The sequence below is a fragment of the Bombina bombina genome, chromosome 11, assembly GCF_027579735.1.
Source record: "Bombina bombina isolate aBomBom1 chromosome 11, aBomBom1.pri, whole genome shotgun sequence".
Taxonomy (NCBI): Eukaryota; Metazoa; Chordata; class Amphibia; order Anura; family Bombinatoridae; genus Bombina; species Bombina bombina.
In genome coordinates, this window is record NC_069509.1 from 45,531,405 (window position 1) to 45,675,583 (window position 144,179).

At 38.5% G+C, this 144,179-nt stretch overlaps 4 protein-coding genes across 4 annotated transcripts in view; all 4 read left to right on the plus strand.

Annotated features, from left to right (window-relative positions):
- The window catches only part of LOC128642265 (uncharacterized), a 64,161-nt gene extending 31,630 nt beyond the window's left edge, over positions 1-32,531 (plus strand). The window contains exons 2-5 of the mRNA XM_053694973.1: positions 11,877-12,203; positions 13,205-13,501; positions 15,228-15,341; positions 29,570-32,531. Coding sequence (XP_053550948.1) covers positions 12,188-12,203; positions 13,205-13,501; positions 15,228-15,341; positions 29,570-31,176 — 2,034 coding nt within the window. The 5' untranslated portion in view covers positions 11,877-12,187 and the 3' untranslated portion in view covers positions 31,177-32,531. The remainder of the gene's footprint in view (positions 1-11,876; positions 12,204-13,204; positions 13,502-15,227; positions 15,342-29,569) is intronic.
- A 9,204-nt stretch (positions 32,532-41,735) lies between these two features.
- LOC128641652 (tyrosine-protein phosphatase non-receptor type substrate 1-like) lies at positions 41,736-86,719 on the plus strand. The gene is made up of 6 exons (XM_053694186.1): positions 41,736-41,781; positions 53,109-53,435; positions 63,985-64,284; positions 69,090-69,374; positions 86,061-86,117; positions 86,712-86,719. The coding sequence occupies exons 1-6, from the start codon at positions 41,736-41,738 to the stop codon at positions 86,717-86,719; spliced, it is 1,023 nt and encodes a 340-aa protein (XP_053550161.1).
- A 53,625-nt stretch (positions 86,720-140,344) lies between these two features.
- LOC128641653 (protein starmaker-like) lies at positions 140,345-143,690 on the plus strand (the record flags this gene model as incomplete). Its single annotated transcript, XM_053694187.1, has 4 exons — positions 140,345-141,328; positions 141,403-141,824; positions 142,335-142,608; positions 143,336-143,690. Coding segments are annotated over 4 exons (2,010 nt in total), but the record flags the coding sequence as incomplete, so codon positions are not given.
- Positions 143,691-143,829: 139 nt separating this feature from the next.
- Positions 143,830-144,179, plus strand: part of LOC128641654 (uncharacterized) — a 185,473-nt gene continuing 185,123 nt past the window's right edge. The window contains exons 1-2 of the mRNA XM_053694188.1: positions 143,830-143,880; positions 144,071-144,179. The exon at positions 144,071-144,179 is cut by the window's right edge and continues 354 nt beyond it. Coding sequence (XP_053550163.1) covers positions 143,830-143,880; positions 144,071-144,179 — 160 coding nt within the window. The remainder of the gene's footprint in view (positions 143,881-144,070) is intronic.

Consider the following 144,179-nt stretch of genomic DNA (forward strand, 5'->3'; position numbering starts at 1 on the left):
ACCTAGTTAAAATAATAACAAATTTACCTGTAAAATAAATCCTAACCTAAGATATAATTAAACCTAACACTACCCTATCAATAAAATAATTAAATAAACTACCTACAATTACCTACAATTAACCTAACACTACACTATCAATAAATTAATTAAACACAATTGCTACAAATAAATAACATTAAATAAACTATCTAAAGTACAAAAAATAAAAAAGAACTAAGTTACAGAAAATAATAAAATATTTACAAACATAAGAAAAATATTACAACAATTTTAAACTAATTACACCTACTCTAAGCCCCCTAATAAAATAACAAAGCCCCCCAAAATAAAAAATTCCCTACCCTATTCTAAAATACAAATATTACAAGCTCTTTTACCTTACCAGCCCTGAACAGGGCCCTTTGCGGGGCATGCCCCAAGAATTTCAGCTCTTTTGCCTGTAAAAAAAAACATACTATACCCCCCCCCCAACATTACAACCCACCACCCACATACCCCTAATCTAACCCAAACCCCCCTTAAATAAACCTAACACTACCCCCCTGATGATCTTCCTACCTTGTCTTCACCATGCCAGGTTCACCGATCCGTCCTGGCTCCAAGATCTTCATCCAACCCAAGCGGGGGCTAGACATCCACTGAAGAAGTCCAGAAGAGGGTCCAAAGTCTTCCTCCTATCCGGCAAGAAGAGGACATCCGGACCGGCAAACATCTTCTCCAAGCGGCATCTTCTATCTTCTTCCATCCGATGACGACCGGCTCCATCTTGAAGACCTCCAGCGCGGATCCATCCTCTTCTTCCGACGACTAGACGACGAATGACGGTTCCTTTAAGGGACGTCATCCAAGATGGCGTCCCTCGAATTCCGATTGGCTGATAGGATTCTATCAGCCAATCGGAATTAAGGTAGGAATTTTCTGATTGGCTGATGGAATCAGCCAATCAGAATATAGTTCAATCCGATTGGCTGATCCAATCAGCCAATCAGATTGAGCTCGCATTCTATTGGCTGATCGGAACAGCCAATAGAATGCGAGCTCAATCTGATTGGCTGATTGGATCAGCCAATCGGATTGAACTATATTCTGATTGGCTGATTCCATCAGCCAATCAGAAAATTCCTACCTTAATTCCGATTGGCTGATAGAATCCTATCAGCCAATCGGAATTCGAGGGACGCCATCTTGGATGACGTCCCTTAAAGGAACCGTCATTCGTCGTCTAGTCGTCGGAAGAAGAGGATGGATCCGCGCTGGAGGTCTTCAAGATGGAGCCGGTCGTCATCGGATGGAAGAAGATAGAAGATGCCGCTTGGAGAAGATGTTTGCCGGTCCGGATGTCCTCTTCTTGCCGGATAGGAGGAAGACTTTGGACCCTCTTCTGGACTTCTTCAGTGGATGTCTAGCCCCGCTTGGGTTGGATGAAGATCTTGGAGCCAGGACGGATCGGTGAACCTGGCATGGTGAAGACAAGGTAGGAAGATCATCAGGGGGGTAGTGTTAGGTTTATTTAAGGGGGGTTTGGGTTAGATTAGGGGTATGTGGGTGGTGGGTTGTAATGTTGGGGGGGGGGTATAGTATGTTTTTTTTTACAGGCAAAAGAGCTGAAATTCTTGGGGCATGCCCCGCAAAGGGCCCTGTTCAGGGCTGGTAAGGTAAAAGAGCTTGTAATATTTGTATTTTAGAATAGGGTAGGGAATTTTTTATTTTGGGGGGCTTTGTTATTTTATTAGGGGGCTTAGAGTAGGTGTAATTAGTTTAAAATTGTTGTAATATTTTTCTTATGTTTGTAAATATTTTATTATTTTCTGTAACTTAGTTCTTTTTTATTTTTTGTACTTTAGATAGTTTATTTAATGTTATTTATTTGTAGCAATTGTGTTTAATTAATTTATTGATAGTGTAGTGTTAGGTTAATTGTAGGTAATTGTAGGTAGTTTATTTAATTATTTTATTGATAGGGTAGTGTTAGGTTTAATTATATCTTAGGTTAGGATTTATTTTACAGGTAAATTTGTAATTATTTTAACTAGGTAACTATTAAATAGTTCTTAACTATTTAATAGCTATTGTACCTGGTTAAAATAATTACAAAGTTGCCTGTAAAATAAATATTAATCCTAAAATAGCTATAATATAATTATAATTTATATTGTAGCTATATTAGGATGTATTTTACAGGTAAGTATTTAGCTTTAAATAGGAATTATTTATTTAATAAGAGTTAATTTATTTCGTTAGATAAAAATTATATTTAACTTAGGGGGGTGTTAGTGTTAGGGTTAGACTTAGCTTTAGGGGTTAATACATTTATTAGAATAGCGGTGAGCTCCGGTCGGCAGATTAGGGGTTAATAATTGAAGGTAGGTGTCGGCGATGTTAGGGAGGGCAGATTAGGGGTTAATACTATTTATGATAGGGTTAGTGAGGCGGATTAGGGGTTAATAACTTTATTATAGTAGCGCTCAGGTCCGCTCGGCAGATTAGGGGTTAATAAGTGTAGGTAGGTGTCGGCGACGTTGTGGGGGGCAGATTAGGGGTTAATAAATATAACATAGGGGTCGGCGATGTTAGGGGTAGCAGATTAGGGGTACATAGGGATAACGTAGGTGGCGGCGATTTGCGGTCGGAAGATTAGGGGTTAATTATTTTAAGTAGCTTGCGGCGACGTTGTGGGGGGCAAGTTAGGGGTTAATAGATATAATACAGGGGTCGGCGGTGTTAGGGGCAGCAGATTAGGGGTACATAAGTATAACGTAGGTGGCGGTCGGCAGATTAGGGGTTAAAAATTTTAATCGAGTGGCGGCGATGTGGGGGGACCTCGGTTTAGGGGTACATAGGTAGTTTATGGGTGTTAGTGTACTTTAGGGTACAGTAGTTAAGAGTTTTATAAACCGGCGTTAGCCAGAAAGCTCTTAACTCCTGCTATTTTCAGGCGGCTGGAATCTTGTCGTTAGAGCTCTAACGCTCACTGCAGAAACGACTCTAAATACCAGCGTTAGAAAGATCCCATTGAAAAGATAGGCTACGCAAATGGCGTAGGGGGATCTGCGGTATGGAAAAGTCGCGGCTGAAAAGTGAGCGTTAGACCCTTTAATCACTGACTCCAAATACCAGCGGGCGCCCAAAACCAGCGTTAGGAGCCTCTAACGCTGGTTTTGACGGCTACCGCCGAACTCTAAATCTAGGCCTGTATTTCTAAACAATCCCTTTCAAAAGTTTGGGGTAAGAGGAACAGATAAAATAAACGAAAAGAAAAGAACACAGAGGCGCCCAATGGCCTAATACCAAACACACAAGGTGGAAATCAGTATGCAAGAAATATACTCACATACAAACTGCACCCTAAGGTGCAAGAAAGCAGACTGGAACCTCACAGTTTCCCATCAAACTGAATAAGCGTAGCCGGAAATCCAAACAGGAATCTTTGCCTGTCGGGTTCAAAGTGTTCCTAGAAGGAGGGATACAGAGCCCACAAAGCCCAGCACAGTTTTGTACAAAATGTGTGTATAAAGGAAATAGGGACACTTACATATTTCTAAGCACCACCAGGTGCAATAACCACAGGCTGGAGCTTCTCAGCCGCCCAGCTGACTGATTCCAAAGGTTTCAGCAAACAAAAAATTGTTCCCAAAAAGACTCAAGGATAAAGAATATCCCCAGATAAAACACAGCAGCAAGTGTACAAATAAAAAATACTTTATTAAAAGCAATGCGTTACTCAGCCTCTATGGGGCTGTTTCCTCAGGGTAATGAATAAAAATAATGAACATACACTTGCTTTATAAAACAAATAAAAGAAACTGATTGGAGGAATATTGATATGAATCATGTGTATCAAACCCAATTAACATAGTTGCTATGGAAACCCTGGTAAACATACAGAGTGATCTAGCCAGTAACGCTGTGTTATTTAAACAATGAAATAAAATGTTAATACATCCATATCTATCATATATTATATACAAAAGTTTCACAATGTTTGTACCCCCAAATATACATTGTGCATCATAATATATTCCCACATGAACACATTAGGGAAATCACAAACAGTCCAGATCATACAAAATAAACACAACTTCAAACTGCTATATATTTCCCCACCCCCTCCCTTCTCTCACAGACATTGGTGATAACCAAAACTAAGTGCACATCATATAGTGTTATCAAAGTGTGTCTTGCACTGATAAAACCTTCTAACCGTTGTATAGTTGATCCTTCTGTGGCGGGTCTGTGTGCTCAAATGTTAGTCCGTGTGAAATCTCAATGCGTCTCACCCGAAACTCATTGCATATAACGGCTGATGTGCAAAAGACATCCAGGTATCATGGAACCGCCCACACATACTGTATGTCAGAGGAGATACTGGCCATTGATTGTTCATCGAAAACCCTTGTCAAATGACAATAGCCTAGACATACTAAATACCCTAGTCAGTATTGAATTTAAATACACACATGTTGTATAAAACTGTGCTGGGCTATGTTTGCTCTGTATCCCTCCTTCTATGAACACTTTGCACCCCACAAGCGAGGATTCCTTTTTGGATTTCCGGCTAAGCTTATTATTGATCATACAAGATAAATGCTTATTCAGTTTGCTGGGCAGCTGTGAGGTTCCAGTCTGCTTTCTTGCACCTTAGGGTGCAGTTTGTTTGTGAGTATATTTCTTGAATACTGATACCACCTTGTGTGTTTGGTATTAGGCCATTGGGCACCTCTGTGTTCTTTTCTTTTAGACCAATCATATCATCAGGATCCTGACCCTCCTACTAGTCCTAAAGCCCATTCAGACGGGCCATTTTTTTGCAGTACAGCGGTCCCACCCCTTGCGCTCTCTCTCTCCCCCTCTCTTTTGCTCTCTCCCCCCCTCTATTTTGCTCTCTCTCCCCCTCTCTTTTGAGCTCTCTCTCCCCCTTCTCTTTTGAGGTATCTCTCTCCCCCCCTTTCTTTTGCGCTCTCTCTCTCCACCTTCTCTTTTGCGTTCTCTCTTCCCCCTCTCTTTTGCGCTCTCTCTCCCCCTCTCTTTTGCACTCTCCCTCCCCCCTCTCTTTTGCGCTCTCTCTCCCCCTCTCTTTTGCTCTCTCTCTCCCCCTCTCTTTTGCGCTCTGTCTCTCCCATCTCTTTTGCGCTCTCTCTCCCACCCATCTCTTTTGCACTCTCTCTCCCCCTCTCTTTGGAGCTCTCTCTCTCTCCCCCTCTCTTTTGAGCTCTCTCCTCTCTCCCCCCTCTCCTCTCTCTCCCTTCCTCTCTCTCCCCTCCTCTCTCTCTCCCCCCTCTCTTTTGTGCTCTCTCTCTCCCCCTCTTTTGCTCGCTCTCTCTCTCCCCCCTCTCTTTTGCGCTCTCTCTCCCCTCTCTTTTGTGCTCTCTCTCTCCCCCCTCTCTTTTGCGCTCTCTCCCCCCTCTCTTTTGCGCTCTCTCCCCCCTCTCTTTTGCTCTCTCTCTCTCCCCTCTCTTTTGTGCTCTCTCTCTCTCCCCCCTCTTTTGCTCTCTCTCTCCCCCCTCTCTTTTGCGCTCTCTCTCCCCTCTCTTTTGCGCTCTCTCCCCCTCTCTTTTGCGCTCTCTTCCCCCTCTCTTCACACTCTCTCCCCCCTCTTTTGCTCTCTCTCCCCATCTCTTTTGCGCTCTCTCTCCCCCTCTCTTTTGATCTCTCTCTCCCCCATCTCTTTTGAGCTCTCTCTCCCCCTCTCTTTTGAGCTCTCTCCCCCCCCTCTCTCTCCCATCTCTTTTGCGCTCTCTCTCCCCCTCTCTTTTGAGCTCTCTCTCCCCCTCTCTCCCCCTCTCTCTCTCTCTCCCTCCCCTCTCTCTCCCCCCTCCTCTCTCTCTCCCCTCTCCTCTCTCTCCCCCCCTCTCTCTCTCTCTCCCCCTCCTCTCTCTCTCCCCCCTCCTCTCTCTCCCCCCCCCTCCTCTCTCACCCCTCCTCTCTCTCCCCCCCTCCTCTCTCTCTCTCTCCCCCTCCTCTCTCTCTACCCCCTCCTCTCTCTCTCCCCCTCTCCTCTCTCTCCCCCTCCTCTCTCTCTAACCCCTCCTCTCTCTCTCCCCCCTCCTCTCTCTCCCCCCTCTCTCTCCCCCTCTCTTTTGAGCTCTCTATCTCCCCCATCTCTTTTGTGCTCTCTCTCCCCCTCTCTTTTGAGTCCTCTCCCCCTCTCTCTCTCCCCCCTCTCCTCTCTCTCCCCTCCTCTCTCTCTCTCTCCCCATCTTTCTCTCCCCACTCTCCTCTCTCTCTCCCCTCCTCTCTCTCTCCCCTCTCTCTTTTGTGCTCTCTCTCTCCCCCTCTTTTGCTCTCTCTCTCCCCCTCTCTTTTTTGCTCTCACTCTCCCCCCTCTCTTTTGCTCTCTCTCTCCCCCACTCTCCTCTCTCTCTCCCCCCCTCTCCTCTCTCTCTCTCCCCCCTCCTCTATCTCTCTCCCCCCCTCTCCTCTCTCCCCCTCTCCTCTCTCTATCTCCCCCCTCTCCTCTCTCTCTCTCCCCCTCTCCTCTCTCTCTCTCCCCCCTCATCTCTCTCTCCCCCCCTCCTCTCTCTCTCCCCCTCCTCTCTCTCCCCTCCTCTCTGTCTCTCTACCCTCTCTATCTCGGGACCGCGCCCGACCACGCCCCCTTCACGTCCGGCCACACCCCTTTCACGTCCATTCACACATGACCACGCCCCTTCTCGTCGACCACGCCCCCGCTCACATCCGGCCACGCCCACTTCTGCTGCAGATGAGCACATGTTCAGCTAGGGAGTAGGACTCAAAGGCCAGGTGTGTTTGTCCTCGTGCTGTCTCTACTGCGCATGACAGCTTCGGACAAACACACTTGGCCTTTTATATAATAGGATATTTTTTATTTTTTTAGGTTAAAGGAATAGTCTTATTTTATCAAATTCCTTATGTTGAATGTTGTACATTGATGATTTGATGTTGTTTTTGTGATATAATCATTAAGAGCACTGCCTAGAGGATTGGTGTGTTACTACACACTATATCTATTTTCTTAGATAAAATATACAGCAGTGATTATTTTATTTTTATTAGGTGTTTAATGTTCCTTTAAGGAGCAGTGGTCTTAAGACCAGTGCTTCTTAACTTATATTTCCGACAAGCCTGAAGGGTCACACGGAAATGGCTGCATTTGCAGCTTAATAATTCGGCCCCAGAGAATGTGTTTGCGTGTGAGAGAGTGTCTTTGTGTGTGTGTAAGAGAGAATGTGTTTGCGTGTGAGATAGTGTCTTTGTGTGTGTGTAAGAGAGAATGTGTGTGTGTGTTAGTGCTTTACAGTTTGTGTGAGAGTGAGTGTGTGTGAGAGTGTGAGCGTGTATGAGAGAGTGTGTAAGAGTGTGATCTTTTGTGAGAGTGCGTGTTAGCTAGGGAGTGTGTGAGAGTGTAATTATGTGTATGTGTGTGTGTTAGTGCTTTACAGTTTGTGTGAGAGTAAGTGTCTTTGTGTGTGTGTGAGAAAGTGTTTGTGTAAGAGAGAATGTGTGTGTTAGTGCTTTACAGTTTGTGTGAGAGTGAGAGTGTGTGAGAGTGTAATTATGTGTATATGTGTGTGTGTTAGTTTTGGGTTTATCTGCTATTATACGTACTCTGTACTCTGCAAAATCCACGTTGCTGTGATGTACATGGTGCAAGGGTGTTCGGGTTTAGCCTGACTTAAAGGTGGCAGGGGGTTACTTTCTTTGAGAATCTAGCAGTTAGGTGTGCAGTGGGAAGTTTGGTTAAGGGGGATCAAGTGCAGTGGGACTTCAGAAATTAGGGGTTAAAGGTACAGTAAACACTTTGATATTTTTATATAAAATGCTTAGTTATGTGTAAAGAAAAAAAAACATTTAATATATTTTCATTATTTATTTTTCCCACTTTTAATGTAATTTAACTTTGAAAATTGAGCAATTTCTAATTCTCAGAACTTGAAATGCACCAGCTGACTTCTCAAGGCTACACCTGCTACATATATGTCCCTAATTGGCTTCATCAAATAACAACTGTAAAACAATGCATTTTATACAAAATGTATGACCGTTACTAGACTTGTTGCCTGTGGACTAAAGCCCAGTTTCGCTCCTCCAAATAAGGTAAATATGATGGATAGAGTTTGTCTATTGAAAAATAAGTTCAGCAAAAATTATGTTAATTTGTTTTAAAAGAAAACTCAAAGTTGGCTGATACGTTATTCTATAGCAACACAACAGAAATGTCTTGTATTTACACAGTGTTACTGTCCCTTTAAGTGCAGTAGGGTGTGGTTAGTGGGTTAGTTATTTGGGGGGTTTGGATCATAGGGGTTAAGTATGTTGGGGGTTCATGTTCCGAGGGTCAGGTGTGGGTCAGGTTTAGGAGTTTTATAGGTTAAGTGTGGTGCAGATGCAGTTTGGGTTTCTGTGGTTAGTGGGTTACCTGGGGTGAGAAGGTCGTGGTTAGAGGTTTTGTGGTTTCAGATGTGGATGCTTGGGGGGCTAAGTGTTAGATGTTTGGGTGGTCCATGGTTAATGGTGTAAGTACAGAGCGTGCTACAGGGTGTTGTCACTGGCACTTCATTTGCTTTAACAGATTTATTTTTTCTCTTTAATTGAAACTGAAAGTAATTTTTCATCTGCTGCACCAGAAATATTTAGTGAAATGGAGCTCAGAAGAATTTTATTTTCTGTCTTTTTGCATCAAGCAAGTAAGTGTTCTAATTTATTTAATAGACTGGGTGACAGCATAAGTGAAATGTGAGATCTAACGAGAACAAAGATAACACATTGTGTGACTGCTTGGGGATTGTATAATAGCTGGGAGACGACTGCTTGTTCTTGTAAACAAAAATGGATGTGAATTCTTTACCAAATAATGGGACATTAAACACAAATGTTTTCTTTTATGATTCAGACAGAGCATACAATTTTAAACAACTCTTTAACTTACTTCTATAATCTTTTTTTTTTTTTTTTTAAATTGTAAATGATGTCTGAATCACAAAAGAAAATTGTTGGGTTTCATATCCCTTTAAGCAGATACTGTATTCTAATGAATTATTATTATTATTTTAGATGTATGTGTTCACATTTAAATAGAAACATATAACTAATTAAAGGGACATTAAAGTAATTTGCTGCATCTAATTTGTTGAATTTAAATTGTATTACAGATTTATTTATTTTGTAAACGTTTCTGTGCTGAGAATATAATTTTTTTATGACCAATTGTTACTAAAAGAATCAATTGGAGGGAGCACTCAGAACAACTGAAGGAACTAATTAGTGTAGAGTTTAAAGGACCTCTAAATACAGTAGATTTGATTAATTGACAAATATTTTTATTTGAAATTAGCAGTAATTTGGTAAAGTTAATCCAATTTTCCCTCCCCGTATCATGTGACAGCCATCAGCCAATCACACAATGCATATACGTATATACTATGCGCTTTTGCACACGCCCAGTAAGAGCTGGAGCCTGAGGAATAGGAATGGGCGAATGTGGCTAAATCGAAACTCGAATGGTAGAATGAATATTCCTTTGGATAATCGTTTTACACAATCGAATATTAATAAGAACAAAAATTATTTAAAATTCAAAAAATCAAATGTTACTTTCAATTTTCAAATGTTCCTTTTGATTTTGAATTTTGCTTTAGATTTTGAATTTTGCTTTTGAATCTAATGTTGCCTTTAAGCTTGAATGTTCATAATAGTTCATAATAGTTCAAATATATACATTCAAATTTTGAATGTGAATATTCTATATATTATGAACATTCGAAATTTCAAATTGATTTTCATTATTTCGAATTAGCTTTTTAAAATTAGATTTTACATTCAAAATAAACATAAAATTTGAATATTACAACGAATATTACTAAATGTTCATTAAAATTTGAATACCAATATTCGAAATTAGAATGTTAGAATGTTTGATAAACATTCAAAATTTGATTCGAACGGACGAATGTCTAAAAATTCTATTTTAATTTAGAATGTTTGCAGAATATCTGCCCATCCCTAATCAGGAACTGTGCATATAAAAAGAATGTGCACATTTTGATAATGGAAGTATACTGCAAAGTTTTCTTTAAATTGCTGCTTTATCTGAATCATGCAACTTTAATGTTTACTTTAGTAGCCCATTAAGGCCACCAAATGCAATGCCATTCAAAGAAATAACAAATAGTAACTCACATTTGTTGAGCTCAGCACTAGAAGGTATTGGAAGCATACTAAGGTGGTGATTGTCAATTAAAGAACAGGTCTGAGTCAGTGGAATATCCTTGTGTTATTGGTGGACCTAGCACAAGAGTGTCAGATCCTTTAAATGACTATAAAATACAGTAGAGTGAATAATCTACAAACACACAATGCAATAACACTAACTTTGAATTTCAAATGAGAAATAGTTTATTACTGCCAAATTTAGATGTTTCCTTTAATACCCCTGTTCCCTTTGTCACGTAAGAGCCACCAGCTAATAACAGATACATATACAGAAATATATAATGTGATACCTTACAAATTTGCACAATTTGATATGTCTAAAGATGGATATGTATGTATACATATATATGTTTATATGTGTGTTCATATGTATTTATGTATTTACAGACATATATACACATAAATATATATCTATCATCTATCTATCTATCTATCTAGCTATCTATCTATCTATCTATCTATCTATCTATCTATATATATAAATATATATCTATCATCTATGTATCTATCTATATATATATAAATATATATCTATACCTATATATAATCATGTATATATTATATATATCTGTATATATCTATACCTATATATAATCATGTATATATTATATATATCTGTATATATCTATACCTATCTATAATCATTTATATCTATATTTTTAAAAAAAACATCAGATATATGTAGAAATATGTATTTATGAATAAACAGAACATATTCTGTTATTTGAAGAACACTGTAATGTAAAATATTCATATTTTCCTGTTAGGTTTTTTTTCTTTGCTCTCTTGGTATACTTTGTTGAAAACTAAACCTAGGTAGGCTCATATGCTAATTTCTAATCCTTTGAAGGCCGCCTCTTATCTTAGTCCATTTTGACATTTTTTTTATAGCTAGGCAGCGTTAGTTCATGTGTGCCATATATATATATATATATATCATTGTGCCCACTCCTGTGGAGTTATTTATGAGTCAGCATTGATTGGCTAAAAGTCTGTAAAAACTGAAATAAGGGAGCAGTCTGCAGAGGCTTAGATACAAGGCAGTCACAGAGGTAAAAAGTATATTAATATAACCGTGTTGGTTTATGCAAAACTGGGTAATGGGTAATAAAGGGATTATCTATCTTTTTAAACAATAAAAAGTCTGGAGTAGACTATGAGGCCCATTTATCAAGCTCCGAATGGAGCTTGAAGGGCCGTGTTTCTGGCAAGTCTTCAGACTCGCCAGAAACAGAAGTTATGAAGCAGCGGTCTAAACCTAAACCGCTGCTCCATAACCCTGTCCACCTGCTCTGAGCAGGCCGACAGATATTTGCACAATTCAACCCGATCGAGTACGGGTTTATTGACACCTCCCTGCTGGCGGCCCATTGGCCGCGAGTCAGCAGGGGGCGGCGTTGCACCAGCAGCTCTTGTGAGCTGCTGGTGCAATGCTGAATACGGAGAGTGTATTGCCTCTATCCCTCTAAGGTTGAGAAAACATCACTAGGAAGTTTGGGTGATATTTAGCTTTCAATCCTTCAATACATGAGAAGTGCCACCATTCAAATAAAGAAGTAGATATAAATGTGGACTAAGTTAAAGTTCTTGAGAAGAAGCTGATATAGCAGTCAGACATCTTTCAAGACCTCCCCCCCCCCCCCCCCTTGGTATTCAGCAACACAGCACATTCTGTATCTATTAATTGTGTCTGTTTTCTCTAGGTGCGTTGCTGGAACTGACTGTTCATCCTCAGAGTGCTCTACTGGGAGCCAATATCCTCATCCCTTGTACCTTCCAAGTGGATAAACTCCCTTTAAACCCCCAATTACTTGCAATAGATTGGTACTTTCAAGGAAAGGAGATCTTGAGCTATAATAACGTTGTTAGAACATCACATCCAAGGGTGTCCTTGAACACAAGTGTGACAAAAGATGGGATTGCTTCTCTGTTAATCTGCAACATAAAGATATCTGATAGTGGAATCTACAAGTGTTCAGTTGTCTATACTCCAGAAGTAAAAGAGGGGGAAGTCATGGTTGATGTTTATGGTAAGAATGTAAAAATATTTTATAGTTTGTAGTTAAAATCCGAATGTGCCATTCAGCTTCTTTCAGAGCCGAGTTTGTACTTGTGAAACAGCAAAACACTAAAATCTGTGCAAATCCAGATTTTAGTGTGTTGCTGTTTCACAAATAGAAATTAACTTCCGAAAATGACTGAACAGCACGAAGCACCTCTGAATGCACACGTCTATTAAAAACTGTAGATTGTGGGATAACAACCATTTCTAGGAAAGAAAGAAAAAAAGGATTTTTATTTAAATTAATTTAATTGATCTACCCCCCCCCCAAAAAAAAATATTTTCTGTAAACAAATTACAAGAATATAGAATCATATTTGATATACAAAAAATGCAGGGTAACAAAATTACCTCTCGTACCAAAAATCAAACAAAAGAAAAATAAATAAATAACATTCATGTAGTACATTGGTTTTAAAAATATATATATATATATATATATATATATATATATATATATATATATATATATATATATATATATATTAATAAATAAATATATGTAAAAATATTTTATTTTATACTTTGTAGTTCAAAACTGGAGACAACCACTTCTTACTAATTCACAGTAAGAGATAAAGAAAAAAAATGCAGAATACAAATACTAAACTATTCACCAAACTAAGTAGTGAATTAACAAAAAACAAAAAAAATATGTAGAACATCATATTAAAATTAACAAAAGTTCACAGATGTTCTAAAAATATAACACTTTATGTATATGCTACTGTAATTGTTACCCTGTGTAAAGGATATGATACCACAATATTAAAATGCAAAAATAATTGTATTCCTACAATTTATATGCCACAAAGAAACAAACTGAGCTTGACTGTCAGACTTTAGTTATTTTTGTTCACTTATTTGCATCAGACTAGAGAACACTTGTTGTGTTGGGTAAAATTAATGAGTCAAGATTACAATCTACACACAAAAAATGAAATTTATATTATTCTTATTATTTTACAGCTTCCCCAACAATCACAATCACAAATAACATTGTTGTAAAGAATAAGGAGAGCTTCCTTAACAGCACAATCTCCGGCTTCTATCCAGTTGACATTGACATAAAGTGGTTCAGAGACAAAGAGGTCCTGGAATCTGTTAATGACCCACTTCAGAGAAATTCTGATGGAACATACTCAGTGAAAAGCTCAGTCATAATAACACCCACCAAAGAAAACGAAAATCACACCTACTCAATCAGGGTCCTACACTTATCTCTTCATGAACCTCTCCAGAAGGATTTCCAGTTTGTCTATGGAGGTAATTTCCAGATTAATTATGAAGGTTCAAATAATCTTCTCTGAATTTAGCATAGTTTTTTATTTCAATATATGATTAAATACTGTTATTAGTATGCATTATTTATAACAACCCAAATATTTTGCATCTCTTGACAGGTAGAAAAAAATTGTACTAAAATTATTAAATTATTTATAAAGCATAATATATATATAAGATATGTGCATTTGTTTTGTTATGCATGCACATTTGTTTTTGAAACATGGATATTCATGTCATTTTCACAAAACAAATATCTAAATGAATGAATTACAAATTTAAAGAAAACTAAGAAATACTGACAAAATTCGTCAGTATTCGTTTCCTTTAAATTACCTTAGGAGTTTTACTTCTAGCGTGCTGGAGAGCCGTACTAATCCCAACCCATCTTCACAGATCCCCGGGGCTCACTAATTAGAGTCTTAACGCTGTGGATCCCAGGGCCGGCACTAAAGGTGAAAGTCCTTTAGCACAGACCCTGAGATCACACCCCAAGGCTCTGTGAAGAAGGGTCGGGATTAGCGTAGCTCACCAACGAGCTATATGTAATGATGTAACGCTACAGGACAACTTTTTCACCTGTAGCAAAGGAACATTTACGTTTGTTTAACAAAAACTAATGTAAATGTTCCAGGAGCATTCAATACATGCTTAGTTTAAAATGAAACGAAGAGTGAAGAGCTCAGCAGTCGAATATTCGTAAAACTACATTTGTTGAATATTCGGTCCAAAATATATATGTGTATTCTATGGACCTTTCCTGAGACCTTAGAAGTAGAGTGAGCCATCCATCTCGGGACATAGAGATCACGCTGAAGGGGCAGGTACTACATCATTGACCGGTGGAGTTGGCTGTGTGCTAACGACGGTCTGACCGGTGAAGTGTGACTGTGTTCTAACGAGGGTCTGACTGGTGAAGTGTGACTGTGTTCTAACGAGGGTCTGACCGGTGGAGTTTGATGTGTTCTAAAGAGGGTCTGACCGGTGAAGTGTGGCTGGGATCCTACGGCGGTCTGCCTATACTAACCCTCTTCTGTTAGTATTTTACACCTTTTCAGCCTACTGCTTTCTGTGCTGAACAATCACTTATGGTGCACCATATGAACTGCTTCAATCTTGCTAGTAATGCCTGTGTGTAAGGGGGCCCAGGTGCTTTGTCTGTTTTGTCTGTCTCTATGTTTATTGAATCTATGTTTGTTTTTATATATTTATGATAAGGACTATTTGCATTAACCTGCATAGTCCCTGTGAATAATGTTTAATACGGTTTGAGTGCTGTTACCTGGTCTTTTGGATGTTCCCTATTTTTGCTCATCCACTTTTCTATAGTAATATATATGTAGGTAATTGTTTTCAGGTTTCACCCTACTTGCAAGTCACTTTATTTATAGATGAGCAAACCCCTTGTCCTCTTTATATATACACACACACCCACACCCAAACACAAAGAACCACATGAAGAACTCCACTACTTGTTCAAGATTGGCTTAGTGCACCATCAGTTTAGCGCACAATCCACTTAGCACTTATGTGATATACAGCATTAATTTTACTGTGTGCTCCAATAGAAGTCTATCATGTGACGGATTTAGCGCACCCACACAATCATGTGAGCGATAAAAATATTTTTGTGCTCCACTTGTAATCTTAAGCCATTATATCTAGACTATTGTCTGTTTTATTATCTGTGAATTATTTTTTTTTCCAGAAGTGAAAACATTGTCAACAACAATTTTAATATCTTTGATGACGGTGGCTGTTATCTTCTTGATTGGTGGGAGTGTTGCTTTCATCTTGTGCCTAAGAAAACGAAAGAAAAAAGGTATATTTAGTTTTCACCAAGTCATTTATTTATTTTGAGTAATTCCTGTTTTTATGTAAAAGCATCACAAATCTGGTTAAAATTATTTACATTCTGACATTGAGCCTGATTCTCTAAACCTCACTGGCACTTAGTAAAATTATTATACAAACCTCACATGGGCAAAAGCCAAAAATCAATCTATTCTCTAAAAACCTGGAAGTTCAGGTGAGTGGTCAATTGCCTCTCTTAGGCCTAGATTTAGATTTGGGCGGTAGCCGTCAAAATCAGCGTTAGAGGCTCCTAACGCTGGTTTTGGGCTACCGCCGGTATTTGGAGTCAGTCAGGAAAGGGTCTAACGCTCACTTTCCAGCCGCAACTTTTCCATACCGCAGATCCCCTTTCGTCAATTGCATATCCTATCTTTTCAATGGGATCTTTCTAACTCCGGTATTTAGAGTCGTGGCTGAAGTGAGCGTTAGAAATCTAACGTCAAAACTCCAGCCGCAGAAAAAAGTCAGTAGTTAAGAGCTTTCTGGGCTAACGCCGGTTTATAAAGCTCTTAACTACTGTGCTCTAAAGTACACTAACACCCATAAACTACCTATGTACCCCTAAACCGAGGTCCCCCCACATCGCCGCCACTAGATATCATTTTTTAACCCCTAATCTGCCGACCGCCGCCTACGTTATACTTATGTACCCCTAATCTGCTGCCCCTAACACCGCCGACCCCTATATTATATTTATTAACCCCTAACCTGCCCCCCACAAAGCCGCCGCCAGCTACCTACAATAATTAACCCCTAATCTGCCGACCGCCACCTACGTTATCCTTATGTACCCCTAATCTGCTGCCCCTAACACTGCCGACCCCTATATTATATTTATTAGCCCCTAATCTGCCCCCCTCAACGTCGCCTCCACCTGCCTACACTTATTAACCCTTAATCTGCTGAGCGGATCTCACCGCTACTATAATAAAGTTATTAACCCCTAATCCGCCTCACTCCCGCCTCAATAACCCTATAATAAATAGTATTAACCCCTAATCTGCCCTCCCTAACATCGCCGACACCTAACTTCAATTATTAACCCCTAATCTGCCGACCTAATCTCGCCGCTACTGTAATAAATGTATTAACCCCTAAAGCTAAGTCTAACCCTAACACTAACACCCCCCTAAATTAAATATAATTTAAATCTAACTAAATAAATTAACTCTTATTAAATAAATTATTCCTATTTAAAGCTAAATACTTACCTGTAAAATAAACCCTAATACAGCTACAATATAAATTATAATTATATTATAGCTATTTTAGGATTTATATTTATTTTACAGCTAACTTTGTATTTATTTTAACTAGGTACAATAGCTATTAAATAGTTAAGAACTATTTAATAGCTAAAATAGTGAAAATAATTAAAAATTTACCTGTAAAATAAATCCTAACCTAAGTTACAATTAAACCTAACACTACACTATCAATAAATAAATTAAATAAAATACCTACAATTACCTACAATTAAACCTAACACTACACTATCAATAAATTAATTAAATACAATATCTACAAATAAAAACAATGAAATAAACAAAGACCCCCAAAATAAAAAAATGCCCTACCCTATTCTAAATTACAAAAGTTCAAAGCTCTTTTACCTTACCAGCCCTGAACAGGGCCCTTTGCGGGGCATACCCCAAAGAATTCAGCTCTTTTGCCTGTAAAAAAAACACATACAATACCCCCCCCAACATTACAACCCACCACCCACATACCCCTAATCTAACCCAAACCCCCCTTAAATAAACCTAACACTAAGCCCCTGAAGATCTTCCTACCTTATCTTCACCATACCAGGTTCACCGATCGATCCAGAAGAGCTCCTCCGATGTCTTGATCCAAGCCCAAGCGGGGGGCTGAAGATGTCCATGATCCGGCTTAAGTCTTCATCCAAGCGGGAGCTGAAGAGGTCCATGATCCGGCTGAAGTCTTCTATCAACGGCATCTTCAATCTTCTTTCTTCCGGATCCATGTTCATCCCGCCAACGCGGAACATCCATCTTCACCGATGACTTCCCGACGAATGACGGTTCCTTTAAGGGACGTCATCCAAGATGGCGTCCCTCGAATTCCGATTGGCTGATAGGATTCTATCAGCCAATCGGAAATTAAGGTAGGAAAATTCTGATTGGCTGATGCAATCAGCCAATCAGAATCAGCCAATCAGATTGAGCTCGCATTCTATTGGCTGATCGGAACAGCCAATAGAATGCGAGCTCAATCTGATTGGCTGATTGAATCAGCCAATCGGATTGAACTTGATTCTGATTGGCTGATTCCATCAGCCAATCAGAATTTTCCTACCTTAATTCCGATTGGCTGATAGAATCCTATCAGCCAATCGGAATTCGAGGGACGCCATCTTGGATGACGTCCCTTAAAGGAACCGTCATTCATCGGGAAGTCGTCGGTGAAGATGGATGTTCCGCGTCGGCGGGATGAACATGGATCCGGAAGAAAGAAGATTGAAGATGCCGTTGATAGAAGACTTCAGCCGGATCATGGACCTCTTCAGCTCCCGCTTGGATGAAGATTTCAGCCGGATCATGGACATCTTCAGCCCCCCGCTTGGGCTTGGATCAAGACATCGGAGGAGCTCTTCTGGATCGATCGGTGAACCTGGTATGGTGAAGATAAGGTAGGAAGATCTTCAGGGGCTTAGTGTTAGGTTTATTTAAGGGGGGTTTGGGTTAGATTAGGGGTATGTGGGTGGTGGGTTGTAATGTTGGGGGGGATTATGTATGTGTTTTTTTTAAAGGCAAAAGAGCTGAATTCTTTGGGGCATGCCCCGCAAAGGGCCCTGTTCAGGGCTGGTAAGGTAAAAGAGCTTTGAACTTTTGTAATTTAGAATAGGGTAGGGCATTTTTTTATTTTGGGGGTCTTTGTTATTTTATTAGGGGGCTTAGAGTAGGTGTAATTAGTTTAAAATTGTTGTAATATTTTTCTAATGTTTGTAAATATTTTTTTATTTTTTGTAACTTAGTTCTTTTTTATTTTTTGTACTTTAGTTAGTTTATTTCATTGTATTTATTTGTAGATATTGTATTTAATTAATTTATTGATAGTGTAGTGTTAGGTTTAATTGTAGGTAATTGTAGGTATTTTATTTAATTTATTTATTGATAGTGTAGTGTTAGGTTTAATTGTAACTTAGGTTAGGATTTATTTTACAGGTAAATTTGTAATTATTTTAACTATTTTAGCTATTAAATAGTTCTTAACTATTTAATAGCTATTGTACCTAGTTAAAATAAATACAAAGTTACCTGTAAAATAAATATAAATCCTAAAATAGCTATAATATAATTATAATTTATATTGTAGCTATATTAGGGTTTATTTTACAGGTAAGTATTTAGCTTTAAATAGGAATAATTTATTTAATAAGAGTTAATTTATTTTGTTAGATTTAAATTATATTTAATTTAGGGGGGTGTTAGTGTTAGGGTTAGACTTAGCTTTAGGGGTTAATACATTTATTACAGTAGCGGCGAGATTAGGTCGGCAGATTAGGGGTTAATAATTGAAGTTAGGTGTCGGCGATGTTAGGGAGGGCAGATTAGGGGTTAATACTATTTATTATAGGGTTATTGAGGCGGGAGTGAGGCGGATTAGGGGTTAATAACTTTATTATAGTAGCGGTGCGGTCCGCTCGGCAGATTAGGGGTTAATAAGTGTAGGCAGGTGGAGGCGACGTTGTGGGGGGCAGATTAGGGGTTAATAAATATAATATAGGGGTCGGCGGTGTTAGGAGCAGCAGATTAGGGGTACATAGGGATAATGTAAGTAGCGGCGGTTTACGGAGCGGCAGATTAGGGGTTAAAAAAATATGCAGGGGTCAGCGATAGCGGGGGCGGCAGAATAGGGGTTAATAAGTGTAAGGTTAGGGGTGTTTAGACTCGGGGTACATGTTAGAGTGTTAGGTGCAGACGTAGGAAGTGTTTCCCCATAGCAAACAATGGGGCTGCGTTAGGAGCTGAACGCGGCTTTTTTGCAGGTGTTAGGTTTTTTTTCAGCTCAAACAGCCCCATTGTTTCCTATGGGGGAATCGTGCACGAGCACGTTTTTGAAGCTGGCCGCGTCCGTAAGCACCGCTGGTATCGAGAGTTGAAGTTGCGGTAAATATGCTATACACTCTTTTTTGGAGCCTAACGCAGCCATTCTGTGAACTCTAAATACCAGTGGTATTTAAAAGGTGCGGCCAGAAAAAAGCCAGCGTAGCTAACGCACCCCTTTGGCCGCAGAACTCTAAATCTAGGCGATAGAAATTAAAGATGATCTCTAGAATAGAGAATTTTGCAGGGGAAAGTGAGTTTAACAGGGAGCACCCAGCACTGACAGTAACAGAGCATGATTTTTTAAGCAAATAAAAAATAAATTGCTGTGTTATCAGTGTAATTGTTCTTGTATTTGCTTCTAGTTTTGAGGATATTGAAACAAACTCATCAGCATATGTTTCACAAGATAAATCAGTGAGCACTGCTTAGAGAATACAACGAGAGGTGTAACAGCATCAAGCACCCAAAGAAAGCCCCTGCCCAGCACTCTTTCTGAGATTTAGAGAACTCATTGCAGATTGAAAAAAATGTTGTACTATAAGCAGTAGCACTATTTTTAATTAACACTGTATTAATTTCATAAATATGATTTCTATTTTGCAGTTTCATTACAATTTTTAATTTATATTAAAAAATTACTTTTTTTTTGCTTACACTTTCATTAGTTTTACTTTATATTATGGGATTATGATTTTTACTTTTTATTATAACTTTTTTGCTCCATTACACTTTTAACATTGTACTTTTTATTATGAAATTACACTATTTTTTAAATAAGATTTTTACTTTGTACTTTCATTATAATTTTTGCTTTGTATTAATAATTTATGGTGTTTGCATGGTAGTTTTAAATTGTGTATTTTATTGAGAACTTTATTGCAATGTACGTGATTTAGGGAGTGAAAGACCCTAGAATTGTCTAGAATTCTGTGACCTCATAGCACTGGCACAGACTTTTTAAGAAAATCTCGACTGTGTGGAGAGCTTTAGAAAATCAGACCCAATGGGGCATATCTATCAAGCTCTGTATGGAGCTTGATGCCCCGTGTTTCTGGCGAGCCTTCAGACTCGCCAGAAACACAAAATATGGAGCAGCGGTCTTAAGACCGCTGCTCCATTACCTGTCCTCCTGCTCTGAGGAGGCGGACAGAGATCGCCACAATTCAACCCGATCTAATACGATCGGATTGATTGACAACCCCCTCACAAGAGCTGCTGGTGCAATGCTGAATACGGAGAGCGTATTGCTTTCCGCATTCAGCGAGGTCTGGTGGACCTGATCCGCACTGTCGGATCAGGTCCGCCAGACCTTTGATAAATATCCCCCAATATCAATAATGGACAGTAACATCTTGTGATTACATCATTATTCAGCAGTTTTCAACAGACATTTGTATTTTAATTGTTTGCTGCAATTGATTTTCTCCACCCACCGCTTTTCTCATTTGGGGGAACCAATTTAGACTTGAGTCTGACAAAAGACAGGGCTTGCCACTATCATTTTGTTAACAAAATCTCCATTGTCTGGGTACAGAAGAAAAGATAATATAAACTGCAAATTAGAGACATATATGTGGCAGGGTTAGGTTTGTGAAGCCTGTCATGTGATCTTTAAATGTTCAGGACATGCAAAATCCACAATGTTAAGACTTAAATTACAGGAAGAGGAGACAAAATAAATAATGAAAGTTTATTGATTATTTTTTTTACTTTGTATAATTAAGCATTTTATATTAAAAGCTCAAAGTGTTTACTGTCTCTTTAAACCTGGCATGAGCATAAACGCCATACCATTGATGGACACTGGTACTTATAGAGTTGTCTATAATTTTATACTATGTATATTTATTGTTTTTTTATTTAACCTCCCATTTGCCTCCATTCTTATACAAAGAACATGTATAAAAGGGTTTGCTTAGCAAATTTATAACTTTTGACAATTTTAATAAATAATTGGGGGCAATACAATAATGATTGGGTGTTGATAGCCCCCTCCTATCCTCCCTAGAGCCAGTGGAGGCTCCTCCATATGTGCACTGTCGCACGTGAACCCCCAGGGGGCAGAGGAGGGGGAAAAAAAATGAGCATTTAAAAAAAAAAAAATGAGAAAAAAAAAATTATGAAAAATTTTAATTTTATTTTTTATTTATATTATTTAATATTATATGTATTAAATAATGCTTTACTGGCACTGCTGCTTAGCTTATATACCCTGCTATTTAATCTATTATCATTCTCATCACTGACTCGCCACTGAGTGTTCATTAACAGACACTGTATATTTATTATCAGGCTCAGGCAGGAGGCAGGAGCTAGGACCGGGTGGACTACTCAGTGTGCTGACGTCCGTGACGTCACACCACACACCACCACGGCGCACTGCCTGCTGCTGCTGCCTGAGGCTGAGCTGAGAGAGGCTGATTGACAGTCCAGGGCAGGCTCCAGTCTCCACCCCCCACTCGCACGTGCGGTAAGGAGCTCTATATGCCTGCACAGTGATCGCAATGTATTCACTGTGCAGGCGTAGAGCTCCTCCCCAGCCTCATGCCTATAGAGGCATAATCGCACAGGCTGAACTGTGCGGTCGTTCAGCCTGTGCTCTGTCTCCTCCCCCAGCCTCTTGATCCGGACTCCTCAGACTCTGTGATAGGCTCCATGGCTCACGTGATGGCCCCCACGAGGCTCCTCCCAGCTCAACGGCGCGAAAATCTTTGGAGATAGCCGTTGAGCTGAGAGGAGTGTTTTTGCATAGCTCTGTGCAAAAATTGTTTACAACAAAACTATATATTTTTTGCTGCCTGCTGGCAGCCATCAAGCATCAACAAGTTGATTGAACAGTGACAGACAGTCAATATTTGCTGCTGTGTGCTGACTCAGTGTCTGCTGAGCTGCAGTCAAGTAGTGTGCAAAGAAATAGCCAGGGCCCAGGAGCAGGCTAATAGACAGTTAGATAGTTAGCCAATAGCCATTATAATTATTATTAATTACATTAGGCTTAGCTTAGCAGCAAATTAGTTTAGAACTGTAGATTCACAGTCACTACTAGTAGTATTCAGATTTTCTAGTTATCTATATCTATATAGAACTTGAAGATACTTTAGTTAACTTAATTTATACTAGTAATATATTATTAGTTCAGTAACTTTGTGGGCAGATATTTTAATGATTTTTGCTGCAGGCCTGCAGTTTTTTATATAGAGTAACTGAGTGAGTTGAGTCTTGAACTAGTGTTAAAAAAAAACAAACCTTTTTTTTCTATTTGTAATTTAAACAACAGATACAGTCTGAGTCTGAGATTGCTTTTTAGATAGAGTGAGTTGAGTCTAAGTTGAACTTGAATTAGTGTTAAAAAAAAAACATTTTTATTTTTCTACTTGTAATTTAAACAACAGATACAGTCTGAGTCTGAGATTGCTTTTTATATAGAGTAACTTGAGTCTTGAACTTGAACTAGTGTTTAAAAAAAAACATTTTTATTTTTCTACTTGTAATTTAAACAACAGATACAGTCTGAGTCTGAGATTGCTTTTTATATAGAGTAACTTGAGTCTTGAACTTGAACTAGTGTTTAAAAAAAAAAACATTTTTATTTTTCTACTTGTAATTTAAACAACAGATACAGTCTGAGTCTGAGATTTCTTTTTATATAGAGTAACTTGAGTTGAGTCTTGAACTTGAACTAGTGTTTAAAAAAAAAAAAACATTTTTATTTTTCTACTTGTAATTTAAACAACAGATACAGTCTGAGTCTGAGATTTCTTTTTATATAGAGTAACTTGAGTTGAGTCTTGAACTTGAACTAGTGTTTAAAAAAAAAAACATTTTTATTTTTCTACTTGTAATTTAAACAACAGACACAGTCTGAGATTAGCAAGTTTAGGAGTATACTGGATTTTTAGGGAGTTCTTTAACAATTTAGTTCAACTTCTAGTTGATATTTTCTAATAGCTGCAGAGCAGCAAAGCTACCTACCTACAAGTTATATATTACATAACAACCGCCAAACTATTAAACTATTACTTCAAGTTGAGTTGTATATTTTCTAACAGCTGCAGAGCAGCAGAGCTACCTACCTACAAGTTATATATTACATAACAACCGCCAAACTATTAAACTATTACTTCAAGTTGAGTTGTATATTTTCTAACAGCTGCAGAGCAGCAGAGCTACCTACCTACAAGTTATATATTACATAACAACCGCCAAACTATTAAACTATTACTTCAAGTTGAGTTGTATATTTTCTAACAGCTGCAGAGCAGCAGAGCTACCTACCTACAAGTTATATATTACATAATAACCGCCAAACTATTAAACTATTAAGTTGTATATTTTCTAACAGCTGCAGAGCTACCTACCTACAAGTTATATATTACATAACAACCGCCAAACTATTAAACTATTACTTCAAGTTGAGTTGTATATTTTCTAACAGCTGCAGAGCAGCAGAGCTACCTACCTACAAGTTATATATTACATAACAACCGCCAAACTATTAAACTATTACTTCAAGTTGAGTTGTATATTTTCTAACAGCTGCAGAGCAGCAGAGCTACCTACCTACAAGTTATATATTACATAATAACCGCCAAACTATTAAACTATTAAGTTGTATATTTTCTAACAGCTGCAGAGCTACCTACCTACAAGTTATATATTACATAACAACCGCCAAACTATTAAACTATTACTTCAAGTTGAGTTGTATATTTTCTAACAGCTGCAGAGCAGCAGAGCTACCTACCTACAAGTTATATATTACATAACAACCGCCAAACTATTAAACTATTACTTCAAGTTGAGTTGTATATTTTCTAACAGCTGCAGAGCAGCAGAGCTACCTACCTACAAGTTATATATTACATAATAACCGCCAAACTATTAAACTATTAAGTTGTATATTTTCTAACAGCTGCAGAGCTACCTACCTACAAGTTATATATTACATAACAACCGCCAAACTATTAAACTATTACTTCAAGTTGAGTTGTATATTTTCTAACAGCTGCAGAGCAGCAGAGCTACCTACCTACAAGTTATATATTACATAACAACCGCCAAACTATTAAACTATTACTTCAAGTTGAGTTGTATATTTTCTAACAGCTGCAGAGCAGCAGAGCTACCTACCTACAAGTTGTATATTACATAATAACCGCCAAACTATTAAACTATTAAGTTGTATATTTTCTAACAGCTGCAGAGCTACCTACCTACAAGTTATATATTACATAACAACCGCCAAACTATTAAACTATTACTTCAAGTTGAGTTGTATATTTTCTAACAGCTGCAGAGCAGCAGAGCTACCTACCTACAAGTTATATATTACATAACAACCGCCAAACTATTAAACTATTACTTCAAGTTGAGTTGTATATTTTCTAACAGCTGCAGAGCAGCAGAGCTACCTACCTACAAGTTATATATTACATAACAACCGCCAAACTATTAAACTATTACTTCAAGTTGAGTTGTATATTTTCTAACAGCTGCAGAGCAGCAGAGCTACCTACCTACAAGTTATATATTACATAACCACCGCCAAACTATTAAACTATTAAGTTGTATATTTTCTAACAGCTGCAGAGCTACCTACCTACAAGTTATATATTAGATAAGAGCAAAGGACTGTTCTTTGTGTGTAAACTAACAGTTAAGATGGCACTTAGTAAAATTAGTGTGTCTGAGCTAAAGCAATTACATTTTTCAACGTTGCCCATTGAAAGAAAAATGGAAATTAAAATGCTCAGGCCAACACCTATGCTTAACCTTACCCAGGTGACAAAATGTAAAACTAGAGATTACAAAAGAGAATTCAAACCCGAGGTATATGATAAATATCCATGGATTTGTGGTTGTGAATTATCTAACAGGCTCTTTTGTTTTTATTGTCTCCTGTTTGCAAAACAAAGTGGGGATTCAAGCTGGGTGAGTTATGGTGTCGCCGATTTATCACATTTAAGTCAAAAAACCAATAAACATAATTGCTCCCAATCACATTTAAACTCCACATTAGAGTTTAATTTGCTAGGAAGGGTTGATATTCGGCAACAACTTGACAGTGCATATCGTTTGAATATTAAAAAACATAATGAGCAAGTAACGAAAAATCGCTATGTTCTTTCCAAAATAATTAATTGTATTTTATTTTGCGGCGCATTTGAGCTTGCACTTCGAGGACATGACGAACACGATGATTCATTAAATCCAGGCATTTTCAGAGGTCTTATAAACTTCTCAGCAGAGCTTGATGCATCTCTAAAAGAACATCTCGCTAGTGCCACTGTTTTTAAAGGAACGTCAAAAGAAATTCAAAACGATTTATTAGACTGTATGCTTACTGTTTGCCAGAACCAAATAAAGAAGGAAATCTCAAATGCAAGTTTTGTAGCAGTGATAGCAGATGAAACTACTGATGTTTCATCTGCCTTCCAATTGGTTGTTGTTTTTAGATACATTATAGGTAACGGACAACCGGTTGAGAGATTCTGGGAATTCACTAATCCAGCTGGACATGATGCCGAATCTTTAGCTACGTGTATTCAAGCTACTTTGGAAAAAGTTATAGACAACCCAGAGAAACTGATATCGCAGAGTTACGACGGTGCAAGCGTGATGAGTGGTCAGCATGCAGGTGTTCAGGCTATAATTAAACGTACCTACAAGAATGCACATTTTGTGCATTGCTACGCACATCAGCTCAATTTAATTGTCAGCCAAGCAAGCAGTCAAAATCAACAAGTTCGAGTATTTTTTTCAAATCTAAGTGACATTACTAACTTTTTTAGTAACTCGCCACAAAGGATAGCTATTCTAGATGAAACTGTTAGAAGAAGGATACCTCATGGTTCAGCCACCAGGTGGAATTTCAAGAGTCGAACCGTCAATACAGTTTTTGAAAACAGGGAACAGTTAATTGAATGCATGGAAAAAATAGAGTCAACATCGAAAAAAGAAATAGCTATAAATCAAGCAGGGGCTATTCGGCGTATGTTACAAGACTCGGTATTTGTGTTTTGGCTTACAGTTTTTCACAATATTATGCCACATGTAGATGTGTTATACAACCAACTTCAGAAAACACAAACAGATGCGGCACTTATTAGAAAACATATTAACACTTTCCAGCAGACAATGGAAAACGAAAGGAATAGAATGGACACAGTGACCATGACGATATCAGAAACAGAGGAAACATCTAGGAAAAGGAAGAGAGAAAATATTCACATTGCTCAGACTGTGGCAGCTAAAGAGATATGCGATGTTATCACAAATCAAGTAAAAGATAGATTTTCTTTTATAACTCACTACTCGGCTGTTTCTCTCCTCCAAGCGGAAAAATTTGCGGATTACGAGAAAATTTTTCCAAATCAGCTTCTTGAACAAACATCAGCGGTTTATCACACATTACAGAAAGATCGCCTGAAAACTGAACTAGGAGTAATTTACAGAAGACCAGATTTCCGAAATATGAATGGTGCCATCAGTCTTCTACAGTTTGTAATAGAAAATAACTTGGACAGTACTTTCTCTGAGACCTACAAACTGTTGCAAATTATTTCGACTATTCCCGTGACAACTGCTGAGGCTGAGAGATGTTTCTCAACTTTAAAACGAGTTAAGACATTTCTAAGGAGCACCATGACTGAGGAAAGACTGACTGCTCTAGCCATGCTCACAATTGAAAAACAATTGATCAATGACATGCCTACATTCACCGAAAATGTTATTGATTTATTTGCCTCAAAAAAAGACAGGCGGATTGACTTAATTTACAAAAATTGTACTTGAGTTAACAACATTCTGTTTTAATCTTTACTGTTGAAGTTAATTATTAAGCACTAGTGTAATAGAAATAATCTTCTTTTGTAGAAAGTAAAATGTGGGTGTATTTATCTTCATGTTGCCAAGGCCTTTGGCTGCATTGCCTTATATCGAACACTGGGGGCTGGGGCAACAGTAATTGAAATGTGGTTGTATTTCTCTATAAAGTGGAAGGTTCTTTAAATCCAGGAATATATATGTTTTCATGAATGTACATTCAACATTCTTATTATTTTGCAGCTTTAATTAATCATTTGGTTAATATATATATGTTATTATATAATTTAACTGAGCACCATCATGTATATTTTAAGACTAGACATGGGCAGGTAGTGTAGGCTCCTCCATTTGTGCACTGTCGCACGTGAACATGGCTGTACTGAAGAGTATGCATTCATAGATTTAAGATGTCTGTGTCCACTATGAGGAACACAGTGAGCAATGCATGGTGAGGATATGGAAGACCACAGGCACAGTTCTTGTTAAGGCCAGAAGTGGCAGGGCAAGTAAAATATCAGAGAGGGCCAGAGGCAAAGGCAAAGGATGGTGAGAACGGTCAAAAACAGCCCACAGACCACCTCCAAAGACCTGTACTACTGGGAATATTGTTGAGGGTCTCATGGATTCCACTCAATATCAGCAGATACTTGAGAATAATGTTGAGGAATCAGTCACAAACTTCAGTTGAAGTTACCCCCAGGCCGGGGCTGGATATTTCAAGAAGACGATGACCAAAAACACTGCTGGTTCAAATGGGTGGGGCCATTTGAGGGGCGTGACTTTCACAAAGGGGTGTGGCTTTTAAAATGGGCGCGGCTTATTAAAGGGGCGTGTTTTTCAAAAGGGGCGTGGTTTTTCAAAGGGGTGTGGCTTTCTAATAGGGGGAGGGTCTTGTGCACCCCCATCCTAAAAATTCACCAGCCGCCACTGCCTAGAGCACAAAAAGATCAAACATAAACTAAACAAACAAATGGATCTCTATTGCCTAAAATGTCAGGAATACATTGATACAATTGTGTATAAGTTTCCTCTTTTTCAGAAACAATTATTCTCATCAGTATCATCATTATTTGTAAAGTGCCACTAAATAATAAATAGGGCTAAGCAATGACACCTGGTTGTAGCAAAAATACAGATAAACAGACTAAACTAAACACATTAAAATGACATTACAGGGCCAGGCCAGTAAACTCAAAACTAAACTTTTAAACAATTTTCCAATTTATTTCCATTATCTAATTTCCTTTATTCTTTTTCTATTCTTTGTTGGAAATCATACCTAGGTAGGCTTATGAGCAGCAATGCACTACTGGGAACTAGCTGTTGATTGGTTGCTGCATGTATATTCCTCTTGACTTTGGCTCACCTTATGTGTTCAGCTAGCTCCCAGTAATGCGTTGCTGCTATTTAAAAAAAGGATGCCAAGAGAATGTAGCACATTTGACAATAGAAGTAAATGGAAAGTTGTTTAAAATTGTATGTTCTATCTGAATCATGATATAACATTTTTGGTTTCAACTTATAAATTGCTAAACATCTATTAAACATATTGTGCTTTTGAAAAAAAGATTGCACTTTGTTCCACGCTCTCTAGTGAGCCAAATAGCAAAATCTGTAAATCAAATAACTGTTTAGGAAATTTGTAGCAGTTTAAAAACCTACGTTACAGAGTTTGCTGATTGGCCTGTCTAGGGAGCGTGTGACAAAAAACAACTTCTACACAAAAGCAAGAGGTCTTTAATGTCCTTTTAATACAGGTGGACACAGGCTCTACTCTAAAGAGTTTGTAATCGACTGGTAAATAATTATTTCCCAGAGGCAATTCATAATTCTATTTGTTTTGACTTTTAAGTTTTTCTTAAAGGAACATCAAATTGTTATTAGACGACATTTCTGTCATTTTATAATGAATTAACATATTGATCAAGTCTGAAACATTTCAGGACACATTAACAGTTTGTTTGATGCAATTCTCTTTCAATGCCAAATTACACCCACCACTTGCAAGGCCAGTCACAGTCATAAAGTTAATATAAAGTGTGTTGTTTTGCAGTTATTATCTGATAAAGGGTAATTAGGGCTAAATATGTAGCAAGGTTGGCCTTGAAAAGCCAGCAGGTGCATTTCAAGTTCTTAGAATTAGAAATTGCTAAATTTTCAGAGTTAAATAAAAAATAAATAATGAAAATATATTGCAAAGTTGTTTAATTACACATAACTAAAGATTTTTTTTTATAAAAGTCTCAAGGTGTATACTGTCCCTTTAAACATATCAACCACTATTCCTATATTGCAGATGTAATGACATCAGGTAAAAAACGAAGCTCTGCAGGAGACATTACCACACAAGAAAATATTATGTCACCAATGGAAAAATATCCCAGACCAAATAGCTCAAGAGAGACTTTAATAATAAGAGGATCTTCTAGATCTTCACCAGGAGAAGTTTATAGTCAGAAGAATAAAACAAATTACATATCTACTCAAGGAGGAGCTTTTAATCAGGAGAATCAGGAGAGTGCCAGATCTGCACCTGGAGGAGCTTTTAATCAAGGGAGTGCCAGATCTGCACCTGGAGGAGCTTTTAATCAAGGGAGTGTCAGATCTGCACCTGGAGGCACTTTTACACAGAAGACTCAGGAGAGTACCAGATCTGTACAAGGAGGAGATTGTACACAGAAGAGTCAGGAGAGTACCAGATCTGTACAAGGAGGGGCTTGTATTCAGAAGAGTCAGGAGAGTACCAGATATGTAAAAGGAGGAGATTGTACACAGAAGAGTCAGGAGAGTACCAGATCTGTACAAGGAGGGGCTTGTATTCAGAAGAGTCAGGAGAGTACCAGATATGTAAAAGGAGGAGATTGTACACAGAAGAGTCAGGAGAGTACCAGATCTGTACAAGGAAGAGATTGTACACAGAAGAGTCAGGAGAGTACTAGATCTGTACAAAGAGGAGATTGTACACAGAAGAGTCAGACGAGTATCCAATCTGTACAAGGCAAAGATTTTACACTGAAGAGTCAGGAGAGTACCCAATCTGTACAAGGAGGAGCTTATACACAGAAGAGTCAGGGGAGTACCAGATCTGTACAAGGAGGGGCTTGTATTCAGAAGAGTCAGGAGAGTACCAGATCTGTACAAGGAGGGCCTTTTGCACAGAAGAGTCAGGAGAGTATCAGATCTGTACAAGGAGAAGATTTTACACAGAAGAGTCAGAAGAGTACCAGATCTGAGCAAGAACGAGTTTTTACACAGAAGAATCAGCCGAATATCAGGTCTGTACTAGGAGGAGCTTTTACGCAGAATAATCAGGAGAGTATCAGGTCTGTAAATAAAGAAGGTTTTAATCAGAAAAGTCAAATTAATGTCATGTTGACACCAGGCAGAGATTTAAGCCAGAAAAGTCAAGATAGTGCTAGATTTACACCAGGCGGAAATATTACTCATGATAATCCGAAGAATGTCAGATCTGCATCAGGAACAGCTTTTAGTCAGAAGAGTGGCAGTTTTACATCAGGACCTTTTAATCAGAAAAGTCAGATCTACAGAATTACATCACAAGACTATTTTAGTCAGAAGAATGCTAGACATGTACCAGGAGCTTTTGATCATGAGAGTGCCAGATATTTACCAGGAGGAGATTTAGGTCAGAAGAGTAAGGATAGTTTCAATTCAGCTTATAGTCATTTAAATTACAGATCTGCACCAGGAGGAACTTTTCATAAGGAGAGGACAAGATCTACACCAGGAGCAGATTTTAGTCAAGAGAGTCAGGTAAATGTCATATGTGCACCAGGTGCCAGATATGCACCTAGAGGAACTTTTCTTCTGGAGAGTCAAAAGAGTGTAAAATATTTACCAGGTAGTAATTGTGGTCAGGTGAATGCCAGATATGTACCATGAGCATCTTTAATCAGAAGAGTTGCCAGAGTGCCATATCTACACCAGTAGGTGATTATAGCCAGAAGAAGAAAATGCCATATCTATACCAGTGCTTATAGCCAAAAGAGTCGGGTGAGCTCCATATTTTCACCAGTAGCTGCTTATTCCCAGAAGAGTCAGGAGAGTGCCATATCTACACCAGTAATTGTTTATATATAGAAAAGTCAGGAGAGCACCATATATTCATCAGTAGCTGCTTAAAGCCAGAAGAGACAGGAGAGTGCCAGATCTAAACCAGTATGTGCTTATTGCCAAAAGAGTCCAGAGAGTGCAAAATGGAGCCAGGAGAATGTCATATCTATACATGTTAGTGCTTATATCCAGAAGAGTCAGGAGAGTGACATATCTTTAAAAGTTGGTGCTTATAGCCAAGTCAGGAGAGTGTCAGACCTACACCAGAAAGTGCATATAGCTGGAAGAGTCAGGAGAGTGTCATGTCTAAACCAATAGGTGCTCATAGCCAAGATAGTCAGGAGATTGCCAGATCTACAACAATAGGTGCTTATAGCCAGAAGAATAAAGAGAATGCCTTACCCATATCAGTGTGTCATACATCAGGGTGCCATATCTATACAGGTTGGTGGTTATAACCAGAAGAGTTAGGAGAGTGTCAGATCTGTATCAGTAGTTGCTAATTGCTAAGATCTACAGCAGTAGCTGTTTTTAGCCAGAAGAGTCAGGGGAGTGCCAAATATGCACCAGGAGACAATATTGTTCTGTAGAGTGCCAGATATACACAAGAAGGAGCTTGTATTCGGGAGAGTAAGGGAGTGCCAGGTCTGTCTCTAAAAGATGAGCTTTTAATCAGGAGACTGATATATCTACACCAGAACTTGTTTGTCATGAGGATAAACACATAGTTATATTTGAAGGTTTTCATCTAATGTATTCCTTTTCTAATAAAAAATAAAAACAATAACTGTGGAGAAACGATTACCCTATACCATTATCAGGTGGTCTTTTCCATTGATAAAATCGTCAGAAACATGGGCCCTCAAGCTTCATCCGGAGCTTGATAAATGGGCCCCTTTGTTTTTATTCTTTAATGTTGAACTACAAATAATGTTTTTATTTGTATTGCTTTGGTTTTTTTGTATCGCCTTCTTGTCGTCAAACGCTGACTTGTCCAGTTACCAGATGTATTCACCTATAAGAGAAGACGATTAAATAGTTTAAGATACTTGTATACATTGTGCATACCTTGTTAAGAATACTTCTAATATCACAAGTTTTTGATATTGTAAACTTGATTAAAAAATGTAATAAAAATATTTAACTAAAAAAAAATAAAAAAAATAAAAACACAAGAAAACCAACCTGGGAGTAACATTTGTAATTATTCAATTTTAAGCTTGATGGCAGAATAGGTTCTCTCGATTACAACCCTAGAGAAGAGGATTACAGCCTAGTTACCTGAGAGGGCCACTACCCATTCTACTTATTATGCCACTGCGTTTTAGGCACCCTCTCCTCAGACAAGCCCACCTAATGGCTCAACCTTTTGGCAGGCTCATCCACTCACCACCCTCAGCTATCATTATCTGCAAATTTAAAAGGATATTGGGGGCTAGCTGAACACATCAGGTAAGCCAATGACAAGAGGCATATATGACAGCCACCAATAACCAGCTAGCCCCGGTAGTGCATTGCTGCTTTTGAGCCTACCTAGGTATACTTTTCCACAAAGGGTACCAAGAGAACAAAGCAAATTAGCTAATAAAAGGAGATTGCTCTGTCTGAATCATGAAAGTGGAATTTAGATTTTAATTGTCCCTTTAAAGCATTCATCTACCAGGCTGTAAGTGTCCTGTTCTCCAACACGCACACATAAAATATTTCCCTTGAGAAGTTGCCATAGGTCTCCAAGTGACATCAGGAATTGTAGAAATAAATAATGAACTATGAACTTACAAGATAGGACCGACTGACTAATCAGCCTCAGCCATAAGAGTATACTAAAATGTATGGCCTGCAACCATGAACATCAGATCAACAGCCTAAAGGAACGACCAGCTTTGCACCTGTAGAATGCAGAACTGAAGAAAACCAGTGTCTGTCTGTCCTATCTAATTGTTCTGTGTGTTTATCTAGCTGTCTGTATTTATCTGTCTGTCTGTTCTGTCATTCTCTATAACCTGTACCCACAGATTTAAGGCTTGCAACTACCAGGCTGTAAGTCCCCTGTCCTCCAATATTCACACACAAGACATTTCAATGAGATGTCACCACAGTTCCCCCAGCAACAACAGAAATTGCACTAATAGATGGAGCATCATGAACCAACTGACTAATCTGCCCCTTCCATAAGAGCATATTAATATTCAAGGCCTGCAAGCTGGAACCTCAGATCAACAGTCTCAAAGAACCACCAGCTCTGCACCTGCATCTAAAACAAAGAAAATCATCAGAATGCAGAACTGAAGAAAACTAAAACAAGCACAACAATAACTATTGGATGGGTGTGTGTTTCATTTGATCTTCCCAGAGCAAAATAAGTAGGCTTCTACCTATCCTTCTTTTAAATACTCCATTTGCTACCCCCTCAGAGTGACAGCTAGCAGTCCCTTTTATACTCCCCCTCTCATAACTGCAAAAGTGATTAACCCTTAGTCAGATCCATTCCTATTAGGTCACTAAGGCTCTGTGTTGTTGTACAGTATGTGTGTGAGCACCAGCTAGTTCCTTTTTAAGTTAACTTCCTGTATCAGAGGATGACTGAGTGCTTCCTTTGCTATGGGAAATGCATCCAGTGTTTTTTGAGAGTGCTACCAATAGAATGAGTTTTACAACCAGTCCAGTCTAAGGGGCCAATAGAATGAGTTTTACAACCAGTCCAGTCTAAGGGGCCAATAGAATGAGTTTTACAACCAGTCCAGTCTAAGGGGCCAATAGAATGAGTTTTACAACCAGTCCAGTCTAAGGGGCCTATCTATCAAGCTCCAAAAGAAGCTTGACGGCCCGTGTTTCTGGCAAGTCTTCAGACTCGCCAGAAACAAAAGTTATGGAGAAGCGGTCACAAAGACCGCTGCTCCATAACCCTGTCCGTCTGCTCTGAGCAGGCGGACAGGAATCGACGGAATTCAACCCGATTGAGTACGATCGGGTTGATTAACACCCCCTGCTGGTGGCCCATTGGCCGCGAGTCTGAAGGGGGCAGCGTTGCACCAGCAGCTCACAAGAGCTGCTGGTGCAATGTTAAATGCGGAGAGCGTATTGCTCTTCGCATTCATTGATGTCTTGCGGACCTGATCCGCACTGTCGGATCAGGTCCGCAAGACATTTCTTAAATATGCCTCTAAGAGTGCAGTCTGTTATTATGTTTTACACATATTTTTCTAGAGAAACTACATATTTAAAAACCGTCCTGCATCTTGCAGGATTGTCACAGGTTAGGAGGTATGGCCAGCTTCCCACCATATAGTGATGCAGACATGTGCACACTCCTGAACTTACTTATTTTCAACCAAGGATAACAAGAAAACAAAGAAAATGTGATAGAAGTATATTAGCAAGTTGTTTAAAATTGTATGTTGTAGCAGAATAATGAAAGAAAATGTTTGTTTTTTATGTCCCTTTAAGACATAAGCACGTTTCTGAGCATTCCTCAGTATGCTCTTATGAAAAGGAACTAGGGGCCAGATCATCAAAAACTCATCAAAATAGATAGAAATCATTCAAAATTCTTGTTTTTTTGGGGAGAATTATATTGTAATGTAGGTGTCCCTTCTTCACATCTAGAACCTGCTGCCCCCAACATCGCCAACACCTACATTATATTTATTTACCCCTAATCTCCCTCCCCCAATGTCGCCGCAACCTACCTACATTTATTAACCCCTAATATGCCGCCCCCACCGTCGCCGCCACTATTCTAAATTTATTAACCACTAAACCTAAGTCTAACCCTAACCCTAACACCCCCTAACTTAAATATAATTTAAATAAATCTAAATAAAATTACTATCATTAACTAAATTATTTCTATTTAAAACTAAATTCTTACCTGTAAAATAAACCCTAACCTAGCTACAATATAACTAATAGTTACATTGTATCTAGCTTAGGGTTTATTTTTATTTTACAGGCAAGTTTGTATTTATTTTAACTAGGTAGAATAGTTACTAAATAGTTATTAACTATTTAATAACTACCTAGCTAAAATAAATACAAAAGTACCTGTAAAATAAAACCTAACCTAAGTTACACTAACACCTAACACTACACTACAATTACATAAATTACCTAAATGAAATACAATTAAATAAATCAAATACAATTAGCTAAATTACAAAAAAACAAAAAACACTAAATTACAGAAAATAAAAAACAAATGACAAGATCTTTAAACTAATCAACCTAATCTAATAGCCCTATCAAAATAAAAAAGCCCACCCAAAATAAAAAAAAAACCTAGCGTAACCTAAACTACCAATAGCCCTTAAAAGGGCCTTTTGCTGGGCATTGACCCCAAGAAATCAGCTCTTTTACCTGTAAAAGAAAATACATACAACCCCCAACAGTAAAACCCACCACCCACACAACCAATCCCCCAAATAAAACCCTAACTAAAAAACCTAAGCTCCCCATTGCCCTGAAAAGGGCATTTGGATGGGCATAGGCCTTTAAAGGGCATTTAGCTCTATTGTGGCCCAAACCTAAAAAAACCCCACCCAATACACCCTTAAAAAATCCTAACACTAACCCCCGAAGATCCACTTACCAGGAGAAGTCTTCATCCAAACGGCAGGATGTCCTCAATGAATCCAGCAGAAGTGGTCCTCCAGACGGGTAGAAGTCTTCATCCAGACGGCATCTTCTATCTTCATCCTTCTGACGCGGAGCAGGTCCATCTTCAAGGCATTCTGCGTGGAGCATCCTCTTCCAACGACGACTAACCAACGAATGAAGGTACCTTTAAGTGACGTCATCCAAGATGGCATCCCTTAGATTCAGATTGGCTGATAGAATTCTATCAGCCAATCGGAATTAAGGTTGAAAAAATCCTATTGGCTGATGTAATCAGCCAATAGGATTGAAGTTCAATCCTATTGGATGATCCAATCAGCAAATAGGATTGAGCTCGCATTCTATTGGCTGTTCCAATCAGCCAATAGAATGCAAGCTCAATCCTATTGGCTGATTGCATCAGCCAATAGGATTTTTTTCAACCTTTATTCCGATTGGCTGATAGAATTCTATCAGCCAATCGGAATCTAAGGGACGCCTTCTTGGATGACGTCACTTAAAGGTACCTTTATTTGTCGGTAGTCATCGTTGGAAGAGGATGCTCCGCGCTGGATGTCTTGAAGATGGACCCGCTCCGCGTCGGAAGGATGAAGATAGAAGATGCTGTCTGGATGAAGACTTCTGCCCATCTAGAGGACCACTTCTGCCGGCTTCGTTGAAGACATCTTGCCACTTGGATGAAGACTTCTCCCGGTAAGTGTATCTTCGGGGGTTAGTGTTAGGATTTTTTAAGGGTGTATTGGGTGGGTTTTATTTTTAGGTTAGGGCTTTTGGCCGCCATAGAGCTAAATGCCCTTTTAAGGGCAATGCCCATCCAAATGCCCTTTTCAGGGCAATGGGGAGCTTAGGATTTTTTAGTTAGGGGTTTATTTGGGGGGTTGGTTGTGTATGTGGTGGGTTTTACTGTTGGGGGGTTGTGTGTATTTTTTTTACAGGTCAAAGAGCTGATTTCTTGGGGTCAATGCCCCGCAAAAGGCCCTTTTAAGGGCTATTGGTAGGTTAGGCTAGGGTTTTTTTTTTTCATTTTTGGGTGGGCTTTTTTATTTTGAGAGGGCTATTAGATTAGGTGTAATTAGTTTAAAGATCTTGTAATTTGTTTTTTATTTTCTATTATTTAGTGAGGGTTTTTTGTAATATAGCTAATTGTATTTGGTTTATTTAATTGTATTTAATTTAGGTAATTTATTTAATTGTAGTATAGTGTTAGGTGTTAGTGTAAGACAGGTTAGGTTTTATTTTACAGGTAAATTTGTATTTATTTTATCCAGGTAGTTATTAAATAGTTAATAACTATTTAGTAACTATTCTATCTAGTTAAAATGAATACAAACTTGCCTGTAAAATAAAAATATACCCTAAGCTAGATACAATGTAACTATTAGTTATATTGTAGCTAGCTTAGGGTTTATTTTACAGGTAAGTATTTAGTTTTAAATAGGAATTATTTAGTTAATGATAGTAATTTTATTTAGATTTATTTAAATTATATTTAAGTTAGGGGCTGTTAAGTTTAGACTTAGGTTTAGGGGTTAATAAATATAGTATAGTGGCGGCGACATTGGGGGCGGCAGATTACGGGTTAATAAATGTAGGTAGGTGGCAGCAATGTTAGGGGTAGCAGATTAGGGGTTAATAATATTTAACTAGTGTTTGCGAGGCGGGAGTGCAGCGGTTTAGGGGTTAATATGTTTATTCTAGGAGCTGCAGATTAGGGGTTAGTATTTTTATTATATTGTTTGCGATGCCGGAGGGCTCGGTTTAGGGGATAATAGGTAGTTTATGGGTGTTAGTGTACTTTTTAGCACTTTAGTTATGAGTTTTATGCTACAGCTTCGTAGCGTAAAACTCATAACTACTGACTTTAAAATGCGTTAGGAATCTTGACGGGATAGGGTGTACCGCTCACTTTTTGGCCTCCCAAAACCTGCAAGACTCGTAATCTAGCCACAAGTAAATAAAACACCAGATCATAAGTATTATTTGTTGTAAAGTTGTGTTTAAGATCCATCAAACTTGACATATTATAGATCAAGAAATATCTTGAGCATCTTTGTCAGTCACAGAGCCAGTGATGGATTTTTTATATCAAACTATTATACTATATATATTACTATACTACTAATATATACTATATATATTACTATACTACTAGTATATACTATATATATTACTATACTACTAGTATATACAATATATATTACTATACTACTAGTATATACTATATATATTACTATACTACTAGTATATACTATATATATTACTATACTACTAGTATATACTATATATATATTACTATACTACTAGTATATACTATATATATTACTATACTACTAGTATATAATATATATATTACTATACTACTAGTATATACTATATATATTACTATACTACTAGTATATACTATATATATTACTATACTACTAGTTGATACTATATATATATTACTATACTACTAGTATATACTATATATATTACGATACTACTAGTATATACTATATATATATTACTATACTACTAGTATATATAAGTATATACTATATATATATTACTATACTACTAGTATATACTATATATGTTACTATACTACCAGTATATACTATATATATTACTATACTACTAGTATATACTATATATATTACTATACTACTAGTATATACTATATATGTTACTATACTACCAGTATATACTATATATATTACTATACTACTAGTATATACTATATATATATATTACTATACTACTAGTATATACTATATATATTACTATACTACCAGTATATACTATATATATTACTATACTACTAGTATATACTATATATATTACTATACTACTAGTATATACTATATATATTACTATACTACTAGTATATACTTCAGGGCAGCTTCTCCATTAGGGAAGCAGAGATACTGCACCATAACCCCTGTCCTACAACCTCTGACCAAAAGATATATCTTTATTTTCCCTGCAGAAAAAAATAAAACTGTGTGGGTGTCGGCTGCTCATGGTGAATGTGTTTAGCCAGAGCTGGTGGGGCATCTTCTGTGAGTGCCTAGCTGGAGAGAAGGCTCTGTGAACTGAAAATCAGCAATATCAAATCAGACACAAACAGCAACTTTCCCTTGGGGTATGAGGCTGTCTGTACTTTTGAGAAATTATCTCATGCTTCTGCTTAGGTCACTGGTCACCAAGGAGACAAGAAGCACTCAGCCAGCAGGTCACATAGTACACTAACAGAATGTTCAGTAGCAGCTGGAACTGTGATGCCTGCAAATATGTTAAGAAGCTCCTTATTGTCTTTTTACTTTGTGGTTAGGGATAACAGTGGTTGGGAGAGATAGGGACAGTGTGGTTAGGGATAACAGTGGTTGGGGGTGATAGGGACAGTCTGGTTAGGGATAACAGTGGTTGGGGGTGATAGGGACAGTGTGGTTAGGGATAACAGTGGTTGGGGGTGATAGGGACAGTGTGGTTAGGGATACCAGTGGTGGGAGAGATAGGGACAGTGTGGTTAACAGTGGGATAACAGTGGGGTTAGGAATAAAAGTGGTGAGGAGAGATAGGGGCAATGTGGTTAAGGATAACAGTTAATGGGAGGGATTAGGACAGTGTGGTTAGGGTTAATAGTAATGGGAAGGATTCAGACAGTGTGGTTAGGGTAAATAGTAATGGGGAGGGATACGGACAGTGTGGTTAGGGTTAATAGTAATGGGGAAGGATACGGACAGTGTGGTTAGGGTTAATAGTAACGGGGAGGGATTGGGACAGTATGGTTAAGGTTAATAGTAATGGGAAGGGATACGGACAGTGTGGTTAGGGTTAATAGTAATGGGGAGGGATACGGACAGTTTGGTTAGGGTTAATAGTAATGGGGAGGGATACAGACAGTGTGGTTAGGGTTAATAGTAATGGGGAGGGATTCGGACAGTGTGGTTAGGGTTAATAGTAATGGGGAGGGATTAGGACAGTGTGGTTAGGGTTGATAGTAATGGGGAGGGTTCGGCTATGAACAGGTAGCTATGCGATGTCTGCTGTTACTTGCTATTTTAGCTCCATTAGGCAGTTCACATATCATCCAGGCCTCATTTAGCTGTGTCATGTACAGCATTAAAGGAACACTAAAACTGTAATTACAATGCACGTATGTTTCTATAGAATAACGTATTAGTAAGTTTACACATTTTTTTTCAAACAGATCAGTATCTTGTTTGCTGCACTTGTTTTTCAACAGCCAAAATCCGCCCACTACTTGCCTGCAGACACAGTCATTATGTTAGTATAAAGTATATTGTTTTGCAGTTGCTATTAGTTAAAGACATTTAGGGAACGCCATGTAGCAGGGTTAGACTTAAAAAGGTCAACGGGGTGTATTCCAGCACTGGGAGTTAGAAAATCAACATTCCCAGAGCTAAATTAAATTAAATTAAAAGATGGTCAAATAAATAATGAAAGTATATTGCACATTTGTTTAATACACATAACTGAATAGTTTGATATAAATAGCTCAAGGTATTTAAAAGGGACATTCCCATCAAAATGTAAATGCACATAGATGAATTGCATCTTTCAATATGAAACATATTTGCAATATACATGTATTGTCAAAATGCTTCTAGTAAAATTTATAACAGTTTTAGTGTTAGCATTTTTCTCTGCACGTGCACGTGAAGCATAGCTAGATATTCACAGCGCACCAGCATTTTAAATACTGCAGTTGCTCCGAGCTCAGAGAACTTGTATAATATCAGCAATTTATAAATTGAGGGCCAGATTACGAGTAGCGTGCTAACAGTTACGCAGGTGCGATAAGGGTTTGCGCGCGTCTGTTTTTTTGCTTGTATTACAAGTTGAAAGTAAACGCGATTGCTTGAGCGCAATTAAAGTTAACACTCATCCGGTTAGTGCAACCTAAGAGCTCTGGTTAAAGGGACAGTCTAGTCAAAAATAAACGTTCATGATTCAGATAGGGCATGTGATTTTAAACAACTTTTCAATGTACTTTTATTATCAAATTTGATTTGTTCTCTTGTTATTCTTAGTTGAAAGCTAAACCTAGTTAGGGTCATATGCTAATTTCTAAGCCCTCAAAGGCCACCTCTTATCTGAATGCATTTGACAGTTTTTCACAGTTAGACAGCGCTAGTTCTTGTGTGCCACATAGATATCATTGTGCTCCCGCTTCTGGAGTTACTTATGAGAGGGCCCTGATTGGCTAAAATGCAAGTCTGTCAAAATAACTGAAATAAGGGGGCAGTCTGCAGAGGCTTAGATACAAGGTAATCATAGAGGTAAAAAGTGTATTATATTATTATAACTGTGTTGGTTAATCAAAACTGGGGAATGGGTAATAAAGGGATTATCTATCTATTTAAACAATAACAATTCTGGAGTAGACTGTCCCTTTAACTGTCACAAAACACATCAATACATTACACTCATAACACTAATAAAAATTATGGGAAAAAAAATTCACAAAAGAATTAATGGAATGTCCCGTTTTTTGTTTTGTTTTTTTGCTTAGGTAGCATTCAGTTTCAGAGAACCTGCTGCAGAATATCTATATGGGTCACTCACCAGCATTTTTAATCTGAGATATTGGGGGTCAGTCAGATAGCTCTGGGGGCTGTCTGTGATTCTAAGAGCTTGGCTAATATTAATAAGAAGTTATGTAAATACTACATTAAATATTAACAAGGTTTTTTTTATTTTCCTGTAAATCAATATAGAAAGTGAAAGTATCGTTGTGGTTTGCTGCTCCAGTAGAATAACTTGGGAAAATGCAGCTACGAGTATTCTTCTTTATAATCTTCTTGCAACAAACAGGTATGTTTCATAATTAATTTAAATGATGAAGTATGAATAAGAGAAATTATAATAAAGCTAATGTAAGGTGAAGTAGGAGATAAAGGAGAGAATATTTTTTATGAAGTTGTTTGACTGCTTGTGAGATTCACTGCATTGCTGTTGGAAATAAAAAATATATAAAGAACAATACAGTATTTATTCTGTGCTAAATAACATTTTCCTACACAGAAAAAACAGATTTACAGAGAGGCAAATTCATTATTTATTCTACTTCATCTAAATATTTCATAATTCACACACTGACCTTTGTGTTTTTATATCTGTGCTATTTTAAATGTTACTTATTAACATACAGTAGTATATCACGGAGAGGGGGGTTAATGTTTAATTTAATTACATGACAAGTTGTGAAATGTGACATTTTTATTTCATGATTTAGATAGAATATGACATTTTAAGATGTCCAATTTATTTGTATTATCAGTTTTGCATCATTCTGGACCAGATGGTGAGTGGCGCACTAACTGTTGCGAGCGAGCGAAAAGTTGTTTATCGTGGCGCATCGGAAGTAGGGGGGTATTATGAGTTGAAACTTTTTACATTTAACTTGTAATACACACGCTACCCGATGCTCACAAAAAGTCGATGTCTAGCGGGAGCGCAAACTACCGCTTCACTCATAATCTAGACATCTGTTGGTATTCTTTGTTTATGGATCAGCAATGCACTACTGGGAGCTAGCTGGGCATGTCAGTAAGCCAATGTAAAGAGGCATATTGGTGCAACCACCAATCAGCAGCTAGCTCCCAGATCCTGAGTCTACCTAGGTATGGTTTTCAAGAAAGGATATAAAGAAAAGTAAGCAAATAAGGTCAAAGGGAAAGTTATTTAAAATGTTATGCTCTGCCTGAATCACAAACGAAAAAATAAATTGTGCTTCATGTCCCTTTAATAACAAGTGGTTACTCTATGTTTTAATTATATTGTTTTCTGTGTTACTGTATCTTGCATTTTAAGGGCAATTTTTTTTATAAAAAGTTAAAGAAATGTTTTAAACCTAAGTAAGTTATGATGCTATATATTCTACATAAAAAAAATGCATGTATGTAGTTGTATTTTATATGCTGTGTTAAAGGGACATGAAGAACAATAATAATATGCTATAATGTGCTAGTGTTTTATGATTGCGCTATTTTACTATTTTAGGGATAGTTAACATTGTTTGTATAACATTGTTGGTGTTAAAGGACTATTAAAGGGATAGGAAACGTATTTTTTTTATTATTTTAAATAATTATACAATAACATCAGCCTTTGTTATATGCACCTATTACATATTTTAAATTGTGCGCATGTGCTTTTTAATTTTTTCTTTATTATTTTTCTTTACCTTTTTAAAAAAAAAAATAATTGTATCCATAATAGCAATGTAAACAATCATATGAACTGAATACAAATTTAAACAACATTGTTACCAAAACATAGATATGTTAGAGTAAAACAAAACTTCTATTATTGTTGACTTACTGCATATACCTCATTAAAGTGAAGGTCCATTTTGATGAATTAGTGCCCGGTTTTTAATAAACCTATTAAAAACAAGGGCACTTTAATTCATCAAAATTGACATTTCACTGTTTTCTTCAAAAGCTTACCTTTTAATCCTTGCAGCCGCTCCAGCACTTCCTCCACCCGTCGCAAGCCGTCTTCGCGGGTCCAAAATGACGAATCCGGCTTCCTTCAATCACAGTGTTGCATCAGGCCAAGATTCCCCCGGGGGGAAGCTGTGATTGGAGGAAGCCTGATTCATCATTTCTGACGTCTGCAGAGGCTTCCGACAGCTGGGGGAATCGCTGGCGCTGCTGCAAGGATTAAAAGGTACTTTTTTGAAGAAAACAGTGAAATGTCAATTTTGATGAATTAAAGTGTCCTTTTTTTTAATAGGTTTATTAAAAACCGGGCACTAATTCATCAAAATGGACCTTCACTTTAAATAACTCTAGCATATATTTTGATATAAGACCTTTACAGTGGTAAAATGTATTATAAACAGGTATTTTTGAGAAATAAAAGAAAAGAAAGAAGAGAAAAAGGAAGGAAGAGAAAAAAAAAAAAAATATATATATATATATATATATATATATATATATATAAGAATAAAATCTCCTCCCTCGTCTCTAGGCTCCCTCCTCATTGAGCTACTAATTTTATATTAACCCCTTAACGACCGAGGACGTGCAGGGTACGTCCTCAAAAAAAGGCAGTTAACGCCTGAGGACGTACCCTGCACGTCCTCGGTGTGGAAAGCAGCTGGAAGCGATCCTGCTCGCTTTCAGCTGCTTTCCGGTTAATGCAGTGATGCCTCGATATCGAGGCATCCTGCAATAACCATTTGTAGCCATTCGATGCAGAGAGAGCCACTCTGTGGCCCTCTCTGCACCGGACATTAACGGCTAGGTTTGTGGGTGGATAGGAGCCGGTGTGGGAGGCGGGTGGCGGCCATGGATGGCCCTGGATGATGCTGAGGGGGGCGGGATCGGGGGCGGGGATGCCCGGGGGCACGCGCGCGTGCACGGGAGGGTGGGGGCGGGCGCGTGCATGGGGAGGGAGCGGGTGGGAACCGCTGCACTACAGAAAAAGTAGCAGTAAAATTTACAAAAAAGGGGAAATAAAGTTGGAAATAAAAAGATCAGGCAGGTGGTGGGGGTTGGTCTGTGGGGGGGGGGGGGGGGAAGCTACACTACAGAAACTAAAAATAAAAACAAAAAAAAACCTTTTTATTTTGCAAAATGGGTACTGGCAGACAGTTGCCAGTACCCAAGATTGCCCCCAATAAGGCAGATGGGGAGGATTAGAGAGCTGTTTGGGGGGATCAGGGAGGTTGGGGGCTAAGGGGGGATGCTACACCCCCCCAGCATATGTAAATATGCTTTAAAAAAATAAAAAATTAGAATAAAAAAACCTTTTATTTTAGTACTGGCAGACTTTCTGCCAGTACTTAAGATGGCGGAGACAATTGTGGGGTGGGGGAGGGAAGGGAGCTGTTTGGGAGGGATCAGGGGGTCTGATGTGTCAGGTGGGAGGCTGATCTCTACACTAAAGCTAAAATTAACCCTGCAAGCTCCCTACAAACTACCTAATTAACCCCTTCACTGCTAGCCATAATACACGTGTGATGCGCAGCAGCATTTAGCGGCCTTCTAGTTACCAGAAAGCAACGCCAAAGTCATATATGTCTGCTATTTCTGAACAAAGGGGATCCCAGAGAAGCATTTACAACCATTTGTGCCATAATTGCACAAGCTATTTGTAAATCATTTCAGTGAGAAACCTAAAATTGTGAAAAATTCAACGTTTTTTTTTAATTTGATCGCATTTAGCGGTAAAATGGTGGCATGCAATATACCAAAATGGGCCTAGATCAATACTTTGGGTTGTCTGCTACACTACACTAAAGCTAAAATTAACCCTACAAGCTCCCTACAAGCTCCCTAATTAACCCCTGCACTACTGGGCATAATACACGTGTGGTGCGCAGCGGCATTTAGCGGCCTTCTAATTACCAAAAAGCAATGCCAAAGCCATATATGTCTGCTATTTCTGAACAAAGGGGATCCCAGAGAAAAATTTACAACCATTTATGCCATAATTGCACAAGCTGTTTGTAAATAATTTCAGTGAGAAACCGAAAGTTTGTGAAAAAGTGAACGATATTTTGTATTTGATCGCATTTGGCGGTGAAATGGTGGCATGAAATATACCAAAATTGGCCTAGATCAATACTTTGGGATGTCTTCTAAAAAAATATATATACATGTCAAGGGATATTCAGGGATTCCTGAAAGATATCAGTGTCCCAATGTAACTAGTGCTAATCTTGAATAAAATGGTTTGGAAATAGCAAAGTGCTACTTGTATTTGCCCTATAACTTGCAAAAAAAGCTAAGAAGATGTAAACATTGGGTATTTCTAAACTCAGGACAAAATTTAGAAAATATTTAGCATGGGTGTTTTTTGGTGATTGTAGATGTGTAACAGATTTTGGGGGTCAAAGTTAGAAAAAGTGTTTTTTTTCTATTTTATTTCTCATATTTTATAAAAAAAATTATAATAAATTATAAGATATGATGAAAATAATGGTATCTTTGGAAAGTCCATTTAATGGCGAGAAAAACGGTATATAATATGTGTGGGTACAGTAAATGAGCAAGAGGAAAATTACAGCTAAACACAAACACCGCAGAAATGTAAAAATAGCCTTGGTCCCAAACGGACAGAAAATGGAAAAGTGCTGCGGTCATTAAGGGGTTAAATTCTCTGATCTTTGTTTATAAATTCATCCCAATAAAAACGTATCATTTGAAAGGTATCTTCTTTTTTAGTTTTTATGTAAGAATATTCTTCTAACATATGTAACTCATTAACTCTAGATGTTAACATATAACAAAACAACTGAAAGTGATCCCAGATTTGCTGGAAAAGGCAAAAATTCTATTTTCTCCCAGCGGACCTTGTTGTCTGTATTATAGAAGGCGGTAACTGGCTGGGAGTGTGCTTAGAGCATATTACAACATTTAAATAAAAGAAAAAACCCTATTAAGAGAATAGAAAAAAATATGCTCTTTCTACACATAAAGTATATATTTTTCCTCTTAAAATGTAACTTTTACTAGTTATAGTTAAAAAGGCAGCAGAAATAGAAGTTGTATCTAGCGGGCCAGAAAAATAGTTAAAAACACAACTCTGTAACTGTGACTTGTATAAAGTACTTCAATGTTGCTGATTTTAGGTTGTCTATCACATATGTGGAGGACTGGAAAAAATCAACGATATTAGGTAAATGTAAGAGCCTCTACTTAGGAACTGTGTCCTGTATTGCCCTATATTAGGGTATATAAGCCACTTTTTTACACTAAATAAGCTATATGTCCCTTCCCCATCCTTCCCACAATATGCCCTAAATGTTACAACAAATGTTACAACAACAGATAAAAATATCAATTAGTAGATAGTCTGAAATTAACAGAGTGCAGTGTAAATAAACATGAAGCCCCTGACGCGGTTGCGTTTCACTTATACGTTTCCTCAGAAGGGTCCGGCGCGCCGTTTGACTCAAGCTATTATGGGGTTACTAAACCCTCCTACCGTGCTTCAGATTGGTCCGTTGCATGAAGCAAAAATGTAAGCTATTGGTACATTGAGCTGTCAATACAGATCAGTTAATTGAATGAAAACAACTTAACTCTATGTGCGCCGTATAAAATACAGAGTTGGAGGTTTGTGCAAACTTCGACAAATTGTGTTACATAGGATTTTAATTTGATTGGAATTTGTAGGAAAATGGGTAGATTTTCTGTGCTCTTTCTCGAAAGATAATAACTAAAAGTAATGACTGCGTATAATTATGTTATGATAGAAGACATAAATATTGATAACCCATGTCAGGGTTCATGCAAAAAAATATTGCTTTTTATGTAATGAGGTAAAAATAAATCATGCTGAGAGTGCATTATGTGTATATAGTTGCTAATAAATAGCTTAAGAAATATTGCTTTTTATGTGATAAGGTAAAATTAGATCATGCTGATCATGCTATTGGTACATTGAGCTGTCAATACAAATCAGTTAATTGAATGAAAACAAACTAAACTCTGTTTTTTCTTTCTTTGATCTTTTCTTTCTTTCTTTTCTTTGATTCTAGATGTTAACATATCTACATCTGGGAGATTAGTTTTCTTCCAGTTTCTGGCTATGATAGATTTGGTACCATTTAGTATATATGTTATAAGCTCCGCCATGATTTTACAAATACCCTTGATAGGTCTGTTTAAGAGTGCGGTATAGATGTCTAATTGGAAATCATTTTTGTTAAGGATATATTGAATACATGAAGAAGTCTCTAGCCACAATGTATGTTTCATTGTTCCTATCATGCCACAATGTCTCCAACATTAATTAGATGCATTAGGGTAGATACTGTGTAGCCTGGCTGGGGTTAAATACCACCTTGTTAATATTTTATAATTAAGTTCTAGAATGTTTGAAGAGGCGGAGGAACCGGCCGTTTTGTAAAAAATGTGAAGCCATTCTGGAGTCTCCAAGTGGAAGCCAATCTCTTTCTCACATTTATGTATGTATTTGAGATTTTTGGAATCTATAGGGATAGAAAGAAATTTTTGAAACTAAAAGAAATAGAACCTTTTATAGGGACTTCAGTGTGACATATTTTCTCAAAGGCAGCTAATTTTCTAATCAAACTGGCTCTTTGTGGGTTCTTAGTTAAAAAGTTACAACGTTGTAAGTATTTTAACCAATTTGAATAAATTCCACCTGCGAGGCCCAAGATGTTTTGTTGAGGTTTTAGCCTGCCTTGTTCCAGGAAGTTTACTAAAGCGATAGTATCCTGGGTATGATTAGTTCTGTAATATTCTGGGATTATACCCGCCTGAAGTTCTGCATTAATGTGTATTGAAAGTAACGGGATGGGAAAGAAGAAATATTGGGGTATGATGAAACAATCTTATCCCATTGTACTATGGTGTGATGGATCAAGGGAAAAAAAATTATGTTTAAGGGTCTGCCTTCTATTGGAATCCAACAGAGCTTATTAATTGATTGTTGTGCTATAAGGTTGTTATTTATTGTTGTTATTAATATGCCAATCAATTATTCTTTGTAGAGCTACTGCCCTCTAATAATTTTTGATATGTGAAACTCCCAATCCTCCATTTTTTTGGGGGGGTATATAAATTAGATATTTTGATTCTAGGTTTATTTTGGTTCCAGGTATAGGAATTAATCATCTTCTGGAGATTAAGGCAAAAGGTTTTAGGAAGCTCTATTGGTACCGTCTGAAGGATATATAGTATATATATATATATATATATATATATATATATATAATATACATTTTTATTGCATGTATACGGCCTAGCCATGAAAGTGATTTTTGTTTCCAGGAGTTAAGGTCTTGTCAAAGAGTGCCTGTCAATTTGGAATAGTTTTCCTCAAAAAGGTCAGAGTTGTTTACTGTAAGATGAAACCCAAGGTATTTTAACAATACCTCTTTCCAGGTGTAGGGGCTATGATGTTTACAGGCCTGAAGTTCCTGTGGGGATACTGATGTACATATGGTTTCAGATTTGCTTTGTTTATTAGAAAATTTGAGTATTCTCCAAACTCTTTGGAAACATTTTCTAGGGCGTTAATAGAACTGGATGGGTTAGTAAGAGTTAACAGTACGTCATCTGCATAGAGTGAAATGTTATATTCTTGATTCCCTATAGTCAAGCCTTTTATTTTTGTATTCGAGTGAATTCTAGCTGCAAGGATCTCCATAGATTAAAAAAAAGAAAGGGAGATAAGGGACATCCTTGTCTCATTCCATTAGATATCTTAAATGAGTCAGAGATCATACCGTTAACTCTTACTTTGGCCTATGGACATGTATATAGATAGAATATTTGCTGAATAATTCTGTCTCCAAATCCAAACCTCTTAAGGGTTAGATGAAGAAATGACCAGTCAAGCCAGTTGAACGCTTTCTCTGTGTCCATTGAAAGCATAATCAGAGGGATCTTATGTACTTTAGCATATTTAATTAGGTGTAAAACTTTAATGGTATTGTCTCTGGCCTCTCTGCCAGGGACAAATCCCACTTGGTCAGTATTAATAATGTGGGGAAGGATTTTATTTGTTCTGTTGGAGATAAGTTTAGCATACATTTTAATGTCATTATTCAAGAGCGAGATCAGCCTAGAATGAGTTGTAATGTTGGGTTCTTTACTGTGTTTAGGCAGAACTATAATTCTAGCCTCTAACATTTCTTTAAAAAAAAGAAGTATCATTACTAAGTGAATTGAATAAAGTTAGAAGTTTAGGGGCTAGGAAATCTGAAAAGATCTTATAGTAGTTTGTGCTAAATCCGTCCGTTTTAGAGAGTAGGTACTAATGTATCATTTATGTATGTAATTTTATCTTTCAAATAATTTGGGAAATGTATTTTTGTATCAATGTTATATAGCTGTTGGTAATAGTTATTAAACTCTTTATCAATATCTTGGCTTCCTATAATATGATTCCCTTGTCTATCTATTAGCTTTGGAACATAGGTCTGTAGTGTTTTTTTCCTTAGGGCTCCAGCCAGGAACTTACCATATTCATTGCCCCCATTAAAATATACTCTTAAAAGCCAGTGCCTTATTCAAAAAGCGATTACGATGATCTCAGGCTTTCTGGAGAGAGAGGGTTAATGTTTTATTATAGGGGTCCTTTTTATGAGCATGTTCTATGTGTTGGAGCGATATTATAAGTGATGAATAAGATTCTCTATTTTTTTTGTTGATTCTTGCTTTATTTTTAATAAAATCTCCACGTATAACCTGCTTATGTGCTTCCCACCAAATAGCAGGTGATGTATCCTGGCATAAATTACATGTTAAGTAAGTATCTAAAGATTCTAAAATAGATTGTTTAGTTTGTAAATCATTCAATAGACGTTCCTTTAATCACCATTGGTATGGTATTGGTGGTGTGTTGGGCCATTTAAAAGTTAAAGAAATTAAAGAGTGATCTGACTATGTTATATTATATATTATAGTATCCTGAACTAAAGTATAACTATTTTGGTCAATTAAAAAAAAATCAATATGTGAGTATAAATGTTGGGGTGCCAAATAGAAAAAGTAATCTTTTGTGATAAGTAAAAGAAATATATAACAAATATAAAATCTATACATCGTTTATAAAAAAGAAAAAAATATATTTGAAGCCCATTAAAATATGGGAAAAGAGAGGGGGAAAAAAGTGGGGGGGAGGTGTTAAAATAGGTGTTGAAATAGTTTTGTATTATGGCCAAATAGATAAACCCCACTGTGATGGGTGACTTTGTATTCCAGATAAATAAGATAAAGTATAAATGTTATACCTGTGTTACATTATAAGAAATGGCTAGATGGTTATCAAACATTAAAATTATCAATCTGTGTGAATGTGTAAGTGTGCGGAAAAAAAAAAGAAAATGTGATTTAAGTGGTCTTTCTGTGAGCTAGTGTCCAGTGAAAAATGTGTGGTAGGAAAAAAAAGAAATTAATAAGTGCATCTATAGCTAGCTTTACACAAAAATACAACCTCTACATTTTAGTAGAGATTTCAATAATGGTGTGTACAGCAGAAAAGGGGGCGCAATTAAGCTAAATAAAGTAAGTGATGCTATTATTGTAAACTATAAATACTCCTCATCTAGTAACATAGTTAAGGTTAATTAAATACATACATATATCGACAATAAGAAGGCTAGTATATTCTTGTATGAATAGCTTTCTTTTAAACAATCTAATAAATTATAAATGGCTATTTGAAGAAACACAAAATAGAAAAACAGCCAGCTTATGTAACTGCATAGCATATGTAATGCTCGTGGGATACTCCTCTATAAGACCGAACTCGGCCAGTAGTCTTGTTATCCCGGCGTTGAGCTTGAATGATAGGGAATATCCCAGAGCAGAGAAAGTTAGTAAGATGAGGAAGGCGGCACTCACTACAGGCAAAACAGTCCCCAGCGGAAACGGCAGAGCAAATCACTAGAATAGTCAAACAGTCAGGGCTTGGCAACAGTAAAGCAATCCAAGAGCAAACCACTAGAATGGTCAGGCAGGCAGGGTTTGGCAACAGTAAAGCAGTGAAAGGTCACACCACTAGAATGGTCACTAGAATGAGAGGTAGTAGCGACAAACACTGTGGGGGACTTTAAAAATGCATGGGACAAGCATAAGGCTATCCTACAAACTAGATAAGTTTATACTGTTAGGTAATATCGGGCAGACTTGCTGGGCCTATGGCTCTTATCTGCCGTCAATATCTATGTTTCTATGTTTCTATGTCAGGCAAGCAGGGTTCGGCAACAAAGAGGCAATCCAGAATAACAGGGGTTAATAAGCAGAGTAGTCAGACAAGCAGAGTTCAGCAGCAGAAATAAGTCCAGCAATTAAGGGGTAAAGCAGGCAGAGTAGTCAGACAAGCAGAGTTCAGTAGCAGTATATTAATCCAGCAATATAAGCAGTATATTAATCCAGTACTCGATCGGGTTGATTTCTGGCGATTCCTGTCTGCCTGCTCAGAGCAGGCGGACAGCTTTATGGAGCAGCAGTCTTTGTGACCGCTGCTTCATAACGGCTGTTTCTGGCGAGTCTGAAGACTCGCCAGAAACAGGGGCCATCAAGCTCCTTTCAGAGCTTGATAGATAGGCCCCACAGTATGACAGCGGCCAATAAATGACTTTCAGCTTGTCTTATGCTGAAGCTAACAGACTTTACCATCTCACTCTTCTTCTCCTTCACAACTAGTATGCAAATCATTAAACACTTTAAAAAATATAAAACACACCCACATATTTAACCTTTTGGCTACCTGGTCTTTCTATGGGGCTTGTTTTTTGATAGCTATTACAGGAGGCAAGCAGGAGGGAGGGAGGTCATAATAGTGTGGCCAGAAAAAAATGGAATAATTAAAATTAAACTCTCTTGATTCAGACAGAGAATGGAATTTTAAGATATGTTTCCATTTACTTTTGGTATCCCTTGTTGAAAAGCATACCTAGGTAGGCTCAGGAGAACATTGTACTTTTTTTAACTAGTTGATGATTGACAGATACATTGGTAGATACCTCTTGTTATTAGATAACCAGATGTTGCTTCAACAAAGAAATACTGTATGTCTCAGCCGCTGGCAGCAGGGCTAGATTTGGTTCCACTAATTTTTAAACACTTTACAATTGACTTCTATCATCTAATTTGCTTCATTCTCTTGGTATCCTTTGTTGAAAAGCATATCTAGATAGGGTCATGAGCTTGGCGCTAGCTGCTGATTGGTTGCTGAACTTTGATGCCCATTTTCCTTCGCTTACAAATGTGTTCAGCTACCTCCCAGGAGTGCATTGCTGCTTATTCAATAAAAGATACCAAGAGAATGAAGCAGAATTGATAACAGAAGTAAATTTGGAAGTTGTTTAAAAATGTAAAATGTATATGAATCATGCAAGAAACATTTGGGTTTCATGTCCCTTTAAGCAAGGCCTCATTACCATCAATATAGAAGCAACAATATCCTAGAACTATCTGCATATCTCTATATGCTCAGTAGGAACTGGTGTTTCATAAAGTGTGCATATAAAAATATTGTGTATATTTAGGTAATGATGATTAATTGGAAAGTTTTTTAAAATTGTGTGTGTGCTCCATCTGAATCATAAAAGTTTCATTGTGACTTTAGTGGTCCTTTAATTAAAATGTATATTCAGCAGCAGCACAGTATATAATGTATGAATTCATCATGTCTGTTTTCTCTAGGTGCGGTACTGGAACTGACTATTCATCCACAGAGCACTATACGGGGAGCCAATACACTCATCCCTTGCACATTCCAAGTGGATAAACTCCCTTTAAACCCCAAATACCTGGCAATAGCTTGGTACTTTCAAGGAGAGGAGATTCTGAGCTATGATTATAACATAAAAACATCACATCCAAGGGCTTCCTTAAACACACGTACGGCAATACATGGGATTGCTTCTCTGTCCCTTTCTAACGTAACAATATCTGACAGTGGAATCTACAAGTGTTCAGTCATTTATAGTCCGGATAAGAAAGAGAAGGAAGTGACTCTTGATGTTTATGGTAAGCAGAATATTGTAAAATAGAGTATAAAATAGGAATCTGATTGATAATGTTGTAATCATTGAGAGCCTAAAGAATAAAGCAGAAATACTGTAGAAAACTAATAAAAAGTACTTTATCAAAACACAGCGCTAAAATATAGGTAGGATGACCAAAACCATTGCGGTCAGGCTGTGAGACAGCACTTTCATGTGGACACAAAATATGTAAAAACATAACAACAAACAGTGGTTCACACACACATTAAAAGTTACGACGGTACAGGGAAACACATCTTTATGTTGCGCAATTAATAATCTTAAAGGAAAACTAAACTAACATTTTTTTGGGCCAGAGTGGAGAACAAACATTTGCGCCCGAGCGATAAGGGGCTTATAGTGTTTCATGATTTGAATAGAACATAAAAATTTAAACAACTTTGCAATTTACTTCTATTATCAAATTTGCTTCATTCTTTATTTATCCTTTGCTGAAAGAACAGCATAGCACTACTGGCAGCTAGCTGAACACATCTAGTTAGCCAATGACAAGACACAAATGTGTGCAGGCACCAATCAACAGCTATCTAAATCATGCAAGTTTAATTTTGACTTTCCTATATCTTTATCTGTTTTTCAAAGCTGTCACAAAACAAATAAAAAATACATTACAAAGTACACTTACACTCATAATAACACTATCTAATAAAAAATATTCACAAAAAAATATTGCACACAAAAGTTATAAGGGCTCAAAGATATGAGATCTCAGATGTTAGAAAAAAAGTCAGGCAAAGGGCTTTAACGTTGAGATACAGGGGCCTATTTATCAAATGTCTGTCCGACATGATCCGATCAGTGGATTATGTCTGACAGACAACGCTGAATACGGACAGCATACGCTCTCCGCATTCAGCATTGGACAAGCAGTTCTGGTGAACTGCTGGTGCAACGCCGCCCCCTGGGGGTGTCAATCAACCCGATCGTATCTGATCGGGTTGATTGCTGTTCGCGGCCTCAGAGCAGGCGGACAGGTTATGGAGCAGCAGTCTTTAGACCGCTGCTTCATAACTTGGTGTTTCTGGCGAGCCTGATAAATAGGCCCCACATACAGTACATATACATGTCTAAACATATATATGTATGTGTATATGTATGTGTGTGTGTATATATATATATATATATATATATATATATATATATAATGTATATATGTCTATATATGTGTACATATGTATTTATGTATTTATTTATATGTGTATATATGTACAGGTGAAACTCGAAAAATTAGAATATCGTGCAAAAGTTAATTTATTTCACTAATGCAACTTAAAAGGTGAAACTAATATATGAGATAGACTCATTACATGCAAAGCAAGATAGTTCAAGCCGTGATTTGTTATAATTGTGATGATTATGGCTTACAGCTCATGAAAACCCCAAATCCACAATCTCAGAAAATTAGAATATTGTGAAAAGGTGCAATATTCTAGGCTCAAAGTGTCCCACTCTAATCAGCTAATTAAGCCATAACACCTGCAAAGGGTTCCTGAGCCTTTAAATGGTCTCTCAGTCTGGTTCAGTAGGAATCACAATCATGGGAAAGACTGCTGACCTGACAGTTGTGCAGAAAACCATCATTGACACCCTCCATAAGGAGGGAAAGCCTCAAAAGTTAATTGCAAAAGAAGTTGGATGTTCCCAAAGTGCTGTATCAAAGCACATTAATAGAAAGTTATGTGGAAGGGAAAAGTGTGGAAGAAAAATGTGCACAAGCAGCAAGGATGACCGCAGCCTGGAGTGGATTGTCTGGAAAAGGCCATTCAAAAGTGTTGGGGACTTTCACAAGAGCCACCACACACAGACGGATCCTGGACATGGGCTTCAAATGTCGTAGTCCTCTTGTCAAGCCACTCCTGAACAACAAACAACGTCAGAAGCATCTTACCTGGGCTAAAGAAAAACAAACCTGGTCTGTTGCTCAGTGGTCCAAAGTCCTCTTTTCTGATGAGAGCAAATTTTGCATTTGGAAACCAAGGACCCAGAGTATGGAGGGAGAATGGAGAGGCACACACTGCATGATGCTTGAAGTCCAGTGTGAAGTTTCCACAGTCTGTGTTGATTTGGGGAGCCATGTCATCTGCTGGTGTTGGTCCACTTTGCTTCATTAAGTCCAGGGTCAACGCAGCCGTCCCACCTGCCCACACTGCCAAAAGCACCAAAACCTGGTTCAATGACCGTGGGATTACTGTGCTTGATTGGCCAGCAAACTCGCCTGACCTGAACCCCATAGAGAATCTATGGGACATTGCTAAGAGAAAGATGAGAGACATGAGACCAAACAATGCAGAAAAGCTGAAGGCCGCTATTGAAGCATCCTGCTCTTCCATAACACCTCAGCAGGGCCACAGGCTGATAGCTTCCATGCCACGCCGCTTTGAGGCAGTAATTGCTGCAAAAGGGGCCTAAACCAAGTACTGAGTACATACAGTATGCATGCTTATACTTTTCAGCGGTCTGATATTGTTCTAGAGGTATGTACAATCCTTGTTTTATTGATTGCAGGTAATATTCTAATTTTCTGAGATTGTGGATTTGGGGTCTTCATGAGCTGTAAACCATAATCATCACAATTATAACAAATCATGGCTTGAACTATCTTGATTTGCATGTAATGAGTCTATCTCATATATTAGTTTCACCTTTTAAGTTGCATTAGTGAAATAAATGAACTTTTGCACGATATTCTAATTTTTTGAGTTTCACATGTATATACAGACATATATACACATTTAAACACATAAATACATATGTACACATGAATTAATATATTAAGTAGATGAAAACATGTAAAAACATATTTGTGCAATATTCATATTTAATAAAGGTTTTAACTATGTGTTTACTGTAAATATTTCACATTCCAATGTTCTGCACATAGCAGAATATGTTCTATGTATTTATAAATAGATATTCCCATATAAATATCTGTATATATCCATACCTATATATAGTCATATACTGTATATACTGTACATAGGTATAGCTATTTATTGTACCAAATAACCATCAGATATGTAGATATGTAGAAATATTTATTTTAGAATATTAAGAACAGATTCTCTTATGTACAGAACGTTTGAATGTTAAATATTCATATTTTCATGTCCGGGTAGCTAAAATGAGAATATGCGATCGGTTTTGCGGGAGAGTGGGGTGTTTTTTCAACTTTTTTCTCCATTTACTTCTATGGGGTAATACATGAACACGATATTCTAACCAGCATTAGCAGTGTACTTGGGAACGTTATCATGCTGAAAATAAAACCATTCCCAATCAGGCACTTTCCAGAAGGAATAGAATGATGAATTAAAACCTGTGTGTACTTTTCCGCATTCATGATCCCATCAATTGGGACAATATCGCACCACTGGCAGAAATGCAGCCCCAAATCACCATTTTTCACTGAAGGCCGCAAGCACTCATTCTTCCATCCTTCTCCAACTCTTCTTTACACATATTGTTGACAATTGGACCCAAAAATGTCAAACTTGGATTTGTCACTACAGTATACTTTTCCACTGATCTTCATTCCAATCCTTGTGAGCTTTAGCATATCTTAGCCTTTTCACCATGTTCCCCTACCGAAAAAAGTGGTTTCTTGGCTGCTACCCTTCCACAAAGACCATTCATGATCAAGCTTCTTCGGACTGTAGAAGGGTCAAATTGTCATCCTGATGAAGTTGCCAGATGCTGAGCCAGGTTCTTGCTGGACTCCTTTCGGTCTCTCAAAGAGAAACTCTGAGAAACTTCTCATCAGATTTTGATTATTCCAGACCTTTTTTTGTCCTTGACCTCTTCTGATTCTTTAAATGTATTTGTAACAGCTTGAATACCACATCTTGAGTTTCCAGTTTGTTTTGAGAGTGGCCTTGCTGATGCAAAAGTATGATTTTATAGAATGAGAGCTGCTTAAATCCGATTGGCTGATTTGAATAGCCAATAGGATTTTAGCAGCCCTAATTCCTATTGGCTGATTCAAAATTTTCAGCCAATAGGAATACAAGGGACGCCATCTTGAATCGCGTCCCTTGCATTGAAGATTCAGTGTACGGCGGCGACCGTATGAAGAGGATGCTCCGTGCCGGATGTCTTCAGGATGGACCTGCTCTGTGCCTCCAGGATCAAGATAGAAGATGCCGCCTGGATGAAGATTGAAGAGGCTGCCTGGATGAATACTTATTGCCGCTGGGATGAGGACTTCAACTCCGGGATGAAGATCGTTCAAGCGGGACTTAAAGAACTGTAACTGGATCGTCGGGGTTAGTTTTAGGCTTTTTTTAAGGTTTTTTGGGGTGTTTTTTTTTAGTTTAGGGTTTGGGCAGTAAAAGAGCTAAATGCCCTTTTAAGGGCAATACTTATACAAGTTCCCTTTTTTAGGGCAATGAGTAGCTTAGGTTTTTTTAGAATTAGGTTTTTTATTTTGGGGGGTTGGTTGGGTGGTGGGTTTTACTGTTGGGGGGGTCTTTGTGTTTTTTTTTTTAGTTAAAAGAGCTGATATCTTTGGGGCAATGACCCACAAAAGGCCTTTTTAAGGGCCATTGGTAGTTTATTGTAGGCTAGGTTTTTTTTATTTTGGGTGGGCTTTTTTATTTTGATAGGGATATTAGATTAGGTGTAATTCTTTTTTATTTTGAATAATTTTGTTTGTTATTTTCCGTAATTTAGTGTTTTTTATAACTTAGTATTTTTTTGTTTTTGTAATTAGCTACTTTGTAATTTTTATAGTGTCAGGATTTTTTTAATGTGTAGTTTAGTTTTATTTAAATTGTAGTTAGTTTAATTTTAGTTTAATAATTATATTAGTTTAATTGATAGTTTAAACTTAGTGTTTTTAATTTGACAGGTAAGTTTTAATTTAATTTAAGATAGGGAAATTTTAATTTTAATATAAAGTTAGGGGGGCATTAGGTTTAGGGGTGAATCGTTAATTTAGTTTATTTTGATGTGGGGGGCTTTCGGTTTAGGGGTTAATAGTTTAGTTTAGTATATTTCGTTGTGGTGGGGCTTGCAGTTTAGGGGTTAATAGGTTTATTATAGTGGCAGCGGTTTAGGGCTTAATAACTTTAGTATAGTGGGGGTAATGTGGGCGGACGACAGATTAGGGGTTAATAATATTTAAATAGTGTTTTTGATGTGGGAGGGTTGCGGTTTAGGGGTTAATAACTTTAGCATAGTGGTGACGATGTCGGGGAGCGGCGGAATAGGGGTTAATACATTTTATTAGTGGCGGTGATGTCGGGAGCGGCAGATTAGGGGTTAATACATTTATTATAGTTTGCCATGTGGGAGGGCCTCGGTTTAGGGGTTAATAGGTAGTTTATGGGTGTTAGTGTACTTTTTAACACTTTAGTTATGATTTTTTGTTAGATATTTGTAGCGTAAAACTCATAACTACTGACTTTAGATGGCCTCATGGATCTTGTCATTTTAGGCTGTAACGCTCGCTTTTTAGCCAGAACGCAAAACTCTTAATACCAGCGCTATGGGAATCCCATTAAAAAACGTAATTTTTACGAGTGCAGTATTGACGTTGCATTACAGGCTAAAAGGCTTGCAGTACAGCTATACCAACAAGACTTGTAATGGCTGCATTAGGGAAAATGATGCGTTAAGGGCCACAACACTGCTATTTGACTCATAACGCTCAACTCGTAATCTATCTGATAATTTATTAGACCCCATAAATCCCACAGCACAGCACTATAAAGGGATAATACAACATGAGCACAAATTTATAGATACATTAACTAACAAATAGTTAAAAGTCCAAACTCCTTTTTCCGCTGGGAACTTAAAATCTAAGAGGTTTATTGGGGTGATGTAAGCAAGAAGGGAGGGTGTGATACAACTTATTATAGATATGGAACTTAAAGGGACATGAAACCCATAATTCTTTGTCCGTGATTCAGAAAGAGAATACAATTTTAAACAACATTCCAATTTACTTCTATTAACTAATTTGCTTTAATCTTTAGATATCCTTTGTTGAAGAAATAACAACACACATGGGTAAGTCAATCACACAATGCATCTATGTACAGCCACCAATCAGCAGCTACTGAGCCTATTTAGATATGTTTTCAACAAAGGACATCAAGAGAATGAAGCAAATTAGATAATAGAAGTAAATTGGAAAGTTGTTTAGAATTGCATCTAAATACTGAAAGGAAGAAAAAAATAGGTTTCATGTCCTTTTATTCTCTTTTTTTCATTTGAAGGGACCATATTATATGCTTTTCTTAAGAGGTACAGTTTCATGAATGGAAGTAGTTCCATAAATTAGAGGGGTTCTTGTAGCAAACATCGAAGGATACATTTATTAGATACATAGACTATGGGAGAATTAATATTTGCAATGTACAGCAGATATCTAAAGCAGAGCTAAATTAATGAGGGATCTGTAGTTTATGAGAATATTTAACTTGAATTTGTTTTCTTGGATACTGGAAGCCAGTGAAGGAAACTAAAGATGTGAGAAATTGATTAGATTATTCGATGATATATATGTCTAGCAGAGGCATTTAATCTAATTTAGAAGATCTGAGAGCAGGGAATGTAATGTTATTAAGGGGTTACAGTAAATGAAGTAATGGCATAAAAAGGAATTATCATGAGGCACGGTGAGGACGTGCAGCAGAGGGGGCTCATCAATATGGGTTAGAGTGAGATGAAGGCCAGGGACTAAACATCCCTACTAAGAGACGCATCCAATTGAACAATCTTAGGTAAAACAAGGTTTAAGTTGCCTTTCTCCAAGAAATCCACTGGTTACAAGCTCAGCTTGCAGTACCTATTTGAATATGTGTGCATAAATTCAGAAGAATGGAAAACCATTGTGAAAACATGTGCAAAAGAACCTAGGAGCTACAGATAATAAACAGAAAGTGCCTGCTGTTGATCCACATCACTAAAGACATCTTCATGTATGGATTACTACAGTGCTTATTTTTCACTCATTCTTATAAATTCTGTTTTTGGAATGGCATTATCTTGTTTTTGTGAACATTATCCTTGGGCTCAGTGGTCTGCCTGCTCTAAAACATGCAACCATGGCACTCAAAGCCGATCACAGTATGTAGTTTATGATAATTACTATAGAAAATATTTATGCGACCAAGTTTGCACGAAATATGAGTCTCGATCCTGCTATGAAAATGTATGCCTAATAAATTGCCTACTTGGTGATTATGGACCATGGTCTCACTGTGATCCCTGTCTCAAAAAACAATTCCGTGTTCGAGAATTGGTTCTCCCTTCTCAGTATGGGGATGAGGAATGTGTAGAATCGTTAGTTGATTCCAGGTTATGTGTTCCTACAAAGATTTGTAATATTGAGCAAGAAGATTGCTATGCAAAATTCAAGTGTGACTCAGGTCGCTGCATATCGAAAAACCTCCAGTGTAATGGAGACAATGACTGCAGTGATAATTCAGATGAAAGGTGTAGTAGGAAAAAAGAGTTTGTGCAAACAAAGCTTTGAGAGCATACCTGGAATTCTGCTGATGGGCAATGGGGTTAATTTCCTATCTGGTGAGAGCCGAGGGGAAGTCCTTGATAATTCTTTCTTTGGAGGAAAATGTGTAACAATTTTAGGAATTAGTACAGGGTCAAACAGAAAATTGTATCGGCAGCCAGCAAATGTTGAAAGCGTGGATTTTGAGATGAAAAATGAAACAAATGATGTAACATCCTCATACTATAATAGTCTGATAAACTTCAGTGGGCAGACAAATTTTCTTCCAATGTCTTTTGGCGATTCATGGGGTATAGATGGAATTCCATTTTTGTTTGGTGGATTTGCTAACACAAGAACTGCCTCATCTTCATCTTACAGAGAAGCTGTGCAAGCATCCTACAAAAAGAATTTAAATTTTATTAGAGTCAATCAATTGATCTCAGTTTCAAATTTCACAATGAAACAGAAAGATCTTTGGATTTCTGATGTCTTCTTAAAGACTCTGAACCATCTGCCATTGGAATATAACTACCCTCTGTATAGCAGAATATTGGAAAACTTTGGAACCCATTACATAAGTAGAGGTAAACTGGGAGGCTCATACGACCCTCTTTACCAATACAGTTCGGAGAATCTGAAAAGTTCAGGTTTAACATAAACGGAATTGATGCAATGTTCACGAACAGAAACAATTAAAAATGTTCTCATTTTTCCATATTTTGAAGTTAACCATAGATGTGAATATAACAAAATGTCTGAGCAGCATGAAGGTTCATTTTTGCAATCATCAGAGAAATCCATATATTTTGTGGAAGGTGGAAGGGCAGAATATGCAGCAGCTTTGGCATGGAAAAAAGAAGGAGCATGTCCAGGACAGACTGCCTATACAAACTGGGTAGCATCAACTGAAGAAAATCCTATAATTGTTGATTATGAGTTGTCTCCAATTCTGGATTTAGTGAAAGGATTTCCCTGTGTAGTGACAAAGCAATGCAACCTCTTAAAGACTTTTTCTACGTATTTAGAGACTTTTGACCCATGTATATATTTCAAGGAATTGCAGCCTTGGGGAAACACAAGTGGGTTCCGAATGTCTCTGTATGTCTCCAGAAGAGGATTATCATCATTACACTGAAGAAATGTGCATTTTTGATACAATTTTGGACAATTACCTCACAATGTCTTGTCGTCAGTTCTTGGCTGAAAAGTGCCTGAGAGTAATACAGCTTGATTGCTTGAATAATGGGCCTTGTGGGGACATTAACCTTGCATGGGTGCAAGACCGGTTAAACCTGTCTATAAGTAGTGTAACGAAGGAGCCTTGTTACGACTGGGAGGTTTGTTCAGCTGGAGCACAATGTAGCTGCATTTTGCTGTATAAGTCCCCTAATAACAAAGACCAACAATATTGTATCAAGACCGGAGCTGCAGGACGACAAAAAACTGTGAACCTCTGCTCGTTGGGGGCTATAAAATGTGCAAAGATGAAAGCAGAGATACAATATAATGGCCCATGTACCAAATGAGAGATTGGTTTCACTAAGGTGTATTTAAATATACCATTGTTACCTATGCATATGTTGTAAAATATGTCATGAATAATCTTGTGTTTGCAGGACTTTTATATAGCGGAAAATGAATACCTTTTTAACATTTTCTAAATAACAGTTGGAATAAAAATGTTTCCCCTAAATAAATAAATGTATTAGTCTGATGGTAAACACAGCTTTGACTGAATACACAATTGTTTATTTTCTAAGAATTGACATTAGAAAGTTTTTTTTCTAAATAAAAGGTTATTGTGTTGATCATACCTGTTCCCTGATCATCTAGTTTTCTACTCTTGCAACTCTTTCTTTAAAAAGTATGTCAGTGCAATGCCTTCTGCCCAACAAGTGCCTCTGTGGGGGGTACATGATGTACCATGGAGTTAAGGGTAATATGAAATGCAATGTATAGGCATGTATTCAGATTTGTATGTGTCTATCAGAGAGATAATATTACTCTGTATTTGAGTAAAAAAGTGCATTGCACAGTATTTCTTAATATGTGTCTCACATAAGGTGTTAATACTGATCTGTATATGACTGAAATGGTTATGTGTCTGACATAGAGTGAAAAACAAACTTCTCAGTTGTGAGAGACATAAAGCAGCAATAGCGAAATGCATTAACATATTAGATAATTATGTTATTGTTCTATTTCTTGTAGAGAACTAAATGCCAAATAATTTATCAAATGGCGGGCGGACATAATTTGCTGTAGCGAAGCATGTCCGCCCGACTTCGGTAAATGCAGCATACACTGTCAGCATTTATCATTGCATAAGCATTTCTTGTGAAATGCTTGTGCATTGCTGCCCCCTGCACATTAACATTCATGGCCAATCGGCTGCTAACAGGGGTGTCAATCATCTTGATTGTATCGGATCTGGATAATTGCAGTTTGCCACCTAAAAGGTGGCGGACAAGTTAAGGAACAGCGTTCTTAGACGGGCTGGAAACCTTGGGCGTAGAAAGCAGCTTCCGCTGCTTGATAAATCTACCCCTTGAAATGAAATTATAGTGCAGAATTCACAGGGGCAGAACTAAGTGAATTCTCTAACAAAAAGGGTGAAACCTGAAAGTACCAGAAAGGTGATAGCTGCCTCCCAATAAAAAGTAATGAGGCACTCTGGTATAGAGCATCTCACAGAGGAGAGTGAAGTTAGTAGGGGAGCACCCGGCACTGATCATCAGCACTTTTGATCATCAGGGCCTGGGTGAGCCTGGTAAGCCAGTCACAAGACGCTAGCTAGCTCCTAGTAGTGTATTGCTGCTCCTAGTAGTGTATTGCTGCCTACCTATGTATGCCTTTTTAAAAAGGTTACCAAGAGAACAAAGCAAACTAGATAATAAAAATAAACTGGAAAATCGCATGCTCTATCTGAATAATGGAAGTTTACTTTTGACTCTACTGTCCTTTTAAGGTGCTTAGTAAATAATTATAATTGGTAATTTGCGACCTAAAGAATTTTATATAAAGTACAAATTGTTACTTTTATTTCCTACAGCTATCCCAAAGATCATAATCACAAACAATCTTGTTGCAAAGAAGAATGAGAATGTTTTAAACTGCACAATCACCGGCTTCTACCCCATTGATATTGATATTAAATGGCTCAGAGACCAAGAGGTTCTGAAATCTGTAATTTATTACACACCCCAGAGAAATTCTGATGGGACGTACTCAGTGAACAGCTCTGTCATAATCACACCCACCAAGGAAAATGAAAATCAGACCTACTCAATCAGGGTCCTACATGCATCTCTCCAGAAACCTCTTCAGAAAGATTTTCAACTTGTCTATGGAGGTAATAATATTACTTGTTGTCTGAGATTACCATGCAAATATGTATATATATATATACTGTGTATTATAATTTATATAATTTATAAGAAACCATAAATCCCACAGCACAGCACTATAAAACTAAGTGCTCAGTTGTGAAACATAAAGGAGCAATAGCAAAATGCATTAACCTATTAGATAATTTTATTATTGCACTATTTCTTGTAGAGAACTAAATGCCAACAATTTCTATGGCTTGGAGTGTAATTATTTTATTTTTTTATTTTTTTTTAAATTTTTCAACTTTATTGAAGTCTTTAATTGACAATGTATAATTTTACATGACAAAGTGTATAAAAGTAAACACAAGGGGGCCTAGTTATATAGCTCCGTACAGAGCTTGAGGGCCCGTGTTTCTGGCGAGTCTGCAGGCTTGCCAGAAACACTAGTTATGAAGCAGCGGTCTAAAGACCACTGCTCCATAACCCTGTCCACCTGCTACGATGAGGCGGACAGGAATCGCCGGAATTCAACCCGATCAAGTACGATCGGGTTGATTGACACCCCCTGGCCCCGGGTATCTTTTGTTGAAAAGCAGGGACATAAACGTAGTAGCCGGCCCATTTCTGGAGCACCATATGGCAGCAATTTTGCAATAATTCATTTGCAAGAGCACTGGATGGCAGCACTCTTTCCTGTTATGTGGTGCTCCTGACGGCTACCTAGGTATCTCTTCAACAAAGAATATCATGAAACAACAAAACATAAACAACTATTGCTTTTGAAAACAGACATATTTCAGTGCTATATTTTCAACAATCTCTTTTTCCCAACCTATATTCTTGGCCTTTGGTAGTGTGTAGTAATATCTGGAGTAACTGAGCTTTCTTTAAAGTAAAATACTGAGGTAAAACAGCATTTATAAAGTAAAATACTGAGGTAAAACAGCATTTATAAAGTAAAATACTGAGGTAAAACAGCATTTATAAAGTAAAATACTGAGGTAAAACAGCATTTATAAAGTAAAATACTGAGGTAAAACAGCATTTATAAAGTAAAATACTGAGGTAAAACAGCATTTATAAAGTAAAATACTGAGGTAAAACAGCATTTATAAAGTAAAATACTGAGGTAAAACAGCATTTATAAAGTAAAATACTGAGGTAAAACAGCATTTATAAAGTAAAATACTGAGGTAAAACAGCATTTATAAAGTAAAATACTGAGGTAAAACAGCATTTATAACCTCCAGCGCTAATATGCTCTGCTCTCATGCGTCATTTGGAGACAGATGTCCTGTTATTTCAATGGCACTGTCTTAAAAATCTCATATGGAGTTAAAGCTTGAGAGAAACTAAAATGATCTACAGATAATGACAACTGCAGAGACATCTGTCACTGGGTCATCTACACAAGGATGTTATTGTTTTTACAAGGAGCACTACAGTTCTTGGTATGAAGGGATTGGAAATAAACTATTAGGGGCATATTTATCAAAGTGCGAGTGGACATTATAAGATGTAGCGTATCATGTCGCTGCACATCGATAAATGCCGACAGCATACGGCATTTATCATTGCACAAGCAGTTCACCAGAACTGCTTGTGCAATACCACCCCCTGCAGATTCGTGGCCAATCAGCCGCTAGCAGGGGGTGTCAATGAACCCGATAGTATTCAATTGGTTGATTTCTGTCCGCAGCCTCAGAGCAGGCGGACAAGTTATGGAGCAGCGGTCTCTAGATTGCTACTTCATAACTTCTGTTTCTGGCGAGCCTGAGGGGCTCACCAGAAACACAGCCCTCCCATTTGGAGCTTGATAATTCGACCCCATAATCTGAAATTAAAAACGGCCACTGAGTCAATAATGGTTGTGTTAGCAACAATCACCAGCCGTGTTCAGCTAAGTATTGCTGGTGGGTAGTGATGTCGCGAACCTAAAATTTTGTGTTCGCGAACAACTTCCGCAAATGTTCGTGAACAGGCGAACGGGGCCAACCACCATAGACTTCAATAGGCAGGCGAATTTTAAAACCCACAGGGACTCTTTCTGGCCACAATAGTGATGGAAAAGTTGTTTCAAGGGTACTAACACCTGGACTGTGGCATGCCGGAGGGGGATCCATGGCAAAACTCCCATGGAAAATTACATAGTTGATGCAGAGTCTGGTTTTAATCCATGAAGGGCATAAATCACCTAACATTCCTAAATTGTTTGGAATAACGTGCTTTAAAACATCAGGTATGATGTTGTATCGATCAGGTAGTGTAAGGGTTACGCCCGCTTCACAGTGACAGACCAAACTCCCCATTTAACGCACCGCACTGCATTATTCTAGGGCCAAAGGGAATCACAGCACCACGAACACGATGGCCCCTGCGGGGTGGCCTGCCTCTGCCTGTCATTTTTTTTCCGATTAGTGGTACTATGCGTGCAAGCTACTGTGACAACAGATATGAGTGGCACTGTGCACTGGCAGAAGTTGGCAGAGTAGACGCTGTAGGCCTGACACACACGCCTGCAGACAACTAACTGCTATTCAATCTATTACAGTCAAAATTGTATTTTTTTTTTAAATGTACACTACTGTTACAACAGATATGAGTGGTGTCACTGGAGTGACACTGTGCCCTGGCAGGCAGGCACTGAAATGCACACGTGTGAAGGAAACTGACTGCTATTATTTCACAGTCAAAAAAGTGTTTTTTTTTTTTTTCAAATCTACACTACTGTTACACCAGATATGAGTGGTGGCACTGGGGTGACACTGTGCCCTGGCAGGCAGGCACTGAAACGCACACGTGTGAAGGAAACTGACTGCTATTATTTCACAGTCAAATTTCTAGTTTTTTTTTAACCCCTTAATGACCGAGGACGTACGCCATACGTCCTCAGAAAAAATACAGTTAACGCCTGAGGACGTATGGCGTACGTCCTCGGTTTGGAAAGCAGCTGGAAGTGATCCTGATCGCTTCCAGCTGCTTTCCGGTTATTGCAGGATGCCTCGATATCCTGCAATAACAAATTTTACCTCTCCGGTGGGGCTAACATAACATTATTAACTCAGTGGCCATTTTTAATTTCAGATTATGGGGCCGAATTATCAAGCTCCAAATGGGAGGGCTGTGTTTCTGGCGAGCCCCTCAGGTTCGCCGGAAACAGAAGTTATGAAGTAGCAATCTAGAGGCCGCTGCTCCATAACTTGTCCGCCTGCTCTAAGGGTTCATTAACACCCCCTGCTAGCGGCCGATTGGCCACGAATCTACTGGAGGCGGTATTGCACAAGCAGTTCTGGTGAACTGCTTGTGCAATGATAAATGTTGTATGCTATCGGCATTTATCGATGTGCAGCGACATGATACGCTACATCATATAATGTCCACTCGCACTTTGATAAATATGCCCCATATAGTTTATTTACAATCCCTTTGTACCAAAAACTGTAGTGCTCTTTGTAAAAACAATAACATCCTTGTGTAGATGACCCAGTGACAGATGTCTCTGAAGTTGTCATTATCTGTAGATCATTTTAGTTTCTCTCAAGCTTTAACTCCATATGAGATTGTAAAGACAGTGCCATTTAAATAACAGGACATCTGTCTCCAAATGACGCATGAGAGCAGAGCATATTAGCGCTGGAGGTTATAAATGCTGTTTTACCTCAGTGTTTTACTTTATAAATGCTGTTTTACCTCAGTATTTTACTTTATAAATGCTGTTTTACCTCAGTATTTAACTTTATAAATGCTGTTTTACCTCAGTATTTTACTTTATAAATGCTGTTTTACCTCAGTATTTTACTTTATAAATGCTGTTTTACCTCAGTATTTTACTTTATAAATGCTGTTTTACCTCAGTATTTTACTTTATAAATGCTGTTTTACCTCAGTCTTTTACTTTAAAGAAAGCTCAGTTACTCCAGATATTACTACACACTACCAAAGGCCAAGAAAATAGGTTGGGAAAAAGAGATTGTTGAAAATATTGTTTAAAATGCCACAGCACTGAAATATGTCTGTTTTCAAAAGCAATAGTTGTTTATGTTTTGTTGTTTCTTTGCTTTGTTCCCATGATATTCTTTGTTGAAGAGATACCTAGGTAGCCGTCAGGAGCACCACATAACAGGAAATAGTGCTGCCATCCAGTGCTCTTGCAAATGAATTATTGCAAAATTGCTGCCATATAGTGCTCCAGAAATGGGACGGCTACTATGTTTATGTCCCTGCTTTTCAACAAAAGATACCAAGAGAACAAAGACATATTATACTAAAAGTAAATTAGAAAGTTGTTTAAAATAATTTGATCTATCTGAATCATGAAAGAAAGAATTTGGATTTCATATCCCTTTAATTAAACATGGTATATACAAGATAAATTCTATTAGTCCGGATAACAAAGACATTATTAAAGGACCAGTCAACACAGTAGATTTACATAATCAACAAATGCAAGATAACAAGACAATGCAATAGCACTTAGTCTGAACTTCAAATGAGTAGTAGATTTTTTTTCTGACAATTTAAAAGTTATGTTTTTTTCCACTCCCCTTGTACCATGTGACAGCCATCAGCCAATCACAAATGCATACACGTACCATGTGACAGCCATCAGCAATTCACAAATGTATACACACTTATTCTTGCACATGCTCAGTAGGAGCTGGTGACTCAAAAAGTGTAAATATAAAAAGACTGCACATTTTGTTAATGGAAATAAATTGGAAAGTTGTTTAAAATTGCTGCTCTATCTGAATGATGCAAGTTTAATTTTGATTGAGTGTCCCTTTAAGTATATGAGTGACTTAATCATGTATGTATTATATTTCAGTGGTTCCCTCTATTCACATGAGATCTACACAGCTCCATCAAAAGGAAGAGACAACATTAATTTGTCAAGTATGGGGGTTCTATCCAGAATCCATTTCTGTAAATTGGTACCTTAATGGAGCTCTTGTGAAACCAAAATCCATCCAACAATTTAATGGTTCATTCCTAGAGTCTGTCTACCAATTTACACAAACAACTGAACATCACAAGGTGGAGATGTCATGTGAGGTGGAACATGCAACGCTCTCCAAACCTCTTGTAGAGAAGCTTGTGGTTCAACTGAAAGGTGAGAATAAAAGTATATTATTATACTCTTAGTAGAACAACACTGAAAAAAATAGAAATTGTTAGTAATAGAAAACAATACTGCTCCCACTAGTGTATGATATGTGCAAATTAATTATCAACAATGGCTACCAAGAGAACAAAGCACATTTGAAAAAAGACATTTTAAAAGTGTCTTAAAATTACATGCTCTAATTTAATTTTGACTTTCCTATCCCTTTAATATAATGTACATTATTATAATTATTTTTACAATCCGTGATATTTATACTCTCTGACTGAGGAACAAGTGGAAAATGCAGGTTAAAACATTCTTCTCAGTCAATGGGGCCTATTTATCAAAGGTCTTGCGGACCTGATCCGACAGTACGGATCAGGTCCGCAAGACCTCGCTGAATGCGGAGAGCAATACGCTCTCCGTATTCAGCATTTCAACAGCAGCTCATAAGAGCTGATGGTGCAACGCCGCCCCCTGCAGACCCGCGGCCAATCACCAGCAGGGGGTGTCAATCAACCCGATCAGGTTGATTTCCGGAGATTCCTGTCTGCCTCATCACAGCAGGTCGGACAGGGTTATGGAGCAGCGGTCTTTAGACCACTGCTCCATAACTTGTGTTTCTGGCGAGTCTGAAGACTCGCCAGAAACACGGGCTCACAAGCTCCGTTCAGAGCTTGATAAATGGGCCCCAATGTGTGACAAAACCAGAGCTGTAACTGATAGTTCACAAAGAACAAATTGCATATAGATTGTTATCTAAGTAATGTATAATCTTTGTATTTCTCTTTTCCAGCAAACAGAAGAACTTTGATTTTGTCAATACTTTCATTTGCTTTAGTTTTTCTCTCACTAATTGTGGGTATTGGCATATTATGGGTGCAGAAAAGAAAGAAAAAAGGTAAGCAACTTAAATAACATTTCTATTAAAGTTAAATCATACATTTTATTTTATGTTTTGAATACATATCTATTTATACAATGTTGCCACTATGTTACAAGATAATATTTTGGATGCTGAAAGTCAGGGGTATTGCTAGAACCATAATCTGGGGCTTGATCCCAGTGAAAAATCCAACAGAGTAAAAATACAGAAGTCAAAAGAGGGCCACAATTGGGGCTTTAGCCCTCTATAAGTCCCTTAATAAACCCCCTGATGTTAGTGATTTTTATTCCTATACATAAGTGTGGGAATGCCCGGTATAGCACCTCAGCTGATATTTGTGGATTACATTTTGAAGCTATTCGAATCTATGAGAAGAGCAGGTATTGTAAATAGTTAAGCCATTCAGATTACATATACAACATAACAGGAAAAGCAGGAGGTTAAACAAGAAAAACTGTCGGCTAGATTACGAGTTTTTGTCGGTAATGGTGTGCGGTGCTAACGAGCCTTTTTTTCTCACTGCTCACTTAAGACAGCACTGGTATTACGAGTTTTCTGAAAGGCTGCGTTTGCCTCAGAAAAGTGAGCGTTGAGCAAAATTTAGCTCCACATCTCACCTCAATACCAGCGCTGCTTACGGTAGCCGTGAGCTGGCTAAAACGTGCTTGTGCACGATTTCCCCATAGGAAACAATGGCGCTGAGGCGGCTGAAAAAAAACCTAACACTTGCAAAAAAGCAGCGTTCAGCTCTTAACGCAGCCCCATTGATTCCTAAGGGGAAATAAAAGTTATGTCTACACCTAACACCCTAACATGAACCCCGAGTCTAAACACCCCTAATCTTACACTTATTAACCCCTAATCTGTCACCCCCAACATCGTCGCCACCTGCATTATACTATTAACCCCTAATCTGCCGCTCCGGACACCGCCGCCACTTACATTATACCTATGAACCCCTAATCTGCTGCCCCTAACATCGCCGACACCTACATTATATTTATTAACCCCTAATCTGCCGACCCCAATGTCACCGCAACCTAACTTCACTTATTAACCCCTAATCTGCCGTCCCCAACGTCGCCACCACTATAATAAAGTTATTAACCCCTAAATCTAAGTCTAACCCTAACCCCCCTAACTTAAATATAATTTAAATAAATCTAAATAAAATAACTACAATTAAATAAATTATTCCTATTTAAAACTAAATACTTACCTATAAAATAAACCCTAAGCTAGCTACAATATAACAAATAGTTACATTGCAGCTAGCTTAGGATTTATTTTTATTTTACAGGCAAGTTTGTATTTATTTTAACTAGGTAGAATAGTTATTAAATAGTTATTAACTATTTAATAACTACCTAGCTAAAATAAATACAAAAGTACCTGTAAAATAAAACCTAACCTAAGTTACAATTACACCTAACACTACACTATAAATAAGTTAATTAACTAAATTAAATTAAACAAATTACAATAAAATAAAATAAAGTACAAACAAAAACAAACACTAAATTACAAAAAATAATAAAATAATTACAAGAATTTTAAACTAATTACACCTACTCTAATCCCCCTAATAAAATTAAAAAGCCCCCCAAAATAATAAAAATCCCTACCCTATACTAAATTACAAATAGCCCTTAAAAGGGCTTTTTGCAGGGCAATGCCCCAAAGTAATCAGCTCTTTTACCTGTAAATAAAAAATACAATACCCCCCCAGCATTAAAACCCACCACCCACACACCCAACCCTACTCTAAAACCCACCCGATCCCCCCTTAATAAAACCTAACACTAACCCCTTGAAGATCACCCTACCTTGAGACATCTTCACCCAGCTGGGCCGAAGTACTCCAAGAAGCCGGGCAGAAGTGGTCCTCCAGACGGCCAGGTCTTCATCCGATCCGGGCAGAAGAGGTCCTCCAGACGGCCAGAAGTCTTCATCCAGGCGGCATCTTCTATCTTCATCCTTCCGGTGCGGAGCGGGTCCATCTTCAATCCAGCCGACGCGGAGCATCCTCTTCCAACGAAGTCCAACCGAAGAATGAAGGTTCCTTTAAATGACGTCATCCAAGATGGCGTCCCTTCAGTTCCGATTGGCTGATAGAATTCTGTCAGCCAATCAGAATTAAGGTAGGAAAAATCCTATTGGCTAATGCAATCAGCCAATAGAATTGAGCTCACATTCTATTGGCTGATTGGATCAGCCAATAGGATTGAACTTCAATTCTATTGGTTGATTGCATCAGCCAATAGGATTTTTCCTACCTTAATTCCGATTGGCTGATAGAATCCTATCAGCCAATCGGAATTGAAGGGACGCCATCTTGGATGACATTATTTAAAGGAACCTTCATTCTTCGGTTGGAAGAGGATGCTACGAGTCAACTGGATTGAAGATGAATGAAGATAGAAGATGCCGTCTGGATGAAGACTTCTGGCCATCTGGAGGACCACTTCTGCCCGGCATCTTGGAGGACTTCGGCCCGGCTGGGTGAAGACGTCTCAAGGTAGGGTGATCTTCAAGGGGTTAGTGTTAGGTTTTATTAAGGGGGGATTGAATGGGTTTTAGAGTAGGGTTGGGTGTGTAGGTGGTGGGTTTTAATGTTGGGGGGCATTGTATTTTTTTTACAGGTAAAATAGCTGATTACTTTGGGGCAATGCCCCAAAAAAAGCCCTTTTAAGGGCTATTTGTAATTTAGTATAGGGTAAGGATTTTTATTATTTCGGGGGGCTTTTTTATTTTATTAGGGGCATTAGATTAGGTGCAATTAGTTTAAACTTCTTGTAATTATTTTATTATTTTTTGTAATTTAGTGTTTGTTTGTTTTTGTACTTTAGTTTATTTTATTGTGATTAGTTTAATTTAATTTAGTTAATTAATTAATTTATAGTGTAGTGTTAGGTGTAATTGTAACTTAGGTTAGGTTTTATTTTACAGGTACTTTTGTATTTATTTTAGCTAGGTATTTATTAAATAGTTAATAACTATTTAATAACCATTGTACCTAGTTAAAATAAATACAAAGTTGCCTGTAAAATAAATATAAATCCTAAAATAGTTACAATGTAACTATTAGTTATATTGTAGCTATATTAGGGTTTATTTTACAGGTAAGTATTTAGTTATAAATAGGAATAATTTATTTAATTATAGTAAGTTTATTTCGTTTTATTTAAATTATATTTAACTTAGGGGGGTGTTAGGGTTAGTGTTAGGTTTAGGGGTTAATAAATTTAATATAGTAGTGGCGACGTTGGGGGTGGCAGATTAGGGGTTAATAATTGTAGTTAGGTGTCTGCAATGTTATGGACGGCAAATTAGGGGTTAATATAAATTTTTATAGTGTTTGCGGAGTGCGGCGGTTTAGGGGTTATTACATTTATTATAGTGGTGGCGATGTCCGGTCGGCAGATTAGGGGTTAATAATTGTAGTTAGGTGGCGGCAACGTTTGGGGGGGCAGATTAGGGGTTAATAAATATAATGTAGGTGTCTGCGATGTTAGGGACAGCAGATTAGGGGTTCATAGGTATAATGTAGGTGGCGGCGGTGTAAGGGGTTAAATAATTTTATTTTAGTGTTTGTAATGTGGGGGGGGGGCTCAGTTTAGGGGTTCATAGGTAGTTTATGGGTGTTAGTGTACTTTGTAGCACTGTAGTTAAGAGCTCTTGTCGGTAGAGGCTGAATAAAATAAAATTAACTACAATTAACTACAATTAACTAAATTACTCCTATTTAAAACTAAATACTTACCTGTAAAATAAACCCTAAGATATCTACAATATAACTAATAGTTACATTGTATATATCTCAGGGTTTATTTTTATTTTACAGGCAACTTTGTATATTATTTTAACTAGGTACAATAGTTATTAAATAGTTATTAACTATTTAATAGCTACCTAGTTAAAATAAAGACAAATTTACCTGTAAAATAAAACCTAACCTAAGTTACAATTACACCTAACACTACACTATAATTAAATTAATTCCATAAATTAACTACAATTAAATACAATTAAATTCAATTATCTAAAGTACGAAAAAAAACACTAAATTACAGAAAATAATAAAATAATTACAAGTTTTTTAAACTAATTACACCTAATCTAATCGCCCTAATAAAATAAAAAAGCCCCCCAAAATAATAAAAAGCCCTACGCTATACTAAATTACAAATAGCCCTTAAAAGGGCCTTTTGCGGGGCATTGCCCCAAAGTAATCAGCTCTTTTACCTGTAAAAAAAAGTACAATACCCCCCAACATTAAAACCCACCACCCACACACCCAATGCTACTCTAAAACCCACCCAATCCCCCCTTAATCAAACCTAACACTAACCCCTTGAATATCACCCTACCTTGAGAAGTCTTCACCCAACCGGGCCGAAGTCCTCAACAAAGCCGGGCGAAGTGGTCCTCCAGATGGGCAGAAGTCGTCATCCAAGCCGGGAAGAAGAGGTCCTCCAGACGGGCAGAAGTCTTCATCCAGACGGCATCTTCTATCTTCATCCATCCGGCGTGGAGCGGGTCCATCTTCAAGACATCCAACGCGGAGCATCCTCTTTTTTCTTCATCCGACGACTGAATGAAGGTTCCTTTAAGTGACGTCATCCAAGATGGCGTCCCTTCAATTCCGATTGGCTGATAAAATTCTATCAGCCAATCAGAATTAAGGTAGAAAAAATCCTATTGGCTGATGCAATCAGCCAATAGGATTGAGCTTGCATTCTATTGGCTGTTTCAATCAGCCAATAGAATGCAAGGTCAATCCTATTGGCTGTTCCAATCAGCCAATAGGATTGAAGTTCAATCCTATTGTCTGGTTGCATCAGCCAATAGGATTTTTTCTACCTTAATTCCGATTTGCTGATAGAATTCTATCAGCCAATCGGAATTGAAGGGACGCCATCTTGGATGACGTCATTTAAAGGAACCTTCATTCAGTCGTCGGATAAAGACAGAAGAGGATGCTCTGCGTCGGATGTCTTGAAGATGGACCCGCTCCACGCCGGATGGATGAAGATAGAAGATGCCACCTGGATGAAGACTTCTGCCCATCTGGAGGACCTCTTCTTCCTAGCTTGAATGAAGACTTCTGCCCGTCTGGAGGACCACTTCGCCCAGCTTTGTTGAGGACTTCGGCCTGGTTGGGTGAAGACTTCTCAAGGTAGGGTGATCTTCAAGGGGTTAGTGTTAGGTTTGATTAAGGGGGGATTGGGTGGGTTTTAGAGTAGGGCTGGGTGTGTGGGTGGTGGGTTTTAATGTTGAGGGGGTATTGTCCTTTTTTTTCAGGTAAAAGAGCTGATTACTTTGGGGCAATGCCCCGCAAAAGGCCCTTTTAAGGGCTATTTGTAATTTAGTATAGGGTAGGGCTTTTTATTATTTTTTTTTTATTTTTATTTTATTAGGGGGATTAGATTAGGTGTAATTAGTTTAAAAAAACTTGTAATTATTTTATTATTTTCTGTAATTTAGTGGGGGGGTTTCGTACTTTAGATAATTTTATTTAATTTTATTTAATTGTAGTTAATTTAGGGAATTAATTTAATTATAGTGTAGTGTTAGGTGTAATTGTAACTTAGGTTAGGTTTTATTTTACAGGTAAATTTGTCTTTTTTTTAACTAGGTAGCTATTAAATAGTTAATAACTATTTAATAACTATTCTACCTAGTTAAAATATATATACAAACTTGCCTGTAAAATAAAAATAAACCCTAAGCTAGTTACAATGTAACTATTAGTTATATTGTAGCTATCTTAGGGTTTATTTTATAGGTAAGTATTTAGTTTTAAATAGGAATAATTTAGTTAATTGTAGTAATTTTATTTAGATTTATTTAAATTATATTTAAGTTAGGATGAGTTAGAGTTAGACTTAGGTTTAGGGGTTAATAACTTTAATATTGTGGTGGCAACATTGGGGGTGGCAGATTAGGGGTTAATAACTATAATGTAGGTGTCGACGATGTTGGGGGCAGCAGATTAGGGATTCATAAGTATAATGTAGGTGGCGGTGGTGTTTGGAGCGGCAGATTAGGGGTTAATAATATAAGGTAGGTGTCGGCGATGTCAGGGGCGGCAGATTAGGGGTTAATAAGTGTAAGATTAGGTGTGTTTAGACTCAGGGTTCATGTTAGGGTGTTAGGTGTAGACATAAAATGTATTTCCCCATAGGAATCAATGGGGCTGCGTTAGGAGCTTTATGCTGCTTTTTTGCAGGTGTTAGGTTTTTTTCAGCCGGCTCTCCCCCATTGATTCCTATGGGGAAATTGTGCACGAGCATGTTTTGCCAGCTCACTGCTAACGTAAGCAGCGCTGGTATTGAGGTTTGATGTGGAGCTAAATTTTGCTCTCCGTTCACTTTTCTGGGGCTAACGCCGGGTTTGTAAAAACCCGTAATACCAGCGCTGTCTTAAGTGAGCGGTGAGAATAAAATGCTCGTTAGCATCGCACGCCATTACCGATAAAACTCGTAATCTACCCGTATATATTTACTGTAAATATTTCACATTCGCATGTTCTGCAAATAGCAGAATATGTTCTATGTATTTATAAACAGAAATTCCTATAGATACCTGTATATATCAATACTTATATATAATCATCAATAAATACAGGTATAGATATATATTATTTAAAAAAACATCAGATATATGTAGAAATATGTATTTATGTATAAATAGAACATATTCTGCTATGTGCAGAACATTGGAATTTTCATGTTGGTTTACTTTCAACTTTTTTGTCTCCATTGACATGGGAGAAATACGTGAATGTGCACGCGATATTCTAACTGGGTTTGTGTGAGAGTGCAAAAGGTTTACCTTAAACTCATAATACAAGTTGAACTAGCACAAAAATCTTACTTCTAGTGCAGTTAGTGTTAATTTGCGCTCCACTCGTAATAAAGTCAAGCCTACTTACTGAGAAAGATGAAGGGCCAGGTGATCTAAATTCTCTGGGCTGGCAAGATTATTAAAGAATGCTCGCCAGTACTTCTATTTCCCTGTTGGAATGATCTTCTTTTTACCCTGAAAACAGGATATCTCGCTAACGAGCGTATACTGCATTTTCATATGGGGAGGAGATGCAGACATTACAAAAGTGCACAGTAAAATAAGTATTTTAAAAATCTTACAAAATGAGTAATTGAACCATTCACACAAGTTAAGATGCATCAAAAATCGTAAAAAAATTCTTCACCAAAAATCGTATTTTATCAAAAATGTATAATTTGTATGTAAATTACACAGGAATAAATCATATTAAATATGCACAGGGTAAATAGTAATTTAAGTACACAGGAGGTGCAAAAATCACTTTGAAATTTGTACTTTTAAGTACAAAATACAAAGCACAATTGTTGTTTTTTTGTTTTTTTTGTAAAAACAAAATTTATGCTTAAAGGGATACAATCAAAATTAAACTTTCATTATTCAGATAGAGCATGCAATTTTAAACAACTTTCCAATTTACTTCTAGTAACACAATGTGCACAGTCTTTTTATATTTAAACTTTTTGAGTCACCAGCTCCTACTGAGCATGTGCAAGAATAAGTGTGTATGCATTTGTGAATGGCTGATTGCTTTCACATGGTACGTGTATGCATTTGTGATTGGCTGATGGCTGTCACATGGTACAGGGGGAGTGGAAAAAGACATAACTTTTAAAATGGTCAGAAAAAAATCTACTACTCATTTGAAGTTCAGACTAAGTGCTATTGCATTGTCTTGTTATCTTGCATTTGTTGATTATGCAAATCTACAGTGTTGACTGGTCCTTTAACTGATCAATTTCTTTCTTTCCGGATATGGAGAGTCCATGGCGTCATTCAATTACTAGTGGGAATATCACTCCTGGCCAGCAGGAGGAGGCAAAGAGCACCACAGCAAAGCTGTTAAGTGTCACTCCTCTACCCATATTCCACGGTCATTCGACTGAAGGGAAATGGAAAAGGAATAACACAAAGGTGTAGAGGTGCCTGATGTTTAGACAAAAATAACTGTCTTAATAAAGGGTGGGATCATGGACTCTCCATATCCGGAAAGAAAGAAATTTATTAGGTAAGCATATATTTTTTTTTCTTTCCTAAGATATTGAGAGTTCACAATGTCATTCAATTACTAGTGGGAACCAATACCCAAGCTTGAAGACACAGAATGAACAGGGAGGGAGAACAAGACAGGCAGACCTAAACAGAAGGCAGCACCGGTTGAAGAACCTTTCTCCTAAAAGAGGCCTCAGCCGAGGCAAAAGTATCAAATTTGGAAAATTTGAAAAAAGTATGCAGAGAGGACCAAGTTGCAGCCTTGCAAATCTGTTCCACAGAAGATTCATTTTTGAAAGCCCAAGAAGAGGAGAGAGTCCTAGTGGAATGAGCTGTAATTCTCTCAGGAGGCTGCTATCCAGCAGTCTCATTAGCAAAACAAATCATACTTCTCAACCAAAGAGAAAGAGAAGTAGAAGTAGCTTTCTGACCCTTACGTTTTCCTGAGAAACAAACAAACAGTGCAGAAGACTGTCAAAAATCCTTAGTTGCCTGTAGGTAAAATTTTAGAGCACGCAAAACAACCAAGTTGTGCAACAGACATTCTTTATGAGAAGAAGGATTGGGACAGAGAGAAGGAACAACAATTTCCTGATTAATATTTCTATCCAAAACCACTCTAGGAAGAAACCCCAATTTAGTACAAAGAACCGCCTTATCCGCATGAAAGATAAGATAAGGGGAATCACACTGGAAAAGCCAAGAGTTCCGAAACTCTCAGAGCAGAAGCAATAAGAAACAAAACCTTCAAGATAACAACTTAATATCTATGGAATGCATTGGCTCAAACGGAGCCTGCTGCAAAACTTTAAGAACAAGATTAAGGCTCCAAGGAGGAGCAGCTGGTTTAAACACAAGCCTGATTCAGACCAGGGCCTGACAAAAAGTTTGAAAGTCTGGCACATCCACCAGATGCTTGTGAAACAAAATAGATAATGCAGAAATCTGACCTTTCAGAGAACTGACTGACAACCCTTTCTCCAAACCTTCCTGGAGAAAAGACAAAATTCTAGGAATCCTGACCCTACTCCAAGAGAAACCTTTGATTCACACCAATAAAGGTATTTATGCCATACCTTATGGTACATTTTTTAAATAACAGGCTTGCGAGCCTGGATCATGGTCTCAATGGCCGACTCAGAAAATCCACACTTAGACAAAACTAAGCTTTTAATCTTCAAGCAGTCAGCTTCAGAGAAACGAGATTTGGATGGAAGAATGGACCCTGAATTAGAAGGTACTTCCTCAGAGGCAACCTCCAAGGTGGCAGAGATGACATCTTTATTGGTCTGCATACCAGATCCTGCGAGGCCATGCAGGAGCTATTAGAATTAAAGACGCTCTCTCCTGTTTGATACGAGCAATGACTCGTGGAAGGAGTGCAAATGGAGGAAACAGGTATGCCAGCCCGAAATCCCAAGGGACCGCCAGAGCATCTATCAGGACTGCCTGTGGATCTCTTGACCTTGAACCGTACTTTGGAAGTTTGGCATTCTGCCGAGACGCCATCAGATCCAACTCCGGTACCCCCCATTTGAGGTTTAACCTGGAGAACACCTCCAGATGGAGAACCCACTCCCCTGGATGAAATGTCTGTCTGCTCAGGAAATCTGTTTCCCAGTGTTCCACTCCTGGAATGTGGATGGCAGGCAGACAATAATTGTGAGCTTCTGCCCACTGAATAATCCGTGCCACCTTCTTCATGGCTAAGGAACTCTGAATTTCTCCCTGGTGGTTGATGTAAGCCACTGAGGTGATATTGTCAGACTGGAAACTGATAAACCAGGCTAAGGACAACTGAGGCCAAGCCATCAGAGCATTGCAGATCACTCTCAACTCCAAGATCTTTATGGGGAGAGCAGATTCCTCCTGAGTCCATAGTCCCTGCGCCTTTAAAGAGTCCCAGACTGCTCCCCAGCCTAGCAGGCTGGCGTCAGTGGTCACAATAACCCAGGAAGGTCTCCAGAAGCATGTGCCCTGAGACAGATGCTCCTAAAAAAACCACCACGGGAGAGAGTCTCTTGTCAACTGGTCTAGATCTATCCTCTGAGATGGATCCGAATGGTCTACATTCTATTCCCTGAGCATGAATAACTGCAGAGCTCTCAAATGGAATCAAGCAAATGGAATGATGTCCATGGAAGTGACCATCATACCAATTACCTCCATAGATTGAGCTACTGATGGCTGGACAGTAGACTGTAGAAAGAGGCAAGAAGAGAGAATCTTGGATTTTCTGACCTCTGTCAGAAATTTTTTCATAGATAGGGAATCTATTATGGCTCTTAAGAAAACAACCCTTGTAGCTGGAACAAGGGAACTCTTTTCCAGATTCACTTTCCATCCATGGGAACGTAGAAAAGACAACAAGATCTCTGTATGAGAGTTTGCTTGTTGTAAAGATGGTGCCTGAACCAATATGTTGTCCAGGTATGGCGCTACTGCAATTCCCAGAGACCTGATCACTGCCAAGAGAGCCCCCAGAACCATTGAGAAGATTCTTGGAGCTCTGGCAAGGCCAAACGGAAGAGCCACAAACTAAAAGTGTATGTCTAGAAAAGCGAATCTCAGGAATTTGTGATGATCCCTGTGGATGGTAACATGAAGATAAGCATCCTTCAGGTCTATGGTCATCATGAACTGACCCTCTTGGACCAAAGGAAGAATGGAACAAATGGTTTCCATTTTGAAGGACGGTACTCTGAGAAATTTGTTGAGACATTTCAGGTCCAGAATGGGTCGAAAATTTCCCTCCTTTTTGGGAACCCCAAACAGATTTGAATAGAATCCTAGGCCCTGTTCCCTTACTGGGACTGGAGCTATTACTCCCAGGGAGGAAAGGTCCTGAACACAGTTCAAAAATGCCTCTCTTTTTAAAGGTTTACAGATAATCTTGAGAGGTGGAATCTGCCCCTGGGAGGAAAAGTTTTGAATTGTATTTTGTAACCCTGAGATACTATATCCACAGACCAAGGATCTGGGACATCTTGTATCCAAGCTTGATAAAACAGAGAAAGTCTGCCCCCCACTTGATCCAATCCCGGACCCTTCATGCTGACTTAGACTCAGTTGCAGGTTTCTTTGATTGCTTCCCCTTATTCCAAGAGGGGTTTCCAAGAAGACTTGGACTGTTCCTGCTTGGAAGAAGGAGAGGAAGACTTTCTTTTAAAGTTACAAAAGGAACAAAAATTACTTTGACATCCTTTAGGTCTGTTCTTCTTGTCTTGTGGTAGAAAGACAAGAAGAATACCCGTAATATCAGAAATTATTTCTTCCAGACCGGGCCCAAACAAAGTCTTACCATTGTAAGGAAGCACCAAAAGCTTGGATTTAGAGGTAACATTCGCTGACTAAGATATTAGCCACAATGCCATGCAGGCTTGGACAGTGAAGCCAGACATCATGGCTCCCAGTCTAATAACTTGCATGTTAGCATCAGAAATTAAGGAGTTGGTTAGTTTGAGAGCACCGCAAGGCTCTGTCCTCGGTCCCCTTCTCTTCTCAATCTATACGTCATCACTAGGTTCCCTAATTAAGTCTCACGGTTTCCAATATCATTTGTATGCCGATGACACCCAAATCTACTTCTCTGCACCAGACCTATCTCCTTCCTTACTAACCCGTGTCACTAACTGTCTTTCTCACATCTCTTCCTGGATGTCCTCCCACTACCTCAAGCTAAATCTCTCCAAATCTAAGCTCCTCATTTTCCCCCCTTCTTCCAAAATCTCCTCCCCCAATATCTCTATAACTGTCGACAACTCCATAATTACCCCTACCCCGCATGCCCAATGTCTCGGGGTCACATTTGACTCAGATCTTTCCTTCACTCCTCACATTCAGTCCTTGGCTAAAGCCTGCCGCTTCCACCTTAAAAACATCTCCAAAATTAGACACTTCCTTACACAAGACACAACTAAGATTTTAATCCACTCTCCCATTCTTTCCCGCCTTGATTACTGCAACTCTGTCCTCTCTGGTCTCCCCACCTGCCGCCTAGCTCCCTTACAATCCATAATGAATGCCTCTGCCAGACTCATCTTCCTTGCATGTCGCTCTTCATCTGCTGCTCCTCTCTGCCAATCCCTTCACTGGCTTCCTCTTGCCTCTAGGATCAAACACAAAATTCTCACTCTGACATACAAAGCCCTCAACTGCACTGCTCCCCCCTATATCTCAGACCTTGTCTCCAGATACTCTCCCTCCCGTCCCCTTCGCTCTGCTCATGACCTCCTACTCTCCTCCTCTCTGGTTACCTCATTGCACTCCCGTTTACAGGACTTATCCAGACTGGCTCCCATCTTGTGGAAATCTCTGCCTCACCCCACAAGACTCTCCCCTAGTTTTAACAGCTTGAAGCGCTCCCAAAAGACTCTACTGTTCAGGGATGCATACAACCTACGCTAACCTTACTTTATACCAGGTCCACTTCTCCACTGCTATCCCCTGAACCCCCTTAAGTCCAGCTGTTTGTAGATAACCTTCTTAAGAGCTAATTACAACAGTACAACTCTTGGCAGGGCCCTCTACCCATCTGATCCCTTTAATTGTTTTGTTGTACTACCCTCTGTTTACAGCGCTGCGGAATCTGTTGGCAATCTACAAATAACCGATAATACTAATAATAATAATTAACCCTATCTTGGACCTCCTCCAAAGGAGTCTCTACTAAAATTGATTCAGACAAGGCGTCACACCAATAAGATGTCGCATTAGTCACTGTGGCAATACAAACTGCAGGTTGCCATTGAAGACCCTGATGAACATACATCTTCTTCAAATAAGCCTCCAGCTTTTTATCCTTGGGATCCTTAAAGGAGCAACTATCCTCTATAGGGATCGTAGTTCTCTTAGCCAGAGTAGAAATAGCCCCTTCTACTTTAGGCACCATGCACCATGAATCTTTAATGGAGTCAGCAACAAGAAACATATTTTTAAAGACAGGAAACGGGGAGAAAGGTATCCCTGGCTTCTCTTCTCCCATTCCTTTGTCATAATCTTCGTCACACAGTCTGGAACAGGAAACACTTCCACAGAGGAAGGAACATCATAGTATTTCTTAAGTTTACTAGATTTCTTAGAGTTGACAACAACAGAAGTATCAGAGTTGTCCAAAGTAGCCAATACCTCCTCTAACAGTACACAAAGGTGTTCAAGCTTAAAGCTGAAGTTTACTTCTTCAGTATCAGATGAAGGAATTATACTGTCCAAATCTGCAAATCTGAGATTTCACCCTCAGAGGCTACCAACGTATCCTCCTCATCAGACTTATGAGGGAGGACAACCTTCGTAGCAGTAGGAGGAACAGAAACCTTACTATCTAAATGTCTAATATTCCTCTTGCGTTTCCCCAGGAAAGGAATAGCAGATAATGCCACAAATACCGCAGAAGATACATGTGCAGCAAAATCTGCAGGCAAACAAACTTCTTCAGGAGTAGGCACTATATGTAACGCCATAGAGGCTTGGGATGTTTGAGGAGAAAGCTGTGGCATAGCCTAAACAACATCATCCTGAAAGACATTAGGCTCCAAAACAAAAAGTATATCTTTACATTTCAAAGTCATTTTTAAACATGAGGAACAAAATTGCATAGGTAATAAAATTTGGGCCTCAAAACACAATAAACACTTATCCATAGGAACAGACTCCTGCTCCATGACTAAGCCAGAGGAATTCCCAGAAATAAAGGAATGACAAGATAATAAACATTTTAAATTTAACACTGTCCCCTTAATATTTTTAATTTTGCACTGTCACTTTAAATGATACAATTTAAACACTATCGCTTTAAATTTATACAGAGCGGTTTAGCGTTCAAACAAATAATCCTCAATTAGCACCTCTGTACCTCAGAAGACTGAGGTGCCCTACCTTCTCCACTGAGGAAAAATTGACAGCCGTTTATAAGTTTTTGACTTCTCACTTGAAGGCAATATAGACTGCAAAAGCAAACCGCTCAATAACTGCAGTTCTTGAAGTAGAAACAATTAAAAACAACTGCCACATTGTTTATAAACCCCATTATTAAATAAAACAAGAGCCATAAAAGAAAAAATAGGTTAACTTCTTCCATACCATGACATAAATTAACCCTCAAGTCTCCAAATCACATAAATTAGTGCCTGCCCACTACCATAATAAAATACTGCATTAAGGATTTAAAGTCCCAGATAATAATGCAGAGAAAATGTTTCTAAGTGCAAGTCCCCAATACCTAGAAGAAAAAAGCACTTACCTGCAATCTAGCTGTCCGGCAGGGAGACAGCTCACAAGATGTGAAAGGACACATACTCCTTACAGAGACCTGTAGAAAAAAGAAAGAACAGAGTAGCCAACTCTGACTTTCTATAGCTAGGGCAGCAATATGTTAGGAAACAAAGCAAGGACTACCTCACAACTTTCTCACCACTACTCTACTGAAGAGATTAATGTGGACTCAGCTAAACCCCAAATCCTTGCTTACAGGGAAAGTACCCAAAAAAGGAATCTATTTCTTCAGACACCAAATCTTCACCTCCTCCATTGACAGAGGCAAAGAGAATGGTTGGGGATTATGGGTAGGGGAGTGACACTTTACAGCTTTGCTGTGGTGCTCTTTGCCTCCTCCTGCTGGCCAGGAGTGATATTTCCACTAGTAATTGAATGACGTGGACTCTTCATATCTTAGGAAAGATATGGGCTTAACATGGGCATGTATGATATTGTCTCTCTAATCCCGGCGAAATTCTGAAATTATCTTTACAGATCTCACAGTTTTTCTGGCCAACTAAAAGGTGGCAAGCTTTTCTCAAAACACTAAAAATACTTATAACCCTTATAGACGGATACATGCATAGGAAAATATAGGCATTTGTAAGAGGCTATACGCAGAAAGAAGTGTTTTGTGATTTATATTGGCGCAGGATTTAACTTTTAAAGTGGTAACTTTGCTCCACACTGGGGAGTGTCCCTTTTCAGCGAGCTCTATTCCTTTCATAAAGAGACATCTTGCCACTTGCTGCTACAATAATTCCACAGGGCAGCCCCTGTGAAGTTCGGCGACAAAAACCATGTTTGAAATTGTGAGGTTTAGATCATTAAGATAAAGTGAGTTTCATTGAATTATGAACACGAGCTTTACTGTGAGACCCCGGGCCCTCAGTAATCTTACAAGCTTCTGTTAATTTAGCCCAATGACTCCTGCACTGTTATTTATCATGTACATCATAGAGAATGACACATAAATGTAATTAGTTTTTTTATTATTTCATGTAGCTGTGTTTTCCTATACAAGGTATTGGGGCCTATTTATCAAATGTCTTGCGGACCTGATCCGACAGTGCGAATCAGGTTCCCAAGACATTGTTGAATGCGAAGAGCAATACGCTCTCCATATTCAGCATTGCACCAGCAGCTTACAAGAGCTGCTGGTGCAACACCGCCCCCTGCAGACTCGCGGCCAATAGGCCACCAGCAGGGGTGTTAATCAACCTGATCATACTCGATCGGGTTAAATTCCGGCGATTCCTGTCCGCCTTCCCAGAGCAGGCAGACAGGGTTATGGAGCAGTGGTCTTTGTGACTGCTGCTCCATAACCATAACTTGTGTTTCTGGCGAGTCTGAAGATTCGCCAGATACACGGGCCGTCAAGCTCTGTTCGGAGCTTGATAGATAGGCCCCATAATGTTATCTATTATTATTTAAGCTAACACAATTTTTAACACTATGACTATATAGCACTTATCTGCTGTTTTGCTTTACAGGTCAGTGGAAACTTTATTTGCCAAATGTAGAGGAACATCCTTTTATAGATGAAACAGGTAAGGGGTCCAGTACTGAAATATAGTAATTAATGTATATTATGGAAGTATGCATTTAAAATGACACTTTGAGGCCGAATTATGAAAGGTCTTGCAGACCTGATCCGACAGTGCGGATCAGTTCCGCAAGACATAGCTGAATGCGAGAGAGCACTACGCTCTTCGTATTCAGCATTGCACCAGCAGCTCACAAGAGCTGCTGGTGCAACGCACCCCCTGAAGACTCTCGGCCAATGGGCCGCCTACAGGGAGGTGTCAATCAACCCAATTGAATTCGATCGGGTTGAATTGCGGCGATTCCTGTCTGCCTCATCAGAGCAGGCGGACAGGGTTATAGAGTAGCGGTCTTTAGACAGCTGCTTCATAACTACTCTTTCTGGCGAGTCAGAAACACGGCCCTTCAAGCTCCATACGGAGCTTGATAAATGGGCTTCTGTACCTCAGCATTTTCTGTTGTTTATATGGAAGAGCAGTAGTTATTAGACAAGTGCAGCAGTGAATAATTTGTTTCAGACTAATTATTTATAATGAATTTTCTGAAAATGAAAACAAATACTGAATATTTAGTAATATTTACATTTGTTTTGTTAAAAGGAATGTAAAGTATCCTCTAATGTAGATGAAAACATCTCATATGTAGTTTGATACTTACAGTTGTGCTCTTAAGTTTACATATCCTGGCAGAATTTATGATTTCTTGGCCATTTTTCAGAGAATATGAATGATAACACAAGAACTTTTCTTTCACTCATGGTTAGTGTTTGGCTGAAGCCATTTATTATCAATCAACTGTGTTTACTCTTTTTAAATCATAATGACAATAGAAACTACCCAAATGACCCTGATCAAAAGTTTACATACCCTGGTGATTTTGGCCTGATAACATGCACACAAGTTGACACAAAGGGGTTTGAATGGCTATTAAAGGTAACCATCCTCACCTGTAATCTGTTTGCTTGTAATTAGTGTGTGTGTATAAAAGATCAATGAGTTTCTAGACTCCTGACAGACCCTTGCATCTTTCATTCAGTGTTGCACTGACGTTTTTGGATTCTGAGTCAAGGGGAAAGCAAAAGAATTGTCAAAGGATCTGCGGGAAAAGGTAGTTTAACTGTATAAAACAGGAAAGGGATATAAAAAGATATCTAAGGAATTGAGAATGCAAATCAGCAGTGTTCAAACTCTAATCAAGAAGAGGAAAATGAGGGGTTTTGTTTGATAACATACTGCATCCTGTGCCTTTGTAGCTCACACATCCCCAAAACATCAGCGATCCACCTCCGTGTTTCACAGTAGGAATGGTGTACCTTTCATCATAGGCCTTGTTGACTCCTCTCCAAATGTAGCGTTTATGGTTGTCGCCAAAAAGGCTCAACTTTGGTCTCATTACTCCAAATGACTTTGTGCCGGAAGGTTTGAGGCTTGTCTCTGTGCTGTTTGGCATATTGTAAGCGGGATACTTTGTGGCATTTGCGTAGTAATGGCTTTCTTCTGGCGATTCGACCATGTAGCCCATCTTTCTTCAAGTGCCTCCTTATTGTGCATCTTGAAACAGATACACCACATGTTTTCAGAGAGTCCGGTATTTCACCTGAAGTTATTTGTGGGTTTGTCTTTGCATCCCGAACAATTTTCCTGGTTGAAATTTTAGTTGGTCTACCTGACCATGGTTTAGTTTCAACAGAACCCCTCATTTTCCACTTCTTCATTATAGTTTGAAACTGCTGATTTGCATTCTCAATTCCTTGGATATCTTTTTATATCCCTTTCCTGTTTTATACAGTTCAACTACCTTTTCCCGCAGATCCTTTGACAATTATTTTGCTTTCCCCATGACTCAGAATCCAGAATCATCAGTGCAGCACTGGATGAAAGATGCAAGGGTCTGTCAGGAGTCCAGAAACTCATTGACCTTTTATACACACACACTAATTACAAGCAAACAGATCACAGGTGAGGATGGATACCTTTAATAGCCATTCAAACCCCTTTGTGTCAACTTGTGTGCATGTTCTCAGGCCAAAATCACCAGGGTATGTAAACTTTTGATCAGGGTCATTTGGGTAGTTTCTGTTGTCATTATGATTTTAAAAGAGTAAATACAGTTGATTGATAATAAATGGCTTCAGCCAAACACTAACCATGAGTGAAAGAAATTTGTTTGTGTTATCATTCATATTCTCTGAAAAATGGCCAAGAAATCATAAATTCTGCCAGGGTATGTAAACTTATGAGCACAACTTGTACCTATAGCTCACTGGGGGGTGCTGAACTAATTCTGAGCCTTCTTCACAGACCCCCAGGCCAAACTAAAAGAAGGCTTAGCGAGTCTCTCAGTATTTAGCCTTTTATTCAAGCCTGTTAAAGGGACCTTATACACTCATTTTTTCTTTGCATAAATGTTTTGCAGATGATCAATTTATAAAATAAAAAATGTATAGTTTTGCTTATTTTGAAATAACATTGCTCTGATTTTCAGACTCCTAACCAAGCCCCAAAGTTTTATGAGAATACCGTCAGATACCTACTCCAGCTTGCTCCTGTTTGTGTAAAGGGTCTTTTCATATACAAAAGAAGGGGGAGGGGGGGAGTGTCTTATTTCCCACTTGCAGTGAGCTTTCCAACTACCTGTTCAACAGAGCTAAACTGAGAGCTTCTAAGTAAGTTTTTAAATTGTTTTATACTGGATTTTTATATCAGTATCTGTGCATATTATTCTTTATAGTAGTGTATATTGCATGCAGTTATATGAAAATTAGTGTATACTGTCCCTTTAATGATACTTAACAATCTGAGTTGAAAATCTAGGGTTGAAAAAATCCTATTGGCTGATTGGAACATCCAATAGAATGTGAGCTCAATCCTATTGGCTGATTGGATCAGCCAATAGGATTGAACTTCAATCCTATTGGCTGATTGCATCAGCCAAAAGGATTTTTTCAACCTTAAAGGGACACTGAACCCAAAATTTTTTCTTTTGTGATTCAGATAGAGCATGCAATTTTAAGCAACTTTCTAATTTACTCCTATGTTATGTGATTCTTTTTGTCAGGATATGATGTTATCATATATATCACTTTTCAGCAAGGAAATGACTGACACATTACACAGGTTTTCACAATCTTATAATAACAATGATGGTTTATTCTGCAACATAATCATGGAAACAAAATACCACAAACCACTATTCATACTTATAACACTCTATGCAATTGCAATGCTTATATAAACAATTCTAGATACAACTATCTATACAGTTTTCAGTTACATTTAGTTGCCTGCGCAACGACTGATAACAATCTTATGTTGTATTACCACTAAAACAAGTCTAGCTAGTTTTAAACAAACAAATTAATACATCACCGTGATCTCTGTTTGCATCATCCTATCCTGCCGCTTCTGGGGCGCAATGGGAGGGGACATCTGGGCAATCTTTGGACCAGGAGAAAAACAGGCGATCAGCGGGAAACAACACAGAGGATGCGTCCATCCATGGGTCCCAAAAATACACTCAAATACACACACCACAAATACTCAGACTCTCAGACTGACTCAGACATCAGACATCAGACATGACAATCAATACAATCAGACAACTGATCAGATTGCCTAGATGTACCCCTCTTTATACTGTTCACTTGTGTAACAGTTTTGGCGCAACTCCACAGATCCTGAGACCGCACCCTCTGAGGTTGGCCCTGGCCCAAGACATCTGGCCAGTCTGTCTTTAGCCTCAACCAAGCTTATCAGGGCATACCCAGGTACTATCTCTGACGTATTCCTAAACTGCAATGCCGTCATCTTTAGTTTCAAACAAACATGTTTTTCTGCCTAACATTAATTATGTGGTCTTATGCAGTTACTTTTGTCAAATACATCAATAATGGTTTTAACAATCTTTCTATAGATATAATTAATAGCTAAACATCAATAATGGCTTTATTACTTAGCCTATTGCAATTAATATTACTTAGCCTATTGCACTTAATAATAATTAACAATATTACCATGGCATTAGCCCCTATACCAATGTGTTCCTTAATGTCAGTAAGTGACCCCTGCCAAGGTTACACCCTTGTTCTGTCTGGGTTTTGACTTCTTATCATCAGCATCCATCGGTTGCTTACCACTTGTAGCATGACTTAGCAAAATTCAGTGTCATCTACTTGAAGTTAATTAATGTCTTTTACTCTGTTAAAGGCACACTCTCTTAAAGGCAAAGTCACCCAAGTTAGTGCAATGCTTTCACTCTCTTAAAGGCAAAGTCACACAAGTTTAAGCAAGTGTTATATGAGCAATTACTGCAACCACTTTCCTTACATTCCACCCCTTGGTCATGTGACACCTTGCTTGTTTCTAAACACATACCTTAATAATTAAAACACTCAAGTAATATTGTCTTTTGGTTTAAAACACATCCTACCTAATGTATTACAGAAACATCCAAACATTTTTACTATAATGAATATCCCACACAAGCAAGCCAGACTTATTAATAGCCATTTAACTATAGTTTTGCCTAAGCTTCCAAGCCATCCCCCCCGTCCAAAAGTCCAGTCAAAGTCTTTAAGCCATTTGCTAAATGAATCATCATGTACCTCACGTATGTGCTTTTGCACTTCTTCTAGTCTGTGTAGGTCATGTTTGATTTTACCTGTATTGTCTTCTATGTACACACAGCATTGCTGGTGGATTCTTTGGCAAACTCCTCCTTCTGCAGCTAGGAGATAGTCTACAGCCATTCTATTCTGCAATGCCACCATCCTAATTTGTTCCTGTTCTAATGCTAAGAGCTCTATTGCATCTCTAGTTACATTAAAAGCTTCATCCACTAAATCAGCTAGTGTGTTTAATCTAGTGAGGGCTGTAGCAGCCCCATAATGAGGGACAAATGTTGCAAGCAGGCGCATACCTTCACTAATTTTAACTCCATTGTGTATTTTGTCCAGGTCAAGGTATCTTCGTGTTCTATGCAATATAGGTGGTGGAAGCGTGGTGGTTATGTTAAAAGCAGGGAATATATATCCTAAAAAGCATGGGCCATAATGGGTGCAAGGTATTACCTTTACTGCCCACCTCCCACACAACCAATAATATCCCACTGGCAGTTTAACAAAAGGAGGACATATCCTATTCAATCGCTTCCTCCCATCCTTAGCCCGTGTGTTACCTGCTAGTGTTTCCCTATTAAGCTGGTACCAGTCTTTAATAAGGTCTCTGGGCTCACCAAACTTAGTCTTCCATTTCTCATGGGCATAAGTCAAATATGAGAAGTCATAGAATTTCAGTTTAATGTTGAATACCCCTGTCCTATTTTTAACTAGCCGTCCTATGTTATACATTAACATTATCATGTCAGGTAGCTGGGTTAGGTTATTAGTACTATATATCTCCCCATCTAGATTTTGAAACATAATAGCACCTGTAGTCACATTGTTAGCTAGATGCAACTTATCCAGCAAGTCATCCCTACCTGGTGTGTTAAGACCTGTAAAATTCCACACAGTCTTATTCCCAATCATATCGGCAAGCATACTCATGGTTAAAGATACACCTAGATAAGGGTAACCCCTAGTCTGCCCGTGAGGCACAAACCCACATACCCAACATGGTCCCTGAACATTTGTCACATTAAACACATATTTGGCAGTTTTTACAAAGGTATTATCAAGTTCCCATGAGGAGGCATGCAGGGAGCCTAAATGGCGCCGTGCATGGTCCCTCTTTCCCTTGTGTCGGTTGTTTAATAATTTCCCATCCATTACAGGTCTCCTGATATACATTAAAAGAGGTTCAGATGACTCTTTTCCTGTATATTTACACACATATGTCAGACCCTCTGGTTCCCCATCAGTGTATGATATGTTTAACATTACAGCACGAACCTGTGTATCAGTGGATGTTTTACAACCTAAAATGCGTTCCTGAATCCCCACTGTTAGTTTTGGGGAAGTGGAAGGCATACTGGGATTTTCACAAATCAACCCAACCCCTTCTTGCAATTCGAATATTAAGTTCTCATCCGGTAAAACAATTGTCCAGCTCTCATCCTTCTTAGAGTCCTTGCAGTCTTCCCTGGTCACTGCAGTAGAACAAAAATCTTTAGTTACACAATGTACAGTGAAGGAAGGGATGTCACAGGTAATTGTCTCTTCTTCTGATAGTTCAAATACCACCGTTTCTCGCTTGGTAAGGAGCATCCAACTTCCGTATTCATTTTCGGTCAAACAGATTACGTCGTCATCAAAGGTAAATGGGATGGAGCAGGATGCCCATGTTGTGCAATACGGAACGGTCATGCTTCCCTCATAGAAGGTGTGATAGCTGGCACCGGACACCTCACTTTCATCCTCTGGCTCATCCGACCAAAAGGAGTCCCAACAGAGCACCAGTTACAATAACAGCCCTGTCAACAAGAATCTAGGAAGGAAACATACTTCAAATTAATTCCGTAAATAGCACTTGCCCGCAGGCACATGCAGCCAATCATTGCTCCCTATCCTTGACTACATTCACTACATTGTAACTTCACTTTTAATACATCTATGCTAATTAAATACTCTGGGATGGGTACAATTAAAACAAAACATCACTGCTTAGGGAGACTTCCTACTTTCAATGCAACCCCTGCTTGTTTTACTTCTATAGTCTCCCCCCCCCCCTAATAAATCTAAGTTGCCTCCACTCCAGTATCAATCAAAGCCTGCTTAAAATAGACCATACTGATACTGGGAGCTTGGCCTGTTTCGTATGGACCCTGGAAATATTACTCCAGGTCCTCCAACGATAGCAAGTCCAACCCTAGCCCTGGGGCCTCAGGGACACTGGCCCTTTTTGTCCCATCCAGGTATTGGTATCCTTTTCCAGTGGACTTTGTTTGGGAATCAACTAGGGACATTTTCCCCTCAGGGCTAGTTTCCCAAAACGTTACCACAGCATTTTGAGCATGATGCTCAATGTACTCCTGTGTGCCCATCATTCTGGACAGTGAGATTTCACTGTCAGTGATGGATCTGTCATTCAGTACATTTACTGCTTTTCCCAAATGGACCTTCCATTTCTGCAAAGTTTTATCCCACCCCCCAGGGTCCCATCTGGCCCTGCTCTGTAATACTGATTGTAACTTACTTTTGCTCAACCTACCACCCTCCCGCTTTACTTTGGCCCTGGCTACCTTAACCACAGCCTGTTGAGCTACATCTTCATAACACTGGCTCTTTTTTAATAGCAATTTATTCTGACTCTGCAGGCACACCGTCTGCTCTACAGCTTCCTCTAACTGCTCGTGTGTCTTTCTGTATGCCTGTAATAACACCCATAATTCCTTACGTAACCTTTCTGTGTCTGAATCTATCTTAACTTTTACATTCTGTAATTTATTCAACACTTCACAAGGTTCTGTTTTGTCAAAAAATTCAGCGTTATCTTTGAGGTCAGTCCCAGACAAGACTTCCCCTGCTAATTCCTGATATGGGGTCCCCTCCCAAGCCGCAATATTTTGAGGCCGTGAAGGGGGAACCGTTTGTACTTTCTTCCTAAACATTTTCATAATACCTTCAATTATTGCTGACATCAATCAATAAATTCACAGTAACAGTAACAATATACGTTAATATGTATATACCTGTGCAATATCAATTAATTTCATTCCAAGGTGACAATTGTGACTATGTCCATGAAATATCTGTTTATTTACACAGCTTTCATGGCTCATTTGAGGAATTAACAATTCAATTCTAACTAATCCAGAAACATATATATTTATACTCCTGACCGTGCAAGATACAGCTATATATTTTTCTGGCTTATTTTTTTTTTTTATCTACAAAATAGGTTTCACTTTCGATCGGAGCTGCGTCTATCAGCTCTGCACATTCAGTAAGAAAACTGTCAGTTTCTTTGCTCAAGTGATAAACAATTATGTATCCTGCCGACTACGCCAATAATGTTATGTGATTCTTTTTGTCAGGATATGATGTTATCATATATATCACTTTTCAGCAAGGAAATGACTGACACATTACACAGGTTTTCACAATCTTATAATAACAATGATGGTTTATTCTGCAACATAATCATGGAAACAAAATACCACAAACCACTATTCATACTTATAACACTCTATGCAATTGCAATGCTTATATAAACAATTCTAGATACAACTATCTATACAGTTTTCAGTTACATTTAGTTGCCTGCGCAACGACTGATAACAATCTTATGTTGTATTACCACTAAAACAAGTCTAGCTAGTTTTAAACAAACAAATTAATACATCACCGTGATCTCTGTTTGCATCATCCTATCCTGCCGCTTCTGGGGCGCAATGGGAGGGGACATCTGGGCAATCTTTGGACCAGGAGAAAAACAGGCGATCAGCGGGAAACAACACAGAGGATGCGTCCATCCATGGGTCCCAAAAATACACTCAAATACACACACCACAAATACTCAGACTCTCAGACTGACTCAGACATCAGACATGACAATCAATACAATCAGACAACTGATCAGATTGCCTAGATGTACCCCTCTTTATACTGTTCACTTGTGTAACAGTTTTGGCGCAACTCCACAGATCCTGAGACCGCACCCTCTGAGGTTGGCCCTGGCCCAAGACATCTGGCCAGTCTGTCTTTAGCCTCAACCAAGCTTATCAGGGCATACCCAGGTACTATCTCTGACGTATTCCTAAACTGCAATGCCGTCATCTTTAGTTTCAAACAAACATGTTTTTCTGCCTAACATTAATTATGTGGTCTTATGCAGTTACTTTTGTCAAATACATCAATAATGGTTTTAATAATCTTTCTATAGATATAATTAATAGCTAAACATCAATAATGGCTTTATTACTTAGCCTATTGCAATTAATATTACTTAGCCTATTGCACTTAATAATAATTAACAATATTACCATGGCATTAGCCCCTATACCAATGTGTTCCTTAATGTCAGTAAGTGACCCCTGCCAAGGTTACACCCTTGTTCTGTCTGGGTTTTGACTTCTTATCAACAGCATCCATCGGTTGCTTACCACTTGTAGCATGACTTAGCAAAATTCAGTGTCATCTACTTGAAGTTAATTAATGTCTTTTACTCGGTTAAAGGCACACTCTCTTAAAGGCAAAGTCACCCAAGTTAGTGCAATGCTTTCACTCTCTTAAAGGCAAAGTCACACAAGTTTAAGCAAGTGTTATATGAGCAATTACTGCAACCACTTTCCTTACACTCCTATTATCAATTTTTCTTCATTCTCTTGCTATCTTTATTTGAAAAAGAAGGCATCTAAGCTTTTTTTGGTTTCAGTACTCTGGACAGCACTTTTTTATTGGTGGATGAATTTATCCACCAATAAGCAAGGACAACCCAAAAATGGGCCGGCATCTAAACTCACATTCGTGCATTTCAAATAAAGATACCAAGAGAATGAAGAAAAATTGATAATAGGAGTAAATTAGAAAGTTGCTTAAAATTTCATGCTCAATCTGAATCACGAAAGAAAAAATTTAGATACAGTGTCCCTTTAATTCCGATTGACTGATAGAATTCTCTCAGCCAATCGGAATCTAAGGGACGCCATCTTGGATGACATCACTTAAAGGAACCTTCCTTTGTCGGGTAGTCGTCGGAAGAAGAGGATGCTCCACGTCAGATGTCTTGAAGATGGACCTGCTTCACGCCAGATGGATGAAGATAGAAGATGCCGTCTGGATGAAGACTTCTGCCCGTCTGGAGGACCACTACTCCTAGCTTGGATGAAGACTTCTCCCGGCTTTGTTGAGGACTTCTTGCCGCTTCGCTGAGGACTTCTCCCTGCTTCGTTGAGGATGGATGTCGGCTCTTCAAAACTTTAAGTGGATCTTCAGGGGTTAGGGTTAGGTGTTTTTAAGGGTTTATTGGGTGGGTTTTATTTTTAGGTTAGAACTTTGGGCTGCAATAGAGCTAAATGCCCTTTTAAGGGCAATGCCCATCCAAATGCACTTTTCAGGGCAATGGGAAGCTTAGGTTTTTTTAGTTAGGGTTTTATTTGGGGGGTTGGTTGTGTGGGTGGTGGGTTTTACTGTTGGGGGGTTGTTTGTATTTTTTCTACAGGTAAAAGAGCTGATTTCTTTGGGGCAATGCCCTGCAAAAGGCCCTTTAAAGGGCTATTGGTAGTTTAGTTTAGGCTAGGGGTTTTTTTTATTGGGGGGGGGACTTTTTTATTTTCATAGGGCTATTAGATTAAGTGTAATGAGTTTAAAGATCTTGTAATTTGTTTTTTATTTTGAGTAATTTAGTGGGGTTTTTTTTTTTTGTAATTTAGGTAATTGCATTTAATTTAGTTAATTGTATTTAATTTAGGTAATTTATTTAATTGTAGTGTAAGGTTAGGTGTTAGTGTAAGACAGGTTAGGTTTTATTTTACAGGTAAATTTGTATTTATTTTAGCTAGGTAGTTAGTAAATAGTTAATAACTATTTACTAACTATTCTACCTAGTTAAAATAAATACAAACTTGCCTGTAAAATAAAAATAAACCCCAAGCTAGATACAATGTAACTATTAGTTATAGTATAGCTAGCTTAGGGTTTATTTTACAGGTAAGTATTTAGTTTTAAATAGGAATTATTTAGTTATTAATAGTAGGCTTTATTTAGATTTATTTTAATTATATTTAAGTTAGTGGTTTAGGGTTAGACTTAGGTTTAGAGGTTAATAACTTTAGTATAGTGGCGGGGACATTGGGGGCGGCAGATTAGGGGTTAATAATATTTAACAAGTGTTTGCGAGGCGGGAGTGCGGTGGTTTAGGGGTTAATATGTTTATTCTAGTGGCGGCGATGTCCGGAGTGGCAGATTAGGGGTTAATAATTTTATTTTAGTGTTTGTGATGCGGGAGGGCCTCGGTTTAGGGGTTATAGGTAGTTTATGGGTGTTAGTGTACTTTTTAGCACTTTAGTTATGAGTTTTATGCTACAGCTTTGTAGTGTAAAACTCATAACTACTGACTTTAGAATGCATTACGAATCTTGCGGGATAGGCTGTACCACTCACTTTTTGGCCTAAAATAAAAGCTTGTAATACCGGCGCTATGGAAGTCCCATTGAAAATAGACTTTACGCAAATTGCGTAAGTTAATTTGCAATACGGCCAAAAAAGTGTGCGGGACAGCTGTACCTACAAGACTCATAATAGCAGCGGTAGTAAAAAAGCAGCGTTATGAGCTTTAACGCTGCTTTTTACTCATAACGCAAAACTCGTAATCTAGCTGTTAGTCTATAAACATTAGTGGGGTTCAACCTTGGTTAGTGGTCAACTAGAGATACTGACTTGTTTTTCAGAACATATTTACAAAATACATTTTTGTCTATTATAGCTTAGTGATGAGTGCCATCTTCCGAAGGAAAATATTCTGACTGCTAAATCTTAGCTCATTAACAAAAATGTTAATTAATCTGTAATTAGTGTTAGCCAATCATTTATGTGAACCAAACCTTATCAGTGAGGGTGGAGTTAAGAGTTTTCCATCAAATACACACTCACCCACATGAGGGGGACGAAGGGATCACAAGCATACTGCAAATGGTTTTAAAAATAATAATGATAATAAGGATAAAATTCACAACATGCAGTTTTTAAAAAAATAACAAATAAAGATGGTGCTAAATAAAATACACTACACTTTATTTGGGGGCCATTTGGTGAACATTTATGAAATTAACCAGAGAGCTTGCGTTACCAATAACCAGCCACTTGTAAATTTGACCGTTTGTGGGCGCATGATAATTTAGCGCTGCACTTGTAATCTAGCACTAAATATTGCTTTTTTTGTATTGTGTGTGAGCTATTTGCAGTGGATCAGTAGTTGCACATCCTTCTTTTTTCAACACACCTGTGCTGGACTTTTGGACTTTTATGATTTCATGTGGTGGACACTTATTGCTACTGTAGATGTTAATGGCAGGAACAGCCAATAACCATGCGTTTAGAAAGATAGGTGACGCAAGGCTTCATGATGCTTAACATTAGGTTTACTTCACAGTGAGGCCCTTTGGTTACTTTACAAGTTCTATTAATATAGCCTAATGATTCCTGTGCCTGTGTTATGTACCATGTACCTGGTCTTCACAAATCTCTGTGCTGTTTCAAACTCCCTTAACTTCCCCTTTCCTCTCTCTGACCACCATCTATTAACTTTCTCTCTCACTCTACCTGCTACATCTTTGCAAGCCCCCAAAAAACTGCTACCTCACAGGAATTTAAATGACTTGGATCTCACAGACTTTTCCACTCAACTGAGTCCTTTGTTCTCTGACATTTCATCCCTCTCTTGTCCAACCCTCTTGACTCTACAGTATAATTCGGCACTAAAATCAACACTTGACAAAACTGCACCCTCCACTCTTCGACGTACATCAATCACTCGACGGCAACCGTGGCACACTAAACAGACCAGATATCTTCAGCGATGCTCACGGGCCCCTGAACGGCAGTGGAGGAAATCACGCACCTTTGCTGATTTCCAACATTATAAATTCACCCTTAAGTCCTACAACTCTGCGCTCAGCCTGGCAAAACAAGTCTATTTCTCCTCCCTCGTGTCATCTCACGCATCCAACCCCAGAAATCTGTTCTCAACCTTTAACTCCCTTCTACGTCCGCCTGCCCCTCCGCCCACTACCAACCTCACTGCTCAAATTATTGCTGATCACTTCAAAAATAAAATTTACACCATTAGAAAAGAGATCTGCACCTCGCACCCTGCAAACCCAGTGATCCTACCCACCCCTTCTATTAACAAAAATCTATGCTATTTCCCTCCTGTAACAGAGGAAGAAGTCTTTGCACTCCTATCCTCGGCTCATCTCACAACCTGCCCACTTGACCCTATTCCTTCACAACTTATCCCCCCTCTCTCTGCTTCACTAACCCCTACCCTAACTCATCTCTTTAACCAATCCCTCACTGCTGGCACATTTCCTGACACATTCAAGCATGCATCAATCATACCAATCCTAAAAAAGCCCTCGCTTGACCCCTCCACGCCTTCTAACTATCGACAGGTCTCCTTACTTCCCTTTGCTACAAAATTATTGGAACGACTAGTCTATAATCGGCTAACTCAATTTCTTACAACTAACTCCTTACTTGATCCACTACAATCTGGTTTCCGCCCTAAACACTCAACAGAAACCGCTCTTGCTAAAGTAACAAATGACCTGTTATCAGCCAAAGCAAAAGGCCATTACTCATTACTAATTCTTCTTGACCTGTCTGCAGCTTTTGACACAGTTGACCATCCTCTCCTCCTAAAAATACTACATTCATTTGGCATCCGAGACACAGCCCTCTCCTGGTTTGCATCATATCTTTCAAACTGCTCATTTTCTGTTTCCTTTAACAACATATCTTGTGATCCTATGCCTCTCTCAGTTGGAGTACTGCAAGGCTCTGTCTTGGGTCCCTTGCTTTTTTCTCTTTATACATCCTGCCTTGGAAAACTTATAGCCTCCTTTGGATTCCAGTACCACCTATATGCTGATGATACCCAAATCTATCTTTCTTCTCCTGATATCCCTCCCTCTTTACTCAACCAGATTTCTGACTGCCTCTCTGCAATTTTCTCTTGGATGTCTTAACACTACCTCCAACTCAATCTGTCCAAAACTGAGCTGCTTCTTATTCCCCCTTCTTCGAGACATCCGACACCTGACATTTCTCTGATGGTTGGAGACACTATTCTCAACACCTCACCCCAGGTCCGCTGCCTTGGGGTCACACTAGACTCAGAACTCACATTCAACCCACATATACAAACGCTTACCAAATCCTGCCGTTCACACCTACGCAACATTTCCAGAATTCGTCCCTTCCTTACTCAAAATACTACAAAAATACTTATTCATTCCCTCATCCTGTCACGCATTGATTATTGCAATCTACTCTTAAATGGCCTTTCAAAACACCGCCTCTCCTCCCTCCAATCTATTATGAATGCTTCTGCTAGATTCATCCACCTAAGTCGACAATCTACATCAGCTGCTCCACTCTGCCAGTCTCTACACTGGCTCCCCATACATTCCAGAATACAATTTAAAGTATTAGCCCTAACCTCCAAAGCACTCAACAGTCTAACTCCCAACTATATTTCCTCTCTCATCGTGAAATACTCCCCTTCCTGTCCTCTTCGATCAACCTCTGACCTACGTCTCTACACTCCTGTTATCTCTACATCCCACTCCCGCCTCCAAGACTTCGCACGTGCTGCTCCTGTCCTCTGGAACTCTCTACCCCGCTCCATCAGACTGTCTCCAACCTTGTATAGCTTCAGAAGATCCTTGAAAACCCACCTATTCAGAGAGGCTTACCATCTCTCCTCCTCCTGTGCTAGATTTGTTTAGTCTTGTTATGTTTTGTATTGTATCACAAATCTTTGTCATTGTATACCCCTATCATTGTACCCAGCGCTACGGAATTTATACTATACAAATAAATGATAATAATAATAATAATAATGTAAGCCATAGAAAAGGACACAAATGTAATTTGTTTGCATTTCATATGGTTTTCCTGTATTTATGCAAATACAATTTATAGCATAATGAATATATTGGACTTTACTAATATCTGATGTTTTGCTTTACAGGTCAGCCAGAACCTGATTTGTCTAGTGATGAGCAGCAGCCTCTGCTAATTAATATAAATGAAATTCCTCGAGGTAAGGGATCCAGTACTGATTATAGTAATCACTTTATATTATGGGCCAGAATACAAGTGGATCGCTATTTATCGCTCGTGCTCTAACTCAGCTAGAATTACGTTTTTTGCACCCGTTGTGTAGTGTTTGTATTACAAGTTGACAGTAAAAAAATTTGCTCACGTGCTATATGAGCGCAAATATTAGCCCTCCACTTGTAATCTAGCCTTATGTTACAATACTATACTTCATGCAGAACAATACAGCCTAAATAATAATTAAGAAGGTTTAGTTACACCATTAACAAAAGTTATGACAGCTGTAGGAATCGTTAGCATCAACTTAAAGGCCTATTCAAGGCCTAATCTACTTACATTGCTGCATAATAGCTGTAAGTTGTTACCCATTACTTGTTCACTGAAAGGGCCTGTTTTTGTTTGGCTGAAATCCATGAAGGTTGGATGTTTTAAGTGCAGGAATTGCATTAATTGTGATAGCATGTTGGAAGTTACTTCTTTTCAGCATCCACATCAGAATAGAAGATTCAAGATCCATCATAGATTAACTTGTATAAGTGACCATGTTATTTACATTCTGATTTGCCCGTGTTCATTGGCCTATGTAGTTAAGACAGTTACCACTTTTAGATAAAGAATGGCAAACCACAGTTATGCTATTAGAGAAGCCATTAAAAGTGATGATGCCATTTTGCCCAGCATAAAGACACTGGCCTCTAGTTATGAAGCTCCGTATTTTTCTGCATTCGCAGGCCCAATACGCTCGCCTAAGCTCGCCTCACATCGCCGCTGCGGAGCTGAATATGCTCGCCAAAGTTATCAATAAAGCTGTTAAAAAGCCGCGCACCAAGTACGGGGCGATGAGCAGCGGACTGTGATAGTTATCAATCGTCAATCTCGCTGCTCTTCGGCTTTTTTACAGCTTTATTGATACCCCTGTCACTAAGCACTCACACTATACTATACTATACTGTTCTACCCCCTATACTGGCGCCCCCTGCAACTAAATAAAGTTATTAACCCCTAAACCGCCGCTCCTAGACCCCGTCGCAACTATAATAAATATGTTAACCCCTAAACCGCCACTCCCGGACCCCGCCGCCACCTACATAATACCTATTGACCCCTATCCTGCCCCCCCTATACCGCCGCCACCTATAATAAATTTATTAACCCCTATCCTGTCCCCCCTACACCGCTGCCACAATAATAAAATTATTAACCCCTAAACCTAAGTCTAACACTAACCCTAACACCCCCCTAACATAAATATGAATTAAATAAATCTAAATAATATTACTCGTATTAACTAAATTAATCCTATTTAAAACTAAATACTTACCTATAAAATAAACCCTAATATAGCTACAATATAACTAATAGTTACATTGTAACTATTTTAGGATTTATTTTTATTTTACAGGCAAGTTTGTATTTATTTTAACTAGGTACAATAGTCATTAAATAGTTATTAACTATTTAATAGCTACCTATTTAAAATAAAGACAAATTTACCTGTAAAATAAAAACTAACCTAAGTTACAATTACACCTAACACTACACTATAATTAAATAAATTATTCCTATTTAAAACTAAATACTTACCTGTAAAATAAACCCTAAGATAGCTACAATGTAATTAATAATTACATTGTAGCTATTTTAGGATTTATTTTTATTTTACAGGTAACTTTGTATTTATTTTAACTAGGTACAATAGTTATTAAATAGTTATTAACTATTTAATAACTACCTAGCTAAAAGAAATACAAAATTATCTGTAAAATAAATCCTAACTTAAGTTACAATTAAACCTAACACTACACTATCATTAAATTAATTAAATAAATGAGCTACAAATACCTACAATTAAATACAATTAAATAAACTAAATTACAAAAAAAAACCACTGAATTACAGAAAATAAAAAATATTACAAGAATTTTAAACTAATTACACCTAATCTAAGCCCCCTAATAAAATAAAATAAAAATAATAAAAGTCCCTACCCTATTCTACATTACAAAGTAATCAGCTCTTTTACCAGCACTTAAAAGGGCTTTTTGCGGGGCATTGCCCCAAAGTAATCAGCTCTTTTACCTGTAAAAAAATACAACCCCCCAACATTAAAACCCACCACCCACATACCCCTACGCTAACCCAACCAAACCCCCCTTAAATGAACCTAACACTAACCCCCTGAAGATCTCCCTATCTTGAGTCGTCTTCACCCAGCCGGGCCGAAGTCTTCATCCGATGGGGCAGAAGAGGACATCCATACCGGCAGAAGTCTTCATCCTATCCGTGCAGAAGAGGACATCCGGACCGGCAGAAGTCTTCATCCTGATTGGATAGAATCCTATCAGCCAATTGGAATTCGAGGGACGCTATCTTGGATGACGTAATTTAAAGGACCAGGCATTCGTCGTTAGTCCGTCGGCCAGGAAGGAGGCTCTACGCCAGAGGTCTTGAAGATGGAGCCGCTCCTCGTCGGATAGATGAAGATAGAAGATGCCGCTTGGATGAAGATGTCTGCTGGTCCGGATGTCCTCTTCTGCCCGGATAGGATGAAGACTTCTGCCGGTCTGGATGTCCTCTTCTGCCCCATCGGATGAAGACTTCGGCCCGGCTGGGTGAAGACGACTCAAGGTAGGGAGATCTTCATTCGACCGACGGACAGGAGGAAATATATATAGGAGAAACCATATGGTACCGTGGTGACTGTAGTTAGAGAAAATAATTCATCAGACCTGATTAAAAAACCAGGGCGGGCCGTGGACCGGACACACCGTTGGAGAAAGTAATTTATCAGGTAAGCATAAATTCTGTTTTCTCCAACATTGGTGTGTCCGGTCCACGGCGTCATCCTTACTTGTGGGAACCAATACCAAAGCTTTAGGACACGGATGAAGGGAGGGAGCAAATCAGGTCACCTAAACGGAAGGCACCACAGCTTGCAAAACCTTTCTCCCAAAAATAGCCTCCGAAGAAGCATAAGTATCAAATTTGTAAAATTTGGCAAAAGTGTGCAGTGAAGACCAAGTCGCTGCCTTACATATCTGGTCAACAGAAGCCTCGTTCTTGAAGGCCCATGTGGAAGCCACAGCCCTAGTGGAGTGAGCTGTGATTCTTTCAGGAGGTTGCCGTCCGGCAGTCTCATAAGCCAATCGGATAATACTTTTAAGCCAAAAGGAAAGAGAGGTAGAAGTCGCTTTTTGACCTCTCCTTTTACCAGAATAAACAACAAACAAGGAAGATGTTTGTCTGAAATCTTTAGTAGCCTCTAAATAGAACTTTAGAGCACAGACAACGTCCAAATTGTGTAACAAACGTTCCTTCTTTGAAACTGGATTCGGACACAAAGAAGGTACAACTATCTCCTGGTTAATATTTTTGTTAGAAACAACTTTAGGAAGAAAACCAGGCTTAGTACGCAAAACCACCTTATCTGCATGGAAAACCAGATAGGGCGGAGAACACTGCAGAGCAGATAACTCTGAAACTCTTCTAGCAGAAGAAATTGCAACTAAAAACAAAACTTTCCAAGATAGTAACTTAATATCTATGGAATGTAAAGGTTCAAACGGAACCCCTTGAAGAACTGAAAGAACTAGATTTAGACTCCAGGGAGGAGTCAAAGGTCTGTAAACAGGCTTGATCCTAACCAGAGCCTGAACAAAAGCTTGAACATCTGGCACAGCTGCCAGTCTTTTGTGTAGTAAGACAGATAAAGCAGAGATCTGTCCCTTTAGAGAACTTGCAGATAATCCTTTCTCCAAACCTTCTTGTAGAAAAGAGAGAATCTTAGGGATTTTTATCTTATTCCATGGGAATCCTTTGGATTCACACCAACAGATATATTTTTTCCATATTTTATGGTAAATTTTTCTAGTCACAGGTTTTCTGGCCTGAACCAGAGTATCTATAACAGAATCTGAAAACCCACGCTTTGATAGAATCAAGCGTTCAATCTCCAAGCCGTCAGTTGGAGGGAGACCAGATTTGGATGTTCGAATGGACCCTGAACAAGAAGGTCCTGTCTCAAAGGTAGCTTCCATGGTGGAGCCGATGACATATTCACCAGGTCTGCATACCAAGTCCTGCGTGGCCACGCAGGAGCTATCAAAATCACCGAGGCCCTCTCCTGACTGATCCTGGCTACCAGCCTGGGAATGAGAGGAAACGGTGGGAATACATAAGCTAGGTTGAAGGTCCAAGGTGCTACTAGTGCATCTACTAGAGTCGCCTTGGGATCCCTGGATCTGGACCCGTAGCAAGGAACCTTGAAGTTCTGACGAGACGCCATCAGATCCATGTCTGGAATGCCCCATAATTGAGTTATTTGGACAAAGATTTCCGGATGGAGTTCCCACTCCCCCGGATGGAATGTCTGACGACTCAGAAAATCCGCTTCCCAATTTTCCACTCCTGGGATGTGGATCGCAGACAAGTGGCAGGAGTGATCCTCCGCCCATTGAATTATTTTGGTCACTTCTTTCATCGCCAGGGAACTATTTGTTCCCCCCTGATGATTGATATAAGCAACGGTCGTCATGTTGTCTGATTGGAACCTTATGAATTTGGCCTTTGCTAGTTGAGGCCAAGCTCTGAGAGCATTGAATATCGCTCTCAGTTCCAGAATGTTTATCGGGAGAAGAGACTCTTCCCGAGACCATAGACCCTGAGCTTTCAGGGATTCCCAGACCGCGCCCCAGCCCACTAGACTGGCGTAGGTCGTGACAATGACCCACTCTGGCCTGCGGAAGCTCATTCCCTGGGACAGATGGTCCAGGGTCAGCCACCAACGGAGTGAATCTCTGGTCTTTTGATCTACTTGAATCATTGGAGACAAGTCTGTATAATCCCCATTCCACTGTTTGAGCATGCACAGTTGTAATGGTCTTAGATGAATTCGTGCAAAAGGAACTATGTCCATTGTTGCAACCATCAATCCTACTACTTCCATGCACTGCGCTATGGAAGGACGAGGAACAGAATGAAGCACTTGACAAGAGCTTAGAAGTTTTGATTTTCTGACCTCTGTCAGAAAAATCCTCATTTCTAAGGAATCTATTATTGTTCCCAAGAAGGGAACCCTTGTTGACGGGGACAGAGAACTTTTTTCTTTGTTCACCTTCCATCCGTGAGATCTGAGAAAGGCTAGAACGATGTCCGTATGAGCATTTGCTTTTGACAGGGACGACGCTTGTATTAGAATGTCGTCCAAGTAAGGTACTACTGCAATGCCCCTTGGTCTTAGAACCGCTAGAAGGGACCCTAGCACCTTTGTGAAAATCCTTGGAGCAGTGGCTAATCCGAATGGGAGGGCCACAAACTGGTAATGTTTGTCCAGAAAAGCGAACCTTAGGAACTGATGATGTTCTTTGTGGATAGGAATATGTAGGTACGCATCCTTTAGATCCACGGTAGTCATAAATTGACTTTCCTGGATGGTGGGTAGAATCGTTCGAATAGTTTCCATTTTGAACGATGGTACCCTGAGAAATTTGTTTAGGATCTTCAAATCCAAAATTGGTCTGAACGTTCCCTCTTTTTTGGGAACTACGAACAGATTGGAATAAAATCCCATTCCTTGTTCCTTTATTGGAACTGGGTGTATCACTCCCATCTTTAACAGGTCTTCTACACAATGTAAGAATGCCTGTCTCTTTATTTGGTCTGAGGATAAGTGAGACTTGTGGAACCTTCCCCTTGGGGGTAGTTCCTTGAATTCCAGCAGATAACCTTGAGAAACTATTTCTAGCGCCCAAGGATCCTGAACATCTCTAGCCCAAGCCTGAGCAAAGAGAGAGAGCCTGCCCCCCACCAGATCCGGTCCCGGATCGGGGGCTACTCCTTCATGCTGTTTTGTTAGCAGTGGCAGGCTTCTTGGCCTGCTTACCCTTGTTCCAGCCTTGCAATGGTTTTCAGGCTGGTTTGAGTTGTGAGGCATTACCCTCTTGCTTAGAGGATGCAGAATTAGAGGCTGGTCCATTTCTGCGAAAGGGACGAAAATTAGGCTTATTTTTAGCCTTAAAAGACCTATCCTGTGGAAGGGCGTGGCCCTTTCCTCCAGTGATGTCTGAAATAATCTCTTTCAATTCTGGTCCAAATAAAGTTTTACCTTTGAAAGGGATGGTAAGCAATTTTGTCTTGGATGACACATCCGCTGACCAAGACTTTAGCCAAAGCGCTCTGCGCGCCACGATAGCAAACCCTGAATTTTTCGCCGCTAATCTGGCTAATTGCAAAGCGGCATCTAAAACAAAAGAGTTAGCCAATTTAAGTGCGTGAACTCTGTCCATAACCTCCTCATATGGAGTTTCTCTACTGAGCGACTTTTCTAGTTCCTCGAACCAGAACCACGCTGCCGTAGTGACAGGAACAATGCATGAAATTGGTTGTAGAAGGTAGCCTTGCTGTACAAAAATCTTTTTAAGCAAACCTTCCAATTTTTTATCCATAGGATCTTTGAAAGCACAACTATCATCGATAGGAATAGTAGTGCGTTTGTTTAGAGTAGAAACTGCCCCCTCGACCTTGGGGACTGTCTGCCATAAGTCCTTTCTGGGGTCGACCATAGGAAATAATTTCTTAAATATAGGGGGGGGGGAAACAAAAGGTATGCCGGGCTTTTCCCACTCCTTATTTACATTGGCCTAGATTTGGAGTTTTGCGGTAGATGGGCTGTTAACGCTCCGCAGGTTTTTTTCTGGCCGCACCATAAATTTAACTCTGGTATCAAGAGTTCAAACAAATACTGCGTTAGGCTCCAAAAAAGGAGCGTAGAGCATTTTTCCCGCAAATGCAACTCTCGATACCAGAGTTGCTTACGGACGCGGCCAGCCTCAAAAACGTGCTCGTGCACGATTCTCCCATAGGAAACAATGGGGCTGTTTGAGCTGAAAAAAAACCTAACACCTGCAAAAAAGCAGCGTTCAGCTCCTAACGCAGCCCCATTGTTTCCTATGGGGAAACACTTCCTACGTCTGCACCTAACACTCTAACATGAACCCCGAGTCTAAACACCCCTAACCTTACACTTATTAACCCCTAATCTGCCGCCCCCGCTATCGCTGACCCCTGCATATTTTTTTTAACCCCTAATCTGCCGCTCCGTAAACCGCCGCAACCTACGTTATCCCTATGTACCCCTAATCTGCTGCCCTAACATCGCCGACCCCTATATTATATTTATTGACCCCTAATCTGCCCCCCTCAACGTCGCCGACACCTGCCTACACTTATTAACCCCTAATCTGCCGAGCGGACCTCACCACTATTCTAATAAATGTATTAACCCCTAAAGCTAAGTCTAACCCTAACACTAACACCCCCCTAACTTAAATATAATTTACATCTAACGAAATAAATTAACTCTTATTAAATAAATTATTCCTATTTAAAGCTAAATACTTACCTGTAAAATAAATCCTAATATAGCTACAATATAAATTATAATTATATTATAGCTATTTTAGGATTAATATTTATTTTACAGGCAACTTTGTAATTATTTTAACCAGGTACAATAGCTATTAAATAGTTAAGAACTATTTAATAGTTACCTAGTTAAAATAATAACAAATTTACCTGTAAAATAAATCCTAACCTAAGATATAATTAAACCTAACACTACCCTATCAATAAATTAATTAAATAAACTACCTACAATTACCTACAATTAACCTAACACTACACTATCAATAAATTAATTAAACACAATTCCTACAAATAAATACAATTAAATAAACTAGCTAAAGTACAAATCAGATTGAGCTTGCATTCTATTGGCTGTTCCGATCAGCCAATAGAATGCGAGCTCAATCTGATTGGCTGATTGGATCAGCCAATCGGATTGAACTTGATTCTGATTGGCTGATTCCATCAGCCAATCAGAAAATTCCTACCTTAATTCCGATTGGCTGATAGAATCCTATCAGCCAATCGGAATTCGAGGGACGCCATCTTGGATGACGTCCCTTAAAGGAACAGTCATTCGTCGTTCAGTCGTCGGGCCGGATGGATGTTCCGCGCTGGAGGTCTTCAGGATCCTGCCGCTTCGCTCCGGATGGAAGACCATAGAAGATGCCGCCTGGATGATGACTTCAATCGGATGGAAGATCCTCTTCTGCCCCGCTTGGATGAAGACTTTGACCGGATCATGGACCTCTTCAGCCCCCCGCTTGGGCTTGGATCAGGACTTCGGAGGAGCTCTTCAGGACGGATCGGTGAACCTGGATGGTGGTAGGAAGATCTTCAGGGGCTTAGTGTTAGGTTTATTTAAGGGGGGTTTGGGTTAGATTAGGGGTATGTGGGTGGTGGGTTGTAATGTTGGGGGGGGGGGGGTATTGTATGTTTTTTTTTACAGGCAAAAGAGCTGAAATTCTTGGGGCATGCCCCGCAAAGGGCCCTGTTCAGGGCTGGTAAGGTAAAAGAGCTTTTAACTTTTTTAATTTAGAATAGGGTAGGGAATTTTTTATTTTGGGGGGCTTTGTTATTTTATTAGGGGGCTTAGAGTAGGTGTAATTAGTTTAAAATTGTTGTAATATTTTTCTTATGTTTGTAAATATTTTTTTATTTTTTGTAACTTAGTTCTTTTTTATTTTTTGTACTTTAGCAAGTTTATTTAATTGTATTTATTTGTAGGAATTGTGTTTAATTAATTTATTGATAGTGTAGTGTTAGGTTAATTGTAGGTAATTGTAGGTAGTTTATTTAATTAATTTATTGATAGGGTAGTGTTAGGTTTAATTATATCTTAGGTTAGGATTTATTTTACAGGTAAATTTGTTATTATTTTAACTAGGTAACTATTAAATAGTTCTTAACTATTTAATAGCTATTGTACCTGGTTAAAATAATTACAAAGTTGTCTGTAAAATAAATATTAATCCTAAAATAGCTATAATATAATTATAATTTATATTGTAGCTATATTAGGATTTATTTTACAGGTAAGTATTTAGCTTTAAATAGGAATAATTTATTTAATAAGATTTAATTTATTTCGTTAGATGTAAATTATATTTAAGTTAGGGGGGTGTTAGTGTTAGGGTTAGACTTAGCTTTAGGGGTTAATACATTTATTAGAATAGCGGTGAGGTCCGCTCGGCAGATTAGGGGTTAATAATTGAAGGTAGGTGTCGGCGATGTTAGGGAGGGCAGATTAGGGGTTAATACTATTTATGATAGGGTTAGTGAGGCGGATTAGGGGTTAATAACTTTATTATAGTAGCGCTCAGGTCCGCTCGGCAGATTAGGGGTTAATAAGTGTAGGCAGGTGTCGGCGACGTTGAGGGGGGCAGATTAGGGGTTAATAAATATAATATAGGGGTCGGCGGTGTTAGGGGCAGCAGATTAGGGGTACATAAGGATAACGTAGGTGGCGGCGCTTTGCGGTCGGAAGATTAGGGGTTAATTATTGTAAGTAGCTGGCGGCGACATTGTAGGGGGCAGGTTAGGGGTTAATAAATGTAATACAGGGGTCGGCGGTGTTAGGGGCAGCAGATTAGGGGTACATAATTATAACGTAGGTGGCGGTCGGCAGATTAGGGGTTAAAAAATTTAAATCGAGTGGCGGCGATGTGGGGGGACCTCGGTTTAGGGGTACATAGGTAGTTTATGGGTGTTAGTGTACTTTAGGGTACAGTAGTTAAGAGCTTTATAAACCGGCGTTAGCCCAGAAAGCTCTTAACTCCTGCTATTTTCAGGCGGCTGGAGTCTTGTCGTTAGAGCTCTAACGCTCACTTCAGAAACGACTCTAAATACCAGCGTTAGAAAGATCCCATTGAAAAGATAGGATACGCAATTGACGTAAGGGGATCTGCGGTATGGAAAAGTCGCGGCTGCAAAGTGAGCGTTAGACCCTTTCCTGACTGACTCCAAATACCAGCGGGCGGCCAAAACCAGCGTTAGGAGCCTCTAACGCTGGTTTTCACAGCTACCGCCGAACTCCAAATCTAGGCCAATGTCCGCCACCCGCTTGGATATAGGAAAAGCGTCGGGGGGCACCGGAACCTCTAGGAACCTGTCCATCTTGCATAATTTCTCTGGAATGACCAAATTGTCACAATCATCCAGAGTAGATAACACCTCCTTAAGCAGTGTGCGGAGATGTTCTAATTTAAATTTAAATGTCACAACATCAGGTTCAGCTTGATGAGAAATTTTTCCATCAGACAAAACCTCCCTCATGGCCCCTTCAGATTGGTGTGAGGGTATGACAGAACAATTATCATCAGCGCCCTCTTGCTCTTCAGTGTTTAAAACAGAGCAATCGCGCTTTCTCTGATAAGTAGGCATTTTGGATAAAAGATTTGCTATGGAGTTATCCATTACAGCCGTTAATTGTTGCATGGTAATAAGTATTGGCGCACTAGATGTACTAGGGGCCTCCTGCATGGGCAAAACTGGTGTAGACACAGTAGGAGATGATGTAGTATCATGTTTACTCCCCTCATTTGAGGAATCATCTTGGGCAATATCATTATCTGTGGCAGTACTGTCCTTACTTTGTTTGGACGCTATGGCACAATTATCACATAAATTTAAATGGGGAGACACATTGGCTTTCATACAAATAGAACATATCTTATCTGAAGGTACAGACATGTTAAACAGGCTTAAACTTGTCAACAAAGCCCAAAAAACGTTTTAAAATAAAACCGTTACTGTCACTTTAAATTTCAAACAGAAAACACTTTATTACTGAATATGTGAAAAAGTATGAAGGAATCGTTCAAAATTTACCAAAATTTCACCACAGTGTCTTAAAGCCTTAAAAGTATTGCACACCAAATTTCAGAGATTTAACCCTTAAAATAACGGAACCGGAGCCGTTTTTAAATTTAACCCCTATACAGTCCCAGCTATAGTCTTTGCTAAGACCCAACCAAGCCCTGAGGGGAATACGATACCAAATGACGCCTTCTAGAAGCTTTTTCAGAGATTTTTAGACCCTCACACATGCATCTGCATGCCCTGTTCTCAAAAAACAACTGCGCATTAATGGCGCGAAAATGAGGCTCAGTCTATAACTAGAAAGGCCCCCTGACTGAAAAAGGTGTCCAACACAGTGCCTGCCGTTTTATAAGCGTTCCCCAAGATTATAAATGCCAATTGTTAGCCTAAATCTGAATAATATGCCCAAATAAAGCAATCGATTTAGCCCATAAAAATGTCTACCAGTTTTTTAGCCCATATTAAGCCCTTTATTCTGTTTGTTTGACTAAGAAAATGGCTTACCGGTCCCCATGAGGGGAAATGACAGCCTTCCAGCATTACACAGTCTTGTTAGAAATATGGCTAGTCATACCTTAAGCAGAAAAGTCTGCTAACTGTTTCCCCCAACTGAAGTTACTTCATCTCAACAGTCCTATGTGGAAACAGCAATCGATTTTAGTTACTGTCTGCTAAAATCATCTTCCTCTTACAAACAGAAATCTTCATCCTTTTCTGTTTCAGAGTAAATAGTACATACCAGCACTATTTTAAAATAACAAACACTTGATAGAAGAATAAAAACTACATTTAAACACCAAAAAACTCTTAACCATCTCCGTGGAGATGTTGCCTGTGCAACGGCAAAGAGAATGACTGGGGTGGGCGGAGCCTAGGAGGGATCATGTGACCAGCTTTGCTGGGACTCTTTGCCATTTCCTGTTGGGGAAGAGAATATCCCACAAGTAAGGATGACGCCGTGGACCGGACACACCAATGTTGGAGAAAAGCCCTTTTAAGGGCTGGCAAAAGAGCTGATTACTTTGTAATGTAGAATAGGGTAGGGCCTTTTTTTTTTTTATTGTTATTTTATTAGGGGGCTTAGATTATGTGTAATTAGTTTAAAATTCTTGTAATACTTTTTTATTTTCTGTAATTTAGTGGGGGGGGGGGTTGTAATTTAGTTTAGTTTATTTAATTGTATTTAATTGTAGGTATTTGTAGCTAATTTATTTAATTAATTTAATGATAGTGTAGTGTTAGGTTTAATTGGAACTTAGGTTAGGATTTATTTTACAGGTAATTTTGTACTTATTTTAACTAGGTAGCTATTAAAAAGTTAATAACTATTTAATAGCTATTGTACCTAGTTAAAATAAATACAAAGTTGCCTGTAAAATAAACATAAATCCTAAAATAGCTACAATATAATTATTAGTTATATTGTAGCTATATTAGGGGTTATTTTATAGGTAAGTATTTAGATTTAAATAGGAATAATTTAGTTAATAATAGTAATTTTTATTTAGATTTATTAAAATAATATTTAAGTTAGGGGGGTTAAGGTTAGTGTTAGACTTAGGTTTAGGGGTTAATAATTTTATTATAGAAGGCGGCGGTATAGGGGGGGCAGGATAGGGGTTAATAAGTTTAATATAGGTGGCAGCGGGGTCCAGGAGCAGTGGTTTAGGGGTTAAACAATTTATTTAGTTGCGGCAGGGTCCAGGATCCGCAGGATAGGGGTTAATAAGTTTATGTAGGTGGCGGCGGTATAGGGGGCAGCAGATTAGGGGTTAATATGTATAATGTAGGTGGCGGCTGGGGTCCGGGAGCGGTGGTTTAGGGGTTAACATGTGTATTATAGTTGCGGCGGGGTACGGGAGCGGCGGTTTAGGGGGTAATAACTTTATTTAGTTGCGGCGGTGTAGGGGGGGGGCAGATTAGGGGTGTTTAGACTCAGGGTACATGTTAGGGTGTTAGGTGCAGACGTTTCCCATAGGAATTAATGGGATATCGGGCAGCAGCGAACATGAGCTTTCACTATGGTCAGACTCCCATTGATTCCTATGGGATCCGCCGCCTCCAGGGCAGCGGATTGAAATCCAGGTATGCTGGCCCGGAATAGTGGCGAGCGTACCTGGTAGTAGTTTGATAACTACCAAAAGTAATCAGATTGTGCCGAACTTGCGTTCGGAACAACTGTAGTGATGTAAGCATCAATCTGTGTCTGACTGAGTCCGGCGGATCGAAGCTTACATCACTAGATTCTACTTTTGCTGGGCAGTAGTGGTTGATAACTATGGCGAATCAGCCTCGCCACAAATACGCTGCGGAATTCCAGCGTATTTGCAGTTGACGGCTTGATAACTGGAGGCCATTGTATCTAGTTTAAGAACTATGGTCATAGACCATGTACCTCCCTTGAGAAACGGTGGTAACAGGGCAAATAAACTTTTACATTTGGAGACCAAGTGGATTTATACTTTAGACACTATTGGCTAGATTACGAGTTTTGTCGGAAAAGCTGTGCGGTGCTAACGAGCAGTTTCTACTCACTGCTCACCTACAGACCCGGCGTTAGCCGCAGAAAAGTGAGCGGAGAGCAAAATTTAGCTCCACATCTCACTGTAATACCAGCACTGCTTACGGTAGCGGTGAGCTGGCTAAACATGCTCGTGCACGATTTCCCCATAGGAATCAATGGGGGAGAGCCGGCTGAAAAAAAACCTAACACCTGCAAAAAAGCAGCGTTCAGCTCCTAACGCAGCCTCATTGATTCCTATGGGAAAAGAAAATGTACATTTACACCTAACACCCTAACATGAACCCCAAGTCTAAACACCCCTAATATTACACTTATTAACCCCTAATCTGCCACCCTTGACATCGCCGACACCTACATTATATTATTAACCCCTAATCTGCCGCTCTGGACACCGCCACCACTATATTAAAGTTATTAACCCCTAAAACTAAGTCTAACCCTAACCCCCCTAACCTAAATATAATTTAAATAAATCTAAATAAAATTACTACAATTAACTACATTATTCCTATTTAAAACAAAATACTTACCTGTAAAATAAACCCTAAGCTAGCTACAATATAACTAATAGTTACATTGTAGCTAGCTTAGGGTTTATTTTTATTTTACAGGCAACTTTGTATTTATTTTAACAAGGTAGAATAGTTATTAAATAGTTATTAACTATTTAATAGCTACCTAGTTAAAATAAAGACAAATTTACCTGTAAAATAAAACCTAACCTGAGTTACAATTACACCTAACACTACACTACAATTAAATAAATTCCCTAAATTAACCACAATTAAATACAATTATCTAAAGTATGAAAAAAAACAAACACGAAATTACAGAAAATAATAAAATAATTGCAAGTTTTTTAAACTAATTACACCTAATCTTATCCCCCTAATAAAATAAAGAAGCCCCCCAAAATAATGAAAAGCCCTACCCTATACCTTACCTATACCCTACCCTTAAAAGGGCTTTTTGCGGGGCATTGCCCCAAAGTAATCAGCTCTTTAACCTGTAAAGAAAAGTACTATACCCTCCAACATTAAAACCCACCACCTACCAAATATTTACCTGACCTAATCTGCAACAACCAGGTGGGATTTGTCCCTGGTCGTGAGGCTAGGGATAATACTATCAAAGTTACGCAATTGATTAATCATGCCAGAATTTCTGGTCTCCCCTTAGTGCTCTTCTCCACCGATGCGGAGAAGGCCTTTGATAGGGTAAGCTGGCTTTTTTTGCGTTGGGTCTTAGAGAAGATGGGATTTGGACAGGCATTTGTACACTCAGTTTTTGCGCTTTACTCAAATCCTAATGACGTTTTATACACTTTAACTAATGCCTCTGAATCTATCCCGTGCTTCTGGATGAACTTAAAGAATATGGTAGAGCCTCGAACTTTTCCATAAATTTAAACAAGTCAGAACTATTAAACATTAACACTTGCCCAAGAGTAGTACAAACTTTACAGCAAAAGTATAGGATCACCCTAGCCACTAATAAATTAAAATATTATCTTGGCATCTTCCTAACATCTGACCCTTCAGACCTTTTTATGTATAACTACACCCTCCTCAAAAGTGACATTGCTGCCGACCTCTCCTCCTGGAAAAATAAACACATATCATGGCTAGGCAGAGTGGGGGTTATCAAGATGAATATCTTGCCTCGAATACTATACCTTTTTCAGACCCTACCTATAGCACTACCCAGGGGATATATCACTCAGTTGCAGAAACTAATTGAACAATACATATGGGCCAATACCAAACCCAGGATACCAAAACACACTATGTATTTACCAAGAGACAGAGGGGGCTTGGTCTGCCAGATATTTATCTTTATAAAAGGCGATAGGTTTACAAAGGATAGTAGAATGGGCGCAAAATGCAAAACATAAAGCATGGATAGATCTGGACAGACAGATTCTCAAAATAAATAACGTGGGTACGCTCGCATGGCTATCACCTACACAACATCCTAATAAGATCGCTAGATACCACTTAATATAAGAAACGCTCAATATCTGGGACTCAACTATTGCGACCTCTACACACATCTCTACAAGACACTCTCCCCTAATACCAATTCTAGAAAACCCTGAGATCCCATATCATAAAGTGGGATATCAGAAAATCATACCTTATAAAATAAAAGAGGGCTCGGTCTTCGGAGTGGTGAAAAATGGGAAGGTCGTGCCACAGGTTACACTTGGGGACTTCCAACCCAAGATTTTTTCCTCTTGGTTGCATTACAACCAGCTGCTACATTTCATTTCTAGCCACAAACATAAACAGGAACTAGGAAGAACACTTACCTCTTTTGAGAGACTTTGTGTAGGGGAGGCAGTGCCAAGACACTTGATTTCCCTCCTATATAAGATAGTTGTTTTACAAGGGACTGACATACTTCCGACATACACAATATGCTGGCATGAGGACTTAGGGTTGGACACCAATCCTGAGACCTGGTTGAGGGCATTCAGACTGATTAAAAAAATCTTCTGTTTCATTGACCATTCAGGAAACGCACATCAAACTCATGAGTAGATGGTACTTGACACCTGTAAGACTTCACAAAATATTCCCAGCTCTCAGCCCTATGTGTTGGAGGGGTTGCGGTGAACACGGCTCCCTTCTACACATATGGTGGTCTTGCCCAAATTTGTCGCCCTTTTGGACGGGAGTCCTATAAAAGATAACTGAGATCCTTAACCTTCCAATCCCGAACATACCAGAGATCTTACTATTCCTAGTCTTACCTAAAATACAAAGTCAAGCACATTTTGCCCTATTGTTAATCATGATCACTAGTGCAAAAAAAATAAAAAATAAAAAGTGGAAAACACAAAGCCCTTCCACCTTGGGGGGATTGGTATTCACAGGTGGAGGATATACTACTTTTGGAGAGATATTATTATCTTAAAAACCACAAATTAGACATGTATGAGCTTATGTTAGCGATTTGGCATGGTACAATATAAATATTGTTCCATGCTAGATGACTTCTGGATTGTTCATAGGCCTCCTTTCTTTTCTTTTTTTCTTCTTAATATCCCCTTTCCTCCCTCTCTACCTTTTGCCTCCTCTTATCCAGTTCCCCCTATCCTCTACTTACTTACTCTTTAGTCCCAGCTCTCCCTCTTCCCTTCCATATTCCAATTATTATATTACTATATAATCAGTCCAAAACTGAAAAAAGTTTATGCTTGTAAACTCTAATTTCCAACATTTGTTTGGGTGTGTGAGCATATATCAAGATGAAGTGAAGGACTTATTTTACTACAGCTGTTAAGAGAACTTTATTTGCATATCTTCTGTATGTTTCACAGCTTTCTCATATGTACACTTCAATAAAGCTTTTTTAAAAAAAAAAAAAAAAAAAAAAACACCACCCACACACCCAACCTTACTCTAAAACCCACCCAATCCCCCCTTTATAAAAACTAACACTAACCCCTTGAAGATCACCTTACCTTGAGAAGTCTTCACCCAACCGGGCCGAAGTCCTCAACGAAGCCGGGCGAAGTGGTCCTCCAGACGGGCAGAAGTCTTCATCCAAGCTGGGAAGAAGAGGACCTCCAGACGGGCAGAAGTCTTCATCCAGACAGCATCTTTTATCTTCATCCATCTGGCATGGAGCGGGTCCATCTTCAAGACATCCGACGTGGAGCATCCTCCTCTATCTTCATCCGACGACTGAATGAAGGTTCCTTTAAATGACGTCATCCAAGATGGCATCCCTTTAATTCCGATTGGCTGATAGAATTCTATCAGCCAATCGGAATTAAGGTAGAAAAAATCCTATTGGCTGATGCAATCAGCCAATAGGATTGAGCTCGCATTCTATTGGCTGTCCCAATCAGCCAATGGAATGAGAGCTCAATCCTATTGGCTGTTCCAATCAGCCAATAGGATTGTAGTTCAATCCTATTGGCTGATTGCATCAGCCAATAGGATTTTTCCTACCTTAATTCCAAGATGGCGTCCCTTCAATTCCGATTGGCTGATAGCATTCTATCAGCCAATCGGAATTAAGGTAGGAAAAATCCTATTGGCTGATGCAATCAGCCAATAGGATTGAACTACAATCCTATTGGCTGATTGGAACAGCCAATAGGATTGAGCTCTCATTCCATTGGCTGATTGGGACAGCCAATAGAATGCGAGCTCAATCCTATTGGCTGATTGCATCAGCCAATAGGATTTTTTCTACCTTAATTCCGATTGGCTGATAGAATTCTATCAGCCAATCGGAATTGAAGGGACGCCATCTTGGATGACGTCATTTAAAGGAACCTTCATTCAGTCGCCGGATGAAGATAGAAGAGGATGCTCCGCATCGGATGTCTTGAAGATGGACCCGCTCCATGCCGGATGGATGAAGATAGAAGATGCCATCTGGATGAAGACTTCTGCCTGTCTGGAGGAACACTTCGCCCGGCTTCGTTGAGGACTTTGGCCCGGTTGGGTGAAGACTTCTCAAGGTAGGGTGATCTTCAAGGGGTTAGTGTTAGGTTTTATTAAGGGGGGATTGGGTGGGTTTTAGAGTAGGGTTGGGTGTGTGGGTGGTGGGTTTTAATGTTGGGGGGGGTATTGTACTTTTTTTTACAGGTTAAAGAGCTGATTACTTTGGGGCAATGCCCCACAAAAAGCCCTTTTAAGGGCTATTTGTAATTTAGTATAGGGTAGGGCTTTTTATTATTTTGGGGGCTTTTTATTTTATTAGGGGGATTAGATTAGGTGTAATTAGTTAAAAAAAAATTGTAATTATTTTATTTTTTTCTATAATTTAGTGGTTTTTTTCGTACTTTAGATAATTGTATTTAATTGTATTTAATTGTAGTTAATTTAGGGAATGTATTTAATTGTAGTGTAGTGTTAAGTGTAGTTGTAACTTAGGTTAGGTTTTATTTTACAGGTAAATTTGTCTTTATTTTAACTAGGTAGCTATTAAAGAGTTAATAACTATTTACTAACTATCGTACCTAGTTAAAATAAATACAAACTTGCCTGTAAAATAAAAATAAAGCCTAAGATAGATACAATGCAACTATTACTTATATTGTAGCTAGCTTAGGGTTTATTTTACAGGTAAGTATTTAGTTTTAAATAGGAATTGTTTAGTTATTTATAGTAATTTTTATTTAGATTTATTTAAATTATATTTAAGTTAGGGGGGTTAGGGTTAGAGATAGACTTAGGTTTAGAAGTTAATACATTTAATATAGCGGCGACGACGTTGGGGGCGGCAGATTAGGGGTTAATAAATGTAGGTAGGTGTCGGTGATGTTAGGGATGGCAGATTAGATGTTAATAAAATTGAACTAGTGTTTGCGAGGCGGGAGTGTGGCGGTTTAGGGGTTAATATATTTATTATAGTGCAGCGATGTTCTGTTCGGCAGATTAGGGGTTAAAAATGTATTTAAGTGTTTGCGATGTGGGGGGGCCTCGGTTTAGGGGTTAATAGGTAGTTTATGGGTGTTAGTGTACTTTTTAGCACTTTAGTTAAGAGTTTTATACTATGGCGTTAGCCCATAAAACTCTTAACTACTGACTTTAAAATGCGGTACCAGGCTTGACAGGAGAGGTTCTACCGCTCACTTTTAGGAAGAGTCGTAATACCGGCGTTAGGCAAGTCCCATTGAAAAAATAGGATACGCAATTGACGTAAGTGGATTTGCAGTATTTTCGAGTCTGGCCGAAAAAGTGAGCGGTACGCCTGTACCTGCAAGACTCGTAATACCAGCGGGCATTAAAAAGCAGCGTTGGGACCTCTCAACGCTGCTTTTTAAGGTTAGCGCAAGACTCATAATCTAGGTGAAAGATAGCAAGAGAATTTAATTTAATTAAATTAAATTTAATTAAATTTAAAATTTAATGCTCTATCTGAATCATGAAAGAAAACATTTGGGTTCAGTGACCCTTTAACACAATACTGGAGTTTGGACATTTTTTTTGGTTAAGACTTTCTGTGGCTGAGACCTTGGGGCTTATTTATCAAGCTCCATATGGAGCTTGATGCCCCGTGTTTCCAGCGAGTCTTCAGGCCCACCGGAAACAGAAGTTAGGAAGCAGCGGGCTACAGACCACTGCTCCATAAGCCGTCCGTCTGCTCTGAGGCGGCGGACAGAAATCGACAAAAATCAACCCGATCGAATACGATCTGGTTGATTGACACCCCTGCTAGCGGCCGATTGGCCACAAATCTGCAGGGGGCGGTATTGCACAAGCAGTTCACCAGAACTGCTGGTGCAATGATAAATGATGAGAGCGTATGCTGTCAGCATTTATCGATGTGCAGCGTGACACAATCGCACAATAATAAATATGCCCCTTTATATCCATTTTGGATCAGGATTTGTTGAGAACACTCTTTGTACACATGAGATAGATTTAGATGATTAACTTTGAACATTAACAAGCTGGGACTTAATGTATTGGTTACCTCATATTCTATCAAACTTCCTTTGGCACATAAAGACTTATCATATGCAGTATATCTTCCATATAGTATCTATTTTATATTTGCTACTTTGTCATTTTTGTAGTAGTGTTTCCATATATCATAGTCTTCTATATTGATGTGAGTATAATATGAACTCATATGCCTAAATGCATTGTGTCTGCATTGGTATTGTAGACCACGATGCATTCTAATGACTTGTAATGCTTTGACAGCTGTCATCAAGTACCCACCTCCCTTTCACTGACACATCATGGTGAGTCGGGCCTTGATGATTTCAGTGATATGTGGCGGAGATGCGGGCATGATGTTTGGCATTTTTGGAAACACTGACTACATGATATGCATATATATTTAAGATAATGAGGCATTGGGAAATGTGTTTTTGTCCTTGGATTTGCTGTTATATTGTGATTATGTTGTATATATGTTGTATATATTCATCAGGGGAGCTATATACCCCTAGTTCTTTATGTGAAAATACGGAACACTTTTGTTATCCTCTAAGTTTTTCTTCTTCACCGGTGGAAGTGAACTCTTTTTAGAACAACAGACAATATTTTCCATATAATATTATATCTGATACTGCAACCACCCTAAATGGTTAGTGTTAGAGACCCATACACATCTACAGTATATATATATATATATATATATATATATATGTACTGTATATGTACAGGAAAAAGGGGTATGGTAGCGCTAAAGGGATAACAGGTGGATGTCTAATAAATCACTAGTTACAGTTCAAAACATTGATGGTTAATACAAAAGATGGTCTGTATGGCACAGCAAAAGTAAGTACAATAGACAAATCCGATAGGTATCTCACTTACTAGAAAGAACCTCAATATTATGAGTTAAACTGCCGCCTTTGTGAGGGAGAGACCTCCGGTGTGTCAATATCTTGTAGTTGCACTCTTCTTGGAGTATGGTGCTTCCGAAGGTGTTGGCTGAGGGCATTAAGAATCCTCTCAGGATGCAGTCAATATTCATGCAGACCAAAGGAAAATTAGAGAAAACAAACTGTCTCACTGAAATATTATATCTATGCCAGGGCAAGTTTCAGGACTCCTAGTTCTCAAAATTTTATATTTTCATTTGAAATAAAAATATAAAACTGTAAGAGAATAAAATATGGGTAACACTAGAAACAGATCTAATAGCACACCAACCAATTAGTAATTTATGTTGGGTAACGGCAGACAGCAGACCCCCAGGCACAGAGAACTTCCCTCTGATCCAGCATATAGTGACTCAGTGGGATAAGATAGTGACCACTTGCCCCAATATATCAACTTCTCCATCACCATTACTACCAATAAATATTAATGCGGAATTTCAAGGAGGTATAGTCCCTAGACTCTATAACTCAAAACAGATACAAGAAATGTCACCTCTAGTAAATTTCCTTGAACAAGGTAATGTAAGACCAAAGGAAAATCTTGTAAACATAGCAGGGGGGTCATACTCAAAATGGCTAAAACATCTTCAATTAAAAATTTTTATAGCTAAACATCCGTCAAGAAGCGATTTAGTAAGAGAGTTAACTACTTTTGAAAAAATATGCCATAAAGGAACACCATTAAAGGGAATAATCTCTCGTAGTTATAAATTTTTAAAAGATATTGATAAACCTAAAAACCATATATATATACATAAATGGGAAAAAGAGATTGGTAACCACCTTGAAAATGCAGAGTGGAACCAAATCTTTTTAAAATCAGCTGAGACTTCAGCATCTTCAAATATCCAAGAACTTAACTATAAAATACTAACCAGATGGTACCTTACACCAGTTAGACTCCATAGTATTTACCCAAATGCTTCCAAAAACTGCTGTAGGCAATGCGGCATGGTTGGGACAATGAAGCATATATGGTGGGACTGCCCATTGATCCAAGGACTATGGTCAGGCACTTTACTATGCATCCAGTTTATTCTAAATAAATCCTTGCAATTAGATATATATAGCGCCCTTATGAATAAACCTATTAAAGGCATTTGCAAAATTAAAGCGAAACTTATAATATATATACTAAATGGTACTAAATCCATTATAGCACGGAACTGGAAAAAGAAGGGTGCATTAAATGAGAATATGTTAATACCCAGGGTAAATGAGTTACTGGAACTAGAAGAGTTTTCATACTTAAAATCTAAAAGGGAAGATTTCTTCCTGATGATACGCTTCCACTGGGAGGAATTCCTGAATAAAGATAGGGCCTAAGGAATATGAATGAGCACTAATGGGGGAGGAGAAGAGGAGAGGAGAGATTTATCCCTTTTTCTTTTTTTTTTTTTTTTTTTTTTTCTCTCTGTTTCTCTCTTTTCTTTTTTCTTTCCTTTTTCTTTTTTTCTATTAATAAATTTAATAAAGTAAAGCGCTGCAATCTCAATCCCAATACTAGCCCTTTTTTTTATTTTTGGCTATAAAAATTATGTAGTATTTGGGAGAGAGACAACAGCTACAAAAAGATTTTTTTTTTTTTTTTTTTTTTTTAAATAAAAAAAAAAATATAAAACTGTGAGAACTATGAATCCTGGAACTTGCCCTGGCAGAGAGATAATAGTTCAAAAGATATTTTACCTCAAAATGTCCTCAGTAGTTGCATCCCATTGTAAAGGACTTTAAGTAGCCACCAGGGGGTCGATCCGATAAAAATCGTCGCCCGCAAAAGCCGGCGACGCCAATAATTGCGCGGATTTGGTATCCTATATACGGCGTAAGCTAGAAGTTACGCGCGTATATTTCTGCCGTCGCCCGCAGTTTTTTGGGCCATAGGCAGGTATACCAAACCCGCGCAGTTTGGTATCCAATATGCAGCGTAAGGACTTACGTGGCGAAAATGGAGAAAACTTACTCCATTTTCACCTCGCCACAAAAAGCAGCCGTAAGAAGCCTTACGCTGACTATTGGAGCCCCGTAACTTCCTAAACTGGCTGCTAAAATAAACCTAACACCTAACGCATGCGCAATGTCTATCTCCCTGTCAACCGCGATCTGCTAAAATAAACCTAACAAATAACGCATGCGCAATGTTTATCTCCCTGTCAACCGCGATCCCCCCCCCCCCGAAATCCCTAATAAAGTTATTACCCCCTAAAACGCCGCTCCCGGACCCCGCCGCCATCTACATAAACTAACCCCCTACTGTGAGCCCCTAAAACCGCCGCCATCTACCTTATCTATCCCGTAATCTGACCCCTTACACCGCCGCCACCTATATAAAAATTATTAACCCCTAATTTAATCTACCTACCCCGCCGCCAGCTATGTTATCTATATTAACCCTAAGTATATTATAGTTAATATAGTTATTACATTATATATATTAACTATATTAACCCTAATTATATTAGGGTTAATATAGTTAATATAGTTACTATAGTATTTATATTAACTATATTAACTCTATCTAACCCTAACACCCCTAACTAAATTTATATTAAATTAATCTAATTCATTTATAAACTAAAATATTCCTATTTAAATCTAAATACTTACCTATAAAATAAACCCTAAGATAGCTACAAAAAATAAAAAAAAATTACAAGATTTTTAAGCTAATTACACCTATTCTAAGCCCCCTAATAAAATAATAAACCCCCAAAATAAAAAAATTCCCTGCCCTATTCTAAATTAAAAAAATTTCAAAGCTCTTTACCTTACCAGCCCTTAAAAGGGCCTTTTGTGGGGCATGCCCCAAAGAATTCAGCTCTTTTGCATTCAACAAATACAATCCCCCCCCCCATTACAACCCACCACCCACATACCCCTATTCTAAACCCACCCAAACCCCCCTTAAAAAAGCCTAACACTACCCCCCTGAAGATCTCCCTACCTTGTCTTCACCACACCGGGCCGAACTCCAATCAGCCAATCAGATTGAGCTCGCATTCTATTGGCTGTTCCGATCAGCCAATAGAATGCGAGCTCAATCTGATTGGCTAATTGGATCAGCCAATCGGATTGAACTTGAATCTGATTGGCTGATTCAATCAGCCAATCAGATTTTTTTAACTTAATTCCGATTGGCTGATAGAATCCTATCAGCCAATCGGAATTCGGCGGACGCCATCTTGGATGACGTCATTTAAAGGTACCTCATTCCAAGTTCAGCAGTCGGCCGGGATGGATGCTCCGCGGCGGCGGAGCGAAGAAAGAAGATTGAAGATGCCGCCGGAAGAATGAAGACTTTGCTGCCGCTTGGAGGAAGACGTCGCCGGAGGAAGAATTCTTCTTTGCCGCTTGGAGGATGACATCGCCGGAGGAAGAATTCTTCTTTGCCGCTTGGAGGAAGACATCGCCCGGATCGGATCAGGAGTTCGGCCCGGTGTGGTGAAGACAAGGTAGGGAGATCTTCAGGGGGGTAGTGTTAGGCTTTTTTAAGGGGGGTTTGGGTGGGTTTAGAATAGGGGTATGTGGGTGGTGGGTTGTAATGGGGGGGGGGATTGTATTTGTTGAATGCAAAAGAGCTGAATTCTTTGGGGCATGCCCCACAAAAGGCCCTTTTAAGGGCTGGTAAGGTAAAGAGCTTTGAAATTTGTTTAATTTAGAATAGGGCAGGGAATTTTTCTTATCTTGGGGGTTTATTATTTTATTAGGGGGCTTAGAATAGGTGTAATTAGCTTAAAAATCTTGTAATCTTTTTTTTATTTTTTGTAATTTAGTGTTTGTTTGTTTTTGTAATTTAGTTTAGTTAATTTAATTGTATTTTTAGATAGATGTTTGTAGTTTATTAAATTTATTGATAGTGTAGGTGTATTTGTAACTTAGGTTAGGATTTATTTTACAGGTAATTGGGTAATTATTTTAACTAGGTAGATATTAAATAGTTAATAACTATTTAATATCTATTATACCTAGTTAAAATAATTAACTATTTACCTGTAAAATAAATATTAACCCTAACATAGCTACAATGTAATTATTAATTATATTGTATCTATCTTAGGGTTTATTTTATAGGTAAGTATTTAGATTTAAATAGGAATATTTTAGTTTATAAATTAATTAGATTAATTTAATATAAATTTAGTTAGGGGTGTTAGGGTTAGATAGAGTTAATATAGTTAATATAAATACTATAGTAACTATATTAACTATATTAACCCTAATATAATTATGGTTAATATAGTTAATATATATAATGTAATACCTATATTAACTATAATATACTTAGGGTTAATATAGATAATATAGCTGGCGGCGGGGTAGGTAGATTAAATTAGGGGTTAATCATTTTAATAGAGATGGCGGCAGTGTAAGGGGCTTACATTAGGGGTTAATAATTTTAATATAGATGGCGGAGGTGTTAGGGGCTCACTTTAGGGGGTTATAGATATAATATAGCTGGCGGCGGGGTACGGGAGCGGCGGTTTAGGGGTTAATAACTTTATTAGGTTGCGGCGGGGTACGGGAGCGGCGGTTTAGGGGTTAATAGCTTTTTTATTGTTAGGCTAGTGAGGGGGGATAGCGGATAGAGGGTTAGACAGTGCGGGCTATGTTAGGGAGGCGTGTTAGACAGTGCGGGCTATGTTAGGGAGGCGTGTTAGACAGTGCGGGCTATGTTAGGGAGGCGTGTTAGACAGTGCGGGTGTTTTAAACTTTAGTCAGGTTTTATAGGCGCCGGCAGATTCTAACGTGCCGCAAGTCACTGGCGATGCCAGAAATTTGTACTTACGCAGATTTCTGGACATCGCTGGTTTGTGAGACTTACGGCACGTTAGCATCTGACGGCGACTTATATGGGATGGCTCGAGTTGCGAGCTGAAACTGCGGGCGACGCCGGTCTCCTCGCTTGCGCCGCAAACTGCGATCTATATCGGATCGCGCCCTCGAATGCTAGTCCTGGGACTTGCAAGGGAACGTGCATCTGGTCTGTGAGTCCATGAGATCATAATAAAGTGTCTCATCAGCACAGATGAAGCTGATTAGCTGTTTTTTTTGTTTTTGTTTGTTTATTGGCATTTAGCTGACAGTAGCTGAAAGATAACTCTTCACAGAGCACTTACTATTGTAAGCTGAATAAATTTTGAATGAATATTTTTTATTTAGATATGTTAATGTGATATTTTTATGTCATCTTTTTACAGTTATGCTGCATCACTTTCAAATGAATTAGCATATGAGTATTATTTCCCTTTAAAAAAGCATTTTTTGGAGACTTCCGGTAGACGGCGCATCCAGGCGGCAGCAAGAAGAACGAGCTCCTACATCCACGCCGCTCTTTAAGTCAAACTTGCTGCCGCCATCTGTTTGCCCACAGTTAACTCCTTGCTGGGTAACGGTCCATGGTGCTATCTAGCACTTTCTACAGCCGGAGACCGCTGCATGAAGGGCCGCACACCACCCTTTCCACTGTGAAGCCACCGAGGAAGGGAATCGGGCGCCATCTTGTCTCGAGATTCTGCGCACCTCTCCCCTGTAGAGTTCAGCAACGGTGCTTCAGCATCACATTTATAAGGCACCGGATGGAAACGGAGGTACCTTAGGAACACATAGTGCTGAATCTGTTACTCTGGGGAACATTTAATAAGGGTAAAAGCAGAGAGGGTGAGGTGGAAAACTGAGGGAGTGTGATTGTAAGGATACAAACCCCTCGTATATACTCCCTGCTCACCCAAAATAGACTACACCAGTCTTGTAGTGGGCAACAGTTTGTTTGATAAGCCCAAAAAGCAGTGGAAAATAAGCAATACACCTACCCCCTATCTCATGATAAGAAGTTGTTTTCCTCACATCAGGGCATTATTATACATCCACTGACCCCATTGCCTGCTAAAGCCAAATTATAACTACAGTCCTACCCAAGCAGGATTGAATCTGCTAAATATAAGTTGAGGACAGCAGGCAACAGGGCAGCTATTTTACCTAAGCTGATCATTAACATCCCCTGCGTGAGAGAGTTACAAGACCTGACCTGTTCCCACAGTAAAGGGTACAGATCACATAGTTCTAATGTTACAGCCTGATACATCCAGCTAACTGGGACAGTGGGATAGTGGTAATTGACAACTTGTGGAGTGGTGATAGTGTCCTCACCTGTAATGCTTTTGTAAACTACAACTGGAAACATATAATATTCAGCTGACTGGATTGTTACCAACCTATACCTCTTGCTAATGAAAGTGGACAAGTACTTTAAAAAACCCTCCTCTCCTCCAACAACCACCATGAGTTCCAAATTAAAACCCGCAGACAGACGCAACCGCAATACTATAGACAGGGCTCAAAATTTCAAGTCCTAATCTACTAGCCAGGTCAAAATGTTACTCGCCACTTCTGATCCCACCAATTCCCCACCCACATCACACCCACTAGACCCCTGTACGTATGCGCTTGTGTGCCTACTGCTACTCTCCAAGCCGGTCTTACTAATTTAAGATATATAGGTGGCAGTGCTTTGGGGCCCCAGCAACCATTACTTACTTTTTCCAGTGACTTGCAGGATCCAGAGGCAGAAAAGTTAATCCCGTGAGAGGAGCTCCTGCCGACTACCTGAACACCAGTGTAAAGAGACCTGCTGTGCCGCAAGAAGATTCAAGGGCTAAGAAATTTAAGGACTCAATTAAGGATCCTGAACGCTCCCACATTTTCATTGATACCTACCGCACTCTTGGCAGTATAGTTGAATGTAGCAGCTCAGAATATGTCTGGAAGCTTTACAGTCAGGAGTTCTGGTAGAAAGGAGGGGAGATCACACTGAGCCTACAGAGATCATTCTAGTAAGGAGCTATGGTGAACCTTCAAGCTGTATACAAGATAATACTTACCTACACGTTAACCGCGCTTTTCTAAGTGACTCCAGTGACGCTGCAGTGCTCCACCTTCAAGGCGGTGCTCAATCTTCACTGCTTCAATGCTTCTAATTTTATAAGCTCTTAGACTTCAATAGTGAGTGAATATTGATTCAACATTCACTCACTATCTTTCACAGTTGAAATTCTACATGCCAATGGCGAGCTGGCGAGTGAAAATTTTGAGCCCTGCTATAGAGGTACAGGAGTAAATTTCCCCACACATTGAATAACTTACTAAACAATCCGGAGATCAAAACCAGCTTTTGCAAGACCTTAAGGTCTTTTTTTCTTCCTAAAATGGAGTCCCTCCAGGCAGGAATGGACATGCTGACCAGCGAGGTCCAGCAGTACTCAGCCTGTCTAAATAGCGCTGAGGTAAGGATATCCGAAGTCAAAGACAGACAGAAACAATTCACTCTGTGCAACAACTACCTAGAAGTAATACAATCTTGCAAGACCGGGTCGACAACCTTGAAAATCGAAGTCGTTGGAATAACCTGTGCATAGTGGATGTTTCAGAAGGAGTCAAGGACAAATATTTACTAGATTTCACTGCATTGATCTTCCCCAAGTTGCTGGGCATACCACAAGATATTCTACCTATAGATGTGGAGAGGGCCCATAGAGTCGGACCGAAACGGACCCTGGATAACAACAAGTCTAGACCCTGACAAGTGATATTTAAATGTCTCAACTTTCACGAAAAACTGAGAATTCTTAGAGCCTATAGATCACAGAAGGAGGTCACATATGAAGGCAATTGCCTCTTACTTTTTCAAGGCTTTTCTTTGGAAGTCTCAAGATTGCGAAAAGACTTTGCACCAATTTGTTCACATCTGCTGCCCTACTCTACCCTGCTAAGTTACGGCTTCAAACTACATCGGGCCCCAAATACTTTCACTCCCCTCAAGCTGTGGAAACCTATCCTACTACTGAATGATCACAAGAAAATGGTTGAAATCAGCACTTCTAAGGATCACATAAATATATAATTCATTCATGGTTACTCTTGTTACTGTTGATCTATGTCCCTTTGGACTTTACTGTTTACATACTTGCTTATTTTCAGCTCTGTAATTAGAGTTGGGCTGAAAATTATTATGGGACCTTATTCTGTCAAATATTTTTTGGGGGGACATTGTCACTGGAATAATTTACCTAATGCCTCCATAATTTTACACTGTTATGTCTATATTTTTTCTTGCTGTCTCCGTCATATGAGTCGTGCTCTGGGTTGATGGTTATGCGTGAAGTCGAGGTATGTGTGTATGTGTTTTCTAATCGCCAGTCCCTCTTTGTACACCAGGTTTTAGGCCTCAATACACATCGCGAGGCGATTACCATTACCCCCTGGGTATGATAATTTAGGCTGGACCTATGTTATGAAAGTTTTATTATGTTTGTTTTTAGCACTGCATAGGTCTTATGTAGTGAGCCCTGGAGTGCCGATCTCTGATATTCATAATATGTACACATTTCTGTTTACTCCTTGCTGGATACAGTCAGATCAGCAGGTTAGGGATGTGGGGAGGTGGGATGGGAAGCTGGCAGCTTTGCCGGAACCTGAGATTGTTTATGTATTAAAACATTTGATAAATATGTATTTTGCAGTACTCTGTGCTCAGTGACTAGTAGATAATGTCTTGGCTTGTAAGAATATATCTGCACTTACTTCTTGTTTTCCAACCAATATAAAGGATCGCATAGGGTCTTTCACTATCAGGTGTAAAAAAACAGTCACTCACATCTATTTTAGGCACATCTATAGATGTCACTTAGGTTAATTTCCTGGAATGTGGGGGTATTAACTCCCCAATAAAAAGAAAATCCATCCTAACTCATCTAAAAAAATTAGGTTCAGACATTGCATTCCTACAGGAAACGCATCTAACAGATCCAGAACATGATAAATTAAAAGGAAACTGGATAGGACAAACTACATACCTCTCACATACACGCTCTAGTAGGGGGCTGGCCATCCTTTTTAACAAACAACTCTCAATAGATATCACATATACCTGTAAGGATGCTGAGGGTAGATACCTTATACTTAAAACTAAAATCTGTAACATTGAATATATTTTGTGCAATGTATATGCACCTAACAACAAGTATATGCCCTTCTGTAATGCTTTGATCCAGGGATTGTCCCCCTTTCTGGGTATCCCACTTGTCATAGGTGGGGATTTTAATTTATCACCAAACCCGACATTGAATATATCCTGGTTGCAATCCACACAGATGACTGCTAGGAATGGTTCATATAAGGGGAGATTTGACAAAGTGTTTACTAGACTGCAGACAGATCTAGCAGTATGTGATGTTTGGAGACGGAGACACCCGACCGATAGGGATTATACATGCCTATAAAAGACGGCTGGTTCATTTTCAAGGATAAACGTATTGCTGATCTCAGAAAAATTTATCCCTTAAGTGAAATTTGAAAAAATACATGATATTCTACTTTCAGATCACACCCCCATAGAACTGACACTATCCCATTTTAAACCTACATCAAACCAAAACACGCTCAGATTCCCAACCTACCTATACAACTCTGTAGCCTTTAAAAACTATCTAACACATAGCTGGAATGACTTTTACACAGACAATAGACAACACCTTAATAACCCTCAGCTATTTTGGGAAACAGCTAAAACGGCCCTTTCAGGCCAAATAATTTCTTATGTAGCAAATCTTAAACAAAAAACCTACCAAAAATATAATGACCTACAGAAAAAGGTAGAGCAGGCATATCGAGATTATTGCAGCTCTCATACTAGAGCTGCATATGACTCTTTCCTTTTAACTAAGGAAGAATAAGAGGCCTTCCTGAAACAGAAAGCAGCATCAACCCTATTAAAATTGGCAAGTAAATTCCATAGGTTTGGTAACAGTTCGGGTAGATTATTGGCCTCCTTGGTTAACAAGCGTACAACACGCAGAGATGTGGCTGCCTTGAGATTTCAGGGTAACATGTATACAAAACCCTTAGATATAGCCCAGAGTTTCACTACTTATTTCAAAGCTTTATATACTAAAGAACCAGTAGCAGTATCTGACATACCAGACAGGTTCTGGAACTCAGTTGTACTCCCACAGCTAACCACTGAACAGTTATCGGTTTTAAACGCCCCGGTCTCCATGGAGGATATACAGAGCACCATTAACTCCTTAGCACTAGGCAAAGTGGCGGGACCTGATGGCCTGCCAGCCAAATTCTATCGGATGTTACAGCCCCAGATTTCCCTATACTGACTAAAATATATAATGGATTTATGGAAGATGAGGACAGACTATCCACTACTTTCTCCTCAGCTTATATAGCCCTAATCCCCAAACCCAGCGAGGATCACGCTTTGCTGGAATCTTACCACCCTATCTCTCTCCTCAATATCGATTACAAGACTTCCACAAAGATTTTAGCTGATAGATTGAAGGGTATCCTTCCTTATCTACTTCACCCCGATCAAACGGGTTTCGTATCTCACCGTATCTCGGTGACTAACTTAAGACAGGTATTACATGTCATCAATCACTATTGGGAGAGAGAGAGATCGGAATCAATTACACCTCGAAGTGAAGCCTTTCTGCTGTCCCTTGATGCAGAAAAGGCCTTTGACCGTGTCAAATGGGACTATGTTTTTGAAGCACTTACTAAGTACAATTTTCAAGGCCCATTTTTAAACGTACTCCATAAAATATACTCTACCCCTATAGCTCGCATATTGGTAAACAGATTTTTTCCCCCCGGATCTTACCCTGGAGAGGGGTACTAGACAGGGTTGCCACCTATCACCCTTGATTTTTGACCTGGAACCACTGTCTGTCAAGCTGCGGCAGGTTTTTCCGGGGTGGAACTTGGAGGCAGCATTCATACGCTTGCACTATATGCAGACGATATGCTCCTGTTTGTGGGTTCCTCGAAAGGCATATACCAGTGATTTTGGAACAATTAGAATCTTTTGGCAAATTTTCCAGATACAAAATAAACAATTCTAAATCAGAACTATTATGGATAACTCAACATACCTCAACAGCCACCTTTTACCCATTTGTTGTAGTAACCAATTCACTCACCTATCTAATTATCCATCTACATAGAAATTCAAATAAACTCTATGACCTAAACATTAAAAACCAATGCACCTCACTGTATACTTTACTCACTAGCTGGAGGAATCTCCCTTTGAACCTCTCGGGACGTGTTAGTCTTCTTAAAATGTCCATACTCCCAAAGCTTTTATACCCACTACTCATGTTGCCCCTTATGATGTCCAACAAAGATAATACAAATTTAGATAAAGCAACCACTCAATTCCTCTGGCGAGAAAAAAACCCCTAGAATAGCTGCATCTAAATTAGATCTCCCATATCTAAGTGGTGGGTTAGGCCTAACCAATCTCAAATACTATATTTGGGCAGCTCTGCTTAGAATAGTGATGGACTGGCAGCTTGGTATGGCTCATTTTTACGATACAGCCCTGGAGGGCAGCGGTATCTGCACCCCATGCCTTATCTTTCCTTCCATATTATACAGCTAATACTCTACCATTATCCCTTAAGAACAATGTTCTATAAAGAGACCCTCTGAGAGCTTGGTCACTTGCCCACAAAATGTTAAACTGTTCTCAACCCACACCTAAATACATACTCATGATAGGGAATAAGGATTTTCTTGCAGGAAATGAAAATGCCCCCTTTGCGATTTGGAGGAAGAGGGGACTTGAAACAGTGGATGATGCTCTAGACCCTTTGCTACACACTGTCAGATCCTTCCAGGAGCTTAAAGACAAATACGACTTATCGAATAAGCATTTCTATGCGTACTTACAGCTACAACATTACATTAATGACTTGATATCTAAAAATCGAACGTTTTGGAACCCCACGCCATTCCTTACTTCCCGGATGGCGTTTGGGGTTAGTCATTTTTCAATTACCGGTTTCTATCTTGACATTATTACTCACTACACTAACAAGACTCAACCCATAATAATGGAAAGACTGAAATCAGAATTAAATACTGACCTCGCAGTACCAGATATTAAGAATAGCTTAGATCTTACCAGGAGGGCAACCCTCTCCCTGACGTTGAGAGAGGCCCAGACTAGACTAATAAACAGAGACTATATCCTTCCTAGGAGATGGGTCAAATAAAACCCTACACACCCTAACCGATATATTAAATGTCATTATGCCAAGCCCTCCCTGACACATTATTTCTATGACTGCCCGAAGGTTAAACGTTTCTGGAATTACCTGCAATACTGGACTAAAATCCCATTAACTATAGAACTAACATTTTCATGTGATGATGTCTTTCTATTCAAGTGGATAAACATTCCTTGAAAATTGCACCCCTTATTAACCCTTAGAACTCTAATTGTCAGACAATGTATTCTAACTTTATGGTGTTCAAAGTCCCCTCCTTCTTTGACCCAATTTAAAAGATTACTATACAGAAACCTCTTTATTGAACAACACAATGTCATACTAGACCCCAATCACAGACTACCACAATTTTTTTTAAATGGAAGGTACTTATAGAAATCTTACCACTTAAATTACAACAGCAGATACTTAGGCCATTTTTGCAGCATGAGATAATGCTGATGGCAGCTCTGCGTGGAGAATGGGCTAGGCTATATGAGACCACAACAAAACATCTCACCCAAACCAATCCAGAAAAGATACTTATTGAAACCCTCTTTTAGTTCCCCATGAGCCTCCTTATCACATACCTGGAAGGCAATGATTGACCAATAGTGCTAATGTTTAAATGTTTAAGTTATGGTTGAATTGTGTTATTTTATTTTGTGTTATTGTAATGCTCAGCAGTTAGTTGCTGTTTTTAACTTCAGATGCAAGATTTAATCTATAAATATTATTTGTAACAAGTAAAAAAGATTGTCTGCTAGTAAGTAAACACACTCTTAATCACTTGATATAATGTTGCCTTGAAGCTTTAACCCAGTAATATGAGAAGTATTAGAGGGCAGTAATACAGGCGCAACAGTTTAGAAGTAATTTAGAAACTTCCACACAGGTAACTTAAGGGTTAACTGCAGGATTGGAGAGCTTAAGTTTCAACACAGTATTTAGCACCTATGACTTTAACACAGAACCCTTAGGTGGAAGATAACAGCAAGACCGCAACAAGCAGGATGTTATATACTGAAGCTAACAGCATTTGTGACAAGCTCATGGAAGGCTGAGTGACAGTCTCACAGGAAACAATATAATAGCTGTTTATGTGATGTGAATAAGCAGAGTCTATACACACAGTATATATATGAATTATCCTCTTAATATACGGAACCTGTTCTTGTAGCTGTTAGTAGGTGTGCAGCTTAGTGCTACTGCAGGCGGTTCCGTAGTCGGTGTTACGGCAAGGCAGGAAATCTGTACAGCGTGACACACTGTGATGAGGTCAGTGAAAATGTGAGAGCGTTCGGCTGGAAGCCGTTGCAGCGTGACAGGCTGAGCTGCTGTGCGGTCTGGAGTCTCACTGAAGGTTGAAAGGTAGGAGGGAACAGTGGTTCACTGCCGGGCTGACGTCACAGCTTGCGGCAGATAGAAACTGAGGCTGTCTGCAAGTGAGCGAAAGGACACAGAACTAGTGATCTTTCTCTGGAGATACAAGGTGATGAGTAGAGCTGAGTTTCTTGGGTAATAACTTCAATAAACCAGCAAAGTAACATGGGAAAAAGCAGACTATATAGGGGAGGAGAAGTGAATAATTGAAATAAAAGGTGGTATGAGAAGTTAGACTGATCTTCTTAAGGTGGAATGGAGGCGTACATGACAGTTATGTTGTTTTGATGTTATTATTTAAAACAAAAACAGGAGACATGGGTTCAATTTAAAGGTTTGGTGCATCTCTAATTGTTGAAGGTTCCGTGCATCTCTAATTGTATTGAATATATTGTAATAATGCCAGGTACACAAGTTGTATTGATCTAGATCATTATATCACTGATGATAATGCACTAATCCTCATCAACCGGAATGTATATCAACCCACGCGTTGTAATACCACTGTACCTTTAATACATACATACAAGTATATGTCTGTTTATTGTTGTACCTGAGTTTCTCCTTAATAAAAGGAATTTAAAAAAAAAACATTTTTTTTATTAAAAGGTAACTATTAGCAGATGATTACCAATGGTTTGGGGGTTAACATACCCCTTCCTGAAACTAACCAGAAGTGAACGCAAAGCAAGCATGTAAAAGGTAGCCAAGTAATACAAACCAGTAGTGTAAATTAAAAAGTGAGTGTCGGTTAATTGTATTTGTAGTGTCCTAAAAGAAAAGTAGCACTAGACGGTTATTGTAATAGATGAAAGTACAATGTAACCACATATTTAACTTTACTATTTTGACCTTCATTGTTCCAGGAACATTAAAAAACAACAGCAAAAATGCACAAAGCTGCTACCATCATTCCTATTTTCACAAGGACTCTTTTGGCAAGTCTTAGGGTGTCAGGTAGATTAAAAAAAATATAAAAAAACAAAATCCCCTGCTACCGTGGGTTCTGCTCCTCTCTGTAGGAGCATCCAGGTAGCTTCTTGGTTTGTCTTATGGAAGCTTCATGGAATGATTGAGCTGTATCAGTAGGTCCTGTTTTTCATGACTGATGATATGTGACTATGCTCAGTGACTATCTACGTCCTGGGACATAAATAAAATGTTTATACAGAATAGATGTTGCAGTCAATCAAGGACAAGAAAGAGCAGACTCTTTAGTCAAGACTCTTGGTTGCTGTCCCTCACCCCTGCACCTTTCTTACTCACATTCCTATTTTATTATGTGTTTGTTTATGGTTTTTAAAATGTAATTTACATTGTTCATCCAAACAATGAGCATGATTTGTGTGTTTCTTTGGTCTCAGAATTGAATCCCTAAGTAGTATGTATGTGATGTTGTGGTAACTTCTGGTAAAGGTAATTTAGTAATGATTTACTGTACAATTTCCAAAGATTAGTGCATTTAATTTGAGTGTTTTAAGCTGTATTTCCACCAAATGTTTTTCTTTTTCTTATACTTATTAATTTTTAACAATTACACTTGTTACTGATTATAGCCACTTACTGTATTTCAATAATGTACTGATTTAACATATTAATTAAGATACCTTTTGCAGATGTAACAGAAAGAACTATGGCACCCAATAAAAATATAAGCAGAAAAAAAAATGAGTGTATCATGCCAAGCAATGTAATGAATTTAGAAGATAGTCAGTGGGAAGCTGGGACAACAGAGATTGCTGAATCAAAACCAGAAGCATCATCTAATCACAAGAGCAATATCGCAGCATCAGGAAATTGTCCTAGAATAGGCGCTGAATTAAGAACTGAAGAGGCTTCTACACAGAAATGCAATAAATACACATTGGGAACACATCTTAGTATAAAACGGGTTGAATCAGGAACTGAAGATGTCAATGAGAACAGTTATGATTCAGCACCAGAAACAAATGCTGGTCTGGATATTGCTGAATCAAGAACAAGATTAAATCAAAAGGCTGATGACTTAGCACCAGACAATCATTCTAGTATGCAGAATACTGAATCTGAAACAGTAGAAACGTTTAATCATAAATATTGTTCAGCACCAGAAAATCAGGTTACTAGCGCAAAAAGAGGAGAAGCTTCTAATGAGAAGGACAACAACTTAGCAATAGAAAACCATAATTGTACAGAAAGTTTGGAATCAGTAACAGAAGAAGGTTCTTATCAGAACAGTAATGACTCAGTACCCAAAAAAACTGACACAGAAAGTGCTGAATCAGAAACAAGACAAGTTCCTAATGAAGCGATTCATGATATAAAATCTGAAAATCATCATGGTATAAATAATGATGTATTTAAAACAAGCAACGTTTCTGATCAGAAGAGAGATGACACACCAGCAGAACACTCAGATAAAAAGACTACTGAATCTGAAAAAGGAGAAGATTCTAATCTAAATAAAAAAAATTCAGATAAATATTCAGATAAAGAGACATCTCAAATTGAACCAAGAGATGCTTCTGATCAGAAGATATATGACTTAGCAACAAAAGAAGATTCAGTTAAAAAAACTGATGAATCTGAAACAGGAGACACTTTTGAACAAAATAACAGTGGCACAGACAGTACTGAATCAGTAACAAAACAAGTTTCTAATGAAACAACTGATGATATAAAATCAGAAAAGCATCCTGGTACAAAGACTCATAGATCAAAAGTAAGAAAAGTTTCTGATCAGAAGAGAGATGACCCAGTAGGAGAAGAGCATTCAGATAAAGAGACTACTGCATGTAAAACAAACAAACTTTCTAATCAAAAGAAAAATGACCAAGAAGCAGAAGATCATTCAGATAAAGATACTGCTGATTCTGAAACAAGAAAAACTGATTTGAAGAGAGATGACTCTCCAGCAGAAAATTCAGATAAAGAGACCAATCAAATTGAACCAGCAGAAGCTTCTGATCAAGAGATATATGACTCAGCAGCAGAAGAACATTCAGATGAAGAGACTGTTGAATCTGAAACAAGAGAAGATTCTGTTCAGAAGAGAGATGACTCAGTAGCAGATGAACATTCAGATAAAGAGACTACTGAATATGAAACAGGAGACACTTCTGATAAAAATAGCAATGGCACAGAGAGGGCTGAATCAGTAACAAGACACAATTCTAATGAAACAACTGATGATATAAAATCTGAAAATTATCCTGGTACAAAGACTGATAGATCAGAAATAATCAAAGTTTCTGATCAGAAGAGAGCTGACTCAGTAGCAGAAAAACCTTCAGATAAAGAGAATGCTGAATCTGAAACAAACACACCTTCTAATCAAAAGAAAAATGACCAAGAAGCAAAAGATCATTCAGATAAAGAGATAGCTGATTCTGAAACAAGAAAGACTGATTTGAAGAGAGATGACTCACCAGCAGAACATTCAGATAAAGAGACAGATCAATCTGAAACAAGAGAAGATTCTAATCAAAATAAAAATGACCAGAAAGCAGAACATTCAGATAAAGAGACAGCTCGAATTGAACCAGGAGAAGCTTCTGAACAGAAGATATATGACTCAGCAGCAGAAGAACATTTAGATGAAGAGACTGTTGAATCTGAAACAAGAGACCCTTCTGATCAAAATAGCAGTGGCACAGAAAGGGCTGAATCAGTAACAAGACAAATGTTTAATGAAACAACTGATATAAAATCAGAAAATTATCCTGGTACAAAGACTGATAGATCAGAAATAAGCAAAGTTTATGATCAGAAGAGAGATAACTCAGTAGCAGAAGAACATTCAGATAAAGAGACTGCTGAATCTGAAACAAACAAACCTTCTAATCAAACGAAAAATGACCAAGAAGCAGAAGAGTATTCAGATAAAGAGATTGCTGATTCTGAAAAAAGAAAGACTGATTTGAAGAGAGACGACTCACCAGCAGAACATTCAGATAAAGCTACAGATCAATCTGAAACAAGAGAGGATTCTAATCAAAATAAAAATGACCAAAATGCAGAACATTCAGATAAAGAGACAGCTCAAATTGAACCAGGAGAAGCTTCTGATCAGAGGATATATGACTCAGCAGCAGCAAAAGAACATTCAGATGAAGAGAGTGTTGAATCTGAAACAAGAGAAGATTCTGTTCAGAAGAGAGATGACTCAGTAGCAGATGAACATTCAGATAAAGAGACTACTGAATATAAAACAGGAGACACTTCTGATAAAAATAGCAATGGCACAGAGAGGGCTGAATCAGTAACAAGACACAATTCTAATGAAACAACTGATGATATAAAATCTGAAAATTATCCTGGTACAAAGACTGATAGATTAGAAATAAGCAAAGTTTCTGATCAGAAGAGAGCTGACTCAGTAGCAGAAGAACCTTCAGATAAAGAGACTGCTGAATCTGAAACAAACACACCTTCTAATCAAAAGAAAAATGACCAAGAAGCAAAAGATCATTCAGATAAAGAGATTGCTGATTCTGAAACAAGAACGACTGATTTGAAGAGAGATGACTCACCAGCAGAACATTCAGATAAAGAGACAGATCAATCTGAAACAAGAGAAGATTCTAATCAAAATAAAAATGACCAGAAAGCAGAACATTCAGATAAAGAGACAGCTCGAATTGAACCAGGAGAAGCTTCTGAACAGAAGATATATGACTCAGCAGCAGAAGAACATTTAGATGAAGAGACTGTTGAATCTGAAACAAGAGACCCTTCTGATCAAAATAGCAGTGGCACAGAAAGGGCTGAATCAGTAACAAGACAAATGTTTAATGAAACAACTGATATAAAATCAGAAAATTATCCTGGTACAAAGACTGATGGATCAGAAATAAGCAAAGTTTATGATCAGAAGAGAGATAACTCAGTAGCAGAAGAACATTCAGATAAAGAGACTGCTGAATCTGAAACAAACGAACCTTCTAATCAAACGAAAAATGACCAAGAAGCAGAAGAGTATTCAGATAAAGAGATTGCTGATTCTGAAAAAAGAAAGACTGATTTGAAGAGAGACGACTCACCAGCAGAACATTCAGATAAAGCGACAGATCAATCTGAAACAAGAGAAGATTCTAATCAAAATAAAAATGACCAAAATGCAGAACATTCAGATAAAGAGACAGCTCAAATTGAACCAGGAGAAGCTTCTGATCAGAGGATATATGACTCAGCAGCAGCAAAAGAACATTCAGATGAAGAGACTGTTGAATCTGAAACAAGAGAAGATTCTGTTCAGAAGAGAGATGACTCAGTAGCAGATGAACATTCAGATAAAGAGACTACTGAATATAAAACAGGAGACACTTCTGATCAAAATAGCAGTGGCACAGAGAGGGCTGAATCAGTAACAAGACAAATATGTAATGAAACAACTGATATAAAATCAGAATATAATCCTGTTAGATAGATCAGAAATAAGCAAAGTTTCTGATCAGAAGAGAGATGACTCAGTAGCAGAATAACATTCAGATAAAGAGATTGCTGATTCTGAAACAAGAAAAACTGATTTGAAGAAAGATGATTCACCAGTAGAACATTCAGATAAAGAGACAGATCAATCTGAAACAAGAAAAGATTCTAATCAAAATAAAAATGACCAAAAAGCAGAAGATCATTCAGATAAAGAGATTGCTGATTCTGAAACAAGAAAAACTGATTTGAAGAAAGATGACTCACCAGTAGAACATTCAGATAAAGAGACAGATCAATCTGAAACAAGAAAAGATTCTAATCAAAATAAAAATGACCAAAAAGCAGTACGTCATTCAGATAAAGATATTGCTGATTCTAAAACAATAAAGACTGATTTGAAGAGAGATGACTCACCAGTAGAACATTCAGATAAAGAGACAGATCAATCTGAAACAAACGAACCTTCTAATCAAAAGAAAAATGACCAAGAAGCAGAAGATCATTCAGATAAAGAGATTGCTGATTCTGAAACAAGAAAAACTGATTTGAAGAAAGATGACTCACCAGTAGAACATTCAGATAAAGAGACAGATCAATCTGAAACAAGAAAAGATTCTAATCAAAATAAAAATGACCAAAAAGCAGAAGATCATTCAGATAAAGAGATTGCTGATTCTGAAACAAGAAAGACTGATTTGAAGAGAGATGACTCACCAGCAGAACATTCACATAAACAGACAGATCAATCTGGAACTAGAGAAGATTCTAATCAAAATACAAATTACCAAAAAGCAGAACATTCAGATAAAGAGACAGCTCAAATTGAAACAGGAGAAGCTTCTGATCAGAAGATATATGACTCAGCAGCAGAAGAACATTCATATAAAGAGACTGTTCAATCTGAAACAAGAGAAGATTCTGTTCAGAGGAGAGATGACTCAGTAGCAGATGAACATTTAGATAAAGAGACTACTGAATATGAAACAAGAAACACTTTTGATCAAAATAGCAGTGGTACAGAAAGGGCTGAATCAGTAACAAGACAAATGTCTAATGAAACAACTGATGATATAAAATCAGAAAATTATCCTGGTACAAAGACTGATAGTTAAAAAAAAAAAGCAAATTTTCTGATCAGAAGAGAAATGACTCAGTAGCAGAAAAACATTCAGATAAAGAGACTTCTGAATCTGAAAGAAACAAACATTCTAATCAAAAGAAAAATGATCAAGAAGCAGAAGATCATTCAGATAAAGAGACTGCTGATTCTGAAACAAGAAAAACTGATTTGAAGAGAGATGACTCTCCAGCAGAAGATTCACATAAAGATACAGATCAATCTGAAACAAGAGAAGATTCTAATCAAAATAAAAGTGACAAAAAAGCAGAACATTCAGTTAAAGAGTTAGCTCAAATTGAACCAGGAGAAGCTTCTGATCAGAAGATATATGACTCAGCAGCAGAAGAAGATTCAGATAAAGAGACTCCTGAATCTGACAAAGGAGAAGATTCTGATAAGAAAATATATTAGTCAGCAGCAGAAGAAGATTCAGATAAAGAAACTGTTGAATCTAAAGCAAGAGAAGATTCTGTTCAGAAGAGAGATGACTCAGTAGCAGATGAACATTCAGATAAAGAGACTACTGAATATGAAACAGGAGATACTTTTGATCAAAATAGCAGTGGCATAGAAAGGGCTGAATCAATAACAAGACAAATGTCTAATGAAACAACTGATGATATAAAATCATAAAATGATCCTGGTACAAAGACTGAAGGATCAGAAATAAGCAAAGTTTCTGATCAGAAGAGAGATGATTCAGTAGCAGAAGAACATTCAGATAAAGAGACTGCTGAATCTGAAACAAACAAACCTTCTAATCAAAAGAAAAATGATCAAGAAGCAGAATATAATTCAGATAAATAGATTGCTGATTCTGAAACAAGAAAGACTGATTTGAAGAGAGATGACTCACCAGCAGAACATTCACATAAAGAGACAAATCAATCTGAAACAGGAGACACTTTTGATCAAAATAGCCGTGGCACAGACAGTACTGAATCAGTAACAAAACAAGTTTCTAATGAAACAACTGATGATATAAAATCAGAAAATCATCCTGGTACAAAGACTGATAGATCAAAAATAAGCAAAGTTTCTTATCAGAAGAGAGATGACCCAGAAGGAGAAGAGCATTCAGATAAAAAGACTACTAAATGTGAAACAAACAAATTTTCTACTCAAAAGAAAAGTGACCAAGAAGCAGAAAATCATTCAGATAAAGAGACTGCTGATTCTGAAACAAGAAAAACTGTTTTGAAGAGAGATGACTCACCAGCAGAACATTGAGATAAAGAGACATATCAATCTGAAACAAGAGAAGATTTTAATCAAAATAAAAATGACCAAAAAGCAGAACATTCAGATAAAGGGGCCCATTTAACAAGCTCCGTATGGAGCTTGTGGGCCCGTGTTTCTGACGAGTCTTCAGACTCACCAGAAACACCAGTTATGAAGCAGCGGTCTGAAGACCGCTGCTCCATAACCTGTCTACCTGCTCTGAGCAGGCGGACAGACATTGCCAGAAATCAACCCGAACGAGTATGATCGGGTTTGATTGACACCTCCCTGCTGGCGGCCAATTGGCCGTGAGTCAGCCGGGGCAGCGTTGCACCAGCAGCTCTTGTAAGCTGCTGGTGCAATGTTAAATGCGGAGAGCGTATTGCTCTCCGCATTTAGCGAGGTCTTGTGGACCTGATCCACACTGTCGGATCAGGTCCGCAAGACCTTTAATAAATAGGGGTCATAGAGACAGCTCAAATTGAAACAGGAGAAGCTTCTGATCAGAAGATATATGACTCAGCAGCAGAAGAGCATTCAGCTAAAGAGACTGTTGAATCTGAAACAAGAGAAGATTCTGTTCAGAAGAGAGATGACTCAGTAGCATATGAACATTTAGATAAAGAGACTACTGAATATGAAAAAGAAACACTTCTGATCAAAATAGCAGTGGTACAGAAAGGACTAAATCCGTAACAAGATAATTTGTAATAAAACAACTGATATAAAATCAGAAAATTATCCTGGTACAAAGACTGATAGATCAGAAATAAGCAAAGTTTCTGATCAGAAGAGAGATGACTCAGTAGCAGAAGAACATTCAGATAAAGAGACTGCTGAATCTGAAACAAACAAATCTTCTAATCAAAAGAAAAATGACCAAGAAGCAGAAGAGTATTCAGATAAAGAGATTGCTGATTCTGAAACAAGAAAGACTGATTTGAAGAGAGATGATTCACCAGCAGAACATTCAGATAAAGAGACAGACCAATCTGAAACAAGAGAAGATTCTAATCAAAATAATGTCTAATGAAACAAGAGATGATTCAGTAGTAGAGGAACATTCAGATAAAGAGACTGCTGAATCTGAAACAAACAAACCTTCTAATCAAGAGAAAAATGATCAAGAAGCAGAAGATCATTCAGATAAAGAGATTGCTGATTCTGAAACAAGAAAGACTGATTTGAAGAGAGATGACTCACCAGCAGAACATTCACATAAAGAGACAAATCAATCTGAAACAGGTACTGAATCAGTAACAAAACAAGTTTCTAATGAAACAACTGATGATATAAAATCAGAAAATCATCCTGGTACAAAGACTGATAGATCAAAAATAAGCAAAGTGTCTTATCAGAAGAGAGATGACCCAGTAGGAGAAGAGCATTCAGATAAAAAGACTACTAAATGTGAAACAAACGTTCTAATCAAAAGAAAAGTGACCAAGAAGCAGAAGATCATTCAGATAAAGAGACTGCTGATTCTGAAACAAGAAAAACTGTTTTGAAGAGAGATGACTCACCAGCAGAACATTCAGATAAAG

Coding starts and splice junctions, on each gene's coding strand:
- LOC128641652 (XM_053694186.1), top strand. CDS start 41,736: ATGCAGCTACGAGTATTCTTCTTTATAATCTTCTTGCAACAAACAG. Junction 53,436..63,984: donor AGTGACTCTTGATGTTTATG/GTAAGCAGAATA, acceptor TATTTCCTACAG/CTATCCCAAAGATCATAATC. Junction 64,285..69,089: donor TTTTCAACTTGTCTATGGAG/GTAATAATATTA, acceptor ATTATATTTCAG/TGGTTCCCTCTATTCACATG.